The 144,179-nt window shown below is 43.8% G+C and overlaps 2 protein-coding genes across 4 annotated transcripts in view; both read left to right on the forward strand.

Moving 5' to 3' along the window:
- Nucleotides 1-1,252: 1,252 nt before the first annotated feature.
- On the forward strand, nt 1,253-83,219 carry LOC115195636 (collagen alpha-1(XVIII) chain). Of its 3 annotated transcripts, none has more exons than XM_029755710.1 (42): nt 1,253-1,672; nt 1,767-1,846; nt 42,107-42,654; nt 45,991-46,065; nt 47,216-47,308; nt 51,793-51,910; nt 52,104-52,144; nt 52,515-52,706; nt 53,268-53,294; nt 56,608-56,670; nt 57,001-57,078; nt 57,211-57,267; nt 57,437-57,565; nt 60,032-60,085; nt 60,228-60,263; nt 60,636-60,761; nt 61,073-61,132; nt 61,259-61,294; nt 65,048-65,089; nt 66,411-66,473; nt 66,668-66,703; nt 66,840-66,923; nt 67,290-67,355; nt 68,229-68,291; nt 68,929-69,018; nt 69,118-69,153; nt 69,607-69,660; nt 69,873-69,929; nt 74,584-74,643; nt 74,770-74,811; nt 76,235-76,262; nt 77,166-77,243; nt 77,396-77,421; nt 77,581-77,679; nt 78,151-78,295; nt 78,407-78,471; nt 78,755-78,877; nt 78,984-79,031; nt 79,232-79,261; nt 80,188-80,391; nt 80,897-81,012; nt 82,082-83,219. In XM_029755710.1, exons 1-42 carry the CDS (start codon nt 1,662-1,664, stop codon nt 82,281-82,283), a joined length of 3,681 nt encoding a protein of 1,226 aa, XP_029611570.1. In that variant the 5' UTR covers nt 1,253-1,661; the 3' UTR covers nt 82,284-83,219. The 3 variants fall into 3 exon arrangements, with proteins under 3 accessions (XP_029611570.1, XP_029611571.1, XP_029611572.1); XM_029755711.1 differs by having other exon boundaries at nt 1,770-1,846; XM_029755712.1 differs by lacking the exon at nt 74,770-74,811.
- A 4,774-nt stretch (nt 83,220-87,993) lies between these two features.
- The window catches only part of LOC115195638 (reversion-inducing cysteine-rich protein with Kazal motifs), a 56,582-nt gene continuing 396 nt past the window's right edge, over nt 87,994-144,179 (forward strand). Inside the window, exons 1-21 of the mRNA XM_029755713.1 lie at nt 87,994-88,221; nt 101,325-101,383; nt 107,177-107,251; nt 108,535-108,571; nt 112,412-112,497; nt 112,577-112,624; nt 114,314-114,347; nt 115,020-115,217; nt 115,824-116,088; nt 116,603-116,776; nt 123,082-123,294; nt 125,484-125,620; nt 125,866-126,006; nt 127,240-127,428; nt 129,313-129,435; nt 129,576-129,747; nt 134,973-135,168; nt 139,077-139,287; nt 139,489-139,562; nt 140,856-141,011; nt 142,924-144,179. The exon at nt 142,924-144,179 is cut by the window's right edge and continues 396 nt beyond it. Of these exons, the coding sequence (XP_029611573.1) occupies nt 88,152-88,221; nt 101,325-101,383; nt 107,177-107,251; nt 108,535-108,571; nt 112,412-112,497; nt 112,577-112,624; nt 114,314-114,347; nt 115,020-115,217; nt 115,824-116,088; nt 116,603-116,776; nt 123,082-123,294; nt 125,484-125,620; nt 125,866-126,006; nt 127,240-127,428; nt 129,313-129,435; nt 129,576-129,747; nt 134,973-135,168; nt 139,077-139,287; nt 139,489-139,562; nt 140,856-141,011; nt 142,924-143,238 (2,973 nt within the window). The 5' untranslated portion in view covers nt 87,994-88,151 and the 3' untranslated portion in view covers nt 143,239-144,179. The remainder of the gene's footprint in view (nt 88,222-101,324; nt 101,384-107,176; nt 107,252-108,534; nt 108,572-112,411; nt 112,498-112,576; nt 112,625-114,313; nt 114,348-115,019; nt 115,218-115,823; nt 116,089-116,602; nt 116,777-123,081; nt 123,295-125,483; nt 125,621-125,865; nt 126,007-127,239; nt 127,429-129,312; nt 129,436-129,575; nt 129,748-134,972; nt 135,169-139,076; nt 139,288-139,488; nt 139,563-140,855; nt 141,012-142,923) is intronic.

Consider the following 144,179-nt stretch of genomic DNA (forward strand, 5'->3'; position numbering starts at 1 on the left):
CAACCAGACGTTGTGGTGGGTGAATCATGGACCGTGTCAAGGTCTCGGGGTGCAGATGTTCTACAGAGATGTTGTACATTCATAAGAATTGAGTGGGTGTACAGTATCTGTTGGTTCAGACTCAACCTTATCTCTATGGTAACTGTTACCAGTCATAATGATGATCGAAGAAGAAGACTATTACAGTTGAGATTTTCTCTTAAAAGCAAAAGGCTTTGTCGATGACACCTTTATAAATCCTTTATTTGGTCATAGGAAACAGAAGGGTATACAGTAAGTGGCACAAAGGTGATAATTAACTGACAATTATTTGATACAACAATGTATGAAATGTATCTGTGCCTGATGCATATTTTCTCATTTCAAGGCCAGGCAAGAGCCATTTAAAACAGGAAAAAGGTAGGACATCACTCTTTAATCTAGAGAGAGGGAACTTGGTGTGTACATTAATTTGAATCTGGAATAGGTAGCGATACACAGTCAGGACCAAAATGATTGGCACCCTTGATAAAGATGAGCAAAAAATACTGTATTATAATACAAAAATTGAGCTATATTGCATGGGAAAAAAGGACAAATATAGTATTTTATACTAATACAATTGCTTAGAGAAAGGCATTTTGTTAACAAAGACATTTTTTAAAAATCTAAAAAAAATAGGGGCCAAGATTATTGACACCCCTGTTTTCAGAATTCCATCACCCTCCCCTTGCCAGGATAACGACACAGATACTTTTTCTAAAATGCTTTATGAGATTGGAAAACACATTTGGAGGGATCTATGACCATTCCTCCATATTGAATCTTTCCAGATCCTTGATATCCTTCGTCTGCTCTTATGGACTGCCCTCTTCAATTCAAACCACAGGTTTTCAATGGGGTTCAAGTCCAGAAACTGAGATGACCATTGCAAAATGTTGATTTTGTGGTCAAGTAACCATTTCTTTGTGGATTTTGATGTGTGCTTGAGGATATTGTCTTGCTGGAATATCCACTTCCGGCCAAGTGTCAGCCTCCTGGCAGAGGCAACCAGGTTTTTGGCAAAAATTTCCAAGTACTTGATGAAAATCCTGATGCCGTTGACCTTAACGAAGGGCCCCAGGACCTGTGGAAGCAAAATAATCCTATAACACCACCATATTTTACAGTAGGTATGAGGTACTTTTTTGCACAGTCTTCAGTTTTTCGGTGCCCAACCCACCACTGGTGTGCGTGGCCTAAGAGCTTTATCTTCATATCATCTGACCATAGCACTGCCTGGAGTTTGATCAATGACATTGGCACTTGGATTGGAACCAATTTGAGCAAATGTATTACAATATACTGTATGTCAGTATTTGTATGACTCATTTTAGACAGCATTTTTGTTATCTTTATCAAGGGTGTCAATCATTTTGGACCAGACTGTATGAGGGCAGAGTTGGATAAAGCAGTGGTCCACGAAGAGCGACTGTGAGGAGTCAGATTTCAGTGTTTGAGGACCGGTTCAGTCTTGGAGGACTAAAGCTGCCTTTGTTTCATTTGCAAATGCGGGCAGTCCAAGTGAGGGGGAGAGCAAGATCTTTTTAAGAGGGAGTGAGTGAGGGATAGAGCGGGCTCCAACTCTTACAACTATCACATTGGAACAAGAGGACTTTTGTGTGGACTTAACAAGATCGAAGATGACTTCACGGTAAATTCGCACATATTTTACGCGCATTGAAAGTGTTTTGACAAACCGAGAATTGAACTCAGCTAAATTATTCACTTTTTTTCCCCTCTATCAGCAGCCTCTCCCTGTGGTCCTTTGGAATACATCTCGCCTTGTGGTACTGCCAACTGTCGACTGCATATCAGCTTCTGGACGGTACGTAACGCTCATCATTTCCCCCCCCCCCCTGTTCTCTCTCATTTGGATGAACTGGTTAAGTATTGTGAGAAAGTATTAAGCACAACTATCGCAAATATGCATCCATTCATTCATGCATGCAATGCTTAATAGTTAGATGATATCACATAGTCTGTGCGAGTTTAGCTAAAGGATTTTGTGATAATGCACATCATATTCTAAAATTCCTTGGCGCAATCGCCTTTGCGTAAAGTTGGTTGCGTCTTGTGGGTGTAAATACATAGCGCGTGTGTTTGACAGCATCGACAACCAAGTGTTATACCGATCAGTCATTATTCTTTGGGTAACGTGTCATTCTAGCAACGCTCTGTCTATCTCATAACTGTACAGCGCGACACTTTTTTTTATTAACGTGGAATCAGAACATGTCCACAGAAATTTGGAAAGCTGAAGATATGAATGATGCAGCGTACCCACAGCTCATTTTCTTCTGGCTGGTTGTGTGGCTTGCTGTGCGCTCTGTCTACGGTGTCTGCGGAGACGTTTCAATGATCTGTCACCGACGGATGATCTGTCACCGTGACTAATGGTAAAAAGTAACGCAAGATGTGCGCGACTCAGCAGGTATTGACTGTGATAGCAATGGCCACTGAAAGGATTTGCCACAGATCAAGGACGCAGACAGTAGATGGCCTGTGTCTGGAAGATGAAGAGCACAGGCTACCTGCTGTATCAGTAGCCAACCATGTAATTGAGTCGGAGCAGTAGATGGTGTTTTGTATTACTTTGGATACATTTCCCGCATATAACCATCCAGTAGACCTCATCGGATGTTAGCTAGATAGTTCAGACATTTTACAGGACAGTTGGGACTGATTATGGGCCCGGGCCAAAGAAAAAGGATACACTTCTCAAGGGAAAGGTGTGTATGTGTTTGTGATTTCGTGCACGTGTCTCTAATGACACGTCCCTGACTTGGCTTCAACTTCAACTCAAGGTCAATGCCTGGGTTAATATTAGGCTTCTTCATTTCATTGGGGTTAGCGTTAGCCTATGTACGGCTCCGTCTGATAAACGACCTGTGTAGTGACTGACCGATAATTACTGTCTCTCCTCGTGAATAGAATGGCACGCAGATTGCCATTTTGACAAGCTCTGGAGATCATATAATCACCACCATGAGATGACCTCACAAAAAGCACCTTTGTTTTCGCTAGCCCCATAAAATAATTATGGGCTGCCAAGTCATTGTAATGTGGCCCCGGGAGCTTAATTGTTGAGCTCATTCCTTCTGAGTTAGAGTCACTTGGCTCTTACAAGAACAAAAATCTATATGAGCAAGCTGTCTCTAATTTTCTATGGAAAATAACTCTGAAGTATGATGACTTGTGACTGAGGGGAATGTGGAGCTGGGGGAAAACTAGTGATTCTACAGCCTTGACAGTTTCCTCGACTGTATTTCCTGTCAGCTGTTTGTGGATTTGCCATATTCATAAACTGCTCGAAGATGATTCACTTTTTTGGAGAAAAAAATAATTCAGTGTGTGCTGCTTTTGCCAGCGGAGGCCATTGGGGAGAAATATTTCCAGGCACATGTTGGCTATGCAGTAAATACTCTAAAAAACAAAGTTGTCGCCTAGTAACGTCTCATCTCATGTATTTGTTGAAATCGAGCTGATATTATCCATTTTGGGGTTTTGTGCTGTATCCTACCGCTGAGATCAGGGGTGCCATAATCATTCCATGGAGGGCCTAGTGTCTGTATTTAATATATACATATTTATTTTACTAATTAGTGACCTAAATTTATCAATTAAGTACAAGGGAGGAGCGAAAACCCAGACACACACTCGGCCCTCGGTGGAATGAGTTTGACACATGTGCCTTAGATACTTTTTACCCTTTCTTGTTCCTTAAAGTCAAAGTCGAATCAAGTCAAAATGAATTCGTCACATGCACCAAATGCAACGGGTGTAGACTTTACCATGAAATGCTTGCATGAAGAAAAATATATATATATATTGTAACACGAGAGGAATAAAATACACAAGAATGAAACTATGTGTCCTTGTATGCTTTATATCAGTGACAGGGACTAGCCCTAATGGTTTTCTTATCAGCCTAGTCCTGGACAAATACCTGGTTTAAGTGTGTGTCCATGTAATGAGCCCTTACACATACCAGGAGAGTTTACTTTACGAGGTATTGTCATAGATAATTACGTTGTTTTTCTTTTGGAAACATCATAAAATTAGTTTGTGGGAATTCACTCATGGTGATTTGTTGCTTTTAATGCCTGGTAATGTGGAATTTATCTGCCGGCGCCAGCAGACACAATGCACCATTCCACCCTTTGTGTGCTACCCCCAGTCTAAATGCATGTTCAAGCGTTTCCAATTCAGATAAAGGTTGAAGACTGCTGCCTCTTAAACGTTAATGTGTTAATAATTTCCTACTGATCAATTCTGCAATAGACTAACTAGAGCAACAACATTCACCACTTGAAGGTATTGTGTGGAATTTCTTCAACATTGGGGCAAGGACCATAAAATGTTAGATGCTTAGGCCTACAGCACATGTGGAGACAGTCTACTCATGTTAATGGTTTATTAGTTAGGGAAGGGGGGTGGAATTTGGCAGCCTGATCAGTGTTGGCACCTTCCACACATGCAGAATATTCCCTTAATGATGTTCATGGGACTATTGTAATGAATATCTGAGACACAGAGACAGGCAAAAGGCCTTCAGCTGTTCAAAAGAGGAGCACAGTGATGCACCTCCAAACAGTAATATAATAATGGAGTTTAGCGGAGGCCTTTATCCAAAGCTTGTATACGTTTTAAATATGGGTTGTCCTGGGAATCCAACCCACTATCCAGGCATTGCAAGCGCCATGTCTACGAACTGTGCTACAGAGGACTACAGTGCTGACGTAACTATTTTCCTGTGACCTAGTCTGTAATGTAGCTTACATACTTTGTCTAAGAGATAACCATTGGGGTAGATAACCGTTGGAGCAGTCATTGGAGGAAAGAAGTAATCCCATGTGTTTCACTAATGCCCCTAATGATGATGATGACGATGCGGTGGCATAATTACACTTGTTATGGTTTTCAGTCGCGGCTCCTGCCCTCAGTTGACCCGGGCCTGGCAGTAACGTACTGTATAGGCGAGAGCTGGGAATGATTCAATACTGACATGCGTATGCCATGTGGGGACCACCAACTGAGGGTCTATTTATGGGAACAGCACAGCGTGCTTCCTAAAGAAATGTCAACGTCTGTACTGTGTCTCAGGATACTACACTACACAGATCTACTACACAGATAAGAGGATACTATATATCACTCTGAAGCATGGCTGTGTGTGTGTGTGTGTGCTTGTGTGTGTGTGTGTGTGTGTGTGGTTGTGTGTCTGTCTGAATGCTCTTAATTCTGGACCAGTCCCATGGAGCTTTGAGCCAGAGAGGGGCTTGCATAGTTTGAGTTTCTCCCCCCCTGGGCTGCTCCCATGTCGGGCTAACAGAGAGAGAGGGTGGCCTCCTGCCAGGCTGCTGAGTTTAGCTGTAATGAAGGATGACTGAGTGGCAGCTCTGTCTTGGTTGTGGGAACACTAGGCTCAGACGTACAGTAGCATGGCAGACTGCATCACCCCTCACAGTGGCATGACCAATAATGAATGTCAACAGACTCAACACCTCAGTGGAGAGAACTGCACTGACATGACATGTGTTGAACTAAAGGGATAGTTGTTCACCCCAAAATCAGAGTTTCATACCTGAAACGTGGTCCAAAGTGGAGCTGAGTTCCTACTGGAGAGCTTTACATTTTCTGGGGGGGATAATATATTTTATTTGATCCCAAGGTCATGCAAAGGTACAATCATTTATATTTATGCATAAGAACAGCTTCAACAACAAACGCAAATATATATAAACAATGTACAATATTAACAGAAATACAGTAGTTAGATGCTAACGGATTTGTGTTCCAAAATGGCTTAGCATACAAGAAAGGGAAAATACAAAAACAGGATAGTTACTTGTGGCAGAGCATTAGTATCTAAAATACCACGAATAGATTGTGATATTGTTATTTTTTACACCATGTGTCCAAATCCCTTCCACCCACCCTCCCTCTCCATCCACCCCGATGTTCCTCAATGATATTGTGGTTCATGTCATATATATATAAACTCAGTCAAAAAATAAACATCCTCTCACTGTCAACTGCGTTTGTTTTCAGCAAAGTGTAAATATTTGTATGAACATAACAAGATGCAGCAACTGAGGCATAAACTGAACAAGTTCCACAGACATGTGACTAACAGAAATGGAATATGTCCCTGATCAAAGGGGGGGGTCAAAATCAAAAGTAACAGTCAGTATCTGGTGTGGCCACCAGGTGCATTAAGTACTGCAGTGCATCTCCTCCTCATGGACTGCACCAGATTTGCCAGTTCTTGCTGTGAGATGTTACCCTGGTGGCTGGTGGCAGTGTCATGCTGGAGGGTCATGTCAGGATGAGCCTGCAGGAAGGGTACTACATGAGGGAGGAGGATGTCTTCCCTGTAACGCACAACGTTGAGATTGCCTGCAATGACAACAAGCTTAGTCCAATGATGCTGTGACACACCGCCCGAGACATGACGGACCCAACACCAAATAGATCCCGCTCCAGAGGACAGGACTCGGTGAAACGCTCATTCCTTTGACGATAAACACGATTCCGACCATCACCCCTGGTGAGACAAAATCGTGACTCGTCAGTGAAGAGCACTTTTTGCCAGTCCTGTCTGTTCCAGCGACGGTGGGTTTGTGCCCATAGGCGACGTTGTTGCCGGTGATGTCTGGTGAGGACCTGCCTTACAACAGGCCTACAAGCCCTCAGTCCAGCCTCTCTCAGCCTATTGCGGACAGTCTGAGCACTGAAGGAGGGATTGTGCATTCCTGGTGTAACTCGGGCAGTTGTTGTTGCCATCCTGTACCTGTCCCGCAGGTGTGATGTTTGGATGTACCGAACCTGTGCAGGTGTTGTTACACGTGGTCTGCCACTCTGAGGACGATCAGCTGTCTGTCCTGTCTCCCTGTAGGCTTGTCTTAGGTGTCTCACAGTACGGACATTGCAATTTATTGCCCTGGCCACATCTGCAGTCCTCATGCCTCCTTGCAGCATGCCTAAGGCACGTTCAAGCAGATGAGCATCTTTCTTTTGGTGTTTTTCAGAGTCAGTAGAAAGGCCTCTTTAGTGTCCTAAGTGTTCATAACTGTGACCTTAATTGCCTACCGTCTGTAAGCTGTTAGTGTCTTAACGACCGTTCCACAGGTGCATGTTCATTAATTGTTTATGGTTCATTGAACAAGCATGGGAGACAGTGTTTAAACCCTTTACAATGAAGATCTGTGAAATTATTTGGATTTTTACGAATTATCTTTGAAAGACAGGGTCCTGAAAAAGGGACGTTTCTTTTTTTTGCTGAGTTTATATGTCTCTACACATATATCTCTACACACATGGGTACAAATGTAAACTCCGGTACATAATTAATCCGACACGGGTATCGGTTTCATCAAAATAAAGAAAATTTGCTTTCTTATTTGAGATGCACTAGTCCTTTAAGTAAAGCAAGCCATCGTCCATTGCTGATGAGACGTGGAGATGTTGCTCGGCTAGCTCACCATAAACCCATGATTTGTATTAGTGACACTCACGCCCACGTTCCTGTCTAGAAAAAGGAGAGAGGTGATGGTTTGATGTCCTTCCACAGATATGTAATACAAATGGTTTAGGGCCTTGTTTCAGTAAAAGAGACATACAAATGGGGCCCAGGCCCCACATGGAAAGTATTTATTTATGTTATATGTAAAACTCTGCTCCCTCTGTCCCTCCCTGATTGAATAACAGACGTTGGCCGCCGTGGCTGTATTTGACTTGACATGCCAAACTGTTTCTTCTTCCAAACTCTCCTAAACTCTGGAAAATATGAAGCAGAGGAGGATGGAGATGGATATTCATCAAGGAAGTGTGTTGCTCTCCTGTCCAAACATGAACCATGGAGACAAAAAACTGGGTGGTTCAGTTTAGTCCTCTCTCCTCTCCCCAAACGGACAGTGTGCGTGTGAACACGTGTGTGGGAGAAATGAACAGACATGCAGGGGAAGGAGAGGAGAAGGTGGGACCTTATGTAAGCTAATGTAAGCTAACTCGAGTAATGTTGCTAATACGAGCCTGTCCCTTGCACTTGCCGGAGAGGCTCTCCAGTCCAGTGTCTTCCAGGCAGACTGTTAGCAAAACACTAGGCTTCCCATGGGTGTCGGGAAAGGGCGAGTGCCCGCTGGGTCTGGTCAATGTCTGCTGCACCATGTACTGTAACGCTGACCAGACCCATTCTAAACTCGGCCGCCATTACAAAGGAAAAAATACTTGTCACACCGTAAGGGTAAACAGTCACCAGTATTCATCAAGTTAAAAGCGCCCCAGCTTTAGTTTTGAGCCAGCGTGCCTATGTATGTTTATAGAATTGTTAGATGTGTATGGATCTGTTTATATAGGAGAGGTTCAAGCACATTCTATTTCTCTAGTTCCTTACTTGATGAGGTAATACTTGTTCTTACTTACCCCCTTAGAAGTCCATACCCACTGGGCACACCATGTCATTTCAACATGGATAGTTGGGTAATATTTGGTTGAGATGTTGATCAATCAGATTACAACCTATATTCATCCACTCAACAAGACAGCCAAAAGTTAGTTCAATTTCCAATATGTTATCACTATGCTTTCAACCATCTAAAAGCACAACCAAATTCCAATGGAAAAAACAATGTCTGACTTTTGGTTTAGTTGTCACCCAAATGTATATCACTGTGCTTTCAAACAATTAAAAGCACAGCAAAGTTCAAATGGGAATACAATATTTTATTTATTTATACAACAGGTTAATGCTTTATCACTGTGCTTTATCTAATAGCAGAATCAATTAACCTGGATTGCAGATGAGATTATATTAAAAGTACATGGTGCAAGTGATCAATGCCATACGATATTCTGCAATGATTATTACAGCAATTGTGAAGATCTCTACAGACCTACAACGACCTACTGCATGCATGCTATCTTGAACATGCACGCTTTATATGATCACATGAGAAGAAATGTATACCGTAATTTCCGGACTATTGAGCGCACCTGAATATAAGCCGCACCCATTGAATTTAAAAAAAAATATTATTTTGAACATAAATAAGCCGCACATGTCTATAAGCCGCAACACCTCGGCCGTCTGCTCTCTGTGTTGACCCAGTCTTCGAGCTCATTTTCTAGTTCGGACCATCTGCTTTTCTTCCCTCTGAAAGCTTTAGTTGTCTTTTTGCACTGTCAATTCCTCACGCTGCTGTTTCCAACGTCTTATCATCGACTCATTAAGACCAAGCTCCCGTGCAGCAGCTCCATTTCCTTTTCCAACAGCCAGATCAATCGCCTTCAACTTGAAAGCTGCATCATATGCATTTCTCCGTGTCTTTGCCATGATGAGGGTGATAAAATGACTACCGTAATCAAAATGATGGGAAGTTTGAGAGCGCTCGATTTAATCAAAACAGTAAACAAAAAAGTTGTTTGACCTTAACCCGTTTGGCAATTTCATTGGTCTAATGAAAGCTTCATGCCGCCAAAAAACTGAGCACGTCACAGAATGTGTTTTTTTGGAGAGAAAAATTTTGAAAGCGGGAAAAATCCAAATATTAGCCGCGTCATTGTTTAAGCCGCGAGGTTCAAAGCGTGGGAAAAAAGTTGTGGCTTATAGTCCGGAAATTACGGTAGTTAGTTACAGTAACCTTAAAATGTGGCCATGTTACATTAGTTTGTAAGATAACTTTAGGCTATTTACTGTATTACAAAAGTAATATTTAATTGTGTTTGGTTGACAACGCAACCAAATATCAACATTCAAAGGAGATATAGCTACTGATTGGATAGTTCCATCTAAGCCACTGGCTTAATCCCATTCTTTAACCTTTATTTTTGGTTGAGTTGGAGACGTGAGTCCAACATATCATTTGTTAACTTGTCGACAAGTTAATAGGCTATATTGTATTTCAAAAGTGATATTTAATTTTGTTTGGTTGTCAACGCAACCGAATATCAACATTTGGAGAAGATTCATCTTCTGCTTGGATAGTTCCAATCAAACGTTAATGCACTTTAAATAAAGTTTATGATAATTGTAAATAACACAATACAACCACACATGTGGATACAATACATTTAAAAATCACAGCGGATAACATACAAAAGTTTAGAAACCTATTTCCATGGTGGTCCTCTTGTTAATAAAATACTTTACATTATTCATCAATGAACAAGAAATTGAAGATGAAATACGAATGGAGTTGAGGCTGTTTGGAGAAGTCAGTATGGCTTGAGCAGATGGCGCATCAATGGTACAGTACAGCCATGGAGAAATTGAGTCTGTCAGACAAGGGACCGTCGCTTTGTCCGACGTTCCCAGTTCCTCCATAGTAGTCCCTCCTCCGTAGGTAGCTGATCCTCCATTGATGGTCAGATGCATCGGCTGCAGTAAAGCGCCAGAAATTCAACCACACATCAGCAGAGGTCAGGAACAGTCCCTCTGCCTCTCTGACATCTCAGACACCGCAGTCTACACCTTCCAACCGGGAGGGGAAACAAAAAAGCCGGAGATGCCCGCTGCATTATTTAAACGCAAACATTAGCCATCCAGCTAGCTAGCCATGGCAAACAAACAGATTTAACATCAAAGTCCTGTAACTTTGACATCGAAGACCACGATATTTCTGTGATAAATTGTTTTAAACAAAAAACACTTAAAATGTTTCGTTTGATTTGATTTAGTCCTATTCTTTAATTTAACTTTTTGGTTGAGATGGAGATGTGAATCCAACATATCAATTATTCATTTGTAGACATACTGGAATTTAAACCAGACTAAGTCGGTGGCACATGAAACTATCCAAGCAGAAGATACATCTCCTTCAAATGTTGATATTTGGTTGCGTTGACAACCAAACACAATTCAATATCACTAAATATCATTACATTTTCCATCAACCAGAGTTTGAAACCCTAGGCCTACTGTATTTTCTATTTTTCTATTTTCAGTTGAATTCTGTGTTGAATTGAAACAATATCTGTTGATGACCTCACAAATGCTATATAGGCCTAAATAGCATCATTGATGATGTATGAGAGGTAAAGCATGGTCACGTTTCATTTGCTCTGTTTAACCTACCCTTGGAATGACTTCGATAGCAACAGTGAATCTATTTAGTTTGGAGATCTAAGTGGAGATCTCTCAACAATTATTCTCACAATAGCACATTGGTAATAGTCACTGAAAAAAAGCTTAGATAAGCAGGGCTGGGCTTGATTAAAACCCTGGATGGGAGAGCAATGGGTAGCTGTCGATAGATCAACTCTCCAGTAGGAGGTGCTGCCCAGCCTATTGTTTTTTTTCTGACAGTGGATATTACGTTGAATATCTGACGTTGTTTTAAAGGTACAAATTCAACATATTTTATACAAGGTGTGTGTCTATGTTGACATTTGGTTACCAAAATGATATAATCTTGTGGTTGAAATTTCACCCTCAAAACAACAGTTTACGTTGACGATCCAATGAAATGTATTTTCTATGTAGATTCCATGTCACAATGCGTTGACAAATTGCATTGACACAACATTGATTCAACCGGTTTGTGTCCAGTGGGTGTGTCATGAGACAGCATACTCAAACCACGACCCCCTTATAGATGTGTTTATACCGGAGAGGTTCAAGCACATTCTATTTCACCAGTTGCTTACTTCTTGATGTAAGAATAGCATATATTCGAGTTTACATTTCCCCTTAGAAGTGACCCTAAGAAGTCCATCCTATTATATCATAAGTCAGCATCCACTACTAAATCCAGAACATTTTTATGCAGATGACACTGTTCTCTATTCAAGTAGAAGCAGTTGGACTTTTGAAAAATCTCAAATAGATATTAACATCATTCAACAGAATCAGTCCGACTTGAAGCTTGTTCTGAATTCCTCTCAATCAAAATGCATGTTATTTTCCAATACTAAACACTCTGAAAACCATGTAATGACTACCTCGGAAGCACATTCTATAGAGCAAGTCAAAACGTACAAATATCTGGGATTAAGGCTGGAAAAGAAGTTGAGCTTCATCACCCATGTTGAGAACCTTGTCTGGAAACTCAAGCTGCGTATTGGGTTTTATTACTGGCACCAAATGTGTTTTTTCTTTGCCGCCAGAAAATGGTAGTACTTTTCTATCTGTGTGACTATGGTGACTATGTGCAAGCCTCAAGCTCTACACTGAAGGCTCTTGACTCTGTGTATCATGCAGCCCTTTGTTTTATCACTAATTAGAGACGTGCTGTCGGATGTACATCAATAGCAGCCGGTCAAGCTCAAACGCTGGTACATTCTTATTTTTAAGGCCATTTTAGCTCAAAATGAAAAAGCATACAAGCTCAGATCTTAATCTTGTTTTATGCTTACAGTTCTGAAAATTATAACCGAGCATTACTCAGCCCCCTGGTCTTGCAATTCCCTCAAAGCCAACCTAAAACCCCATGACCTGGTGTCCTTGGAAGGGTTCAAAGGGCAAATAGATGAACATGTTGTTGAGACATAGTTTTTTCTAGTTGTCAGCCGATGTCACTAGTTTGCGTTGCCTCAATCTCTCTCTAGCTCAGGCCCCACCTGCTTCAAGATGTCCACTATCATCCCCGTGGCCAAGAAAGGGAAAGAAAGTGAACTGAATGATTATTGACCAGTAGCACTTATACTTCCGTCATCATGAAGTGCTTCGAGAGGCTAGTCGAAGACCACATCACCTCTTCCCTCCCTGAAACACTCAACCTTCTCCAATTCGCCTACCGCCCTGACAGATCCATGGACGACGCAATCATTATTACATCTCACACTGCCCTTACCCACCAGGACAAAAGGAATGCATATGGGAGGATGCCGTTCATCGACTACAGCTCGGCCTTCAATACCACAAAGCTCACGGCCCTGGGACTGAACTCTTTCCTATGCTACTGGGTCCTGGACTTCCAGATGGGCCATCCCCCAGGTGGTGAAGGTAGGCAACATTACCTCCTATTCACTGATCCTCAACACGGGGGCCCCACAAGGGTGCGTCCTCAGTCCCCTCCTGTACTCCCTGTATACACACGACTGCGTGACCTCACACAGTTCCATCTCCATCATCAAGCTCGCTGGTGACAGTAGTAGGCCTGACTACCAACAATGACAAGACGGCCTACAGAGAGGACGTAGGCACGATGACGGTGTGGTGCCAGTTAAACAACCTCAACGTCAACAAAACAAGGGAGCTGATTGTGGACTTCAGGAGTAACCAGGCTGGGCACGCACCCACCCTCATCAATGGGGATGCTGTGGAGAGGGTAAAAAACGTCAAGTTCCTCGGCGTACATAACTCAGAGGAGCTGAAATGGTTAAAGCACACGGACAATGTGGTGAAGAAGGCACGACAGCGACTCTTCAACCTCAGGAGGCTGAAGAAATGCAGCCTGTCCCCGAGGGCCCTCACAGTGTTCTACAGGATTACCATCGAGAGCATCCTGTCAGGCTGCATCACAGCCTGGTACGGCAACTCTACCGCCGCTGACCGCAAGGGTCTACAGAGCGTGGTACTCTCAGCCGAACGCACCATTGGGTTCACACTGCCTGCCCTCCAGGACACCTACAACATCAGATCATCAAGGACCTCAGCAACCCGAGCCACAGTCTGTTCTCACCACTTCCATCACTCAGACATGGGCAGTATAGGAGCATCATGCCAAAAACTGACAGACTGGCCAATAGCTTCTAGCCCCAGACCAGCAGGCTGCTGAATACCCACCACTAGGCAGCTAACTACCTGCTCACCCTGTCCCCCTACTGCTACCTGAACTTCCTTTGATTTGATTTGACTAACCAAGACCCCTTATACATGCAGTTGTCAGATACTCAGAGAAGTGTGTGTTCCACATGGCCGAACATGTTCCTACTGTTCTCAATGTGAATATCATAAACATGGACTTGAGTGGAAATGAGTAACAACCCCCCACCATGATTACAATTAGAAATATTAGCATGTGTTGGATGAAGTGATGACCCCTTCGACACAATGAAACCAGGAAGTGAGGAAAAACAGGAAAGGGATTGGGTCCAGCAATAGTTCCATCCATGCATTGCCCTCATCATTACGTGATCCAGCTGTTAGATCAACAAACACACTATCCACTCACCTCGTATGTTTTTTGTTCCATTAATGTAGCAACTAAGTAGCCGGTCCCAGCTCTGTTTGTTTTGTGGGTTGTTCCACCAATTCATTGCCTTTTGAGAAAGTATAATTTGGTCAAAAACATTCTGTCATAAATAAAAAACATGTTTTCCCATCTCAAGAGGTTAAATAAAAAACGTACTATAGTACCGTAATTTCCGGACTATTAAGCGCACCTGAATATAAGCCGCACCCACTGAAAAAAATATATATATATTTTGAACATAAATAAGCCGCACATGTCTATAAGCCGCAGGTGCCTACCGGTACATTGAAACAAATGAACTTTACACAGGCTTTAACGAAACACGGCTTGTAACAAAAATAAATGGGCTTTAACGAAACACGGCTTGTAACAAAAATAAATAGGCTTTAACGAAACACGGCTTGTAACAAAAATAAATAAGCTTTAACGAAACACGGCTTGTAACAAAAAATAAAAAATTAGCAGTAAGCTTTAGTTGTCTTTTTTTGAGTCAATTCCTCACGCTGCTGTTTCCAACGTCTTATCATCGACTCATTAAGACCAAGCTCCCGTGCAGCAGCTCTATTTCCTTTTCCAACAGCCAGATCAATCGCCTTCAACTTGAAAGCTGCATCATATGCATTCCTCCGTGTCTTTGCCATGATGAGGGTGACAAAATGACTACCGTAATCAGAATGATGGGAAGTTTGAGAGCGCTCGATTTAATCTAAACAGTAAACAAAAAAGTTGTTTGACCTTAACGGCAAAAAAGTGAGCACGTCACAGAATGTTTTTTTGGAGAAAAAAAATTTGAAAGCGGGAAAAATCCATATATTAGCAACGTCATTGTTTAAGCGGCGAGGTTCAAAGCCTGGGAAAAAAGTTGCGGCTTATAGTCCGGAATTTACGGTAAGTGCCTATTAAATGCCAAGTAAAGTAACAGGGTTGACGACTTCATCTTAAATCAGCCATAAATCCCCATGCGACAGGGGGAATGGAAGCCTGTTGTGTGCAACAGGGAATGACAATTGAATGCAAGCTTCAACCCCCCAAAATAATTGTTAAAACATTTCTAGCCTGTCTATCTATAGGTAACAGGGTTGACGTGTTATGCTTGACCCGCTCAGTTTTCCATCACAAAACACAAGAAAATTGTAAAAAAGAGTACAACCAGCTCACCTGCATTTACACTATGATTTGACTTTTAGATGTTCAATATTTCTTAGAAAAATATATTTAAAAAGGAATAGTTTCACCATATTAAAATGAGAATTCAGTTCACGTAACAGTGTTGACCTTAAAATGAGGGCCAGACATAAATAATCACTAATCACATGAAATAAATAATAATCTTGAGAAATAATTTTGTAAAAGCAACAAAATAACTAGGGCTTTACAATGATGGTGAAAACTTGGAGAAATTTGGGGGTTAAGTTGGTAATAACTTCCTTGATGTCACTGAGGGTGCATGGAGGAAAATGACAAAATGCAGAATTTTGGCACTTCTTTATTAATATAAAATATCTGATTTATTGAATTATTTATGTGGTCTATTTTAAGGGGCACTTCATTTAATATAACAGGCTTTTAAAATTCCATATTGGTACCAAATTTCTACCAAAAACATAAAAGGGACTCTTTTTGTGGAACGACCCTTGTCTTGCCAATTCTTATGGTCAAATATCGCGTGGCAATGACCATAAGAGCAGGGACAGACAGCACACCAGGGTAGCCACTAAGTGCACATTGTTGACAGCCATAAAGAATGGGTCCAATTTACTGTGGTGACTGGTGTTGATATTAAACTCCTTTCCCCATTTCCCTTAACTTTTCATTAATCTCTCATTAATTCTCCTATCGTTGCATTAATCAGCCTGTTGAAATCAAAGCTTTGTTCATCAAAGAGACTAGTGCTTGGCTGGCCCATTTTCAAACACTTTGATGTGCCGAAAGATAGTTTTTTCTCTCTTTAATTTTGAGGTCTTGAGTAAAATGCATCTGGCCATTGCCATCTCCCACTCTCCCTCTCTCCCTTTCTCTCTCGCTCCCTTCTTTCTCTCTCCCTCTCTCCCTCTTCCTTTCTCAAGCCAGTATTTATTTATGTAACCTTTGTTTCCCCCAGGAAATCCCCTTTGGGTTTGAGCCTGTTTTCCAAAAAGAGACCTGAATGCTGCCTGAAACTAGGAAAGGAAATGTTCCTACATTAGGTCACCTTCTACAGGGGTTAGAAATGCATCAAATCTATAAGTTAATAGAACATGAAACCTGTATGAAATATTAGTGTTTTACTGGGAGTGCCCATGCAATGTCCACACGCTATGCGACAAACAAAGCGGCCTTATGGGATTTTTATCCTGTCCTGGAAAGTCACTGTCAGAGTGGAAAGATATAGCGAAAAACAAGCAGGTATCTGTTTATAGGAGATCAGAGGGAGAGAGTGGCTTTCTTCTCATCCCACAGTGACGGTTCTGAGCCCCGAGAAGCCTTTAGAAGTACAGGCAGCAGGCATCCTGTTGATTGAAGTCAGTTGAGTACTGCTGTGTGTTGCTGTGTTTGTTCTCTCTCTCACTGAAGGTGATGAGACTAGAGAGGGGGCCCGCTAATGACAGAGCAGCCATCTGCAGCCAACAGATTTATGAAGTTGCTTTGGTGCTCGAGTGTTTTCTCTTCTGTCTGGAAAAGTGTCATCCTGTCTTTTGAAGCGGGGGTGGTGCATCCTTCACCCTTTGAATGCTGCTTGTCTGATTAGCGACTCAGCCTCGGCTGTTGCTGTTTAGAATCTTTCGTCATCAACTTTAAATTAATTTTGTGAGAATTCGCAGGCAAGTAGATAAACCACCACTACCCTCAGTATTATTAGTCAACGTGCAATCATTGGAAAATAAACTGGACAATCTACAATTAAGACTATCCCGAGACATTAAAAACTGTAGTATCTTATGTTTCACCGAGACGTGGCTGAACCGCGACATGGATAATATAGAATTGGCTGGGTTTTCCGTGCATTGGCAGGACAGAGCAAATACGTCTGGTAAGATGAGGAGCAGGGTGTGTGTCTATTTGTCAATAACTGCTACTGCGTGATGTCTAAAGTTTCGAGGTGATGCTCGTCTGAGATAGAATACCTCATGATAAGCTGAAGACCACACTATAAACCAAGAGTTTTCTCATCTATATTATTCGTAGCTGTCAATTTACCACCAAAAACATGATGCTGGCACTAAGACCGCACTCAACGAGCTGTATAAGGCCATAAGCAAACAAGAAAATGCTCATCCAGAAGCGGCGCTCCTAGTGGCCGGCGACTTTAATGCAGGCAAATTTATATCCGTTTTACCTCATTTCTACCAGCATGTTACATGTGCAACCAGAGAAAAAAAAACGCAACCACCTTTACTCCACACACAGAGACACATACAAAGCTTTCCCTCGCCCTCCATTTGGCAAATCTGACCATAATTCTATCCTCCTGATTCCTGCTAAAAATCTAAAGCAGGAAGTACCAGTGACTCGCTCAATACGGAAGTGGTCAGATGCTACGCTACAGGACTGTTTTGCTTGCACAGACTGAAATATGTTCTGGGATTCATACGATGACGTTGAGGAGTATACCACCTCAGTCACCTGCTTCATTAATAAGTGCATCGACGACGTCGTCCCCACAGAAACCATGGGTTACAGGCAACATCCGCAAACTATTACAGACTACTATTACAGACTACAGTGATGCAAGACTACCAGACGAGCTAAATGCCTTTTATGCACACTTCGAGACAAGCAACACTGAAGCATGCATGAGAGCACCAGCTGTTCCAGATGACTGTGTGATCATGCTCTCTGTAGCCGTTGTGAGCAAGACCTTTAAACAGGTAAACATTCAGGGCTAGACATATTACCAGGACGTGTACTTAAAGCATGGGTGGACAAACTGGCAAGTGTCTTCATTGACATTTTCAACCTCTCCCTGACCGAGTCTGTAATATGTTTCAAACAGACCACCATAGTCCCTGTGCCCAATAAAGCGAAGGTAACTAAATGATGTGAGTGCTAAATGACGATGGTAGCCATGAAGTGCTTTGAAAGGCTGGTCATGGCTCACATCAACACCATCATGCCGGAAACCCTAGACCCACTCCAATTTGCATACCGCCCCAACAGATACACAGATGACACAATCTCAATCGCACTCCACATTGCCCCTTCCCATCTGGACAACCTTTGTGAGAACACCTTTGTGAGAATGCTGTTCATTGACTACAGCTCAGTGTTCAACACCATAGTGCCCACAAAGCACATCACTAAGCTAAGGACCCTGGGACTAAACACCTCCCTCTGCAACTGGATCCTGGACTTCCTGACGGGTCACCCCCAGGTGGTAAGGGTAGGTAACAACACATCTGCCACGCTGATCCTCAACACTGGGGCTCTCAGGGGTGCATTCTTAGTCCTTCCTGTACTCCCTGTTCACCAACAACTGCGTGGCCAAGCACGACTCCAACACTATCATTAAGTTTGCTGACAACCCAACAGTGGTAGGCCTGATCACTGACAACGATGAGACAGCCTATAGGGAGGAGGTCAGAGACAACAACCTCTCCCTCAATGTGAGCAAGACAAAGGAGCTGATCGTGGACTATAGGAAAAGGAGGGCTGAACAGGCCCCCATTAACATCGACAGGGCTGTAGTGGAGTGGGTTGAGATTTTCAAGTTCCTTGGTGTCCACATTACCAACAAAAATGTCATGGTCCAAACACACCAAGACAGTTGTGAAGAGGGCACGACAACACCTTTTCCCCCTCAGGAGACTGAAAAGATTTGGCATGGGTCCCCAGATCCTCAAAAGGTTCCACAGCTGCACCATCGAGAGCATCCTGACCGGTTGCATCATCGCTTGGTATGGCAACTGCTCTGCATCTGACCGTAAGGTGCTACAGAGGGTAGTGCGTATGCCAAGCCTCCTGCCATCCAGGACCTATATACTAGGCGGTGTCAGAGGAAGGCCCAAAAAATTGTCAAAGACTCGAGTCACCCAAGTCATAGACTGTTCTCTCTGCTATCGCATGGCAAGCGGTACCGGAGAGCCAAGTATAGGTCCAAGAGGCTGCTTAACAACTTCTATCCCCAAGCCATAAGACTGCTGAACATTTAATCAAATGGTCACCCGGACTATTTACATTTTCATTGAACACTGCTTCTACTCGCTGTTTATTATCTATGCATAGTCACTTTACCCCCGCACATTGACTCGGTACCGGTACCCCCTGTATATAGCCTCGTTATTGTTATGTTCTTTTCTTGTGTTCCTTTTTGATTCAAATGTTTTACTTTAGTTTATTTAGTAAATCTTTTCTTAACTCAATTTCTTGAACTGCATTGTTGGTTAAGAGCCTGTAAGTGAGCACTTCACATTAAGGTCTACACCTGTTGTATTCGGCGCATGTGACAAATACAATTGTATTTGATTTATACTGTGGTCTCTGTGTTGTGGTTAAGAGTGTGGTCACTGACCATCCGTGCCTTCCAGTGTGGTTATTGAACATCCTCTGCTTTGTCAGCAGCAAATCCAAACACGTCACACTCTCAGAGATTCAACATTTCATGGATGTAATATGTGTTGGTCTAATGCTGTTTTCATGAGGCATGGGTAGAGGGTTAGGCTGCAACTTCTGCCAGGATGCTGTCAGCCTAACTTGTTTAATGGAAGATTGAGAGAGAGCGGGGGTTAGAGGAAGAGATTGTCTCTCTCTTTTTCTTTCTCTGAATCTATCTTGATGAATTTCCAGGCGGACGAGATCCTGGGGCTTTCTCAGGGGGGGTCTCTACTCTCAACAGCTGGACTGCAGCTGTTTTGTTTTTGATATGTGACATAGTACCGTCAACACACTTCCCCAAACCCCACCGCAAATGTAATCAGCAGCCTCCCACTAATAAACCTTACCTCTTCCTGCCAACCTTAATACCCCCCTACGAGTGTGTATGAAGTCGTCACTGTCTCTCTCCAACCCCCGTTGTCTTCATTCATTTGGCCTGTTTATTTGATTCCTCTCCACCCTCTCACAGAGATTACTTAAGCAGTTAAAGTGTGACTAAACCGCCTTGTTTTCCGGCTTCTTGATTAAACAGTAAGAAGAACCTACAGTAACTTAAAAAAAAAAAAGCTCAACAGTGCCCTTCTCTTGATTGGGATCTAATTACAAACCAGCAAATCAGTTTCTCTCCTCGGTTTGTGGCGACGAGGCCTTTAACACTCGCTAATGTAGCATGGCTGCTGCCCATCCAAAACAGTGCCCCTCCTTAAACAGTGATTACGATTGTGTTGTATGTAAGCCCACCTCTACAAAGGCATAATAATATGGTCTCAAGAGAGACTAAGAGCCCTATAGACTCATTATTAGTCTTCCTCATCCATCCAGTAGCAGCACGGCACAGAAAATCACCATCCATAGACATGATATCAGAATACGGCTCAGTAGGGACCTATTCTGGAGGACCCACAGCGAGTTCTTCAGCCTATTATAAACACACCTCCACTGGTGTGTGTGTCTGTGTGTTTTTTTCCCGTGTGTGTGCACGTGTTTAGCTATGAAACTACCTCTACCTCTCCGAAGAAGTTCCAGCTGTTTCCACTGAATTTACTCCTTTAGAGCTGCGGGTTAAATGTTGCGGTCAGTCAAACGCATAAACGCAAACTCACCTTTGGGTTTTAAGGCTTCCCCTGAAGTACAGTACAGTATATGATGTGTCCCACAGGAGATCGAGCTGTATGTTATGCTCCTTAATTATGGTCTGCCCATAGGAATAGTCATCCTATTCAAAAAAACATCCAAACTTTTACAATGTTTGGAAGGATAAATATTGACCTAAATTACTTTCTTGACTGTGCTGTCCTTGCCAAGCTAGAGTGGCGCAGCGGTCTAAGGCACTGGATCTCAGTACAAGAGGCGTCACTACAGTCCCTGGTTTGAATCCAGGCTGTATCACATCCGGCCGTGATTGGGAGTCCCATAGGGCGGTGCACAATTGGCCCAGCGTCGTCCGGGTTTGGCCGGGGTAGGCCGTCATTGTAAATAAGAAATTGTTTTTAACTGACTTGCCTTGTTAAATAAAGGTTACATATAAAATAATAATAATTAAATAGACGTGGCAATGACCAGGACTGTCTTAGTGTCTTGGTTGATTATTGTATAATTCAGTGCTCAGCATGACTTACTGTACATTCAAATCTTGACCCATATCCCCATCACTCAATTCTTTGTCTTGCGTTAACCATCTGTGGTCTTGACTAAGTGGTCTTTCTCCGTCATCTCTCAGTCTGAGGCAATCCTCCATTACTTTGAATGGAAATTAAGTGTGTTTTTGGAGTATGATGTCATGGATGTTACACACTTCACTGCATGGCCAACTGTCCATCTTCCCTCCCTAGTCAAGATGGTAATGATCCTTAAGTATTAGGCTCTAGATAAGAATCTGAAGACAAGCAGTTACTAGTGGTTGTTGAGATATAAAGTGTGTTCTTTACCTATTTAGGATGCCACACCACCATACTTTTTGCAGTGCTACACCACCACACCCTTCTGGGTCACCTCCAGAACACTAGACTCTAACCAGGGTCCTCAGTTGTAAAAATTATTCCCCAGAAGGCTAGAGTGTACCTTCCCATGAGCCTCAGCTGAACAATGCTGTCGTTAGTCCATCACAGCAGAGTAAAGCTCCTAAACCTTTGATCGTCTCCAGTCCTCACACCAGACTTGAAACATACTTCCCTTTCCAAGGCCCACCAACCTGAGAGTGAAGGTTGATCCCAAATTGGCCCATGCTGCTGACTTAAACCGCACTGCAACCTTCCTTTAGCCATGCCCTTGAAAAATCCCCAAGTCAGCAGGCTTACTGTAACAGCTGAGTCAGACCTGGAAACCAAGTGAAGCCTGCTGTAGTTTTAATGGGAACACACAATGCAGGGGAAGTATACCTGGCAAAACGTGCTGTAAAATGCTCCGGATGGCAAAACCCTGTGTATGAAATAGCAATTTCCTCTCCCTCCACTCACAGTTCTTGAGATATCATCGGCTGTGAAATCGCTCCATTGTTGGTGTATTGAGCGTAACTTTGTGAAGTGGGCCGTCACGGTAGGAGTTCGAGTTTTGGGCATAGAGCGTATGTATTGACACAGTATAATGTGTGTATGGAGAGTATAATGTTGAACTCTTTTCAGCCAATCTGTTTTGAATGAGCACAATAACTGTGGGTTTTGGAAGCGGTGTCCGGGACCAAGGGTTTACCCTAACGTTAGCGGTTAGAGCAGAGACTTATGGGTCAGAGGAGCCACTTGGCAAGAATGGCAGGCGGTTGAAGGGATACTAGTCATCCCCTGCTGCTTTGTGGGTAACCATAAACAAACCTAGAATCCAGTGTCACATGTCTTGGAAGATCCTGTGGTCATGCGTTGGTTTTTGGTGATACAGAGGGAGAAGGAATGAGAGGAGGGGGTGCCTGGTGTCATGGCAATGAACAAATCCTACAGTACCACCCATTCAACTAATTGCGGGGAGAAATCCTGATTGTTTGTGACGATGGACATGTCTTGGGGAGCCCTTCTACATAGTGAAAGGCCCGTTTTAAAAGGCCCGTTTTAGCTGACAGGCCTTTTGTAGAGTGATGCATACCACTGTTAAATGGCCAGTCAATGAGCTGGACTAAAAGAAATAAGAAATAACTATTTATTGCCTAAGACTAGCTAGTCAGTTGAAATGACTGTAAGATGACCACACCTGTCTAAACAGAATTGTTTAGACAGTATTTTATGCAGGAAGTTTATTTTTCACAATAAACTGCGGTCGTGATCCTTGTTAAAGGGTTCACTTTAGTTTATAGTCAGACCTCATTCACACAAACAATGCACAAATATGCTTTGTTTGTTCTGAATGGATCTGCTTGTTGTTAACGTTTCTTAGCATTGAATTGTTCCCATGCCAACTGGATATTCTCAGATATTCTCTTTAACATCCTCAGGCAGTGGATCATCCTTTCTTCCCCCGCTTCTCTCCCATGGTCATGTATTCAATGGCTGGCCAACTGCTTTTAATTTCCCCAACACTCCCCTTCTCTCTGTTTGTTTTGACTTGTGTAAAGAAAAGTTCTGAAGGCTTCGGGGCCTTCTTTTGAATTTTCCCGTCAGAGGATGCAATCTATGTAGTCCACTACTTGGTGGGTAACAGTGGAGTGTGAAGGGGAAGTGGGAATGGGGGATTATTGCGGTCGAGTCCTTTTCGTTCGGTCTCGTAACGTCTCGCCAAGGTTTTAGCGAGGGGAGCGGGGTGATCTACCACGCTAGGTCAGTCATTCTCGCTTTTACGATGGGACATTTTGATGAAAGAGTAGAGGGTCCTCCACCATGAGGAGGATTGAAAAGAGGAGTGTGTGCCCTTTGAACTCTGGTGTGTTGGATGTTTACCTTCCCCGTCAAGGTGGACCTCATTCTAAACTTGAAAAGAGGGAGTGAGGGGGCAACAAAAGTAGAAATAGGCATGTAATGGTCAAAGGAGAGAAAAAGACAGGAGGCAAAGAAGCAAATTTACGAGAAAACCTGCATGTAAAATCCCAATTACTCATCCTTGGCACAGTTTACACCATTCGCCTCTTGCTAATTAACAAGAAATGTCTTAGAAGTTACTAGTTTATGCACTCAGTGGCCAATTTATTAGGTACACCCATCTAGTACCGGGTCGGACACCCCTGTAGCCATGAAGGGATGCACCTGGTCAGGAACAATGTTCAGATACGCTGTGGTGTACAACCGTTGCTCAATTGGCATCAAGGGATCTTACGGGTGTGCCAGGAAAACATTCCCCACACCATTACACCACCCCCACCAGCCTGTACCATTAACACCAGGCAGGAGATTGTGGCCCGACTGTTAGCTTGCGCTATTCTTGTCATTTTCGCCCACAGGACAGCCGCTGAATGGATGTATTTTGTTTGTCTCTCCATTCTCGGTAAACCCTAGACACTGTCGTGCGTGAAAGCCCAGGAGGCCAGATGTTTCTGAGATACTAGAACCAGCTCTTCTGGCACCGATGATCATACCATGCGCAAAGTTGATTAGGTCACTGGTTTTGCCCATTCTAACCTTCAATCGAACAGTAACTGAATGCCTCGATGCCTGTCTGCCTGCTTTATAGTGCAAGCCACGACTATAGGAACAAACCATTTACGTGAACGGGGTAGTGTACCAAATAACGCTCCCTACTTCAGTAGCAGGTTGTCAGTAATTCGAAGACCACTGACCATAAAGCTTCAATGGCGCTCCTCAGGTGTGAATGTATTTTTGTGGATCTATATTTCAGCGATTTGTGCCCAGTGGAAGAGTCCGAGTTCAGACGTTTATTGCTGTTTGGCATCAAAAAGCCGACAAAGTAAGTCCTGTGCCACCAGCCACTTGCTGTGTGGATTTATATGGTCTAACAGCTAACTGCTATCTCCTCTCTTATATAGGCCCTGGCAGCCAAAGAGGCCAAGTTCTCAATCTGGACAGTTTTAGAGCAGGTGAAGAGGGCTTGAGATGTAGCATTTGCCTCAGGGACCCATTACATGGACTGTGTTTGCGTAAATCTCATTTGGCACCTTGGCTGTTTTTGAGGCAGCTCTAGAAAACGGTTAGATGACTGAATGTAATGTAAATGTTGTGCGGTTTCACTGCAGGTAGATTGTATGTTTTAATGAAAAAAAACAGTAATACAAATTATACTTTATGAACTAGAAATTTGAATTAGAGTCAAAGAGAAACAAGCTTTATTGGTTGCATAAGTTTGTTTCCTTGTCCATAGTGGATTAATTAGTTCATTGATGACTACAGTTTGGCAGATAGGAGAGTTTACTCTGGGTCCTGTTTGTTATTGCCTCTAACGAGAACAATGAATCAAGCTTTCAGCTTCCTTGGACATCAACCTGAAACTGCTCTGTAGGCCAAGTACAGCAGATGCTGAAACCATGCAATTCAAATGTCTGAATATACAGCTGGTATGCAATGCTTTGGTAACATCATACTTTGGGTTTTTCCATTAGCATAGAAGGCAGGGTTAGTTCCCAGCGGGCAAAATAGGTTGAAATGATGTCATTACAACCAGTTTAACATTCATTAAGATGTTATTTCAACCAATTTTGCACGCTGGGCTAGACAGTGGTTCCCAAATGTGCTTTTGGAGTTGCCTTGTCGCCTACCAAGAAAACAAGCCCAGTGTTTCTAGCCAGGGCCCAGTCTCAAACTGGGACCCTAAAGGAATTAGTCACTTCTGCTACTCACTGGGTCCTGAGTTGACCCACCATTTGGGAAGCACTTTGTTAGAGGATTACTGTCTAATTTCTTGGTGGGGAAATGGAAGTTTAATGTTTCAGGAGGACTTGAACCTGAGTGTGTGACCTTGTTATGGGGGTTGAAGCGATGGTTGGAGTGTGTTGGATTTTCTCCTCAGTAGGAGAAGGGAAGTTTGAGTGTTGAAGGGAAGATTGAGTGTTGTCAAACAGCCACAATCAGTTGGCGCCATGGAAACAATGTGCTACACTGATTTAATAAATTGTGAGTGGACTGCAAGTGGCCCTCTTCAGACTTTATAGACTCCCACTGCAATGCAAAGCCAAGACAGATGGCATTGCTCTGGGCTTTAGAGCACATTACTCCAGCCCCCCTGAGATAGTTTTGATTTCTAAACCGGGATCTACAGAACTTCCAAAAATGATGTATATGGACACGGATAACCCAGTCAGCTTAGGCCAGAAATATTTTATTTTTTCCAGGAAACGGAAAATAAGAAAAAGGGGGGGGGTGCATGTTAGGGGATATTCCGACACAGAGGGGGCTTCGTTATGATGCTGGAGCGACCATTGCAGTGCACTCCAAAGAAAAGCCCCTTATGGATGACTCTCTAGTCTTCAAGGGGTCATGGTATACTGCAGACCTCCCTTTGCAAAGCACTCCATCAGTCATCATGGGGGGGGGGGGTTGGAGGCAAGCTGCCACAGAGTATAGCAATTTTAGCCGCACTACCATTTGCTCTGACACTTTGGTCAGAGAGGTGGCAGTACAGCTGGTCAAACAGAGAGGGAGACCTCTGAAGCAAGGTGTCGTTTACATGACGGCAGCCTCATGCCCCCTCCAGCCATACACTACTGCAGCCATGATCTACTCAAACCTACTACCACTGACCTAAGCACCAGCAAGGGAGGAGGCAAAAGCATATAGCTAGCTAAGCTTGAAAGAACACTCTATTTCTGATTGGCACTCATTCCTGGACCAATCATTTACTGGACTGTACTTTCATTTATTGTACTGTTCTACCCTGCTAGATTCTCAGCGAGCTGCTTTCAGTCTCTTTATACTCTCTTTGGTCCGTTAAGGATTTGTTGCATAGTTGAGGTTTCCATGAATAAACAGACTTTCAATGTCATACAGTATCACAACTAATACATTTTTGGTGCACATTCCATCCCAAACTGTTGAACATTGTTAAATCCCCCCCCAGACTTATTTTTGGTCTCTTGTCAGAGAATCCCACGCAGTTAACAGGTCTCCATGGATAGTATTTAAATAAGTTATACATGTAAAGGCATTTATTCCTATGTTCTTCATACACAATGCTTGAACTGTTCCTCCTGTTTTTTTATGCTGCCTACCGATGTAGGATCTTAATTTGATCACTCTTTTGTTGCTGAGAATTTTCCTGCTGTGGAGGAAATGCAAACTTGTAGTATATTTGAGTTTTAAAAAGGCTTCGTTGCCCTAACCAAAAAATGTATCAACCCCTACAAAAATGTCCATTAATTAATATTCACATAATAATTCACATTTCCTGTTGCTGCGGGGTAATTTTCCTGCTGTAGCAAACTAGCCAAATTAAGATCCTACAACTGTACACTGCATGTAGTTCTTAAATCAAGGTGAAAGTGCCTCTCGAGACCAAAATTAAAAATCAAGAAAAATACTGCAAATCTCCCCCCACACAAAAGAGATACTGTTCTCCCACTGACACTAACAAAATGGTGACCAATATCTAGATTAGAGATAAAGACATCTGGAAGGCGGAGACTAGTCGTGAGGGAGCGTTATTATAAAGAGCTCTTTGGCCCTTGGCTTTTTTGGCCCTTGACAATATGCCCAGACAAAGTTATCAGTAACCCCTTTCTTATAAATGTTTACTTATGTGGGTACGCCCTGTTGTGGAATGGGATTTTGGCCTGGATTTAACAAACTCACAGTGCCCCCTATTGGGCTTGGCAAAGCGTACTCTCTGCTTTCAGACAAATCACTTAAGAACATGTTTTGATTTCCTGTTAACTGCGTGGGCTTCTCTGTCAAAGAGACCAAAAAGAAGTCTGGGGGGATTTAACAATACTCAACAGTTTGGGATAGAAAGTGCACCAAAATGTATTAGTTGTGGTACTGTATGATATTGAAAGTCTGTCTATTCATGGAAACCTCAACTATGGAACAAATGCAACAAATGGAGCAAAGAGAGTTGTGAATGTCTTGAGGTCATACGGATTTGCTCTTTATTGAGGAGAAAAGCTCATTTTCACAAATGGTTATACTCTTGTCCTACCACTTCTCCATGCTAAGTGTTGTCATTGGGATGTTGTTATAGCTCTGTAACAGGGTCTGCTGAAAATAGAGGCACACATCCTTTAACCCCTCGAGAAACACAGCCGTGCATCGTAAATCACACACGCACACACACACACACGCACACGCACACACACACACGCGCACGCACACGCACACGCACACGCACACGCACACACACACACACACACACACCAGACTGGGAGCCTGGTGTACTGTCAACAGGCTCTCTCAATAAGGCGCACACACATCACACTCACACCCTGGCCCAGCTCCTGGCTGCTCCTGGCTCCTGGATGCTCCTGGCCCACACACATGCTGTAAAGAATTGGCTCTGCTAACTCTGCTAGGCTGCGTTTACACAGGAAGCCCAATTCTGATATTTTGCCTAATTATTGGCAAAAAGTCTGATCTGATTGGTCAAAAGACCAATTAGTGAGGACATTTTTGTGGGGAATTGGACTGCCTGTGTAAACACAGCCCTAGACTTTCAGACTCTTCTTGTGTCTTGACTGGCTGGCTGGCTGGATGTTATCTCCTAGTTAGTCTCAGTCTGGCCAAACTCTTGGATCCACCATACACAGCGGGTGTGGTAAGAGACTGTCTCCTTGTGGTCTGACAGCCTTTGTGTCTCTGGACTCTAGCATCTCAACACCATGGTAATTATGATTGAAATAGAATAATTTAGCTAGGGTTGCCAGATTACTGAGGCCAGTGCATTGCAGAACTCACTTTTCCCGGGTTGCCAGATTACCGGACATTACAGCATATCCCCTCGCAAAGGTTCACGGATCGTTCGTTGATCTCAGCATCTTTGTGGTGCGGTAATCAGCGTTCAGAACCAAAATGTCTGACTCGCTATGTAGCCTCAGTAGACCTCACAGCGGTTAGTCATAACGTTCAGAGTACAGGCACCATCTTGTTTCTATAACAAACCACCTACTGTACAGACAGTCAGTCTGGACTCTGTAGTCAGAGACTGTAGCTACTGTAGACTGAATGACCTCAGCTAGCCTAGCGCCGTTAGATAGATTCTCCTGACTCAGGTAAAAAAAAGGGCTGCTGACGTTCAAGATGAAGTCTGTCTGGGATGAGGGAGAAGAGTGAAGCCGAACCGCAGATGGTCGGGCCAAGTCGACCACTGGACCGTGGTAATGAGCGTGGTCAAACGCAGATGTTCATTAAAAAAAGTTCTCGACCCTGTCTGTCTGCGCGCTGTTTAATGTGCTCCCCTGTGCGGCAACAGCTCCTGCATTCATAATATAGGTTCCATACAGTCAGCTGAGGTTTACATCTCATGTCTTCATTTGCACTCCTATCCAAGTACAACACACTCAGCGGAATGGGGTTGATTAGGTTACCCATATGCAGTAGGAAAGGGTTCAATTGAGACTGTACACTAGGTGGTAGAGCTGTTAAATATATTGCTTTTTCACAATCATTGCCAATGGTAGAGAGCCGTGTCTTAAGTATGTGGGGTCTGTGTTCCTGAAATGTTCAGTGTGTGTGTGTGTGTGTGTGTGTGTGTGTGTGTGTGTGTGTGTGTGTGTGTGTGTGTGTGTGTGTGTGTGTGTGTGTGTGTGTGTGTGTGTGTGTGGACATGTTTAACTATTCTTGTGGGGACTTCTCAAACAAAAAGTTGACCAACTGGGGACATTTTGTTAATCCCCACAAGGTCAATTGCTGTTTCTAAGGGGTTCAGGGTTAAGATTAGAATGAGTGTTATGGTTAGAATTACGTTAAGGGTTAGGGTTAGGAGCTAGGGTTAGGAGCTAGGGTTAGGTTTAGGGTTAAGGTTCGGTTTTTGGGTTAAGGCTAGGGTTAAGGTTAAGGTTAGGGTAAGAGTGCCGGTTAGGGTTAGAGTTAGGGTTAGGGAAAATAGGATTTTGAATGGGATTGAATTGTGTGTCCCCATAAGGTTAGCTGTACAAAACTGTGTGTGTGTGTGTGCACGTGTGTGTGTGTGTGTGCGTGCGTATGTGTGTGTGTGCTCGTGCAATACCATGATTGTGTATGTGTGTATGAAAAGGCATGGGAGATGAGACCACCAGGCAGCTAATGATATTCTACGTAACTGGATATTTAAAACCACTGTGTTCCCTAAGAATCCCCTACTTTATGTGAAACTGTAACCCTAAAGACTAAAGTTCCTCTCTCTGCGCTGACTGTGCTATCGGAGCTGAGCACACCTGACCTGGGGATTCCAAACAGGATCAACTTTCTTGTCCTCACTTTGGTAGCTGCATGTAAATGTTACAGTTGGAGTAGGCATGTATGTGCATCTTAACATTTAACATCTTCATCTCCCCTGAGCGTGGACTTGACCCTGCCCTTTCTGTTTCCTGTCCAGCCGGGTCATGAGTCACAGTAACACATGGCAACGCTACAGTGGACGGCAATGCTACTGTGGAAACTCCCTGAAATTATCTTTTGTGTTCCCAACTTAATTTCCCTCCAATTACCTTAATGCACTTTGTGTTTTCCACCGGAAAATACTGTTATTGTTTTGTATCTGAACTGCACTTGAGAACACAATGTGAAGGGCCTTTCCCCCCTTTAACACAGATCAGGGGTTAATTGAGGACGTTAGGTATAAAATGTGGCTATTAAGAGTTGGCTTTGAGGCCACACAAAGGGCCTGAGCACTGCCAACACAGTAATGCTGTGGTGTCATGGAAGCTGTGATGCTAATGAAATCAAGCAGATGGGGCATGGAGATGGAGATGGCATGCTACTCCCTGGTCTGCCAAGCTGCTTTTTTCTGTCTTTCACTCCATTTCTCTCTGCCTTTCTCTCTTTCTCTCCCCTCTGATTGCGGTCAAGCTTGAATCACTACGAATTTTGCCGCCAACCGTGCCAAATAGATAAAGATATTTTAACTTGTATTTTGTTTCCAACCATTGGGGAATTAATGATATTTGATATTTAATGCACTTGCACAAAACCCACAATGATAAATATTGGGCTTCAGAGTGAAAACAGACTTTGACTACTCTTGAGTAATGGAGTAATACCCATATTTCTGTCATGTCAATTCATTCCAAATGTCATGATGTAACTCATTTAACAAATTGTTTTTTGGAGTTTGTTTCTCAAGGGCTCTAGTTGGGCTTCTGGCAACGTCTTGGCTGGCTCGTAAAGACATTAACAAAGAAAACAGTGCCCATGTTAAAACCTGATGGAAAAATGACTCTGTTAATAACCGACCCAGAGGGCTCGGCGATACCACGCCTGCATGGCATGAAAACAGATTGTTCTGCCAATTCTCACATAAAAACTTAATGGGGAGGTTTAACATGCTTTTACATATATATCACAAACAATTTTGGGCAAAATCATGATGAAAGTGGCCATTATAGGCCCTTTTTAGACCTATACAGGCCTCCTGTAAGACCCTATGATCCAGAACCATACATGATACATACAATATCTTCATGTCATTATACTCTTATAATGTTTCTATAATATATAGTCTATATTCTGAAATACAATTTCAACATGAAAAATATTATAATTCATATTTCAAAAGTACCCTTTTTTTATTTAGCTTATTTTTAGACATATTGTTTGGAACGAACTACTCTTCAAACATATCACATTTCCGGAGTGGGCTCTACTTTTGAAGAAATTATACATTTTATACATAGAAATTGACATTATAGGTCATTAACCAATCACAGCCCTCCTGTAGGATTGCACATTCATCAAATTACCAGCAGAGGGAGGTCCCTTTGAATCCATTTTCCCATTCACTGCGTTGGTGGCACTCATACAATTTATCATGGCAAAAATAAAAGCAGAGAGCCCACTCTGGAAATGTGATGTACTTGAATGGTATATTGTTTAATACAAGATGTCTAAAACTTAACAGAATCAAAAAGGGTACTTTAGAGATATTAATATTAGTCATTTTTATGTCAAATAAATGTATGTGTAAAAATTGATTTCAGAATGCAGAGATACTCCATATTTTAGAGCAAACTGGAGTATAATGACACCCAGATGTTGTCTGTGTCATGTACAGTTCACAGATCATAGTGTCTTACAGGAGGCATGTACAGGTCTAAAAAGGACCTAAAAGGGCCACTTTTCATAATGGAAAAAAATGGTTTGTGCTACAAATATAAAAGTATGTCAAATATACTTCCTTCCAATTAAGTTTCTATGTGAGAATTGCCAGAACAATCTGAGATACAAAAAATATTTAGCTGGCATGGAATCGCCCAGGGAAGTATTTTGTAGCCATTTGGTTATTTTCATACCAATTGAACTTTAATGCCTGTAAAAATAACATTTTACATATAAATCTGCTTCTCCACTGTCCCAGTGCAGTGTTATTAGACCAAGGAGTGCTCGTACTGAGTTTATGGTAGAAAAAAAGTCCCCCTCTTCTTGAGGTATGGCTGAAGTAAGCCACATGTATGGTGTCAAATATGAAGGCCATGGGAGTGATAACAAATTCTAGGTTCTTCACCATTTTGTCAGCTCAGCTTGCTGTTTGCATTGTAACATTGTTGTAAAGCTGATGTTTACTTGAGAGTGCCATCAAAATACTAAAATACTATGGAGTGATATTAATGCCAACAGAATTCAATAATGTTGACTATACCATTGCATAGTAGTGTGACAATTGAGGCATTCTTGCAGCTGATTGGACAGAGTAGGTCATCAAAATCATTCCTTGGCGTTCAGGGGTCTCTAGGAAACAACTACCGTGCTCCCCAGAGTACAGTTCTAAGTCCCATTTTCGTTTTTTGAACATGACCCACTTAACCATCGCTGGTGGGATTAAAATTCTTGAGGTTACCCTCCCTGGCCTCACACACTAGGACTTGGTACGTCTGCTTCCCACAGCAACTACCGTGCTTATGTTTTGAAACACGTTATTTACTTGGTGAGACCTTTGACAGCTATTTAAATCCGGGAGGAAAAGTTCATAATGGATGAAATGTCAATTTCTCAGTCGGTTCCTCCCTCTCTATCTCCTTCCGCTGTAACACTCACTGTAGCACTCACTGTAGCACTCACTGTAAGATCTAGCTATCAACTAGTTTCTAAGTCAACCACAACAGATTTGACTGTTCTGAAATGACTAGGGTTGCAAAATTCCGTCAACTTTTCCAAAATGTCATGGTTTTTCAGAAATCGGGGTTGAGGATTTCTGGTTTTCCTGCTTATTACCTCGTAACTCCAGAAGTCTTCCAACCAGGATTTCTGAAAAAAATCGATAAATGTTGGGAAAGTTACTGGAATTGTCATCTCGATGGGACCACATGATGGAGTTGGAAGGCTGTTTTTACAGCTGTTCATTGGCTGATCTCTAGCTCTCTATCTGTGTTTACACAGGCAGCCCAATTCTGATCTTTTACCAAATCATTGGCCGAAGACCAATTAGTCGATGAAGATCAGAATTATGTGTGTGTGTGTGTGTGCGACTCAGTGCACCTAATGGCAGAGCTATCTCAAATCCAAGCCATCTATCTCATCCTGTGACAGTGGTAGAATGCAGTTGCTCGGCGTCGAAGCCCTTATAAACGTTCCCCATTCATTCCCACTTAAGTGGTGAAAGCCTTTGATCAAGGCTAGGGTGCTAGGAGCTTTGCTGGGCACTAGGCTAATGCCTGTGTTGACTCACCTCTAAGCCTGCCGCTAACAGACAGGCCTTTGTGCTTACAGGAGGCCATTGCTCACCTGACCGCGTGTCCTCTCTCAGCTGAATACACAACGCTAACGTTTACCTAGCCAGCTAGCTCCTTTTTCCTGTTTTTCAAACCATGCGTGGCAAACATCACCCCCTAAACCGGGCTGTCACTCAAAACGAAGGACGCTGAAGGCAATGGCGACAAGCTTTTTGATCTTGTGAATGACTTCTAAGTAAATTACGCTCTTTTCAATGTGAACACAAAACAAGTCCCGTCACAGACCGAGGCTAACTTCGTTAAAGCGTGACATAATTCCTAGGAAGAAGCATTACTGTAACATTTGGTGTAGCCTAATCCCAGTGCCACAGAGGATACAGTACAATTAGGTTTAGACTGAGTGGCTTTGTTGAATTCTAGCCTTTGTGACCAATGACAGCATTGTGGTACCACAGATACGTGTGTGTGTCTGTGTGTTGTGTGTTTTGTGAAGTGATTTGAGTTATTCCATTGGTATCCTTTTTATTTCAATTAATTACTGTAGGTTTACTCATCACTGTAGGTTTAGGCATCACAGATTCCATCTGGCCCTACCTATAATCCTACCAAGAATCTCATATCAGACTGGGATTAAATGGATAGTGTGAGATTTTCATTGATACCAATTGTATGTCTCTGTGTGCAGTTTGAAGGAAGTGAAAGGGAGTTTTGTGAGCCATTGCTAACTAGACTTCCAGTCATTGCACTGACGCTAGTTAACAACTTCCTTCAAACTGCTCTCAGAGACAAATGGTATCCAATAGTTCACCTGACTCTGGGTAAGTAGAAAAGGGCTAAATTGCCAAAATATCACACTATCCCTTTAAAGTTTGATTAAAAATGGCCGTCTCCCTCTCCCTCCACCTGGCAGTCCATTCCAGGCTTAATGAAGGCACATGGTAGCGTAATCACTGTAAACCCCTGGACTGCTCCAGCTCCACTTAACCTGTCCAGAGCCTGTCTCTCACCACTGCCGTATTACCCCTCGACTCCTCCGTCTGCTGGGCCTCTCTCTGTCTGTAGTCTTCCCCCTATGCAGCAAGTGTCTGTGGATGGTGTCAGCTAGGGCTGCAATGATATAAACATACGTGTACAAAAGCACACACTCAACACAAGTCCAGCTACAAGTAAATGTGCACACATATTTGCACGCATGCACAAACCTACACACACACACACCACCACACACACACAAAGGTGCTTTAGAGATATTCATTCCTTTGTGAATTCTTTCCATTCTGTACTTGGCACTCCACTATTGAAGAGAGATAGCAGGAAAGCAGCTAGCTATATATATCTGACTCCTGAAGGGCCAGAGGTCCTCGTCCATTGACCTTAACTCATCTACTCTAGACTCTGTGCATTAGAAAGGCATTAAATGTGCCCTATGTGCCTGATCCTACACTCTCAGAAAAAAAGATGCTATCTAGAACCTTAAAGGGTTCTTTGGCTGTCCCCATAGGAGAACCCTTTGAAGAATCCTTGTTGGTTCCAGGTAGAACCCTTATGGATCCAAGTAGGAACCATTTTGGGTTTGTCACGCTCATTCGTAGAGAAGGACCAAGGCGCAGCGTGAGTAGTGTTCCACATCTTTATTTAAAAAGTGAAACTTAGCAAAAATACAAAAAAACAATAAACGAAACGTGACTAAAGATGTGCTAAATGCACTAACTCAAAATAATATCCCACAAACACAGGTGGGAAAAACAACCACTTAAATATGATCCCCAATTAGAGACAACGATGACCAGCTGCCTCCAATTGGGAATCATACAACAACCCCAACATAGAAAAAAGAAACTAGAACACAACATAGAAATAAATAAGCTAGATAAACCCCCCCAAGTCACGCCCTGACCTACTCTACCATAGAAAATAAGAGCTCTCTATGGTCAGGACGTGACAGGGTTCCATGTATGACCCTCAGTTAAAAGGGTTCTACATGGAACCCAAAATGGTATTACCTGGAACCAAAAAGGGTTCTCCTATGCGAACAGCCCGAGAAGCCTTCTGGAACCCTTTTTTCTAAGGATGTAACTAGAGCTCTGTTCACGTAACTGAAACGTTCACACACATCTTCCATAGACATCATTTGCATGATGTGATTGTGAAAGAGTGAGTTATGCAAGATGAATTCAGTAGTCTTATAACCATGACAAATGACTTTTTCTCTCTCTGTCTATTGTAAAAATGTAGTTCATTTTTGTGGCGAATGTTTGTTGATAGCTGCTAATTACTGTGTACTACTGTGTCTTCAAAACGACCTTAAATGTTTTCACATCATTCAACACAGTGAATCTCTACTCCTCACAGATACTTTTTAAAGACCATGGCTGTTTGTTTCATTTCACACACAGGTTTCATTCACCTCCATGTAAGGCTTGACACCAATAGTCTGAGGAGTTCTCTAAAGCACTAGCATATCTAAGACCATGGGGCATTTTAAATAATGCCCTTTTGAGGCCTGAACTAAATCAGTCCCAGGAGAAAGGCTTCAGACTTTGAAACAGTCTAGTAGTCTAGTATTAAAGTGGTTATTGTTTTGCATTCCTTTATTTGCTAGCTACAGCCCGTTGGGTGAACAAATGTTGTGGTTAGCTTCCTCTGTGGCCAGCTTGTAACTCTCATTTCCATGTCCAGAGGAGAGACGCACAGAGGGGCTGGAGTTGGGTTTAGAGGGACAAAAGGGAGAACACTTTGACGATGACACACACATGCACGCACACACACACACATAAACACATACACACACACACAAACACACACACACTCCCTCCAAGCCATTGCATTGTCAGCAATTTAACAGTTTGTGAGCTGTCTTTAGTCTGAAGGTGTGAGGGTTGAAGTCAGGTTAAAGGATCATGTTGTATCTGTACACACCAGTGTTTTACAGTATCATGCTACATTCCCCGTCAGAATGTTTCTGTCAGAAGTCCTCCAGTGATTGTTTGATATAGAAAGGGGCCTGTGGTTTCCTGTAGACCTGTCCAAAGTAAACCTCATAATACTACTGTAATGGGATTAGTGGTTGGAGTTTTGACTGACTGGGAAACCTGGCTCAACAGGAGAAGGTTAAGTTACTGAAACACACACACGCGCAGGCGGGCAGGCATGCACGCACACAAACACACACACACACACACACACTGACTTAGAATACCTAATGACGAGCTGCAGACCATACTATTTACCAAGAGATGTTCATCTATATATTTAATTGCTGTCTATTTACCACCACAAAGTGATGCTGGCTCTAAGACCGCACTCAACGAGCTGTATAGGGCCATAAGCAAACAAAAATCCGTTTTACCTTATTTTTACCAGCATGTCACCTGTGCAGCTAGAGGTGACAAAGCTCTTGATCACCTTTACTCCACACTCAGAAACGCATACAAGCTCTCCCTCACCCTCCCTTTGGCAAATCCGACCACCAATCTATCCTCCTGATTCCTGCTTACAAGCAAAATCTCAAACAGGAAGTACCAGTGACACACTCAATACGGATGTGGTTCAATAAAGCGGATGCTAAACTACAGGACTCTTTCGCTAGCACAGACTGGAATATGTTCCAGGATTCATCCGATAACATTGAGGAGCATACCACATCAGTCACTGGCTTCATTAATAAGTGCATCGACAACTTTGTCATCCCCACAGAGAACATACGTACATATCCCAATCAGAAACCATGGATTACAGGCAACATCTGCAATGAGCTAAAGGCTAGAACTGCCGTTTTCAAGGAGCGGGACACTAATCTGGACGTTTAAAAGAAATCCTGCTATGACCTCCGATGAGTCAGCAAACAGGCAAAGTGTCAATACAGGATCTAATCCTACTATGCCGGCTCTGACGCTCGTCGGATGTGGCAGGGCTTGCAAACTATCACAGATAACAAAGGGAACCCCAGCCACGAGCTTCCCAGTGACGCGAGCCTGCCAGATGAGCTTTATGCCTTATATTCTCCCTTCGAGGCAAGCAACACTGAACCATGCATGAGAGCTCCAGCTGTTCTGGACAACTGCGTGATCTCACTCTTCGTAGCCAATGTGACTAAGACCTTTAAACAAGTTAACATTCACAAGGCCGTGGGGCCAGATGGATTACCAGGACGTGTACTCAGAGCATGCACTGATTAGCTGCCAAGTGTCTTTACTGGCATTTTCAACCTCTCCTTGACCCTGTCTATAATACCTACATGTTTCAAGCAGACCACCATAGTTCCTGTGCCCAAGAACGCCAAGATAACCTGTCTAAATTACTATCGCGCTGCTTAGCACTGTAGCCATGAAATGCGTTGAATGGATGGTCAGGGCTCACATCAACACCATCATCCCAGACACCCTGGACCCACTCCAATTCGCATACCTCCCCAACAGATCCACAGATGATATTTCTCCCACACTGCCCTCTCCCACCCGGAAAAGAGGAACACCTACGTAAGAATGTTGTTCATTGACTACAGCCCAGCTTTCCACACCATAGAGCCCTCCAAGCTCATCACTAAGCTCAGGACCCTGGGACTGAAGACCTCCCTCTGCAACTGGATTCTGGACTTCCTGACGGGCAGCATCCAGGTGGTAAGGGTAGGCAACAACACATCCGCCATGCTGACCCTCAACATGGGGGACGGAGTCATAAAAACTAATTTTTCAACAATTCCACAAATTTCTTGTTAACAAACTATAGTTTTGGCAAGTCGGTTTGGACATATACTTTGTGCATGACACAAGTAATTTTTCCAACAATTGTTTACAGATTATTTCACTTATAATTCACTGATTATTTCACTTACATAATAGTGTTATGTGTTATTCACGATTATTTCACTTACAATTCCAGTGGGTCAGAAGTTTACATACGCTTAGTTGACTGTGCCTTTAACCAGCTTCGAAAATTCCAGAAAATGATGTCATGGCTTTAGAAGCTTCTGATAATTGACAGGCTAATTGACATCATTTGAGTCAATTGGAGGTGTACCTGTGGATGTATTTCAAGGCCTACCTTCAAACTCAGTGCCTCTTTGCTTGACATCATGGGAAAATCAAAAGAAATTAGCCAAGACCTCAGAAAATAAATTGTAGACCTCCACAAACAAGTCTAGATCATCCTGGGGAGCAATTTACAGATTGGTCACAAATGGGTCTTCCAAATGGACAATGACCCCAAGCATACTTCCAAAGTTGTGGCAAAATGGCTTAAGGACAACAAAGTCAAGGTATTGGACTGGCCATCACAAAGCCCTGACCTCAATCCTATAGAAAATTTGTGGGCAGAACAGAAAAAGCATGTGTGAGCAAGGAGGCCTACAAAGTTACACCAAGACTCAGTTACACCAGCTCTGTCAGGAGGATGGGCCAAATTCACCCAACTTATTGTGGGAAGCTTGTGGAAGGCTACCCGAAATGTTTGACCCAAGTTAAACAATTTAAAGGCAATGCTACCAAATACTAATTGAGTGTATGTTAACTTCTGACCCACTGGGAATGTGATGAAAGAAATCAAATCTGAAATAAATCATTCTCTCTACTATTATTCTAACATTTCACATTCTTAAAATAAAGTGGTGATCCTAACTGACCTAAGACAGTTCTTACTAGGATTACATTTCAGGAATTGTGAAAAACTGAGTTTAAATGTATTTGGCTAAGGTGTATGTAATCTTCCGACTTCAACTGTACATATCTACCTCTATCACTCCACTATCCCTGCACATTGTAAATATGGTACTGCAACTGACTGACCCTGTATATAGTATGCTTATTTACTTTCTTGTTTTTCGTATTTGTATTTATTGTGTGTTTTTGTTCTACATTAAGTTATTTTTTGTATTACATTGCTATTGATTACTGCATTGTTCGGTTTAGAGCTTGCAAGAAAGGCATTTCCTTGTACTTGTGCACGTGACATTAACATTTGAAACTTGAAAGAACAACATCTCCCTCAACGTCAGCAAGACAAAGGAGCTGATCGTGGACCACAGGAAACGAAGGGCCAAGCAGGCTCCCATCCACATCGACAAGGCTGTAGTGGAGCGGGTTGAGAGCTTGAAGTTACTCTGTGTCCACATCACTAAGGAATTAACATGGTCCACACACACACCAACACAGTCGTGAAGAAGGCACGACAATGCCTCTTCCACCTCCAGGATGCTGAAAGGATTTGGTATGGGCCCTCAAATCCTCAAAAAGTTATGCCGCTGTACCATTGACAGCATTTTCACTGGTTGTATCACCGCTTGCTATGGCAACTGCTTAGCATCCGACCACAAGTCGCTACAGAGGGTAGTGTATAAGGCCCAGTACACCGCAAGGCCGAGCTCCATGCCACCGAGGACCTCTATACCAGGCGGTGACAGAGGAAGGCCCTACAAATTCTCAAAGACTCCAGCCACCCAAGTCATAGACTGTTCTCTCTGGTACCGCACAGCAAGCGGTACCGATGCACCAATCTGGAAACAACAGGACCCTGAACAGCTTCTGCCTCCAAGCAATAATACTTCTAAATAGTTAACCAAATAGCTACCCAGACTATCTGAATTGACCCTTCGCACTTCACAAACTCTGCTGCTACTGCTTATTATCTATCCTGTTGCCTAGTCACTTTACTTCTTCCTATATGTACATATCTATCTCAATTACCTCATACCCCTGCACATCAACTCAGTACTGGTACCCTGTATTTTATCAGCCAAGTTATTGTTGCTCATTCTGTGTTTATTCCTTGTGTTACTATCTTTCAATTATTTTTCTATTTTTCTCTCTGCATTGTCGGGATTAAGCATTTCACTGTCTGTCTACACCTATTGTTTACGAAGCGTGTGACAAATACAGTTTGATTTGATTTGACACACTGATAAAGCATGATCTGGCTCGGGATTGAATGTGTTTTAAATAGTGCTTAATCCACACTGTCTCCTCAAAAGCTCACATAGAAGATGCTGTACAAAGCACATTTCCCTCAGAGTCTGAGGTTGCTCCCTTACCAAATTTAATTGGGCGCAATATTATCATTTATTTGAATTGCATAACCTAAGCAAGGCGAATTAGCTGTTATGTGCACTGAATGACATTGTGCGGAGACTGTATAACTGGGCTATACTGTATGTGCAGATGGTAACAGTCTAGTCCCTGCCAAAATAACTCAGTGCTCTGAGTCCAGGACACATTACACACTCCTCAAAATGCAATGACCCACTTAGGAAATTACCCCCGAGAGAGATTCCTAAGGAACGATGGATGACCACTTGGATAGAAAACAGTCATGGATAAACACACACACGCAGAACACACACACACACACTCACACACGCACACACGCACACACGATGCCATGCACCCATATGGCTAATAAGCAACATGTGCATGCGAAGCTAGCAGCCAAAACTTCCGTTACGCAATGCCCAAAAACTGCTTCCAAACACCCTCTAGCTAACGAACCAGGGGGGTTTGGAGTGTTAATTAATTGGTCATTCATTCTAGTGGTCTTTATTCTGGCGCTGTGGTTATATTACCCTACAATTACTTATAGCGCTTCTATCATGGTATTGCCCAGTAGATTGAGACATACTGTATGCACACTGAAATGATTAATCTGTGACTTGAAGTGAATCTGAGGTACTTGCTACTTTGATGGTGATGTCTTAGTCCAGGTGATGTTTGTCCCATCGATGCCAGGTGTCTATCACTCCGCCAATGATGATGTCACACCTGGTTCCGTACAGTAAGTTGGTCTTGCGTCATGGGAACCTGCATCTGCCAAAGAGTGCTGTGTGATTTCTCCAGCTGCTCCCCCATCTGTTGTTATGTCACTGGGTGGGCGAGGACTATTTGGAATTTTGGCCTCTCTTCCATGACACCAGTAAAACATGCACTCAGACCAAGGGTTAAGGTTTACTAGGGACACTGGCTTGAAGAAGCCTGAGAGGTGACGGCCATTAAGGACTGCGTGAAAGCATGCCTATCTGTCTGTGTCTCTCTATGGGGAGCTAGCGCTAGCCTAACACTGTGGGTTAGCCTAGCGATATGGGTTATTCTAGCGCTGTGGGTTAGCCTAGCAGTGTGGGCTAGCCTATTGGTGCGGGTTAGCCTAGCAGTGTGGGCTAGCCTAGCGGTGCTAAGCCCATTTTACAGAAGCAGCCTGGACCCGGTGTGTGTATTAGTCTACACTAATGCCTTCCAGATGAACATGCCTTATCCTGCTATACAGTCTCACAAAACGGATGATTGTTCTATGGGTTCTCCCTCCTAACGAGGACCATGTGTGGTGGGGAGTGTGTGTGAGTGTATAGAGATGCATGTGGAGAGGGACTGGGATGGAAGGAGTGAAGTATGGTAATGCTTCCAAGTTCTCATCCTCTTGGCAAATCAGGTGAAACTGTGGCAGATTTCAGATCCACTGAAGCGGAAAGTAATGGTTGGAAATAAAAGCACAAGACCGATCACCTTCACAATGCAGAAAGAGAGATGAGGGGACAGGGTTAGTCAGTGCAGTGCAGCACAGTTTGCGGACCAATTTGTCATCGGTATTAATATTCAGAATCATGAATTCATTGTGAATATACACATAATTAACTCATCAGGTCTTTATATGAATGAATGTGCTATCCTATCCATGTACTATGTCATATTCCTGTTCTATTCATGTGATTTAATACAGTATTTGATTGTGTGTGTTTCAGAGAGGGGCTCCCAGGGCCAGATAGACCTGACCGAGCTGATCGGCGTTCCTCTCCCCCCATCGGTCTCCTTCATCACAGGGTTCGAGGGCTACCCGGCCTACAGCTTCGGGCCCGACGCCAACGTGGGCCGCCTCACCAAGTCCTTCATCCCCGACCCCTTCTACCGCGACTTTGCCATGACCGTCACCGCCAAGCCCACCACGCAGCGCGGTGGGGTCCTCTTCGCAATCACTGATGCCTACCAGCGGGTGGTGCACCTGGGGGTGGCGTTGAGCCCCGTGGAGGATGGGTCTCAGCGGGTGCTCCTTTACTACACCGACCCGGGGGATGGGAGCACCAAGGAGGCGGCCAGCTTCAAGCTGGGTGACCTGACGGGGAGGTGGGCCCGCTTCACGCTGACGGTGCAGGGGTCGGAGGTGCGCCTCTACATGGACTGTGAGGAGTACCACCGCGTGGCCTTCCAGAGGAGCCCGGAGCCCCTCACCTTTGAGGCCAGCTCGGGCATCTTCGTGGGCAACGCCGGTGGCACAGGGCTGGACAGGTTTGTGGTAAGTTGACGTGTGGGGTTTTGTTTTTGTGTCTGAGTGGAGGTGTTGGGGGGGTTCCTTTACATTGGTTAGGCCTATAGTGTGTTTGTGTTTAGTGTCCTCTGCTTGGTTTTCATGCGCCTGCGCATGGTTGCTGTTTGGCTGTTGGGCAATGCAAGCCAAGGCCTCAACCCTTCCAGAATGAAATCAGATCTCGCTCTGATTCAAATGTTCGATTCCATAATGATTTTCCTCAGCACTACAATGATTAAATTGAGCCTGTGCCCCAAACCCAATAGTAATGAGACCCAAAACGGAGTGTTCAGAAGTGGTCATCGGGGCTTGCCACAGGCTGGCAGCATGGCTCGCCTCCATAGGCTTTGAATGACTTCACGGTCGATTGCCTGGGAAAGAGACAGTAGGGTGAGTCAATGTGGAGAACTTGACTAAGAGCTGGGCTCACCACTTCTGCTGACATCATGGTCAGCCATTTTGATTTTAAGGCATGAAAAACATGACTGTAAACCCTGATGCAACATAATGGCAATAGCAGAGGATAGAATGACCTATACATCTTCGTAAGATATACAATACATGCTATAGATTAGCATGCGAATGCTTGTGGAATGAACATATCGTGCCACAAACCAGTGTTCACTTAGCCGGAGAGTGTTTACTTAACTCTGAATTTGTTTTAAGATGTTTAGATGAAGAGTAAATGGACATTGCTTAACTAGTTTTCAGTCAGACTGCGTATGTGTGACTCGAACCCGGCTCTTCTACGAGCCACAAGACTGTGTTATCCCACTGACCTAAATCCTAGGCATTACGATGCAGTTTATTTCACCCTTAGATATAAAATAACCAATCTGATGCTACGTCCACTCCACCGTACCACTACTTAATGTTGTACTAACCTAAACGGAATGGATGAACTAATAAATCATTGCCTGCTTCAGTTTTAAAGTGCACCAAAAAGCTATTTTCAAGCAGCTATTTTCCTCTCGTTAAAGTTTAATTGGAGCAATGGGTTGGTAGATTCCGAGAAATACAGTTAACGTAGGGGAGAGGAGCAGGAAACTCTCTCTCTTCCAACCTGCTTGTTTCAACCTGCACCAGCCTATCTCTTCTCACTTAGCACCCGGGAACAGGCTTCTTGCTGATCAGAGCCTATCAAAATATAAATCACTCTGTGTTCATTGCTCATCTTCCATTAGTCCTCTCTCTTTCTCTTGCTCTGCCAAGAGCGTGCGTGCGCATGAGTGTGTGTGTGTGCGTGAGTGTGCGTGTGCGCGTGCACGTGCGTGTGCGGGCTTGAAAGCCGGGCAGGCAGTGGTTTGGGACCAGTGGTCTTCAGTAACATTCAGTTCTGATAGTGACTTCCATGTTTCTTTTATTTCTAAATATATTTAAGCGTTAGCTATCTGCTGTCTTTGCAACGGTTACTTGGTTCCAACAGACATGGTTGTTTATGCAATGTGGTGGTTTGTGCTGCGAGGAAAACCCTCGTCTCGCTGGGTGCCAGTCGGTGTCTGCTGTAGCCAGCTTGTTGTTACCCTGCCAAACAGTGTGCAGAAAAGTTTAGTCAGTCTAGCCAATGCTCCTCAGATTACAGGCAGGCCGTGTGATAACGTTACTGATCCAGTAAGGTCTGAGGAAGAGAGAGGTACACCACTCCCCCCTCCTCCCCGTCTGCAGCCAAGAGACAATCCAGCTCGGCTGAGACATGGCTCCCTGTGCCAATGGCCACATCCCCATCCTCAGAAATCTAAGCTCTCTACTCACTCCCCTCCGCCACAGGGCTGCATACTCTTACCATACTAAGCGTACCCTCTAGCTGAGGGTAGCTGCTTCTAGCTGCTTTTATCTGTGCCTTCTTTCCTTTACTGTAAATGTCTCTTTTCTAAAAGAATGTGTATTTACAAGTTGCATTTTATTGTTCAGCTTTGACTGCTATATTTGTGTTTACTTGATCGTGTCAAATCTGTTTACTTCTATTCTTCTGCTGTTGATGCTTATTTTTGTGTTTATGTCTGCGTCCTGTTAGATTAGTAACATATAGCCAATAGTGGACATGGATCAAAACAACACTATTGGGGGGGGGGGGGGGGGGGGCGATGCTCTGCAGATGACCCGGTGCTGCTTCCAGCCTCTCGTACAGTATGTACTGTTTGTGTGTGTGTGGCGTCTGAGGAGTCGGGATTAACATAAATGGCAAAAAGGAAGAATATCCGATTCACATTGGACAGTATAGTTAAATTCTATTACTTTGTCTTTCCTCAGTTACGTCATCGTAGGGGTGAAAAGCAACATCGGTAGTCTACCATAGCATTCCAGCAATATTACGGATCAGGGGTGGGATTCGGCCCTTAGAGCAGCTTTTTGTTTAAAGTCTCGCCCGTCAGGCACTGGTATCACACACAGCGAGCAACGCACACAAACACATACAATCACATGCGATCACACAGCCGCTGATCAGAATGGGTCAGCAGCACCCCCTGTAGTTCACAGCTTCAGTGTTTAGCTGGGTTTCCCAAACTGGGTCCTCGGGACCCCAGGGGGTGCACTTTTTGATTCTGCCCTAGCACTACACAGCTGATTCAAAAAAATCTACGAATCATCAGCTGAACGCGATTGATGGTAGTGTTTCCTATTTGGAAGGTTCACTGATCGCAATGTGTTTAATTCAAGTTTAATTCAACAAAATGCTTGATTGTGCTGTACCGCACTCTTCTCACGTCCTTTTTCTATTCAAACATTAAGATTGATCTCAGAAAAGCTCATGAAACTTTGAAGGAATCAGCGCTCGCTGTTGCATGACACATTTGTTGTTTATCTGCAAACTCTGTTTACAGCATCAACAGATGGACTTGATTTGGTTGACCCAGATTGATCCTGCCTCTCTTCTCCCTCCCCTCCTCTCCTCTTTTCTCCCCCTCTCCCCTCCACTTGTTTCCTAGAAGATTTGTTGGATTAAAAACAGGTGTTTGTCCTCTGGATAGAACCCATAAATAGATTTACCATGCCTTTGTCCATCTGCAACACTCCTGTTATTCATTGCTAGTGTGGGATCTATGTTCTGTTCGAGTTACAGCAGTTTAAAGGTTGCTTGTCTTGAACAGTTATTGTCAGTAAGACTAGAGGCACCTGTTCGCCATACTTGAAATGCTGATTTCTATTTCAGTAAAAGGTTGTGGAATGGTATTACTGATGGAGAGTGAGAGTGGTCATTCACTTGGTGTGTGTGTGTGTTATTGTGACTTACCGTCTCTCTCTCTGTCTCTCTCTCTCTCTCTCTCTCTCTCTCTCTCTCTCTCTCTCTCTCTCTCTCTCTCTCTCTCTCTCTCTCCCCCCCAGGGTTCTATTCAGCAGCTGGTTCTGAAGGGGGACCCCACAGCTCCAGATGACCAGTGTGAGGAGGACGACCCCTATGTGAGTGTGTCCCCTCAATCCCAATACCTTTAAGGACAATTCCACCCCAAAACTATCTTTTGGTATTTGGTTAGTCCATTTACTATTTGCATTGCCCCCCCAACCCCAACCCCCCTCCCCCTTTACACCACCGCTACTCTCTGTTGTTGTCTATGCATAGTCACTTTAATAACTCTACCTACATGTACATACTACCTCAACTAACTGGTGCCCCCGAGCATTGACTCTGTATCGGTACCCCCCTGTATATAGTCTCACTATTGTTATTTTACTGCTGCTCTTTAATTACTTGTTACTTTTATCTCTTATTCTTATCCATATTTTTTGGAAACTGCATTGTTGGTTAGGAGCTTGTAAGTAAGCATTTCACGTTAAAGTCTACACCTGTTGTATTCGGTGACTAATGTGACTAATAACATTTGATTTGATTTGATATAGTCCCAAAAATGTTTTGCATGTCAGCAATCAAGTTTTCAAGATATGTAACTTTCCAAATACAGATGGTATTTCCGCCATACAACTATCACCTATGAAATATTTTCAAATGAATCATCATAAAGGAAAGAATGCAATGAGAGGCTATTTAAGGCTGTTGGAGCAGTATTTGTGGTTAACACCAGAGACAGTGGTAAAGTACTGTACAGGGGCTTGCCTAGCTGCAAGGTTCACTGATATCGTCAAAGCTTGAGGTAGAAGTTACCTCCAACAGGTGTGCTTGGATCTAAAACTATTATGAAAATGTTAAATCTGACCTTGAATCAGCGCTAATGAGCTGAACTACTACCTTCTCCATCAAACCTGAGAAAGGCTCATGATGAATGGGCTCATCACCCCCTCTTGTGGTTGTGAGAGAGCATCACAGGACTGTGTGATCGGTCTGGTCTGCAGCCTGCAGGGCTTTACAGATTGTTTTGGTTGATTAGATTTCTTTGTATTTTTCCCCCCTCTGTTTGTATCTCTGTTTTTTTTAAAGTATTTCCACATGCATAAGCCTGAGTTATTGCTACTTGGAAAAGCATTAGAAAATTGTCTTGTGATTGAATATGTAAAAAAATAAAATAAAAGAGATTGCAAATTCATGAGTCATAATTGAAATGGTATGTTATGACAAGGTTGTTACTAGAGTAATTCCATTGTTATTCTCTTTCAGGCGTCTGGGTATGGGAGTGGAGACGACTCCTTCGATGACACAGAAACTATGGATGAAGTGAAGAAGGTAGTGGAGGAGAGAGAGTACATTATGGTGAGTGACACACGCACGCACGCACGTACAGACCCAACCATGGACAGTATATTAACATGTAGACACCTTTTATCCCACAAGGATAGTTTACCAAATACTTCAATTGAAACGTCAACAAAATGTACACCTTCAAAATCCATACGTCCACGGTGTTTTTACAGTACATCCAGAATCAAAGGGCCTGGGATCAATCCAATTCAAAAATGTCCTCCTAATAGGGCCAGTTAGGTGGGAGACGTGGAGATATGCCGTTCCTCCTGCCAGGTTCTCCGTGTGAGAAATGCTCTTAGCTCAGCCAGATCTGGGCTGATGTTCTTGGACTGCGTCCGGGAGGAAAACGTTTCCTCTTCTGAATATCAGCTGCTTTTTGACACATCTGTGCTCCACTCCCCCCATATCTCACCACTGCCATTTAGATAAGAACACATTGTTTATTCCCAGAGGTGGAAATGAAGCCAGCTCGTTTGATATGGAGTCTATTAGAAAAGGTCAGAGTGAGTTCTGCATCCAAAAACATGTTACTGTCTGTCTCACTCCCACTCCTCTGCTGCATCCCCCTGCCCGTTTGGAGCGAGATGTATTGATCTTTAACGTGAAGGACATTTTCATGCCTCAAAAAATGATCTAAAGTTGACAGACACATCCCATGCTATATGTCGTGGAGATCATGCTTTGTTGACAAGATACTTGCACCGTCTAACTATCCCTTTGACACTGCCTTCCGTCATCTTTTCAGTGCATTGCACTTTCACATGGACACCAAGCAGACTGCTTAACATCACAACTGCTTAGTCATTCACTGATGCTTGGCAGAGTTTCTCTTCTAATTTCCCATTAGCTTTTTCTCTCCAATTACCAGGGAATGGATATGATCTGAAAGAATGTGATGAGATCAAGAGTTCAGTAGGAGAGAACACGCAGTGTTCAGGTCAATGGGAATTTTCTAGGACACTTCAGGGAAGCACACTTCTAAGTACAAGGAGAGTAGTAGCCCAACTTTGAAGCACCACATGGTTGTGGTTAGTCAGTTAGGCAACACACTACCAAGGTTACTTACTTCTCTCTCTCCCCTTCTCTCTCTTGTGGTCTCTCTCTCTCTCTCTCTCGCTCTCTCTCTCTCTCTCTCTCTCTCTCTCTCATTCTCTCTCTCTCTCTCTCCGTCTCTGTCTCCCTCATTCTGTTTCTGTCTCTCTTTATCTCTCTCGCTCTCTCTCTCACACTCTGTCTCTCTCTCCCCTTCTCTCTATTGCGGTCTCTCTGTCTCTGTCTATCTCTCTCTCTCTCCCCTTCTCTCTCTTGCGGTCTCTTTCCCGCTCTCTCTCTCCCTCACACTCTCCCCCTGTCTCTCCCTCTCCATCTCCATCTCCCTGTCTCTCTCTCCAGCTGTGTGTGAAGGTTGGACTTTGTGTGGTCTACACTACCCTCCCTTACTTCTCCTTGAGGCTGTTCCCACTCACAGCTTGCTTGTGTCCTCTGTCCTAGCTGGCATTGGGGTAGACTCAGGAAGGGTGATTTGGCTAATGGGGAATTTCTGGATTTTCTGAGGGAAAACTGGTCCTAGATCTGTGCCCATGGGCGGCTTCATCCGGGAGCATAGGATGTACTGAGGCAGGGGAGGGTGTCTCTGGCATTCCAAGTGTGCTTGTGGATTCGGTCCCAGCGTTTTCCTGCATAGCTGGTTTGGCAGGGCTCCTGGTCCGTCAGCCCACACACATACAAACACATTCATACACACGCATGCTCACACATATGAATACAAACATAAACACACACACACACACAAACACACATCCACATAAACACACATCCACATACATCAGCTGTGAGCCAGAGAAGGAGAGAAAACACACCATGCAGCACCTCTGCCCCCTACCGGAACAGAGTATGAATTAGGCAGTTTGAGAAGATTTGAATCCTAAGCAACCTGCATAGACATTGTCTGAAGTACAGTAGACCAACATAGCTACTGTAGTAGGTCAAAGCTGTGTGCTGGAAAACCTTGCTAGAGCATGGGTAGAGTCGTCTTGCTGTTGCTCATGTGAATTTATTTTTTCAGCTTTCTTACCTGCCTACTTCTCACTTAAAACATATTTTCGCGTTTATTTAAAAAAAAATTGAACATAATATAAAAGGACACACAATCAAAACCACAGGTCACAATTACAATAGAGGATCAATTACATCAAATTATTTTACAATTGCCACAGTTGTAAATGTGTAGTTTTAAGTGTTTACAATTACCATTTTATTACTACAATGACTATTTTATACAGCCACCCCCAACCCGCCACCCCTGCCACTTTTTTTATTTTATTTTGTCAGAAAAAGGAGGTTTGAGTTTCAGAAAAACAGATATAATCCTAACAGGGTCAAACCTAACAGGGTGGACATTTGGAGCCTAAATTAGTCATAGCTCTGTGGGTGATTGAGATTAAGATAGCATAACTGTAAACACTTGAAGAGGATTTAACTTGTATTTTGTCATTTTATGAATTTTCTCTATAATTTAGCTTAACAGGGTGGAAATGTATGAGTGAGGCAAGCAGACTAACATGAAAAAATTGATATTTTATTACACCATTGTTTTCCCACCAAACAAATAATGATACTTCCTGAACCGCATGTCATTGTGGGAAGGGGCTGTTTTCTTAAAGGAGAATTACTACAAACTAACAGGGTATAAAGTGATATCAGGGACACACAGAAAGTGTTAAATACAATAATGAATACAATAATCATGAAGGAAAAAACAAAATGTTTTGATGAGAGAGATTTTAACTAGTACTATAAAATAATAAAGAAAGATTGTATTATTTTATGGCTTATATTTCTTGTAGAATAACACCCGGCAACACGGCAAAAACGCCTACATCCACAGATTTTTCTTTTTCAAAATGCATAAAAAGTCCCTTTCAAGATCCATATTTTGTCGTTTTTAAGGTAAAGCACACCTGACCTTATATGTAAACGTTTTGGAATTCACATTTTACACTAAATAAGAGGTGATTTTTCCTGGGGAGAGAAAAGGCACCGGATGGTAGGTGGACCTACTTACCTGAATACTTACCTCAACATACTTACCTCAACATACTTACCTGAACATACTTACCTCAACATACTTACCTCAACATACTTACCTCAACATACTTAGCTAAATACTTACCTCAACATACTTACCTGAACCTGAACATACTTAGCTAATACTGTAAAGCAGTGGTTCTCAACCTTTTTAGCTTACTGTACCACCAACTGAATTTTCCTGGAGTACCCCCTCATTTTCCAATTAAGCCTATGGTCTCATGAGTCTTCTCAAGTACCCCCTGTGGATAGGCCAAGTCCCCCCAGGGGTCCTAGTACCCCTGGTTGGGAACCACTGCTGTAAAGAACCTTCAGTTTGATGGCTAGCTAACTGCCTGTGAAAGGGGGATACCTAGTCAGTTGTACAACTGAATTCATTAAACTGAAATGTGTCTTCCGCATTTAACCTTCTGAATTAGAGAGGTGCAGGGGGCTGCCTTAATTGACATCCACGTCTTCGGCGCCCGGGGAACAGTGGGTTAACTGCATGCTCAGGAGCAGAATAACAGATTTTTACCTTGTCAGCTCGGAGATTCGATCCAGCAACCTTTCAGTTACTGGCCCAACACTCTAACCGCTAGGCTACCTGCCGCCACCTCTGCACCTCAGCTTCCATAATCTGATTCTTGATGTGGATGTGTTCCAGGATATTCTCAAGGAGACACTTATGAGACTGTTTCTTCTTGAGAACTTTCATATTTCTCAAAGTGGCATTGTATGCATGAATCACCTTTCTATCCACACACCTGACTGTTTTCACCAGCTCGTCTCTCATGCTTTCAAAGTTTTTATTTTTGTCCTGAAACTCATTCACCTTGTTCTCCTTTTCACAAATATCCACAATCAGAGAATACATATTTTTCACCAGTTTGCTGTTATACTCTCTCATGATGGGTTTCATTCCAGCTCTTGTTGGAATCCACAACAACATGGTAGAGGCAACAACATCAAAATCATACTCGCTGTCTGCCAATGGTAAAGATCACAGGATCAAACTTTCCAGTGCTGTCAATGGCAAACATTTTCAAGCCTTGGGTTCAGAATGTGTTCACAAGAGTTAATGAAAGTTGTTCAAATAAAGTTATGTAATAATCCACCAGAGAACCAGAAAAGTCCTCTAAATCGTATGTAGTTTGCCCAGTAAGGACTGAAAGTAAATTCTGAAAATGCAACAAATTATCATGGCAACAATTCAACCAACCATTCCAAATTCTCGGGTCTCCTTGATACAAAATGCAAAGCCGTAGCAATAATGCTTCAAAACAATTCAAACAAACGTTCCAAATTCTAGGCTTTTCCTAGGGCGACAAAACCAATCTTGCAGAACATGATGAACCTGACTCTAGCTGTATGTTCAAATGATGCATTGTTTTAAATTTCTTCCCGCTCTCCCCCTACCCCCTCAGCCAGAAGATCCAATGATCACCCCTGTGCGTGCCCCTCCCACAGAGGCATCGCCCAGTGACGATGAGGAGGATGCTGGCGAGACCTCAGGTCAGGAAGTGGAGCTGACCGCTGAGAGAGGTGAGAGAGAGACATGGAGGAAGACTGTACACAATTCATTCATTTATGATCCTTTGAAATGAAAATCCACTGCATGAACATATTATCCCTTGTGGTATTTACATGAAGAGCCACCAGGTGGCGGTAAAACATGGCGAGGCAAGGAGCCATATACTGTACATTTGTATTGATGATTTTGTATCTTTGGCCACAGGACCAAGTCAGACAGCGGATGCAGCCTATAGACCAGAAAGTGTAAGTATCAGTTTTTGACTTGAATGAAGGAGATTGAATAGAATGTAACAGAAGACCTGGAGTGTGTTACCTGATCTAGAGAAGTGGTTGTCAAATCTCTCGTTAGTTGTAGTCCTGAACTTGCTCATCTGATTCACCTAGTCAAAGGCTTGATAATTAGTTGACAAGTTGAATCAGGTGTGCTAGCTCAGTAGTCCAAGTACATGGAGTGGCTGGGGGTCCTGGAAGAGAGGTTTGAGAACCCCTGCCCTATTGTACCTGACGAGCCATCAATAACAAATCATGTATTGCCAATATACCAGACATACCACACTTTTCTAGCTTGTTCTAAAACATCCTTTCATGGTGTGAGTCTACTCTCCCTCTCCAGGCGACGCCCAGTCAGAAAGGAGAGCGAGGAGACCCAGGGCCAGCCGGACCCCCTGGCTCCCCCGGCCCCCCAGGCCCGCAAAGCCCGTCAGGCGATGGCTCCTCTGGGGAGGGAGAGCCAGGACCAAGGGGCCCCCAGGGGCCTCAGGGACCAGCAGGAACACCCGGAGCACCCGGCAACGACGGCCAGCCAGTAAGAGCATGTTTGTTATAGCACAACATCCCCTCCCTTCACCACCTATTGATCATGTTTATCAGCACTGCATTGTAATTGGGCAAAATCGCAGTTGTATCTGTTTACGGTCGATTCATTCGTTCTCTTTGGCTCCTAGACAGTGCCTGCCAAACACCAAACAACACCCTGCCTGATTTGTCATGCTACGCAATGCACAATAAACACAGTGAGAGCTCGGCAGTTGGCAAGCGATAGGAGCGCATTCTCTATTCTCCGTCTCACATTGTGAACATGCTATTCTTTTTATTTGTGTGGTTTGGCCCGCCCGGCATATTTTTCACCAAAATAGTTCAGTTCAATTGGCGTTCTCTCTCTGTAATTCTGTCTCTATAAACATCTGCTATTGTCTATTTTAATGGCCTATTTAGGTGGTTTCAGGCCTTCGGCCGTTGTCCATGACGGCTGTATTGTCATCTTGTTCAGTGGTTGAGAAGGGCAGTTTTTGATGTAGCTGATGTAAGTTTATGGGGTCAAAAATAGTTTGGGGTCTTTTCTATTGTTGTTTTCTTTGTTCTCCAGGGCAGTGGAGGGAAAGATGGCGACCCTGTAAGTACTCTTCATGTGTCATTGTTCAATATGACTTCTGCGTCATTTCTTAGCACTTCAAGCTTTCGTTATTACTAGACTCACACATCTCTGAGTTGAGATTACTACACTGTGTAAATGAAACAATTTTTCTGTACTATAGTCTACTTACAGTAACTGTTTCAGTGTTAGGCCCTACAGTACACAATACATAAGACTTGATCCTGTGGTCCTGCTACATACAATGACTCCCACTCTCTCTCTTTCTCAAGAACACTGTACACACACCACAGCTTCCCAGGCACACACACAACCACACACACACACACACACACACACACACACACACACACACACACACACACACACACACACACACACACCACAGGAGGTTGGTGGTATATTAATTGGGGAGGACGGGCTCATAGTAATGGCTGGAGTGGAATATGTGGAATGGTATAAAATACATCAAACACATCGTTTCCATGTGTTTAGTGACATTCCATTCAGTCCATTTCGTCCATTATTACAGTTTTTTTACAATCACTTTGGCAGTAATTTCGGAACCTTGATGTCATTTTTCAAAACTCTAGACACAAAACTCACAACCAATGATCAAAATGCACATTTTTCAGAACTCTAAAACTTTTTCCAATTGCTTGGATACAATACACATAAAGCTAAGATAATTTGTTCATTGAACTAAAATCATCTGTTCAAAATGACACAACTTAACATCAAAGTATTACCATTTCAAAATGCAATTCACCCATTACGTCTGAGATGACTGTCTATTCATTTCATTACAATGATCTAACTATCAATTAATACAACTGATCAAAATGATAAGTAACTGTTGCATTACTCTTAATGCATAGTTTTATGGAAACTGACAAAGAATATTCCATGTTTAGATCATGAAAGTTTCAGGATAACGAGATCCATTGACACCAATTACCGTGGAACATGAACCAATTGGACTACATTATCTATGGATGTAATATTTAATCATCCTTCTTTATCAGACACTGTTTCTATGGTCCCATGTACCACTTTTCCAGACCATGTTTTCAGATTTGACATTACTGTACACTCATAGGCCACTTTATTAGGTACACCTATCTAGTACTGGGTAGGACCCCCTTTTGCCTCCACAACAGCCTGAATTATTCACGGTGTTGTACGTTAAGAGATGCCCTTCTGCACACCACTGTTTTAAACAGCTGTTATTTGAGCATTTGTGGCCTTTCTGTTAGCTTGAATGAGTCTGGACATTCTCCTCTGACCTCTCTCATTAACAAGGTGTTTTTGCCCACAGAACTGCCGCTCACTGAATGTGTTTTGTTTATCGCACCATTCTCTGTAAACTCTAGAGACTGTAGTGCATAAAAATCCCAGGAAGGCAGCTGTTTCTGAGATGCTGGAATCACCATGTGTGGCATCAACAATCATACCACGGTCAAAGTTGCTTAGATTACTCATCTTGCCTGTTCTAATGTTTGGTCAAACAACAACTAAAGCTCTCTACTCTATACGCTCTATATATTGAGTTGCAAGCAGCCACATGATTCGCTGTTTGAATGTAACCTTCCTTGATGGGCTAAATCAGGTCTGTAAAGCTGATGGCGTGACCTATGTCATTGTGTGGGATAATGTCGGGCTCCACCATGCTCAAATGGTGCAATCGTGGTTTCAGACCCATCCACAATTTACCACCCTGTACTGACCCCCATACTCTCCTTTCCTAAAACCCGATTGAGGAATTTTTCTCCACATGGAGGTGGAAGGTATATGATAGGCACCCTCACGAACAAGCCGCCCTTCTCCAGTCCATGGACGACGCATGCAATGACATCACGGCAGACCAGTGTCAGGCCTGGATTCGCCCGAAGATTCTTCCCAAGATGTTTGGCTAATGAAAACATTCATTGTGATGTGGATGAGAACCTGTGACAAAATCCACAAGACAGGGTTGATGGAAATATAGAAGTACAGTAATCCAGCCTTTGTTTTGCTTTTTACAGTAAGCCAGGTGAGGAACACTGCAGTTTATGTTTTACTGTAGTTTTTTTCTTTTTTTGTAGCTAATTATTTTTGCTTTGATTCAAAGAAACCTATGAGTGATTTTATTGTATTTCATCAATGCATTTCAGATTTTGTTCAATGATTCCACTGTGTCTGTAGTATTCACTCTACTAGTCCTTTTAAATTGATGTATTTACGTGTAATACCATAATGAAACTTGTATCACATATTTTGTACTACAATATTTAATGATTGAACGAACAACTACACAGTGAAACTATCGGTATCTTGTGTGTGGGTGATCTAAATGAATGTTCCTATGGTATTTCATGATACATTTGTTATTTGAACCAATGATTCTGCAAGTGCAAGGTTTCTTTTAAGATATGAATGCACAATGCAATGTTTTGAACATTGGACAGCCTGTGTTACAAGTGTTGACCGTTTTGGGTTTTGCGTCTAGAGTTTTGAAAAATGACCACAAGGTTCTGAAATGCGTGCCAAAGAGATTGTAAAAAACTGTATGAGTCGTTCTCCCCTCAGCAGCCTCCTATGAAACACACACAACCTGCCAATATCTCACATGTGTGCACCAGACCCAGTCCTTTAGCCAATAATGGAGGAAAGGGGGATATAGTGATTTAGAAATGTTTTACATAAATTAGGAAAGTTTAGTCATTGTGCATCCAGCTCTAACAGCTGTAGTTCAAAATGGCTGACTATTTATTTACAACTCACGTCCCTAGACATCAGAGATGAGCAATGGAGAGATGATATTCTACGGTGGTCTCTCTTAGCCGTTTTTCATCTGTTCTGTGCATTTTCATTGGTTGACCGAGAGCACCTGCCCACCTGTGGGGTGGGATATAGGTCCTGCTAACATGTGGTACATCTGTGTGGGGTTCTGTGTGTGTACGTCTGTGTGTGTGTGTCTGCATGTGTGTCTCTGTGTGTGTGTGTGTGTGTGTGTGTGTGTGTGTGTGTGTGTGTGTGTGTGTGTGTGTGTGTGTGTGTGTGTGTGTGTGTGTGTATGTGCGTGTGTCTGCATTTGTGCACACAGCCTTGTGAGTCATAAAGGGGCCTCAGAAGAGATTAGATAACTGTTGTAGTGAATACCGTGGTGAATGTTCTCTTTGAACACTGTGTTTATGGAGTGAGATATAACTCGAGGAGGAAGGGCCACACATGAATCCAATCTCCAACTCCTGCCAATCCACCAATCATTGTTAGAAAGCCGACAGTACAGTACACGACCCATATGGATTTCTATATATGTTGCTAATACTCACTTGCTGTGTTCCTACCACAGGGAGAAAATGGAGTTCAGGGATTCCCAGGCTTGCCAGGAGATCCTGGTCCCAAAGGAGACAAGGTGCAAAACACATAGTGTATAACATCACTGTTACAGAGGGTACATGATGTACTAGTGACCTACAGGTTTTAGCAGCTACAAGGTCATGGGGGACTGTCACTGAATAGTTCAGCAGTGCTCTACGTCATTGCACATTATTCATCTAGCCGAGCACCAACACACTCCATTCAACTAATCAAGGGCTGGCGATGAATTGAATCAGATGTGTTAGTGCTGGCCTTGAACAATTCCCCCTACAGGGTCCCGTGCCCTAGGATTGGATTGAGAAACACTGATCTAGTTGGTTGTTGTGTTTGACCCTGGATTGTGTGTTGTTGTTGACCCCTGTAGGGTGATCCTGGAGTGGGCAAACCTGGTTCCCCCGGTCCTCCCGGGCCACCGGGTCGACCCAACTCATCCAGATCCCTGGTACGTAGTGAAATGAACCACCCTGGATGTGTGGATTAATGGATGGATGGATGGAAGAATTAGTTGGTTGATTGATGGGTTGTTTGATTTTCATCAGTTCATTGATTCATTGTAAGTTGATGTGGTTTGCAGAATGGTGTGGACGGTTCAGGCTTTGAGGACTTTGACAGCGACACAGAGATTATGACAGTGAGTGGCCATCCTTTTCAAAAACCTAGAATCCACTTGCTGTTGTTCTGCTCTCTGATTGCAGCCACAAAGACTGTTTGGATACACAGTTAGCATTAGCGTTAATGCGTTATGACGGTTACGCTATTTGTTACCATTAATGTTAATATTATTTATTTTCTTCATCCAGGGTCCTCCTGGTCCACCGGGTCCTCCAGGGCAGCCTGGCCCCCCAGGTTCGTCTGAGGGCCTCTCTGCGTCACCTGGAGCCCCTGGGGCCCCCGGGAACGATGGAGAGATGGGTAAACCGGGACTGCCTGTGAGTCACCCAACACTTTACTGAAACGCCATCACTCTCACTTATACTGTTAAAGCCAGTGAGTGGTAAAATGGTGCCATCCGTCTATCACTTGTAGTTCTAAGGGCCAATTAAGCAGCTGTTATAGCACACCATGTGGAGAGGTCAGCATTGGTACATTCCAACCCACATTTGAAGGAGACTTCTAAAACCGTATTGTAGACACAACTAAACTCTGTGGTGGTGTTCCAGATTCCATTGCTGACCTGGCCTCTGTTTCAGGTGATGCTGGGTTGGTTTAGAGGCTCTGGTTCTGGATCTGGATCTGGATCGGTATTAAACTCTGGTGGTATCTGTTCATTGAACCTGATGGGCCAAAAAGGCATAATTTCCCCCACAACTTCCCTTCATTCCCCATGTTTCTTAACACCAGGCATCTGTGGTTTTGCTGCAGAACCATGAACAAAGGGGGTGTGTGAGCTTACAAATCAATTTCTTCGAACAAATTGCTGCCAGATAATCAACAGCACGGAACTCCAGGTGTCTGCAAAAGATTTGTCAAACCCAGCAGCAACCTTCAGACAACCTTACAGCAATCCCTTCTGTTGCCCAGCACAACTATAACATCTCTGACCGCTACATGACAAGAGATGCCTGGAAACCATTTGGATAACGCATAATTCCCCTGCAACCCTGCAATTTGTTCCGTTTGCTTAAGCCTAGAACGTTCTGGAGGCCCAATGTTTATGTGAATGATTGAACGGGTGATTGAGGGACCCAGAGCAGCTGTTGCCTTGGTGAGATCACCATGGAGCGGGACCTTCGTGACACCAATCTGGCTGCCTTGACAACTTGTATTGTAAATGATACTTTCTGACCTGCTGTGAATTGGGGAGATTTTTACTGTGGGAAGGAGGGCTGTAGACAGAGGCATGGAGGCAAATATTTATTTGTAACTGTTTCAAAAAGTACATTGGAATTTGACTTTCAATCATGTACAGTTAAGATAGTTTAATGACTGATATGGTTATATAATAGGGTCAAACCTCTATATTGGTGTGTAAAACACTGCTTTTGTAAACATGAAAAAAGAGGGGCGTTTTATTATTGTTGCATGTCTGTTAATCAATCTAGAAGGAAAGCAGGAGTGACATCACTCACACACCAGTTATTGTGTGTGTCACCCAGTCTCTTAGGCAAACTGGAAAAGGAGCTCTGTGTTTATAAGCAAGTCTGCTCCCCTTTGCTACGGTAAACACAACCCCAGTCAGCGTGTCTTTCGTCCCTCTCTCTCTGTGTGGTCTAGGCTGCCTGCGCAACGCTCTACAAGCTGCCTGGCCTGGCCTGCTGTCCTCAGAGCATGTACACAGCTCAGACTTCTCGTCTGTTCAAAGCCAGACCTTGATCACAGAGCACTATGGGAATTCCAACCTTTTGTGTTTGACAGAGTAGGTCAAAGTTTGCATTATCCGATGATCCAGGGTCAGGTCTTTTTTTTCAGCCCCCTACTGGTTAGGTTTGGGATCGGAGGGTAGCTGTTTGAGTAATCTGATCCTAGATCTGTGGTTAAGGCCGACTTGTACCTCGACAGATTTGACAGTTGCCCATGTGATCATGCATTCCCAGGTCCCAACTTCCCACAGACAGACCCCTGATTACTTGGCTCTGCTCCAGACAGCATGTAATATTGTAGCTACACACTGTTTCACTGTTTGACTGTTTCATCAAACTACATGGCTGTTATGTTTCAAATCCAACTCGACATGTACTCTAATCAACCTCCTCTTTGGTGAAGTACAGGGATCTCACAGTCATCTTTCCACAACACGTCACAATCTATTTCCATGAGATTTGGCAGTGTTTATGCTTACTTTCCCAACAGTGAGATATTACTCAACAGCCTAATCCAGCCTCATGACATTCTAATCTGTTCTGAATGACAGATTACGGAATGTTATTGCCCAGTCCAATAATCTCTCACTTAATCTGTTGAGAAACATTTTGAAGTCTGTTTCACGATACGATTCACAAAATACAGTAAGACCGTTAACCAACGGCGATAAAGATATTACGAGTCTAGTGTGGAAAGGTTAAAGGTTAAGAAGCGATGAAGCAGCAATGTAATCTTGGCTCCGTGAGCTAATGGCTGCTGACTGCAGCTAGACGCATCTCATGAAACATGGTCTCTCCCATTATTCGCATCGTTGGGGAAAACTGCCTTTTGACTTGAGAATGTAGGAGGCTTTACTCGCATGTCTGTTATGATCGTTGAAACTATGTATTGAGTTCTGGCTCTTCTGAATAGATTAATAAATTCATTATTTCTAAATTAGCCGGTGGACTAAAGATACAGTATATTGTCTTGCTGGGCTGTCAGATCAGACACTTCACAGCTAAATACAATCTGACAAATGGAATGATCCCATACTGGGCAGAACTACCTTACAGAGAAACACATCTAATCTAAGTAATTGTTCCATCTCCCAGGGGGTTGATGGACATGATGGGAACCCTGGTCCAGCAGGCGAGAGAGGAGAGAAGGTACGACCTAGGCATATAGACCTCTGATATCCTGTGTACTGACTGCGTAGAATCTATCATCTCAAGACAGTCTCCCTCTGATGTAAAAAGAGCTTGAATTTGATTGATTTAAATTGATTGAAACATTGACTTTCTTTGACAGGGTGAGCCGGGTCTGAGCGGACCTCCTGGACCAAAGGTAAAGTCAGAGTCATGCTGCTCCATCACTCCCCAAGCTAGAAGTGACTATAAAAAACACTATTCAAACCCAAACACACTTGTTCCCCACATGTGAATCAAGTGATAATTACTGCTAATAACCAGAACTAAATATATATATATTTTTAAACAATACCTATGCCTAGCCACTCCCCCATCAGCATTTTCAGATCTAAAGAAATATCATTGGCCTAAGCTACTGTGATGCCTCCACCTTCAAATGGGTGTAGTGGAAGCCCCCTCCATAATACTTACACCCCTCCAGTTCCTTCACATCTTCAAAAATTGACATTGTAATAATGTATGCTGCTTCAGGTGGTTTTTAGACTGAACCATTGTGGTTCTCTCCCAGGGGGAGCCAAGTGCTGCAGGGTTCCCAGGTCTGCCCGGCTCAGAAGGCCCAGAGGGGAAGCCAGGCCTGAGGGGCCCTCCTGGGCCACCGGGACCCCCAGGAAGGGGCTTCAGCTTGGACCTGGAGGTATGATTTCACTCATTCGGCTCTCCTGTCTGTCAGAGGGTCAACAACATACTGTACACCTGTTAGATTATTTTCAAGCTTTTGTAATGAAGGATAACTAATACTGTTCTCATAACAATGTTATGTATTATTGTATTATTACTATCAACTTTAAAGTGATTTACATTGTATGTTGGGAGGGATGGGGACAACGACTCACCCTATACATCACCAATGTGTAGCACCCACCTTAGTGATGCTCGGCAGCCATTTTGTGCCAGAGGGCTCATCACCACACACACCAGTTGTCATTGACTGTATGTTGTTTACAGGACATTGAGGGGTCTGGGACACTCGGTGGCTTTGGGGCAGTGATGCCCAGAGGCCCTCAGGTAAGAACACAAAGAGTGGTTTCTATATGGAGCTGCTGGGACACCATTTTGTTTATAAGACTGATATACATATGAAAATGTGTATGATTAATACTAACAATCATTTTTACCTGGTGCTTTCCACAGGGTCCTATTGGGAAACCTGGTCCTCCAGGACCAAAGGTACTGTATGCCCTCATGTCTTATATCACTGACACAGTGAGCTTATTCTATGTACCTATCAGGCATGTTTTAATACAATATCATGTCCCATCTTTCAAACAAATTGACTATGCTAAAAGCTAACTATGTGAGGCAGCTACTTTCAAAAACACACTTCAACCTGACATCAAATTCAACGTGTACTTGCAGTCGGCAGTCTTTGCACGACCCGTGGATGTTCGCGTGTATGCTAGACACACAGTAGTTCATGTGCTAAAATGTCTACGTGTACTAGATCCTTGGTGTGAAGTGTGACTCACTTGTTTCACCACTGACTGTGATGGATTACCTTCTTTTTTTATATTTTCAGTGGTATTGTTAACAAACACGCCCCCATAAAGAAAATGAGAATTAAAAACAGGTTCAGCCCCTGGTTCGACCGTGATCTGGCAGAGTTACTCCACCTCAAAAATTCCATTTGGCGAAAGGCTTGGCACACGCATATTCAGGCCGACTGGCTCTCGTTCAGGAAAATGAGAAATAAGCGCACTCAGGCTATACGGAAGGCCAAAGTTAGTTACTTTAAGGAGCAGTTCTCTCTCTGTGGGTCTAACCCCAAGAAGTTCTTGAAAATGGTTATAGACCTGGGAATAAACCCTCCTCCTCACAGCTGCCCATGTCCCTTAATGTTGATGATGTGGTTGTTACTGACAAGGAGCACATGGCTGAGCGCTTTAATCCTATTTGACTCAGCCATGCCTCCTTGCCTGTCCAACATCTCCCACCCTATCTCATGTGACTAGCCCCGATGCTCCTCCCTCCTTTTCCCCTGCCCCGCTACAAGGTTTCTCCCTACAGGCAGTCACTGAGTCCGAGGTGCTAAAGGAGCTCCTTATACTTGACCCCATCTGGGTCAGATGGTTTAGACCCTTTCTTCTTTAAGGTTTCTGCCCCTAGAATTGCCCGGCATGTCAGACCTTTTTAACCTGTCTCTCTTCTCTGGGGAGGTTCCCATTACTTGGAAAGCAGCCACGGTGCGTTTTTTATTTAAGCTGATCCTATCTGTTATAGGCCAATTTCTATTTTGCCCTGTTTATCAAAAGTGTTGGAAAAATTTGTCAATAATCAACTGACTGGCTTTCTTGATGTCTATAGTATTCTCTCTGGTATGCTATCTGGTTTCCGCTCAGGTTATGGATGTGTAACTGCAACCTTTAAGGTCCTAAATTATGTCACCATTGCCCGTGATTCTAAGCAATGTTGTGCTGCTATTTTTATTGACTTGGCCAAAGCTTTTGATAGGGTAGACCATTCAATTCTTGTGGGCCGGCTAAGGAGTATTGGTGTCGCTGAGGGGTCTTTGGCCTGGTTCGCTAACTACCTCTCTCAAAGAGTGCAGTGTATAAAACCAGAACATCTGCTGTCTCAGCCACTGCCTGTCACCAAGGCTCAATCCTAGGCCCCACACTCTTCTCAATTTACATCAACAACATAGCTCAGGCAGTAGGAAGCTCTCTCATTCATTTATATGCAGATGATACAGTCTTATACTCAGCTGGCCCTCCCCGGATTTTGTGTTAAATGCTCTACAACAAAGCTTTCTTAGTGTCCAACAAGCTTCCTCTGCCCTTAACCTTGTTCTGAACACCTCCAAAACAAAGGTCTTGTGGTTTGGTAGGAAGAATGCCCCTCTCCCCACTGTTGTGATTACTACTAGGGTTTAGAGCTTGAGGTAGTCACCTCACACAAGTACTTGGGAGTATGACTAGACTGTACACTGTCCTTCTCTCAGCACATATCAAAGCTGCAGGCTAAGGTTAAATCTAGACTTGGTTTGCTCTATTGTAATCACTCCTATTTCACCACAGCTACCAAACTAACCCTGATTCAGATGACCATCCTACTCATGCTAGATTACGGAGATTTATAGATCGGCAGTTGTGAAGAGGGCACGACAACACCTTTTCCCACTCAAGAGACTGAAAAGATTTGGCATGGGTGCCCAGATCCTCAAAAAGTTATACAGCTGCACCATCGAGAGCATCCTGACCGGTTGCATCACTGCCTGGAATGGCAACTGCTCGGCATCTGACCATAAGGCACTACAGAGGGTAGTGCGTAAGGCCCAGTACATCAGTGGGGCCAAGCTTCCTGACATCCAGGACCTATATACTAGGCGGTGTCAGAGGAAGGCCCAAAAAATTGTCAAAGACTCTGGTCACCGAAGTCATAGACTGTTCTCTCTGCTACCGCAAGGAAAGCGGTACCGGAGCTTGAAGTCTAGGCCCAATAGGCTCCTTAACAGCTCCTACCCCCCCAAGCCACTGTTGAACAACAATCAAATGGCCACCCGGACTATTCACATTGACCCCCCCCCCCCCCCTTTGTTTTTACACTGCTGCTACTCGCTGTTTTTTATCTATGCATAGTCACTTTACAAATGACCTCGACTAACTTGTACCTCCACACATTGACTCGGTACTGGTACCCCCTGTATATAGCTTCGTTATTGTTATGTCATTTTCTTGTGTTACTTTTAGTTTGTTTTTTTTACAAAAATGTCACTTTAGTTTATTTAGTAAATATTTTCTTAACTCTATTTTTTGAACTGCATTGTTGGTTAAAGGCTTGTAAGTAAGTGTTTCACGGTAAGGTCTACACCTGTTGTATTCGGCGTACGTGACAAATACATTTGATTTGATTTTTATTGAATTTTATTTGCCACCAATTCTCCTTATAGGACATATCACTGCACTCTATTCTCCTCTGTAAACTGACCATCTCTGTATACCCGGCGAAAGACCCACTGGTTGATGCTTATTTATAAAACCCTCTTAGGCCTCACGCCCCCCTATCTGAGATACCTACTGCAGCCCTCATCCTCCACATACAACACCCGTTCTGCCAGTCACATTATGTTATGTCCCCAAAGCACACACATCCCTGAGTCGCTCTTCTTTTCAGTTCGCTGCATCTAGCGACTAGAACGAGCTGCAAAAAACACAAACTGGACAGTTTTACCGCCATCTTTTTATTCAAAGACTCAATCATGGACACTCTTACTGACAGTTGTAGCTGCTTCGCGTGATGTATTGTTGTCTCTACCTTCATGCCCTTTGAGCTGTTGTCTGTGCCCAATAATGTTTGTACCATGTTGTGCTGCTGCCATGTTGTGTTGCTACCATGTTGTTGTCATGTTGTGTTGCTACCATGCTGTATTGTCATGTGTTGCTGCCTTGCTATGTTGTTGTCTTAGGTCTCTCTTTATGTAGTGTTGTTTCTCTTGTCGCTATGTGTGTTTTGTCCTATATTTTTATTTTGTTTGTTATTTGTAATCCCAGCCCTCGTCCCCACAGGAGGCATTTGACTTTTGGCAGGCCGTCAATGTACATAAGAATTTGTTCTTTACTGACTTGCCTAGTTAAATAAAGTTAAATAATAAAAAAAACATCCTACTGCACACCACTTAACGTATCAACCATATGAATCACAGAGTCAGTATACAGGTGTATAAGATCATAGGACTGAAATCTTGCAATACTTATAATGTGCTTCAAGTGGTTCTAAGAATGAAATCATCTGGTGCGAATGTGGCTGTAAAGTTTTCACTGCCCTGCGTAAACCAGAACTGTGTTGGTATTTGTTGTGAGTGTGCATGTTCTTGTGTTCATTTCTATTTGGTATGTGCAAGTGGCACTACATATTCAGAATATGTAGTTCTACATACATGTAAAAGGTTACCATACCGACGGCCATTTTATTTCTCCTTCACAGGGCAAAGACGGGCAGGACGGGCTTCCTGGTGTAGCGGTAAAGGTGGGTCCCCACTACTCAACTGGTTCCCATTCATCCTCGGAGAGGAAGTGCAGCCTTCCCCACCATGTGCATTCTATTAGCCCGCTAATTTCCAATGAATTCCTCTCTGACACATCTGTACACAGGCAGGGCCAGTCGTCCAGGTCTCAGGCACTGTACCTCACATGCACCAGCACCAGCACCTTGATAGAGACATCAGCTAGCATTAATGTGAAAGTTCAGATTTCATTAAAGGGAAAGTTCACCCCAAAATCGAAGTTTGTAAAAACGAACTACCGTAATTCCAATCGTTCCCATTCTTTTGGGATTGAGTCCTGTGTTTTCCCATCTGGTTTGATGATGGAGTGCTGCATCAGATGACCTGGCCTCCACAATCATCCGACCTCAATCCAATTGAGATGGTTTGGGATGAGTTGGACCGCGGAGGGTAGGAAAAGCAGCCAACAAGTGCTCAGCAATATGTGGGAACTCCTTCAAGACTGTTGGAAAAGCATTCCTCATGAAGCTGATTGAGAGAATGCCAAGAGTGTGCAAAGCTGTGATCAAGGCAATATATTTTGATTTGTTCAACACCTTTTGGGTTACTAAATGATTCCATGTGTTATTTCGTAGTTTTGATGTGTTCACTATTATTCTACAATGTAGAAAATAGCAAAAATAAAGAAAAACCCTTGAATGAGTAGGTGTATCCACACGTTTGACTGGTAGGTATATACAGTACCATATACAGTACCAGTCGAAGGTTTGGACATACTTTTATATATATTTTTTTAAATGGGAGAGGGGAAAACAAACTCAATATACTTAAGACGAAATCAAAACTGTGTATAAATGACAATGGACCTACATTCATACAGTTTCTTGACTGTCCAGCTCTGTAATAATCACTAGACAGTCAGGGGGCATCGAAAATTCCCCAAATGATGAATAGAGGACTTTTTTTTGCATATTTTGACTTCAAGGAAATATAACCAATTTTCAGTGTGGCCTTCCGGACCACATACAATCTCCTCATTACGATAAAAAGGTTTTCAGAAGTATCACTCATTGATGAGGTCTACTACCATAGGTACGCAGATGAGGTAGTTAGTTGGAGTTGTTCCTCAATTTTGGGCTGCTCTATGTGGGTTGGACACTCACTAGCATCTCAAACAGATCTAAAAACTCTCTTATTTTAACTTGATACTGTTTTTGTCTACTAATGTTCTAAATAATGTTATTTTATGTTTTGTGTGGGCCCCAAGAAGAGTATCTGCTACATGAGCAACAGCTAATGGTGATCCTAATAAATAATCCATCAATTTCATCTCTGTTCCTCTAGGGGGAGCCTGGTGCTCCGGGAGCAGCAGGGTCCTCTGGGCTGGACGGACTGCCAGGGCACACGGTCAGTACTTCACCTGCCTTTTACTGACCTATTCAATCTCCTCTATTTGCCTTTTCTTTTGAACTTCTTTTGATTTTAAAATATTGTCATCTGTCTTTATACCCTTTACATTTGTTGTCATAGGTTCCTCATAAAATGGTCTCAGGTCTCAGTTATGTTTAGTCGTTATAGTGTTTGCCCTTTCTTCCATGCAGGGAGTGAAGGGGGACAGCGGTGATATGGGACCAAAGGTACAGTATCACTCCTGCTGACTCCATTCATGTCAATATGTTATGAGATCATCGATTTCGACTGGCCTTCTGGAGCCAACCAAGCTGGCCCTGTTCTTAGTTCTTCTAAAACTGTGTTCTATGTTCTGTGTGTTAGGGAGAGAGAGGTCAGAATGGCCTCAGTTTCCCCGGCCCTCCAGGACCTCCCGGGCCTCCAGGACCAGTCATCAACCTCCAGGATGTAAGTGGATCAACCATGAAGAGATCCTAGGGTCTAGGGCCTAGGGGCTAGGGCCTAGGGGCTAAGGAGTGTTTCTTTACGGGGACAGTTATCCAGTTTACTTCTGATTTATTGAGTTACTCAGCTGTAATTTTAACACCACACTAATGGCAGTATAATATGTCTTAATCCCTTAAAATTACCACTAATCTCAGTTTCGGGAGGCAAATTTCATTGGCTAATATTATACAGTAATTAGCTGTTATTAGAGCAATTAGAAGTGTTACAAATTACATTGTTATCACCCCTACTGATGAGCTCATATGGGACCGTTTTAATGTGGATGTAGATAGTGATGTCGCCACCTCTCCTCTCTGTACTCCTCAGCTCCTGCTCAACAATACAGAGGGTGTGTTTAACTTCTCAGGAGTGCTGGAATCTCAGGGGCCCAGGGTGAGTAGACTTAGGCTTGTGGCGTGTGTGTGTGTGTGTGTGTGTGTGTGTGTGTGTGTGTGTGTGTGTGTGTGTGTCTGTGTGTGTCTCCTTCAACAGTGACACAAAGCATTTCACAGGCGAGAGTTGAAGCAAGTGCACCCATAAAATGGTCACGGAGCAACACATTGTTAACTTCAGTTAATATCTTTTGAGATTACAATTGCCTTCACGGTGCTCTTTAAAAGCTCTCCGTTTTTTGCATTAACAAGATAGCATGACAGAACTCCTTTTGTATTGTTTTGGGTTCGGCGTACTCGCTCTCCCAGAGCAATTATGTTGAGAAATGGCTGGAATCATATCAAAGATTTGCTTCAAATTGCTGTAACGATATCTGTCATGCATGGTCATCAAAAAGTGGTTTGTGTGTCCCACGGACAATTAGGTCCAGGTTATAAGAGATGCATGTTGAGGTATTTATCTGTGACTGATATGGAGGTTAATTCTACAGTGTGTAGTTAAGTTTGTTGGATTTCTTGGTACATAAACATTAGATCATTCCTTGAAACAGACTGTTGTTTTTTGTATGGGTGAATAACTGACAAATAGTCAAACAAATCAGATTTTCTCTCTTGCTGCTCAGAGGATCTGCTGGTAGGTTACAGTACCAATGTATTATGTCTGTCCTTTCTCTATTGCAAAATATACAATATGCGGCCCACACTTCTGGCACGAACTTGACAGTGCAAACTTTATACAGTGCAATCAGACAGGTACATACTGATAGAGACACTGCAGCTGACTGTTTCAGTGACTCTGTTTTAATTCATTATTAATGTTTATTTATTTCAATTATTAATACATTATCTATTCACTGACTATGATTATTCCCAGGGGCCACAGGGTCCAAAGGGGGACTTGGGGATGACAGGTATCATGGGGCCTCCAGGCCTAAAGGTATGTGTGTGTTTGTGTTATCTGTCTTTGTTTTGGGTTTAAGAACTCAACTAGAGGTTAACTATCGCAGGGTTTACTATAGCATAACCTTTTGCTATAGGGGCCTTTTCCAAACAGGATTCAATGGACATCTAATATACAGGCTCAAAGCCTTTTGAATTCCAATCAATTAAAAGTGTGTGAAACTAAACACCAGTGCTCATGATTAAAGCTACGACCCCGGTTGCTGCACACTATTGATGTGTGAAAGCCTGCTAATGTGTTCCAGACTGTGCAGCCATAGACAATATATAACTGATTCAGTCTAGGCCCATGGAACAACATGAATGAGATTATTATCTAATGTTATCCTTTCTCTGAGAGGGGCTCAAGGTGCCTCAACATGCATGTGCTGCACATTACCCTTGGGTTCATGTTTGTGTGTGTGTGTGTGTGTGTGTGTGTGCGTGCGTGCGTGCGTGTGTGTGTATGCATGTTTGTAATCTGACTGCAAGTGTGTGGACAGTATTCATATCATCTTATTGTGTGTGTGTGTGTGTGTGTGTGTGTGTGTGTGTGTGTGTGTGTGTGTGTGTGTGTGTGTGTGTGTGTGTGTGTGTGTGTGTGTGTGTGTGTGTGTGTGTGTGTGTGTTTGCAGGGCGAGAAGGGTGAGCCAGGGGTCATGGTTGCCGCTGATGGGACTATGATGTCTGGACTCACAGGGCCACAGGGGCCCAAAGGGATCAAGGTAAGTCTTACACACACTACTTCCTAGGTCAAAGTTCACATTGGCTGCCTGGGCTCTAGTTGTGTCAGACACTCACTTTGTTTCCTGACTCCTTCGCAGGGCGATCGTGGTGTACCTGGACCAGCTGGCGTGATGGTAAGACTTTATTGGTTTCTCAGTTTGATAACGGACCTATAATAAACAACTGACTCTCGTGTGCATGTGTGTGTTATGTTGCCAATACAGCTCTGTGTGTGTGTGTGTGTGTGTGTGTGGAGGGGGGGGGGGGGGGGGGGGTGGTTGTTGTTCCCTACACTGAGTTCGGAGTAATCCCTTTGTAGTAACTAACCCCCCCCCCCCCCCCCCCCCCCCCCTTCTTTGTGTTGCCGCAGCTGCTTTCATTCAAAGTGTTTTGGAACATTTTTATCAGGCCAAGTCCATACGCACATACATGCCTGCTTCTAGGCCCCCTATCCAGCCAATGCATATTTTCAGGCGTACTACGGACCTGTGATGTATCCTCATCCGCAGTGCACCTGCTGACGGGAGAAATACAAAAGAGAAACAGTTCTGGTCCTTCAAAGGTTCCTTTGTTGTTGTTTTTTACAGGGTCCCATTGGGCCAGAAGGACCCAAAGGAGAATATGGCTATCCTGGTCGTCCGGTAAGTACAGTACCTCACATTTTCATTTGAGCCATTCATTTAACATCGTAGACTGATAACAATAGCAGTAAAAAAAAAAGATTCACATATAGTGTGTTCTTCAAACCCAAGGGCACTCCATTGGGTTACACAAATAAAACAGCACTACAGACTATGATCATATCACTCCAATGCATTGGACCGTTGGTGATGTGGTGTGTCTCTCGCTACAGGGTCGTCCTGGAATTAGTGGGCATAAAGGAGACCGAGGAGACGCTGTGGTTGTGTCGGTGAGTTGAACCCTCTCCCTTCTTCCCTCCCTCTTTAGATGGGTCACAGTCACAAAGGTTTGAGAACCACTGCTCTATTGCCATCTGAAGGTGGCGCCCCCTAGCCAGAGCCAAACGATACTGCAACTGTTTGGTGCCTTGCCACTTTCCATTCCTTTCCATTCCAACTCAGCCACCACCGAATATTAGACCTAGACCACACACGGCCCATGAACCACATGGTTGACCGTCTGACACCGACTCACCACACAGCTGGTAAAGATGCCAGTCGACACGTTGGCATTGGGATTAGTTGTTTAACAGGCAGTCTCGTGCCCAGACAACCCCAACATGCGATGAAAACAACCGGCTTATTTATCGACGGGCACTTGAAAGCACCCCGTAAATAAAATAGCTTTTGTTGACTTTTAACAAGACATCTTTCCTCAACATGTGTCAGAAGTTCCTGGCCCATCCTCTGTGTGTGACGAAGCAACAGTGTGCTTGTTTTTCGGGTCTGTCCATGTGCTGTGGTGTCTTAGACACTTTTACTGTTGGTTTAACTGACTGACCAATCTTAACCAGACCTTACAGTATATACAGTACCAGTCAAAAGTTTGGACGCACCTACTCATTCAATGTTTTTTCTTTATTTTTACTATAATAGTGAATACATCAAAAATATGAAATAACACATAAGGAAATCATGTAGTAACCAAAAAAGTGTTAAACAAATCAAAATATATTTTATACTTTAGATTCTTCAAAGTAGCCACCCTTTGCCTTGATGACAGCTTTGCACACTCTTGGCATTCTCTCAACCAGCTTCATGAGGAATGCTTTTCCAACAGTCTTGAAGGAGTTCCCACATATACTGAGCACTTGTTGGCTGCTTTTCCTTCACTCTGCAGTCCAACTCATCCCAAACCATCTCAATTGGGTTGAGGTTGGGTGATTGTGGAGGCCAGGTCATCTGATGCAGCACTCCATCACTCTCCTTCTTGGTCAAATAGCCCTTACACAGCCTGGAGGTGTGTTTGGGGTCATTGTCCAGTTGAAAAACAAACGATAGTCCCACTAAGCGCAAACCAAATGGGATGGCGTATCGCTGCAGAATGCTGTGGTAGCCATGCTGGTTAAGTGTGCCTTGAATTCTAAATAAATCACAGACAATGTCACCAGCAAAGCACCCCCACGCCATCACAACTCCATGTTTCACGGTGGGAACCACACATGCGGAGATCATCCGTTCACCTACTCTGGGTCTCTGCGTTGGAACCAAAAGTCTCAAATTTGGACTCATCAGACCAAAGTGCAGATTTCCACTGGTCAAATGTCCTTTGCTCGTGTATCTTGGCCCAAGCAAGTCTCTCCTTATTATTGGTGTCCTTTAGTAGTGGTTTCTTTGCAGCAATTCGACCATGAAGGCCTGATTCACGAAGTCTCCTCTGAACAGTTGATGTTGAGATGTGTCTTGAACTCTGTGAAGCATTTATTTGGGCTGCAATCTGAGGTGCAGTTAACTCTAATTAACTTATCTTCTGCAGCAGAGGTAACTCTGGGTCTTCCTTTTCTGTGGCAGTCCTCATGAGAGCCAGTTTCATCATAGCACTTGATGGTTTTTGACCTTCATGTCTTAAAGTAATTGTTTCTGAAACTGTTGTTTCTCTTTGCCTATTTGAGCTGTTCTCGCCATAATATGGACTTGGTCTTTTACCAAATAGAGCTATTGTCACGGTTGTCGTAGGGTTGAGACCAAGACGCAGCGGGAAAATGTACACTCATCTTCTTTTATTTATGTGAAGATGGAAAAACACCAAAAACTTATACAAAACACAAAACAAACTTGACAGTCTTGTCAGGCACACATAGCTAAACAAGAACAATCTCCCACAAAATACTAACACATACCTATTTATAGGACCCTCAATCAGAGGCAACTAGAAAACACCTGCCTCCAATTGAGAGTCCAACCCCCAATTAACTAAACATAGAGATACAAAATAACTAGACTAAACATAGAAATACATTAACATAGAACAATGCCCAAAACCCGGAATAATAAATCAAACACCCAACTACTAACACAACCAGCCCGAACCACATAAAACAAATACCCCCTGCCACGTCCTGACCAAACTACAATAACAAATAACCCCTTTTACTGGTCAGGACATGACAGCTATCTTCTGTATACCACCCCTACCTTGTCACAACACAACTGATTGGCTCAAATGCATTAAGGAAAGAAATTCCACAAATTAACTTTTAACAAGGCACACCTGTTAATTGAAATGCATTCCAGGTAACTACCTCATGAAGCTGGTTGAGAGAATGCCAAGAGTGTGCAAAGCTGTCATCGGTAAAAGGGTGGCTACTAAAACCAAACACTTTTTTGGTTACTACATGATTCCACATGTGTTATTTCATAGTTTTGATGTCTTCACTATTATTCTACAATCTAGAAAATAGTAAAAATAAAGAAAAACCCTTGAATGAGTACGTGTGTCCAAACGTTTGACTGGTACTGTATAATGTTTTACATTTACCCATTAATCTCTCTCTACTGTTCATGTAGCCACATTTCAACATATATATTTCTGGCATAGGCCTTTTTTGTGTGCAAAAACAGCCTAGCCTACTGTTCACAGAGAACGCAAATATATCCGCTATCCGCTGATCATAGCGAATGTAGATCATGTAAATCAGCTAACTTGTTACAGTAGCTAGCTAATTGTTAGCTATGCTGATGTAACAATGTAACTACTCTTAAATAGTGATGGGGGAAAACATTTATACAATTACATATAGCAAAATAATTCTTTGACTATATTGTATCGATATTTTACTCCAAGTAACAATTTGTAAAAATCTAAGTATCGATTTTGTAAAAATACACATGGCCAAAAGTATGTGGACACGTGCTCGACAACCATCTCATTCCAATATCATGGGCATTAATATGGAGTTGGTCCCCCCTTTGCTGCTATAACAGCCTCCACTCTTCTGCAAAGGCTTTTGACTAGATGTTAGAACATTGCTGCAGGGACTTGTTTCCATTGAGCCACAAGAGCATTATTTAGGTCGGGCACTGATGTTGGGCGATTAGGCCTGGCTCGCAGTCTGCCTTCCAATTCATCCCGAAGGTGTTCGATGGGGTTGAAGGTCAGGGCTCTGTGTATGCCTGTCAAGTTTTTCCACACCGATCTCGACAAACCATTTCTGTATGGACCTCGCTTTGTGCATGGGGGCATTGTCATATTGAAAAGTGCCTTCCCCAAACTGTTGCCACAAAGTTTGGAAGCACAGAATCGTCAAGAATGTCATTGCATGCTGTAGCATTAAGTTTCCCTTCACTGGGGCCTAGCCCCATATCATTATTCCTCCTCCACCAAACTTTACAGTTGCCTCTATGCATTCGGGCAGGTAGCGTTCTCCTGGCATCTGCCAAACCCAGATTCGTCCGTCGGACTGCCAGATGGTGAAGTGTGATTCATCACTCCAGAGAAAGCGTTTCCACTACTCCAGTGTCCAATGGGGGCGAGCTTTACACAACACTAGCCAACACTTGGCATTACGCATGGTGATTTTAGACTTGTGTGCGGCTTGTGTGCAGCCATTGAAACCCATTTCATTAAGCTATCGTTGAACAGTTCTTGTGGTGACGTAGCTTCAAGAGAGGCAGTTTGGAACTCTGTAGTGAGTGTCGCAACCGAGGACAGATGATTTTTACGCACTTCAGCATTTGGCGGTCCCATTCTGTGAGCTTGTGTGGCCTACCACTTCACGGCTGAGCCATTGTTGCTCCTAGACATTTCCACATCACAATAACAGCACTTACAGTTGACCGGGGAAGCTCTAGCAGGGCAGAAATTTGACAAACTGACTAGTTGGAAAGGTAGCATCTTTTGACAGTGCCACGTTGAAAGTCACTGCGCTCTTCAATACGGGCCATTCTACTGCCAATGTTTGTCTATGGAGATTGTATGGCTATGTGCTCGATTTTATACACCTGTCAGCAACGGGTGTGGCTGAAATAGCCCAAATCAACTAATTTCAAGGGGTGTCCACATACTTTTGTATATATAGTGTAAATATATATATTTTTGCTACTGTGGGTAGCGTTAGCTAGCGCTAATCGGCTGTACCTGCACCAAAACTCCTATAGCTTGTTCTCCATCTTCTTTTTAGATAGTGAGCCAACATGTTTTCAGCACTTTTATTTCCCTGACTGATCAAAACGTGTTTTCTCATGCTCTCTCGTCTCTCTGCAGCAGACATATAGTGAGCAATATGTTTGAAACATCAAATCGCAAACAAAATCGCAGTACATATAGAATCTTGAGAATCGTGAGAATCGCAATTCATATTGTATATTGAGAAAAGAGACTAAAAGTAAGATTCAAATTAGTAAAAAAAATATACCAATCTGAAAGGGCACTTTTCTCATAGGAGGGCAAAAGGGCAGAGCCCTTGTGGTAATATCTGAACTCCATGTGTGCAAATCAAGGGTCGTTTCACTATGAAGGTTTGTGGGTGAGTGATTCAGAAGGACCTTGATCACTCCAAGGTGGATGTGAATTGGACTTCTGAACCTGTATGTTGTCCATTCAACTCTAATTTTCCTCTTTCTCTTCCTCTCTGTCTCTCTTTCTTGTTCTCTCTCTGTTCTCAGGGGCCCCCTGGCCCTCCCGGACCCCCAGGACGTCCCGGAATTTTCAACTGCCCCAAAGGAGTAAGTTTGACCCCCCCCCCACCGCCCCCCCTCCTCCCTTCCTATATCCATGTTTGTCCATGTCATCGTCAGGTATTGTAGCTCTCCTGTGCTCACTGTCCCCTTCTTCCCCTACGTTTTTTGAAGACAGTTTTTCCCATCCCTCCCAGACCACACTGCAAAAAGGCCGTAAGTGACTGACAGCACAGCGGTGGGCAGGCTGAGCTCAGGCCTGTCTGTCTGGCTCTGTGGAGTATACCTTTTCTTTCTGACTCATTCTTTCCATTACTCATTCTCTCTCTCTCTCTCTCTCTCTCTCTCTCTCTCTCTCTCTCTCTCTCTCTCTCTCTCTCTTTCTCTCTCTCTCTCTCTCTCTCTCTCTCTCTCTCTCAACCACTCATTCACACAACAGTCTCTCTCTCTCTCTCTCTCTCTCTCCTCTCTCTCTCTCTCTTTCTCTCTCTCTCTCTCTCTCTCTCTCTCTCTCTCTCTTTCTCTCTCTCAACCACTCATTCACACAACAGTCTCTCTCTCGCTCTCTCTCTCTCACTCACAGAAACACACACAAAAACACACACACAAACACTTTGTATCTCTCTCTCTCTCTTTCCCTCTCTCTTATCTCTCTTTCTCTCTCTCTCTCGCTCTCTCTCTCTCAACCACTCATTCACACAATCAGTCTCTCTCTCGCTCTCTCTCTCTCACTCACAGACACACACACATAAACACTATGTATCTCTCTCTCACTCTCTCTCTCTCTCTCTCTGTCTCATAGTCACTTGTTCAATCTGTGTAGTATCTTTCCTCACTTCTCCATCATAAAAGGGGAATGTGCATGTTGCATCCATGGTCCCTAACCTATTCCAGGTGTGAATAGAGAATCTCTCCCAGCATGCTGCATGTCATATGGACATGGTGGTCATGTGGTGTGGGTTTGCTCTTCCATAGGTTGGTGTTTCATGGAGAAGACTAACAAAATGCAGGATGGTCCCCAAGATTGAATATTAAACATTCATGACAATTATAATATTTCGATTTTTAGAAGATGCACTCGTGTCAAAACAGAAGCAATTGTTTATATTGCAGTATGTATTTGCCTGGTATTTGGTGAGACGTGTAGTAATTTCCATGAATTCCTTTCAGATTGTATAACCGTGTAATTTTGTAGTAAATACCAGGTTAATAGTGTTCTAAAGTACAACACGACCAAATGAATGTACTTACTATGTAAGGTCTTTCAGAAGTGAGATGAGCCAAGTGTGATTAGCATCTCCTGTCTTTCATGGGGGCCATCTTGAAAAAGCATCTTTCATCCAGGGTGATGGTGGTCACTGGCATGTTTTAGATGGTTTTTTTTGTTCATCCTTCTAACCCTCCATTTTGTTACAGATAGATTAACTCGTCCACTGTGAGCTCAACGTCATTTATAATATGAAATATTATACACTGTAGATACAGTATAATAGCTGTCTTGGATTCGTCTTGTTCATCATGTACAATGTTTTTGTTTGTGTCTGAAATGCATGTTCCTTTCACAAGCGCTGTTCTTGTTCCTGCTTAGAAAAATCCAATGTGTCTCATGTCTTTTAACATGTTTGTTTCACTTTTTCAGATTAATGGTTCTAAGAGCTCAACAAATGGTGAGTTGAAGGACTTTCTGGATATGACATAACATTTCAGAACATCATAAATAAATCAATTAGAGGTATTTCTTTGTTCTCAACTTGAAATACAAATGGCATCAGTGAATACAAAATGCACTGTTAAAGTGTTCTGTTCACAGAATGTAACACATTGTTTTCATCAGAAGAGAAATGAATGCAATTGTGTTCGCTGTTTCCGGTAATCAGTAAATAATACTGCAAATAAGTATAAATCACCCCATCAGTGTCATACCATGTACAATATATATACTTTTTTACAGTATTGAGGACATGCAGAGATGCAGAGAATGAAGTTGGGTTACTCCTAAGTAACTTTAGGTTACTTCTAAGTAATCATCTTCGACGTTGTGACCTTCCATGATAGAGCTTTGGTGTGGATTGAGGCTATACATTCATATCAGTTGTGTTCCTCCATTGTATTCACCTTTCATTATTTCTGTTGTGGATAGTGTTTCTGTGTACCAATGGAACCAGCCTTTGTATTAAATACATTGAATTGGATTGTGATGATACTGATGAATGAATCCTGCACACAATGTGCTTAATTCTTTTTTTTTATGTATCAGTAATAATATTTGATTTGAGGAAATATTCATAAAAGAAGAGTAATTTCCGATCATTCTGCACCTTTGGATAGTACTTCCAATTTTGATCAATATTTAGTGACTGCAAAGAAAAAGTATTTATACAGTGTGATTTTATAGAAACAGACTAACTTTCTGTTTTGTCTGCTTGGACTCAGGAGATAAGTATGGCTGCGTTAATCTTTTTGCAGGCAGTCGTGTTCTTTTGATGAAACCATTTGCAATTACTTTGTTGTGCTGTATTCTCTGATATGAATGCCAAATGCTCACCTGTTATTCCCTATGTGACCTGTAGGGGGGGCTAACTGTCTTCCAACTGGGACCAAAGGGGACAGGGGGGAGAGGGGTTTCCCTGGGATGCCTGCCCCACCACGTGAGTCACGATAGACTTTATTACTGTTCACCTACAGTATGATTTTGCTTTACTGTTAATATAAAGAATACATGTTATAATCTGTCGTAAGGACACAGGTATTATTCATGCATTACCTTTAATAATCAATGGATGATGTGTTTTTCCTGCAGTTACAATGCTTCCCAAAGGAACTACGGTAAGTTGAATATTTGTTTCTGCTGTGTGTGTGTGTGTGTGTGTGTGTGTGTGTGTGTGTGTGTGTGTGTGTGTGTGTGTGTGTGTGTGTGTGTGTGTGTGTGTGTGTGTGCTGTTTACTTCTGGAGCTCTCACAGTCTGTGTGTCTGTCTATCCACAGGGGAATAAAGGGGACCATGGCTTCAGGGGGGACAAGGGAGAAAAGGGGGAGGCCGGGTTACCGGGCTCACCTGGTATGCCTGGGAGATCGGGACTGGTGGTGAGTCCCATTTCCATTGAGACCATATGCTTCCAAAGCCCCGCTCACCCACCACAGCTTTGACCAATTACAATTACTGAGAAGATCACGATACAACATAGACACATGAGATGGTACATAATCAGTGTCAACTTCATTTGAGGGTGTTATTGTTGTCTTTGACCTCTTTTGATGGTGTGCTAGATAGGCATTTGGGTTGTGTGAGTAATGAGGATTTTGAACTTGGCCACGGTGGCAAAAGGCAGAATTGACTTGAAAGGAAATCCAAGTTGTGTGCAAAATAATACATTGCTTTGCCAGTTCTTACAAATTCAAGTGCTGCATGCAACAATAAGGGATTTTTTTTCCTACTGGCTGCATTTAAGTAACCCCGCAGCATCATGGGGTTCAATAAGTCACCATGTTCCATTAACTCATTATATGTAAAGATACTGGAGATGAATATCTACTAAAGCACTGTGTTTGTTTCAGGGTCCCAAAGGAGAAACTGTTATGGGGCCCCGTGGCTATCCAGGTGTTCCGGGGTCTCCTGGTACTCCTGGGTATGGGAGACCTGGCCCTCAAGGCCCCCAAGGGCCTCCCGGACCCCCCGGAGAACCCTCTCGATTTGGCTCAGGTAAGACTTTGTGGCACCCTTTGTGAAATGCTCTGTATGGTATAATATGGTGACTAGCATCACATAAGAAATTCTTACCGTTGTGCTTGTCTCTCATTTTTCTAATTCCAGCTGTGACCATCCATGGGCCACCAGGCCCCACTGGCCCGGCTGGACCTCCTGGGACCTCTGCCATGGTCAGTCAGTCTGTCCCCTCCGTTACGCTGTCACATATCCGCCCCATCACGCCATAATGTCATCCCATCATACCATCAAAATGTCAACTTTGTTACATCATGTCATCCTTGTTACATTATCAAGAGTCTGCTCCGTCGCGTCATCAAATAACCCCTGACATGCTAGATATTGCTGTCCTTTCCTCAATCACTCTGGCCAGGGCCTCCCCAACAATTACTATATTCCGATACTTCGTTCCAGTCGAATGATGTGTTTCTCTCTATGTTTTTCTTTTATTTGAAGACGTTTCCTTCCAGCGAGGTCATGATGCAACAGACGAAAGACAGCAGCGAGGGGACCCTAAGTTTCACCACGGGGACGGGCAAACTCTACATCCGGGTGCAACAGGGGTGGAAGGAAGTCCTGGTACAGCAGCATCTCTGGTCCCTCTCTTCTATGTCTCTATAGTGTCTCTGTGAGCTGTGGAACTAACTGACGTGTTTGGTGTTTATCTGTGTCTCTGTCTCTACAGCTTGGTGACTTGATCCCCCTCCCAATGAATCTCCTTCTAAATGATGAGGTAAAAACAGTAGAGTTGAGATGAGGATTGTGCATGTTCAACTGCATGAATTTTCTGCACAATTCTCCCATTGACATCAATGCATTATGTGAAAGTGCATTGTAGACCTCCATGTAATGGATGCTTACAGCAGAATATGCTGTGTGAATGCTGCTTTTTATGTTTAGCATCTAGTTAGTAATAAACTTTTGCCCCCTTAGGCACAGCCAGGCAGCGGCAGAAAATATGGGGTGAGTTTGTTGACAAATTAAGACAAGACTGACTAAGCATTTGCAACTGTGCAAAGTTTGCTCTTGTTATTTCATAGGGGAACAATAAAAGGTTTTTTAAAACATAAACCTGTCTTTATTTACACTTCTATTGAATATCCTTTCTTACTCAAATATTTACTTGAACTTTTGTTTCACCACTTTTTCTTATGAATCTTTGCACTGGAGCAAAGAAACAGTTAAAATACTTTCTTATAACTGCCTGCTTTCTAGTTTGTATCTAGTAAAGGGAGAATAAGTCTGAAATTGAATCTTTGTTATTCGTTCTTGAAAGCAAGTCATTGGTTTGGCTCAAGTCTGGCCGCAAAATGAGCTGGAGACAAAATTTGATTTTGCCGTGGTTTGGAGTATTCCACTTTTAGACTAAATGACTGTCTGTGTGCTGTCATTGAAGGACAGCCCGAGGCAGGCCAGGTTTGGTTTTTGAGATTTAGATTCACATTTCACAAAAGAAGACTGTACCATGCTACTCTGCTACATTCCCATTTCAACAGCACTGCCAAGACCATCACCTAAGACAGGGTTTCCCAAACTCAGCCCTGCACTCCCCCCCTAGCTCTACACAGCTGATTCAATGTACTAACTCATCATCGAGCTTTGATTATTTGAATCAGCTGTGTGGTGCTACGGCAAAAAGCGAAACGTGCACTGGGGAGGGGAGGGGGGGGGCAAGGACCTAGTTTGGGAAACCATGACTAAAGAGAGATGAGAATAGTGGTGTGTGTGTGTGTGTGTGTCTGTTTGTGTATATGCACGTGTCAGTTTTGTTGGATACCTTGACCACCTGGAGTAGTATCCGGCTCGAAGGACCACTCTGAATGAGGTGGTGGTTTAGAATACATACTAATGACTAATGAATGACCACTATTCCACTGTCTCGTCCTCAGCTCAAACTGGTGGCTCTGAACCAGCCCCACACAGGGAACTTTGGTGGGGTCTACAAAGCAGACAAGATGTGTTATGAACAGGCCAAGGCCATGGGCTTGTCCGCTTTTTACCGGGCCTTCCTATCCTCCCCAAAACCCCGGGCCGTTAATAAAGACCTGGTCCCCCAGAAGTTCAGGGAGAGCTACCCCGTTACCAACCTCAGGGTAAGCCAACTTCTGTTTCCCATAGGTTCATCTAAGATCAGTGATAAAGGCCCAGTGCAGTCAAAAGTGTGATTTTCCTGTGTTTTTATATATTTTTCCAAACTATGAGGTTGGAATAATACTGTGAAATTGTGAAAATTGTGATAATACCGTTTTAGTGTAAAAGCTGTTTGCAAAGACCACCTGACCTTCAGCCTGTTTTTGTGGGATGGAGTTTTGGCCTGCCTGGTGACATCACCAGGTGGTAAATGAGTTAATAGACCGATAAGAAGGAGAGTTCCTAACCTCTCTGCCAATCGCAGCTAGTTTTCAGTTTTCCCCTCCCCATTCACTCCCAGACAGTAATAGCAAAATTCTTGCTTGAGAAATTGCTCTTTGTTAAGAAATTATTTTTGTTTATTTTTTTATTAGAAATAATTGAATATTGAGATAAAAAGGTCTGCGTTGGTCCTTTAAAAACATTAACTGTCAGAGTCAACTCAATGACTCCTTTCTGTATCCACAGGGCGACATTTTGTTCAGTAACTACAAGTCTATCTTCACTGGGGGTGGAGGCAAATTCCCGCCAAACATCCCAATCTACTCCTTCGATGGACGGGACGTATTGGCAGACCCCTTCTGGTCAGTGAAACAGACAGCTGTCCAGTTCCTCAGACACAGGGCCCTGTGGCTATGTGGACATGCTCATCCACAACTCATCCTGTATCAGTCTCTAAAGAGTGAAGGCTAGGTAGACATCCTCATCCACCCGTCATGTTCTCCACAGTTCCACCCGACCCAAGCAGCTTCACCAAAAGACAAGTGGGTTTGGAAGAGCGAGGCATGAAGAAGGGAGGGGACAGACATGGCTGTTTCCACAAAATGAAGTTTTAAATGCAGGATAGCCCGACCGCAATCCAGACATCGGGGGTTGTAGCGTTGTGTTTTTCAGCCCGGGCCAATGCGAGCCAGCTATGTCCACCCTCTCTCTATTTTGCTCCTATTTATACACAGCCATGTTAAATTTAGCAGCCCCAACCAACCAGAGACTGGAGGCTGGCAACTGTGGCTCCAAAGTGACTGTTTATAGATGTTTTTCAAACAGACACTTTCTGACTTTGTGGCGAAGTCTATTTGAGAGCATGTATGAATGGATATAGCAGGGACAGAGCAGAGAAATAGGTTTGTTGATGTCATCTGTTAGGTTGAGGTCACATCTGTGGGTATCTCTGCTCAGTTTGGGGCTACATTAGTTCAACTCCCATTAGTTTATTTTGTGACTTTATTCTTGGAGGATTATTTAAATAGAAGGTAAATGAAACATGTAGTTGGTGTTTGCGTGAACATCTGTTATGTATGCTGTGACTTCTGCTATGACTTCTTAACGTACGCGCGTGTGTGTGTGTGTGTGTGTGTGTGTGTGTGTGTGTGTGTGCGTGTGTGTGTGTGTGTGTGTGTGTGCGTGCTCGCGTGTACTTTGTTTGTACATCATAGGAGGACGAGCTCATTGTAATGACTGGAACTAAATAAATGGCCAAACACAAACATATGGAAACAACATATTTGACGGTTCCAATACATTCCATTCCAGCCATTACAATGATCCTGTCCTCCTATAGCTCCTCCCACCAGCCTCCTCTGGTGTACATGTCCCTGTGTATATGCTGTATCCATACACTCTCCCATTATATTTGTCTATCGCTCCCAACAGGCCTAAGAAGAGCATCTGGCACGGCTCCAATACGTTTGGAAACATGGCGGTAGACCGGTCCTGCGAGTCGTGGCGGGTCAACGACATTTCCATCGTGGGCCAGTCGTCCAGTTTGTCCTCGGGCTCCCTTATAGGACAGCAAACAAGCAGCTGCTCCAATGAGTTAATTATTCTCTGCATCGAGACCATAGAGCATGTTTAATAGACCTTTAACAGTCTCATCCCCCCCCCATTCCTCCATCCACTGTCATCTTAACACTCTGGAAAGGTGTAAATACATCAACATTGCTTTATGAACATGTCATCATTGTCATCAACGTATTCCTCTCCCATCCTCTGATTGGTTGGTTGATTGACTGAGATGGTGCTAAAGAGCGGATACTGTCTGTCAGACCAGCTCCAAATCGAGGCTTTGCACAGTTTTTTTAAACCAACTTTCAAATCACAACTGTCAACTTTCAAGATTCTTTCTCACTACAGATATTTCTCCTAGTCAAGATGTCACCTTTTGTCTTCCAGTGATTGGTCGTGTTTACAGGTTGTCCTATTAGGTAATTCTATAAGAGATGTTTACTCCATTAGACCAGGGCCAATACCATATTTCACACAACATAATGTCCATATTCCAACAAGGGAACAACCAGTATTACCACCAAAGAAATTTTGATGCACTGTATTAGATTTGTTTTATACTTTTGTCACTTCATATCCATGAAGATTGTCTTTCAGTTTTTTTTTATACATTTACACACATTTCTCATTTGAGCAAGAATTTCTCTCAGTGTTTAATTTAAATTCAATGTTTTATTTATACCTTGACCGCACATAACATGAATGAATCAAATGATTAAGGTTAAGTATGTAATTTATAGATTGTTTGTCAAAGTGACTGTTTCAGTTTTTTGCCTCTTCTGAAATTGGTCGTTTTTTGTACAGCATTCCTTTTACTGCGCTAGAATTTTGATTTGATAGGTACCTAGTTAGATTTAACATAAATTCCACCCATCATATAGAAATTCACCACAAAAAAAAACTCATATGGAATTTTTATACAACAGAGATTTGATCAGTATGTGAGAGTATGTTTTATACAATAATTGGTGCTTATTGAATAAAAATGTTTCCTTTTTCTTAATAATATGAGTCTGATGTAATTTGTTTTGAAAGCCTGGTCCAGTTACATTGACGCTGGCTGCCACCCATGTACTGTGGTTAAAGGACAAGACAGACCAACACAAAAGCTGGCCGTGCCCGGTACGACAGATGGTGGCGATTAAACATTAACAGAATATTACCACCAATATTCTGTGGTCAGAGGCGATAGGACGGCCACCTGCTGCGAATGGCCAACTATTGAGTCAATCAGAGATGGTGGTCAATTTGGTACTGATGTGGCACTGTAGCATAGAGGCTCAATGTTGTTTTTCTTAGCAATTCCCCCTTACTCTAGTAGGTGACTTTACCAAGACACAGGCCCTATTTGAATCCTTCCCTTCACCCCTCCTTGAAGTAATCAGTGACAGTGATTAGTGTAATCAGTAATCAGTGACAGTGATTAGAAATGACTACACAGATGAAAGCCATGTGATAGATCTCTGGCGTTCACCTATCCAATATCTAGTCCAGGGGTGTTAAACTCATTCCATGGAGGGCCCAGTGTCCGCAGGTTTCATTTTTTCCCCTTTCAATTAAGACCTAGACAACCAGGTGAGGGAATTCCTTACTAATTAGTGACATTCTAAACAGTCAGAAGGGGCCTGCTGTGTTTGCATTAGCAGAGAGCACTATGATTATGGCAGAAGCTCCGTGCTCCTTAAAGTGTAATGTGAATTATAGTCGGGCTTCACACGCAGTTTGCTCCCCATAGCCGGGACTACTTCTTCTGGTCGCCCGACCCTGTCGCGGTACGGGTGAGCGACGACACTCGGCCTACATGTGTAAACCCCATTAGCCGAATTCGAACCGTTTTGCTGCTGTACTGTAAGTAACCCTTTCCTTCAAAGAAGTTTCCATGTGTCTTGTGAGTGGGTCGTAGGCCTACCACTATAAAGGCGGAGGGAGGTCTTCCTGTTACAGCTGTGATTATAATGGACTACAGGATGTGACAGTTTGAATCCAGGTCTTGGATGGATCTAGGTGGGGCTGCAGAAGTTCCAAAGCGTACTTCCAGCAACTACAGTACGATTACTTTTGTCATTGTTTTGGTTAACACATGCCCCAGTCCAACATGGCTGTAGTAATATGCTATTAGAATAAAAGGCTGGATGGATGTAAATGTTATTAAAGGGATAGTTCACCCAAATCACAAACTGAGACATTGGTTTCCTTACTCTGTAAGCAGTCTATGGAAAATGTAGGACAGCAATCCATGCTTTGGTTTTATTTTCCTGGTTACGGGGTAAGGAAACCAACATGTCATTTTGTAATTTGGGTGAACTTTTCTTTTAACTTAAAAACGCTAGAAATACTGCCATGGGCATTGAATTGGTTACATTTTGATCAGAAGTATAACTTTCTGTGCCAGAAGGTACATTACTTTCTGTGCTACAAGGTACATCACGAGTCTGTCTTTGGCTTACACAATATGGCTGAGTTTAAACAGGCAGCCCAATTCTGATCTTTTGCCTAAGTATTGGCAAAAGATCTGATCTGATTGGTCAACAGACCAATAATTGGGCAAAAAAATATGAATTGGGCTGCCTGAATTGGGCTGATCTTTGCTGACCATCCAGGACACGTTGCTGTGCAAATCAAACACGCTTGGTGCAGGGTGACATTTTTTTGTGTAACGCAGTGGCTGCGTTTACACAGTCACTAATTGATATACGACCAATCAGATCAACTCTTTTGCCAATAATTGGGAAGAGTATAAGAGCTGCCTGTGTAAATGCAGCCAGGGAGGAACATCTCCTATTCCAGTCACAGTCTGTACTTGAACAGTTACCGAGCCAAGCACTAGTGGGATAAGTTGCCTATGGTATCTGTGCATAACGTATTCAATGGAATTTGCAGTATAGGCTGCTCCTGGTACTCTTAATAAAGCACCACTCGAGACCTCATCTCATTCAGTCCTCTCACACATGTCAAATATTCAAACACTTGAATGACAAATAAGGCAATTTACCTGAAAACAATTGCTATTGCTACCCACAAATTGTTGATCCATGTCCATTGTGTGCCTGGATAAGACATAGCCAAAACATCTGGGTCTCAAAGGACACAGTCTGAACGTCTGTGTGAACGTGACTGCTGTTTGCTTTCTCAGGAACGGGGAAATGTGGGGATTTCATTCACACCCATACAGTAAGCCACATATCCAAAAAACTGACAGTGTGCCAGGAATAATAGTGGTAGAACTGCACGTACAAGTACTTGTCATCACACTGTCTGTCTGACAGGTGGTGAAAGGGCTTGAGTTTTGCCTAGGGGGGAGACGGAGGAGTGGATGGCCATGAGCAGCTGAAGGACAGGCAATTCTCCCTTAACACCTTCTGGTTAATCTCTCACACACACACACAAACATACACACAAACCTGTTATTGACGAAACTTTCATTAAACCTTACTATGAGTCACACAGAAATGCCTAACCCATAATGCATGACTTTATTGAGTATACACTGAGAGTACAAAACATTAGAAACCCCTTTCTAATACTGAGTTAGAACCCCCTTTTGCCCTCATAACAGCCTCAATTCATCAGAGCACGGACTCCACAAGGTGTCAAATACGTTCCACAGGGATGCTGGCCCATGTTGACTCCAATGCTTCCCACAGTTGTGTCAAGTTGGCTGGATATCTCTTGGGTGGTGGACCATTCTTCATACACACGGGAAACTGTTGAGCGTGAAAAACACAGCAGCGTTGCAGTTCTTGACACAAACCAGTGAGCCTGGTACCTACTACCATACCTCATTCAAAGACACTTCAATATTTTGTCTTGCCCATTCACCCTCTGAATGGGACACAATCCATGTCTCAAATGTCTCAAGGCTTAAAAATCCTCCTTTAACCTGTCTCCTCCTGTTCATCTACCCTGATTTGAAGTGGATTTAACAGGTGACATCAATAAGGGATCATAGCTTTCACCTGGATTCACCTGGTCAGTTTGTCATGGAAAGAGCAGGTGTTCCTAATGTTTTGTACACTAGCATATGCGCTAGTGGTTAAGGCCTGTGTGAGAATGAATGCACTCTGTTGTATCATGTGTTTTTGTTTTTCTTGTTTCTCATCAGATTTCTACACATCCAGCTCATCACACTTCATGATGTTTTCTGTAGCCTCTCCCAAGCCGCCTATCATCCCTGACACACACATCATCAATAACATTCCACCATGACAGCTTCACTGCAGGAACGTGCGGGGGCCAACAGGAAAAGAGATGTTTGAAGAACATGTAGAGGCTCTGTCTGTCTGTCAGGCTTTTGTCACATCTAATTCCCATGTCAACGAGCGGACCGGTCCTTTTGTGTGGCGCTGCGTACAAATCTGTCCATAGGGGGACAGAGGTCAGGGGTCAGACGAATAGAATGATCACCCCGGAGCTGGGAGGATGTTAGGGGACTGGAGTCAGCATCGTGGCCCCTGGACGTCCATCATACCTCCGCCACTGTTTGTCTCCCAGGGGCCAGGGCAGGGCAGGTCAGGAAAGTCATGTGACCTTTAAAAGGGCATGTTTTTAATCAAATTGACTTTAGTCTAACTTTATTCATACCACAATGGACAATTGTACTAGGTAAAGTTCCCAAATGCACAAAATGTATGCATGCATGACTGTAAGTTGCTTTGGATAAAAGCATCTGCTAAATTACATATTTATTAAAGTGGTTTGTGTGCAAATACATGAAGTTAATACCTTAATCTATAACTTCATTCAATCATACATTCTGGATATCCATCAATATGATCATTGGAAAGCATAGTGACATTAGACAGAAAGTACAGGACGCAAAATACATTATAATAACACAGTATATGCCAGACGCTTTTATCATAGCGTCTTACAGTTAGTTATAGGTGCCGTGCATACATTGTTGCTTATCATTGGTCGCGGGAATCGAACCAACTACCCTGGCGTTACAATCGCCATGCTCTACCAACTGAGCTAGAAAGGAGCATAAATAGAGTAAAGTTAGAAGAATCCGATGCCCATGGCACAGCACAGTAGACCTGACCTCAGAAGAGCTGAGGCTGTTCCTTTCAGTGATTGATATGAGCCCTGGAGCCGGGGAATCAGAGGTTTGTTCATCAACTCAACATTGGCCCCTTTGTGAGCGCAGAGCGTCTGGGCGACCATGCTAAATGCAGTGTTGTTGTTTTTCATTATAAGTATTATATCTTATTATATCCCCGCTAACCAGATGTCATGACGGATGACATGTTTTGCTTCCCCAGGACATTTAGGCTGTATCATTTGGAACAGCAGGTGTAGGCTGTCATCGTTGATTGCGATGGTCAAACATACATTAGCCTATAGAGTTAATTTGATCTTTTTCGCTCGCTGTATTTCCCGTTTTATAGTCTGGGATATTGCAGAATGGACAGTTGCTTTGCTGGAGAACAATGACTTATATTTCCATCTTTTTACATGAATAAATGTGTTGATGACTCAGTTTGAACAAAGACATTGTAATGCTTTGCCCGTGCAAGAATGCAAGAAAAGTGAACATTGTATGACAAAAAGATTTCGAAACATTTCTAGACGACGTCCATGATGCTCGAAGCCTAATTGGCTGACATCTCTGGAATTCCAAATGAAATACTTTTAGCCCGATAACACCACACCCATGCATTAATAACGGCGTTATTATCTAGTTCTATCATACGTATGTCACCGTTAACCCAGCCCTCTTCTGACCGGTGGGATTTCTCCCGTATGCGCATGCCCAGTACGCGCTGTGTGTGACCACCAGTTCTCCATCTCCTCCACGGTTCGGCCTGTATATGAGCGGATCACGAGAGAAGAGCCGCATACGCTAATGTAGCCGACACAGAGGGTCTCATGGAGCTTGTCAAAGCGGCAGTGTTTTATTTGTCTTTTCGTTCACAATGCACTTTAGGATTTCAATAAGATGTATGTGTGTTTTGAGATAGTGACTTTTCTGCTCGCCTTCAACTTCTACGATTTGGTTCTTACTCAGGGTAAGTCTCCGGCTCGCTTTTCTTATTTCGCTAAACATTACATACAGTAATTGATATGCCTGTGTCTCATTTTGTTGTGCTCTTGGGATCTGTACTTGATTCAAAACGTGCAAGGTATACAATGATAAAGTTCGCTCAAGTGAGAACAAATCCTTGTAGGCGACCCAAGTTTTCACTGCGCCGAGTTTTAACTTGTTGATTCACTTCTACAGTACGCATCCTGCAGTATGAGACCTGTGAGTAGCCAGCAACCGTTGTAGGCTGGACTGTTTCATGAACAGAACAGACCCCACTTTGTGTTTCCTAACGGTACTTTGTATTGGGACGTTTGGGTGAACATGTTCTAGTGTTTTGGAGGGAATTCAGTAATGACCTCCCATATAGGTTTCCATTGTGAACATGATATCCGTCATTTTTCTTCACATTGTGTCACGCTGGTTTGTACCTCTCATTTCTGACACATTGTATCACGCAAATGGGGAGGGTCCCGTTACCGGCGACGGGACTTACCAGCCATACCTTGTTGTGTAGACTATTATATTCTGGTCGTGACGTTACATCATTTAAATCGTGTTATATTTGTTTCTCTTCGGTGTCTTAGAATAGCCCGTTGATTAGGCTATAGTAGATCCTATAAGACTAGCTAGATATATCGTTGATGTAAAATCTCAACGTGTTACTTGTTAGGTAATAACATGGCTGAACATTTGACACAACATGAGTGAAGTGTAGCCTAAATCAAATCGAATTGGGTATGTCACATGCATGGTAAACAACAGGTGTAGACTAACAGTGAAAAGCTTAGGCTACTTACTGGCTCTGTCCAACAATGCAGAGAGAAGAAAAAACCATAGAAATATAATAACACCAGGAATAAAACTGCATAGGCTACACAATGACTAACATTGCCTATATACACGGGTTCCCAGTACCGAGTCCTTTGATAACGATAAGCTGCTAATCCTTCACACCAGTCAATTAGAAAATACATTGTTTAGGCTATTTAGGCGACACTTTTATTGGTTAGACAACTGTCCTTGACTTTGCTTTCTCATGCTAAGGATTTTGGCAAAAGTGATTGTTTGTTGCCATTTGTCCCACTTACAATTTGTTAACCAGTTGGCGCACCTCCGTTTCAATATAGCAACAGTGTTTAAATGCAACATTGTAGGCGTACCTTTCTTATCAATAGTCATTTGGCCACATCATTCATTGGTACGGAATTCCTCAACCTTTACGGATGGGGTTCTAGGGTGGCAGCAGCAGCTATGAATTCGCATCTGCCGTATGAGGACTTTGATGTTGTGAAAAGTGCTGTTTGTCCACATGCGCTCAGGATGTGGATTAGTTCGCGTAAATATCGCTGTAATCTGTCACACTGTGCATTGAACATGAAAGACGAGGCATCGTTTAGAACTGCAGTTAGGACCCACATTAGCCAGCTGGCATTATGAACTGAAGGGAATAAATGAACCTACACGTGGGCCGTTTTGTGAAAAGTTCTACAATGGGAGTGATAGCGCAGGCCTCGCGCCTTGGGAACATCTGGGAAACGAATTTGGCCCCGATCCTGACCACTGCCGCAAGATAACGGTTTTCTCATTGTCCCACTCCCTCAGTTATTTCGTGTGAAAAATTCCCTAAATGTTTTTCTCCCCACTTAGCTAAAACTACCTCTCCCTTTCCTTTTTAGTTTATTTTCATGTATGGGCTATACAGGCTAGTCATCCCTGTTTTATTAAGGAGATGCATCTGCAACCAATTGAACATCTCCTCAAAGTAAGGCTGATTTAGGAACATGAGGCAGAATAGAATGGATGTCTTTGCATCATCTGAAATGTGTGTCATTTCGAGCATGCATGTTTTTTTTAGCATCATGTTGTGCCATGCTTTTAAAGCCAACAAATGTAGTTATTGTTTTGTTCTAAACAAATCCAAATAATAGGCAATAGTATAATAGGTATCATCATTTTTATGCAATGTTTTAAAAATGTGATTGTGTAGCCTACCAAAACTATTCACTTGGCACATGGTTATTGAACTGAAATAATGGTATTTATTTTGATCTGACTCCAATAATTGTTCATTTAGGAGAGTAAAGAGCGTGTTTGCAAGAACATTGGTTTACATTAGTATCAATGTATTTTATGTTTCAGATCTGAGAAATAACTGAGCAGTTTTCAGGTTATTAGATTAGGCTCTGTAAAACATATGTACTTACGTTGACGCAACATTGAAGTTGTTACATTAAGGCCCACCATAAATGTCAAGATTGTCAAGTTATACCTGAATGTGACTGGGGAATACTACATAGTCAAGGTTCCATTTCTGTGCCAACTTCAGATACCAATATCTGACATAGGATCAGTGCAGGACTCACTTGAAAGTTACACGCTATTAAACTCCATATCCATTTGTATCGCAATAAGGCTGGTTTTGCATCTCATCAACAAAGGCCTATTCTTATTTATTTTACAAGGATTTTAAAGACCCTCTCACGCTCTTTGCCTAAAAGTGTGGCATTTCTCCCGCGGGAGGTGAGACCTTTGTTCATTTCAATGGGTCCAGAGCAGACTGTCTGACAGGCAGGCTCAGAGGGCGGCAGCAACAGAATTGGATCTTATGTAATAGAATAAGACGGGTTCCTCATTTGATCACTCGCCAAAAAAAGACTCAAGCTGATTCCATCCCCACTACCTCTCCTTCCCCCCAACACACACACACACACACACACACACACACACACACACACACACACACACACACACACACACACACACACACACACACACACTACTTCCCCCACCTCTTTTCCCTCTACCTGGACATATGCAGTTCATTATGTTTGTTCATATTCTTATCTGCCCCCCCCCCCCCCCCCCCCACTACCTCAGATTCTTGTTCCCCAGTGTGTGTGGAGTCAGTGGCGGGACAGGCCGGCTCTGTGTCCCTTTTGATTTTCCTAATTGAATATGAAACGAGGGGCGGGACCAACTCCTTCCATCTGGAGGCTGGAGTACAATCAGGGCCTCAACATCTGTTGCTCCACACAGACTGATGGTGTTCAGGTGCTCCTCCAGGGTTTGGAAGAATGTGCAGCGCCCTTCGTGAGCTGCACACCTGGAGCGCACATGGACCTGCTGGTCACACTGGCTATCTTTACGTAACCACAACCACAGACACATAGGTGTGGTACCTCCATGCGATGGTAAAATAGTCCAAACTTTAGACCCACTATGTATGATTATGTGCTATATGTAGATCATGTGGAGTCAGGCATGCACAGAAATGTTTTAGAAGGCGTTGTTCCCAAGCGATAGGTCAGGAGCACTTACTGTTGGATCTTGGCTGAATTCTTTTGGGTTGTGGTGGGCCTTGTGGCTCAACACATTGATTGCGTTTGTTGAAATCCAGAATCTGGGTGGATGACCCAAAAAAGTTGGTCATTAATCATGGTTAAACATTAAGGGACCACCATCCTATGGCCATGTTTGGAGATAAATACTGAAAAGGCCTATTGTTTACTTTTTTGAAGATTGTAATGTGCCAGCAGCAGTGTAATTGATTATTGCTTTATTGCTTATGTGTTGCTATGAGGTTCCTAAATGGAAGTGTACTGGGGTTGATGGATTCAAACTGGACCCTGGTGTGGATCAATCATGCATCCAATTTTAGCTCTGAGGCTACCCATCACCCTGTCTCTCTGTTCCCTCTGGTTGTTTTATGAGTCGCTCCATCCTCACAGATGTCATTTAAAAACGCTGGAGGAATATATTAGTGATGGCAAGAACTTTGTTTTAGATATCTAGCACTTCATCCATCATCATTTATCTCTTTAGAATATTGTGTGAAGATGTTTTTTTTTAAGTATCTTCAATGGAGCAGACTTTTATAGATGCAAGACACAATTTATGGCCTTTGATGTTTTCACACCCCGAGTACATTCTCTTCTTTAGCTGGTTTCTTATGGATCTTGCGTGATGGACGGACACAGATTTTTGTCAAATAATTTGCCAGCCCAGCATGTGTTAAAAACACACTTTCATGTTTTTATTTGATAGTTGTTTGTCGATTTGCCTGTCTAGTTACTCTGGTAAAGACACTTCAATGAGGGAATCAAATAAAGTAATTTGAGCGTTAGTCAGTTGAATAAATACACGTTATCTATCAACCATAGATTAAAGAGAGTTTGGTTTCCATGGATGAGGGTTTATAATGACAATATTAATATTCTCTATTCATTCACTTGTTGATTTGAATAATTACTCAGGAATTTGCTGCTCCTGGTCATATAGTCTATTATACACTACATACACTGAACAGAAATATAAACGCAACATTTTCCTTACGCACAAAAACCTTATTTATCACACATTTTGTGCACAAATTCATTTACATCTCTGTTAGTGAGCATTTCTCCTTTGCCAAGAAAATCCATCCACCTGACAGGTGTGGCATATCAAGAAGCTGATTAAACAGCATGATCATTACACAGGTGCACCTTGTGTTGGGGACACTAAATGGCCACTCCAAAATGAGACATTTTGTCACACAACACAATGCCACAGACATCTCAAGTTTTGAGGGAGCGCACAATCGGCATGCTAACTGCAAGAATGTCCACCAGAGCTGTTGCCAGAGAATTGAATGTTAATTTCTCTACCATAAGCCGCCTCCAATGTCGTTTTAGAGTATTTGGCAGTACGTCCAACTGGCGTCACAACCGCAGACCATGTGTATGGCGTCGTGTGGGCGAGCGGTTTGCTGATGTCAACGTTGTGAACAGAGTGCCCCATGGTGACGGTGGGGTTATGGTATTAGCAGGCATAAACTACGGACAACGAACACAATTGCATTTTATCGATGGCAATTTGTGTGCACATAAATACTGTGGCGAGATCCTGAGGCCCGTTGTGAGGCCAAGAGATGCATATCTGCATTCCCAGTCATTTGAAATCCATAGATTATATTTTCATATAGTGCTACATACATTATATTTTCATATGTGCAGACATATATTTTTATGAAGTGCAGACATATTTTCATGTAGTGCATACATATATTTTCATATAGTGCATGCATATACTGAGCATATCAAACATTAGGAACACCTTCCTAATATTTCATATACAGATGTGGTCCAATATATTGGCTGCCTTGCACTTTACAATGGAGTGCAATGGAGCAGAACGTGTTTTCTTGTTGTTTTTTTCAAAACGGGTTAATGGCTATTTTTACCCTGGTGGCACCTGCAACTTACCACAAGTAGGATAAATTACACTTGCAGAGAATCACTTGCCTCCAACTTAATTCATTAGAATTTTGAATAATTTAGTCCAGGCCATGTTTTGACTGTACGTTTCAGTTTAGATTATAATTTTTTGGGATCCTGTGCATCAAATCAAACAAATACACGTGTTAACACCGAAGGTTTTTTCAATTTCAACTTATTTTTGAATAAATAGTGACTCGTACATGGGTGCCATTATATTTGACTGCATCTGTAATACAAAGGCCTACATATCTTTTTAGTGAATCAGGACACAGAAAGAGTTTTGGTGCGAGGAAACGTCTGTGCCTCTAGTCTCTCCCACATTTCTTCACAACACACTGATCCCTTAATGCCTCCCTGCTTATGTCAGATCGCAATGTATTAATGCACAGGAAGTCACCTTTGACCCAGAGGCATTAAACTCTCCCCTAGAGGGTTCAGGCTGCCAGAGAGGAATGCGGGAGCAGCCCAAACATCAGACAAGAATCCATGACTATTCACCATTGTGTTTGTGTGTGTTTATAGCCCCGATGGTGAGAAGAGGACATCCTAGGCTGAGTTCTGAGACACAATAGGAGAGAATATGAGATTAGAAAGTTCATTTTTGTCTGCTATATTATTGACATTTTCGGCTCTGAAATTGAGAGGTTTGATATTGTTTAAGATGTTTGGCGAGAAATGACACAGAGCGAAAGACAAAGCAACCTCCACAAGAGCATCCGCACAGGAAGCGGACTGGCAGGAACTGCTTTTTTTGGGGGGGGGGGGGCCCGCACATTGACATTCCACACTTCATCAGCGGTTATACGCTTTAGCCAGGGCTAGCGCTGCTGCTATTTCCAGCTCTGTTTGTTATAGCATAAATACCCCTCCATTTTACCCCTACTCTCTCCTTTGAAGCCCGCCTTGTGTTTTGTGGCGAAATACGGGAAACGGCTTTCGTCGGACCGTAGGACGGCAGTGAGCAGAAAATACAGCTGTTCCGGGCCGGCCCGCATGAACACACACTCTAACGGCAGGTAGCCTAGCGGTTAAGAGCATTGTGCCAGTAACTGAAAGGTCGCTGGTTTGAATCCCGAGCCGACTATGTGAACAATCTGCCGATGTGCCATTGAGCAAGGCACTTAACCCTAATTTCTCCTGTAAGTGGCAGAGTGTCTTCTAAATGACTAAAATGTCAAATGTATAACTGTTAAAGCCTGAAGCTGCTTTGTCAAATCTCAGCCTGTATTCGCAGTGTCTCAGAGTTGGAGTGCTGATCTAGGATCAGGTCCCCGATGCCTCATTCATTGGTATCTAAAAGGCAAAACTGACCTAGATCAGCACTCCTACTCAGAAACACGTTGTGAATACGGGCCCAGATATCCAGTAAGCTAAGCAGAGAAAACAGCTGAGTGAAGCAGCTGAACCAACCAAGGCCTCGGCCAGCCCGCTAGATAAAGACAGACACAACACAACACTGGCCTGCCTCTGACTGCCGCTGGTGCCAAGACTGCAGGATCAAACCGATCTGTGGTGTGGACAGAGGGATTTACTCCAACCACACAGGGCCAGATAGCTACTGAACTCACCCACGCGGTTACTACAGAGGCTTGGGTGAGCACCCGAGACACAGACATGTAGCACAGAGTTTGGCAAACACTGTTTCAGATGTTGACACCTTAAGACAAGAATGTCAATTAGATTGTTATTGTCATGGAGTTATGGAAGACAGTTTGCTGAACTCCAGCTACAGCCCTGGGCGTGGTTCGTTCATGTAGCTATAGCCAGTCATAATGGCTTAAAGATGGCCGTTCCACGTTGCGTGTCTGTCAGTGTTTTAGTTGACATATTTTACATTTCAGACAAACGTGGTGCAATAGTGTTAAAAATGACTCAGCGGTTTGTAGCTTTCTCAGAGCTGATACTGAGCTATTGTAGTGGCTGTTTCCCTCCTTACCCTCTCCTCCGTCCTCTCTTCTCTTCTCTTCCCTTCCTTCCATGCCTTTGTTATTAGCCGCCAGTCTGTGCATTGTAGAGTTGGAAAGTCAGACTGCATCTGCTATGAGTGCTAAGTCCTGTGATCTTTCAGGACAGTCATACGGTACATGTCCCTTTGTATATGCGTAGCGGGGCAGGAAATGGGATGGGTACGTCTTGGCAGATGTCTCCGTCCCGCCGATGAAAGCGGCGCGTCTGACGTGATTGATTCCCGCTCTCGAGTCGCGAGGAGAAGTAAGGGGAATTACACTGGGAGAAGAAGAGGGTGCTTTTGAGGTGGGCAGTGTGTCCCCCTCATGAATGCGCGTGCACACGCTGACAGATGGGGTTGTAGGAGAGACTGCACACACTTCTCTCACTGTATTTCTCTCTCTCTCTCTCACTCTCTCACTCTCTCACTCTCACTCTCACACACACTGGCTGCATGGCCAGAAAGTATGTTTTCTCTTGAGTGCCGGTGGAAGGGTTCACTCATTCCTCAGGCCTTCACAGCAAACACAACCCCCCACCCCCCCTAGCCCCCCTAAACCAGCCACAACATAGAGTGATGTGTCCGTCACCCATCCACCCCAGATGACCAACCCTTAAAAGCCCTTTCAACATTCACCACCTCCATTGTGTTTGTGTAACCCCTCGGTGAGGGACCATGTGTCCCCCTGACAGTATGGATGGATTACCCAGCACACCAGGCCCCATACCGACTCATCCGTTATCTCCTGGAATGGAAGATAACTGTGTGTGTTGTGACTTCCCTCACACTGTGCTCTCCTCTCCCCCATACGGTGCCGTCCATTCTCTCAGAGCTGACTACATACATACATACCCACCAGGCTGTTCTGGCTGAGGAAACACTCTGACACCAATACAGGGACTGTTCTACTCTACTATGCTCTGCTCTACTGTCCTGTTCAGTCCTGTCTTGTCCTGTCCTGTTACTGTACATTATATACCGTGTGTCCTCGTGGTGTCTGTCTGTCGGTCTGTCTGTCTCTAGGCCTACTATGCTCATTAGCAGCTCCTGGGGCCTCTGACTCCCAGCTCTGTGTATTGCTGATGAGCTCTCCCCACTCCGCACAGCCAGAGCCTGTCATTGTCTATTAAAGGGCTCGCAGCGGGGCTCGACGTGCCTCACTGGCCAATTCATTCCTCCGACCTCCATATATTGTACGACCTCATCGCACCATGCCACCGTCCACTGCACGCCCATTCATTGCAATAGAAACATAAAGATAACAATGTCAACAACAACAAAAAGATAAAACCCAACAATTCAGGAACAGTGCACAACTAGTGCTGTTGCCATGGCTTTTATTAACTGTCTGCCCTTGGCAACGGGTAATTTGTTTGGCCTCTCTCCGGGGCGAGGAGCACAAAGAGGGGCAGGCGAACAGCCGTACGGACACAGACGGGTGAGGAGGAGGGCTGGAGGCTGAATGGTCCACTGGCCGCGCCAATTGTGTCATTAAAATGGCAGCTCGTTAAGAGAGGGGAGCGCGGACTTGCGGTCACCACAATGCAGGCTGCTGCAGGGCTACTTGGGTTGGGTCGGCTAAAGCTCGGCTCTCTCCTCCTGGTGAGTGCTCCTAGGCTGCTAGCGGTTGGCGGCTGACGCTAACTCACTTTGATGAAGGATGACTGAGGCTGACGTGTTCCACACACGCCCAGCCCAACCTGCCTCCCTTCCTCTCTCCTCCTAAATAGCTAGCTGGAATCTCCTCCCTTCTTTCTTCTCCACTCTCCCCTGTCCAGAAAGGTTTGCCATGTTAACACTTTAGTCTTCTAGGAGTTGGCCTATATGTATAGGGCTAAATTGAAATGCTTCTTACAGAAGATATATTGAATGCGTAAGCATGGTGGCAATTGAAAGGGAACAGTTTGGAGATTATGGGGAAATGATTAGACCAAAGTTGAGGACACAACAGTTCACCTGACACAAGACTGAAACCAAACATTACACTGTTGATTTTATGTGCATTTTACATTTACTGTACTTTCCGCTGAATTTGTTGATAACAAAATCTCAAAATACTCTGGATACATTCAGTAACATGATAACAGTAATCCTGGGAAATGCGGGGTAGGTTCAACATAAGGCAAATAAAATGACAAGGGTTTGAGTGAGAGGACTAACTGGTGTCTCAGTGTGCACAGTTCCTTAAGTCATTTCAGTGCACTCATTTCAAAGGTTGTTGTATTACCAAGCTAAGTTATAAAATACGATTTTACAGTAATAGGCTTTCACAGGGCAATTCGGAGAAAACAGATGGTCATTTTGGTGCGCATAGAAAGGAGTCATGAGTGCATTCAGGTGCGTGTTCTGCCGTGAATTCGCTTCACAATAGACAAACACAGGCTCATTCTGTTCAGAACAACCCAGGGTATGACTCCCTGTAATCTTGTAACTGTACATCAAACATTGGGATCATAAACGTCGACACTGTATATGACATGAGTTTGATGATATGGGTGTTTGGCTTGCTTGTATGACATTAAAGCAGTACTTATTATAATCCTCAACGTCTCATCTTTCAAAATACATTTGAGTCCTCTTCATTTACAACGTTTCCCTCACTCAGACAGCAAAACATTAGCAAAAGTGGCCCAATTAGCGAGAGGGATGGGGGCAACTTCTTGTCTCGTGCGGCTCCCAAGTTCAGAATGTCTGTCAGTCAGAATCCATACAGAGCTGTGACGGAGTGAGTCTGAGCTCTAACGTCATGTATGGGATGTTACTGTACAGCCTCTGCATTCCAATTTAGGTGCTTATCAGTGGCAAAATCTGCCATTTTCAACCCGTGAGAGTGTAAGAGTGTATTCGGGTAAGAGTGTATTAATGACACCCCCACCCCCATATCCTCTTATGGTGGAGTGGCATGTCTCTGGCTACGTGTCAGTTGAGGCAGGAAGAGAGTAACAGAACAGTCACTACCATGGTGTACTGTCTCTCCTTCTCTCTCCTCTCCTCTACTGGACTGAGGAAGGCAGAGAGTCACATACACACAGAGCCAGGATGCCGAGGCCTGCTCTTCCTCACCACCACACTGCGTCGGTCAGGGCATGAATGGAATCCAGAGGCTGCTGTGGCGCCTCCCTCTGGGTGGAAGCCACGGGGCCATGGGGTTCCACGGCCCCATATTGTAAACTGTCCCTACTCCCTCCTTCCCTCCCTCTGTCTGGTTCTCATTCCCGTTTGATCAGTTTTGCTGGGGCTGTCAAGTGCCGACCCTTTTAAGTTTTTGCCTTAATTTCTGCCAGAGTTAAATTTTTCTCTCTGTCTCTCTCTCTCTGTCTCTGTCGCTGTCTCTGTCTCTGACTCTCTCTCTCTTCAAATATCTGAACATCAAATGCTGCCTCTTCACGTAACTCACACAAGAGATGAGAGCCGGGCCAATATGTTCCTTCCCTTCGTTGCAAACAACTTTGCTGTGTGAAGTAGTTTGGGGAGCAGGGCGTGAGAAGTCCAGAGGGGCTGGTCTGTGGGGCGGCTGGTGGGTTGAGTTAGCGTGGGAGGGGGGCATTAAAAGGGTTGGGGTGGGAGTGTGTACTGAGAGAGAGAGGTTGTGGGGGGGGTGTGGGGGGCTTGGAGAGGGGAATTCCTTTCATGTGGCTTGTGGGTGGCATTATTACTATTCCTCTGAAAACAGGGACACAGTAGCAGGGCTAGCTCAAAGTGCTAGCATATGTTACTGGGTTTAAAGAAAAGGGGAGCGAGACGGAGAGAGATCGAGAGAGAGAGGGAGATAAAGAGTCAGAGAAAGAGAGAGTGAGTCAGCACCCAGAGACGCCTAGCTCTCTGACTCACTAAAAGGGGCCTTATGGTTGTGAGTGGCTGGAGAGAAGGCCGAGACCCTTTCCAAGTCCCTGCCTACCTCTAATGACAGACCATCTCTGTCCAAGACAACTGCATCGCCAATCCACTTTACTGCACTCACTCACGCTCTGCAGTTCTATATATATAGGTCATATGACATGTTGACATGTCTTTTCTGTTAAGAGAAAAGGTGAGTCAGTTCCTGCTACATAGTTAACCAACATGATTCAGGCCGGGCAAGGGTTGTTTGTGGTGTCACCGGTGTTGTTTGCCGCTAAGCTGTTAGCCAAGCTCCCCTCGTATGACCCATCTCTTCCTCTTTGGTGTGTTAGTCACGCTGCCTCTCTCTGTTTACTCCCAGGCCTTTATAGCCTCCTAATGAATGTGGTGTCATTAGAAGCCAATGGAAACCATCGTAGCAATATGACAACAGCTTTTGTTTAGCGTGGCCTGTCAGACAGGAAGGCTCTCTCACCTCAGAACAACAACAATGTGACAGGTGAAATTGTAGCGGTGCGCAGAGAGAACACTAAGGGGTGTCACACTGATGCACATAGACACACACACGCAAACTCTCTCTTTCTCTCTCTCTCTCTCACACACACACACACACACACAAACTCTCTCTTTCTCTCTCTCTCACACACACACACACACACACACACACACACACACACACACACACACACACACACACACACACACACACACACACACACACACACACACACACACACACACACACATACTTTAAAGGCTACTACTGGGGGTCAAGCCAGGGGGATCTGTGTCTCATTACAAAGACAACTAGGATGGTTCTGGTTTCCATCAGACCAAACCCAGACCAGGACCCTACCCAGACCAGACCCACTCGGATACATCACAGACGGTCAACGATGCAGCACTTAGACCCTAAAACACTTTCATCTCCACCGCTGCGTTTGTTGTTCCTCCTTTAGCGGGTCGCCGATACGAGATCGACGTTAAGAAGACAAGAGTAAGAAAGAGAAAACAGAATCAAGTTGATGAAAGGATTGAGCCTGGATCAGACATAAATGGAAGAGGAGGAAGAGAGGAGGAGAGGAAGACCATGTCTGGGCCGAGATGAAAGAAAAAAAGCTGGAGAGAGAGAATTCTGATAATTATGACATTTCCTCAAGGAGCATAAACAGGTTATAATATGTTTCTGTAAGACCCTTTTTTCCCCTTGGGATTATTATTCGTAAGGCTAGAAGTCTGGCTTGAGCATGTGTGCAAGTTTCCTCTATCCCGTCTTCTCTCTCTCCACCCGCTCTTCTCTCTCTCTCTCTCTCTCTCTCTCTCTCTCCATCCCCTCTTGTCTTTCTCTCTGGGTTCCATTAAGCCCGATGTTCTGTCTGCTATATGTCCTCAGGTCATGGAATTGAGGTTATTCACTTTCATTTAAGACCACAAACGTCTCTTCTGACAGTTTTATTCCATTTACCAGAAGAAAGCGTTCATTGACCTATCATATAAACTTAGTTTTTGTTGTTGTATGGAACTGAATATTGTGTATGTTTCCAGTCTTGAGCATCTTAAGATGTCCTGACAAAAAGGATGCGGTAAAATTCGTTGTATCATGCTTAATTGTTAGGCCATTGATGTGTTTGCGTTGGTTACATTGGGGCAGAAGGTCTTGGTTAAGCAGAGACCAACGCTTTCTCAAGAAGACACTCTTGTTGCTCTGAAAGGGTAGATAATAAGAGCTTACTCCCGATCTGTTTAGTCTGCAGACATTGTTGACCAGACGCACAAAGGGTGAAATTGGTGTATTGAGACAAATACATAAGCTCAGCTGTAATACCATTATCAATCTATCGCTCCAGCCCCAAAGCAGAACTGTGTTTTTAAGGCACTGTGAACCCGTTATATTTATGGATGGATTTCAAGGTGCCGCCCGCCTGGAAAGTCTCTCCGGGTTTGCCAGGGCTTAAGACGAAACAAGCTGGGGAGTGAGTGAGTGCTACTGTATCAAAGCAAAGACTAACTCCTCCGTGTCTGTCTGTTTCTCCTCCACAGATCCGTCCTGCTGCCACCATGCTGCGGATCTCACACCATGTAGGGAAGCATGCGATCAGGTAAGGGAGGCCACAGACCGAACACACACACACACACACACACACACACACACACACACACACACACACACACACACACACACACACAGTTTAAAGTAGAGCACAAGAGTGAGAGAACTTTAGCCCCAGCACAATGGTCTCCGTATTATTTGTAGCTCATAAATAATGACTATTTGATGAAGAGCACTGAAATGTATTTTTTTCTCTGTCCTTTGAAGTGTAGCGATGAGCGCTAGAATAACAATTCTGCCTGTCTCCCATTTGAGTTAGGAGCAGGTGAGGGGTCTATCTTCTTTTGTTCCTCTTATGCCCTCTCTAGCTCTCTTTCTCTCTCGTGCTCATCAGATGTAAGATCTTAATTTGATCGCTCTATTGTTTCTGAGAAACAACTTTAGGAAACTTTGAAAAACTCAAATACACCACAAGTTTGCATTTCCTCTTTGAAATGTTAGACTTGATTTGCCCTAACAAAAAAATGTATCAATCCCTACAAAAGCGTCCATGAATTATAATCAACATAATAATTCACATGTCCTGTTGCTGCAGGATTATTTTCCTGCTGTAGCAAACTGGCTCAAATTGAGATCCTACATCTGTATCTCTGCATCTTATTCTTATTTATTGTAGTGAAGGAATCTGCCAAAGCAGTGCACAATTTCATGGATCCTTGCCTTCTGTGTCTCACTAAGACATGAAAGAGACATCTGAAAGGCTTTTTCTTTTTTATGGAACCAAAAAGGGCAGACCCCTAGCCCATTTCAGTAGGCTATTACTGGTGGCGTACCACCAGCACCACTCTCCCCCTCCCCTTTACACAGAGAGAGAGAGATATAAAGAGAGAGAGAGACTCATTGATGCTGTAGTGTTGAACCACGCTCAGCAAGGTCGCCCTGTCCCCAGCACTGCACCTGCCACTGAGGGGGGAGATCCAAATTATAGAGAGGGGAGAGAAAGTAAGAGAGTGACAGACAGAGAGAGAAAGAAGGGGGAGAGGGCAGAGATATAATGTCCGTCTTGTTCGCGTCCTTGCAAGCTGCTGTGTTTCTGCAGAGAAAGTGTTTTTTTCAGGGGTGTGCCACAGGGCTCCGTGTAAACAGTGTTCCATTTCTTCTTAAGGGATGACTACCTCTTTGATGAGGGGAGGCCTTCAGTCTCTGAAAGGACAAGGTCATTTCTCTTTGGATGTTTCAATCTGGCACCCCACATTTATTTATCTTTCAAAGTTGGAGAGTGAAAGAGAGAGAAGTTTTATATACTGAATAAAAATGTAATAAAAATATAAATGCAACAATTTGAAAGGTTTTACTGAGTTACAGTTCATAGAAGGAAATCAGTCAATTGAAATAAATTCATTAGGCCCTAATCTATGGATTTCACATGACTGGGAATACAGATAAAGTGGGGGGGGGAGTATTTGATCCCCTGCTGATTTTGTGCATTTGCCCACTGACAAAGAAATGATCAGTCTATAATTTTAATGGTAGGTTTATTTGAACAGTGAGAGACAGAATAACAACAAAAATATCCAGAAAAACGCATGTCAGAAATGTTATAAATTGATTTGCATTTTAATGAGGGAAATAAGTATTTGACCCCCTCTCAATCAGAAAGATTTCTGGCTCCCAGGTGCCTTTTATACAGGTAGCGAGCTGAGATTAGGAGCACACTCTTAAAGGGAGTGCTCCTAACCACAGCTTGTTACCTGTAAAAAAGACACCTATCCACAGAAGCAATCAATCAATCAGATTCCAAACTCTCCACCATGGCCAAGACCAAAGACCTCTCCAAGGATGTCAGGGACAAGATTGTAGACCTACACAAGGCTGGAATGGGCTACAAGACCATCGCCAAGCAGCTTGGTGAGAAGGTGACAACATTTGGTGCGATTATTCGCAAATGGAAGAAACACAAAAGAATTGTCAATCTCCCTCGGCCTGGGGCTCCATGCAAGATCTCACCTCGTGCAGTTGCAATGATCATGAGAACGGTGAGGAATCAGCCCAGAACTACACGGGAGGATCTTGTCAATGATCTCAAGGTAGCTGGGACCATAGTCACCAAGAAAACAATTGGTAACACACTACGCCGTGAAGGACTGAAATCCTGCAGCGCCCGCAAGGTCCCCCTGCTCAAGAATACATATACATACCCATCTGAAGTTTGCCAATGGTCATCTGAATGACTCAGAGGACAACTGGTGAAAGTGTTGTGGTCAGATGAGACCAAAATGGAGCTCTTTGACATCAACTCAACTCGCCGTGTTTGGAGGAGGAGGAATGCTGCCTATGACCCCAAGAACACCATCTCCACCGTCAAACATGGAGGTGGAAACATTATGCTTTGGGGGTGTTTTTCTGTTAAGGGGACAGGACAACTTCACCGCATCAAAGGGACGATGGACGGGGCCATGTACCGTCAAATCTTGGGTGAGAACCTCCTTCCCTCAGCCAGGGCATTGAAAATGGGTCGTGGATGGGTATTCCAGCATGACAATGACCCAAAACACATGGCCAAGGCAACAAAGGAGTGGCTCAAGAAGAAGCACATTAAGGTCCTGGAGTGGCCTAGCCAGTCTCCAGACCTTAATCCCATAGAAAATCTGTGGAGGGAGCTGAAGGTTCGAGTTGCCAAACGTCAGCCTCGAAACCTTAATGACTTGGAGAAGATCTGCAAAGAGGAGTGGGACAAAATCCCTCCTGAGATGTGTGCAAACCTGGTGGCCAACTACAAGAAACGTCTGACCTCTGTAATTGCCAAAAAGGGTTTTGCCACCAAGTACTAAGTCGTGTTTTGCAGAGGGGTCAAATACTTATTTCCCTCATTAAAATGCAAATCATTTTATAACATTTTTGACATGCGTTTTTCTGGATGTTTTTGTTGTTGTTCTGTCTCTCACTGTTCAAATAAACCTACTATTAAAATTATAGACTGATCATTTCTTTGTAAGTGGGCAAACGTACAAAATCAGCAGGGGATCAAATACTTTTTCCCCCCAATGTATGTATTTTCCCATGTGTTTGATGCCATTCCATTTGCGCCGTTTCAGCCATTATTATGAGCCATTCTCCCCACCCCCCCGGGAGCCTCCTGTGCTAAGTTCACAATGTTGACATCAGCAAACCGCTCGCCTACATGACGCCACTTGGTCTGCGGTTGTGAGGCCGGTTGGACACTACCAAATTCTCTAAAATGATGTTGGAGGCGGCTTATGTTAGAGAAATGAACATTACATTTTCTGGCAACAGCTCTGGTGGACATTCCTGCAGTCAGCATCTGTGGCATTGTGTTGTGTGACAAAACTTCACAATTTAGTGTGGCCTTTTATTGTCCCCAGCACAATGTGCACCTGTGTAATGATCATGCTGTTTAATCAGCTTCTTGATATGCCACACCTGTCAGGTGGATGGATTATCTTGGCAATGTAAAAATGCTCACTAACAGGGATGTAAACAAATTTGTGCACAAAATTTGTGCACAAAATTTGAGCAAAATACGTTTTTTTCTGCGTATGGGACATTTCTGGGTTATTTTCTTTCAGCTCATGAAATATGGCACCGACACCTTACATGTTGCATTTATAGTTTTGTTCAGTGTAAAAAGGTGCTATCTACATAGAACCTAAAAGGGTTCTTCGCCTGTCTCCATAGGATAACCCCTTGAATAACCCTTTTTGGTTCCAGGTAGAACCCCTTTGAGTTCCATTTAGAACTCTGTCCACAGAGGGTCCTACATGGAATCCAAAAGAGTTCTACACGGAACCCAAAAGAGTTCTATCTGGAACCAAAAAGGGTTCTACCTTGAACCAAAAAGGCTTCTCCTATGGGGACAGATGAATAACCTGTTTGGAACCATTTTTTCTAAGAGTGTAGGTTATACGTCTCCATGGCCCAAGTTAACCACGCCTTTGTAGTGTTCTGCAGATTTATTTTATTAACGGCCAAGAAATCACCGCTCGACAGCTGCTTTCGAAGGTACAGATCTTGGGAATGTTCCAACTGTAAGAAGATTACCGTCCGTCAGTCCCCAGCGTATACCTCGATTTATTTCACCTCACAAATAAAGAATGTGTTATTAGTTTCAGGTGATTTATTCCATGTGGACTTGATGTTCTGGATAGAATGTCGAGTAATGAGGATAAACGGTGAGAATGCATGAACAGAAAGCGGAACAAGCCAACTTTATCACCCTGGTTAGAATAAAACAATAGCAGACACATGATGGTGTAGATGTCAGTATCACAGACGAGTCGAAAGGAAGATGCAGTTCAACAGTTGGGGGCTGAACTCCGCTTTAGTGTAGAAATACTCTACTACTACTGCACTCTTTACAACATGTTATTCAGATATTACGCAACAACTTCTCACGCTGAATCCAACTGTGGTCTTTTTTTTGGTGAAGTAAAACAACGAAGGAGTGAAGGAGACCAACCAAAAACAACATCACCTCCCACCTCCCATCATGTGTTTAGTCTTTTAGATTGCTCTGACTAAGTGGCTATGAATCTTCCAAAGCTAATTTCATGACTGTGCACTAAGCCAGAGAGTGTTGGCAGGCGCAGGATTCTCCCAGACCATGTGAGAGTCAACCAACGGCTCCTCACCCTGCGATGATAACGCCACAGTTGGCAGCTGTCATTGGCCCTGCCGTGTTTGTTTTATGTCCCAGGGTCGCACGACCTAGAGAGCCACGCCTGAGTGTGAGTTAAGATGAACTCTTCTGTCATTTGGGGATGATTTCTAGTTTTCTCAGGCAAACGTTAGTCTTGTTAATTGAGTGGTAAGTGTAAGCATACCAAATGGCTGTTGTTGTTACGATACTGTTGTTACATGAGCATTTCATTATACAAAACTTGTTTACATAGATTAGAGGTTTCAGATTAAATGTATTTTTTTTTTTTCAACTTTTTTTTGGGGGGGGCAGATTTAATATTGCTGATAGATCGTGAATTCCATAAATGTAATTGTCTGCATCATTTCCAATCCCCCATATATTTTTTGTAAAATATATGTATGTATATATATATATATTCCTTTATTATTTTCCCCTAACCCTACCATCCCTCCTCTAATTGTAGTAAACTAATGGACAACAACACTTAGGCTTCTACTTCCAGCTTATACATACTATATACATTTTAAAGACATGGTATATTTTACATGAATTATCTTTTGTTCATTTTTAGTCCCATCCTTCAGCTACCCTCAACCCCTCCCATCTATCTCTGAAGACCATCCAGTTTGGATTTCTATTTGTTATATATTTTTCAACTGTGCTGTGATGTTTCACAAAAGTTCTGAACCTTTCTTTTCTCATAGATTCTACACATTGTCAATTAAAGATAAATATTTTTGCTAAGAGTATTATTATATTATTGATCGATTGACAATCAAATGTTTAATCACCCAGCAGTGCTATCTGCAGGGTTAGGTCCAGGTAAATGTTGCAATTCTTCATCCATTCCTGAACCTGCGTCCAAAAACAAGCTACATATGTACAGTCCCAAAACAAATTATCAAATGATTTTGTCTCTTCGCAGCAAAATCTGCAGAGCTATCCCCCATATATATAACATTTTATTGGTTGCAAGAATTTTGTGTAATTTAAATTGAAAAACTCTACGTTATGAATGCAGCGTTGTTTTGTGTATCAGTTCATAAACCATGTGCCATGGAATCGTTAACCATTGAAAATCTCTGCCCAACTATTTAGCTATCTATATTGCAAATGTATGGACATTGTTCTTGGTGAAAACATGTTTTGAATTCATTATAACACACTGGTTTCTGTTTCCAGCTCGCCACCATAAAAAGCGAATCTCGTTTGAAGCACCTACTGCAGCGATTACCAAGCTACTGCCCTGAGTCTATGGTAAGTGCCGATTTCTGGTCTACAAATAGTCTTCGGTCAAATGCGTCTGTAATAAAGTTGGCTATGAAATCTTTCATTATGACAGAGGAAATGTATCGGTGGCCATGGTAAAGCTTATACGCACTAATCACAAGTCTATTGCACCGGGTTTGGCTACAAGTATAAAAGAAGTATCAAAAAGTGGAGCTTGAAACCAGGCTTAACACTCCTCACCCACCAACGTAATTACAAACCCTAATGTTTTTGATCTGCTCGAAACAGCCAATTAGGAACCAGTCTGTCATTAGCTAGAGGTAAATACTTTATTTTATTTGCACACATGTCTTGAACTCATTTGCTAAATGAAATGTTTGGATTTTGGAAACGATTTCAGCAGCATATTAGCACTGAAGTTCCAAGGTTCCTTTCACTCTAAGACCCCGCAAATCATCTCAAAGCTGTTCTAAGGGATTCTTGGCTCTGTGAGGTGTAATAGTAGATGCACTAAAACTCGCCCTCTGTCGTTCTTCATGTTCTGAAACTTGCTTGGGTTTCCCTTCATCACAAATCATGTTTATACTTCATGTAAATATATAATGTCTCTCCGTCGGCCTCGCAAATTATAGTGATACCTCCTGACAAGCGGCTCCTCTCTTCGCGAGCCAAATGACATGTGTGAGTGTTTACAATGATGTACGGAGCTGAACCTCAGACAATGTCCAAAAGTTAAAGTTGATCATCTTGTTTAGGGCGAGAGAGAGAGAGAGTGCTCTCTGAGCCGCTCACTGCTCCTTCTCCATGTGTTGTGTTCTCTATCTGGAGGAGCCTGGGATGTTTGTGTTTATTACTGTGTGTTATTAATCCCACAGTATGTTACCACAAAGCTCTTATGAGTTTATGTGTCTCTGTTGTTTTTTCCACTGAATTCATATATGTTTTAATTAAAAATAAAATGCTCTCTATAAAATTCAATAGCCTGTTGTTTCACCAGAGCCAAGAGTCCTCTGAGGTCATTTTTTCTAGGGCTAAAAAAGAAATGTTGGGACAGGATGTCTAGAAATGCACAGACATCCTTACTTTTACAAACCACTGACAGAGGTCTTCCGTGTGGTTCATTCATGCTCACTTATGTTCAACACAAGGCCCCTTCCTTTTTAATTCGTCCCAACTCCAGAGAAACCACCGTACGTCAAAACAACCTGTCGTTCTGTTATGAACTGGGCATTTTCTTCTCTTGTTCCCTTGCTTGTTTTGGCATTGGTCCTCTGTTTATAATGCTATGACCTTTTTTCTCTATTTCACAGAATGAGCTTTGGATTTGCATCAACTCCACACTACCTGGTAAGATCTGCAGGCATCGTTTCAAAGGGATACGTTGCTGTTACAGACAAATCTACCTGTCAGAACATAACATAATGCCTCCCAGATGCAAAAACATTGTTGATCCTTACCTACAGACACACACACACACACACGCACACATACGCACACACACACACACGCACGCACACACACACCTCGCACCACGCGCGCGCCCACACACACTCACAGTTTGCTTAGCTCAACACTGTGCACGCATTGAGCCCACACTAAAAGTCCATATAAGTCCACAGTTTAAAGCCAGACTCAGTAAGTCTCATTTACGTAGTTTGTGTTCATGAAATATCAAACTATCAGGGCGACAGTTTTAATTGTTTGTAAACAAACCTAGGCAAGACGCCATAACGTGCTCTACCTAAGATTTCTCAAGCGGCCGCTGGGCCAGCTGCCCTTTGATCAGTATCAGACAGCTGGTGTTCTCATTTGCTTGTAGCCTACAACTGGCACTTTAGGTTCCTCTACCGTATTATAAAAATGAGTCAGCTATGAACGTTATAGCAGTATAATGTTATTCTAATTAACACAGACAGTGATATACTGGGCCTCAACGGTAGGCTATATAGGGCCGCCGTTATCTGCTTGATCTCTTGCTCTTGCAGTGCAAACACCCTCAGAAACTATAGGGTTATTATAAAATAAATCAACCAAGAGGAAAACAGTCAACCAGCTACCAACTCCAGCAAAGTTTGCGAGTAAGTGCATTAACGTTTACTTGGCTGTAGGCTAATCACCCACCAGTAGGCTATGCACATTACAAGCAATGCGTGTGTGGATGTATCTATTATCTAGCCAGCTAAATTAGCTAGCTTGCTAATTAGCTTCACTAACCAGTAGACAGAGCTGGCTTTTGTGATTTTTATTGGCACTGTCCACGGTGTCCAGCATACTGGTCATGCTGAGGAGTCTAAAATATGGTCCAATTAGCTCATGCATATGAGATGTTGTACCCACTGTGACTATTAAAACCTTCCCTAACCAGAAACCGTGGATGGATGGCAGTATTCGCACTAAACTGAAAGCGCGATCCACCGCATTTAACCATGGAAAGAGGTCTGGGAATATGTCTGAATATAAACAGTGTAACTATTCCTTCCGCAATGCAATCAAACAAGCAAAATGCCAGTACAGAGACGAGGTGGAGTCGCAATTCAATAGCTCAGACATGAGACTTATGTGGCAGGGTCTACAGAAATCACAGACTACAAAAATAAATCCAGCTTTGTCACGGACACCGACGTCACGCTTCCAGACAAACTAAACACCTTCTTTGCCCATTTTGAGGATAATACAGTGCCACCGTCAAGGCCAGCTAACAAGGACTGTGCCCCCCCTCCTTCTCCGTGGCTGACGTGAGTAAAACATTTAAACGTGTTAACCCTCGCAAGGCTGCTGGCCCAGACGGCATACCTAGCCAGGTCTTCAAAGCATGCGCAGACCAGCTGGCTGGTGTGTTTACGGATGTATTCAATCGCTCCCTATCCCAGTCTGTTGTCCCCACATGCTTCAAGATGGCTACCATTATTCCTGTACCCAAAAAGGCAAAGATAACTGAACTAAATGACTACCGCCCCGTAGCACTCACTTCTGTCATCATGAAGTGCTTTGAGAGCCTAGTCAAGGATCATATCACCTCCACCTTACCTGCCACCCTTGACCTACTTCAGTTTGCATACTGCCCCAACAGGTTCACAGACGACGCAATCGCCATCACACTGCACACTGCCTTATCCCATCTGGACAAAAGGAATACCTATTTAAGAATGCTATTCATTGACTACAGCTCAGCATTCAACACCATAGTGCCCTCCAAGCTCATCATCAAGCTGGAGGCCCTGGGTCTCAACCCCGCCCTGTGCAATTGGGTCCTGGACTTTCTGACGGGCCGCCCCCAGGTGGGAAGGTAGGAGACACCATCTCCACTTCGCTGACCCTCAACACTGGGGCTCCACAAGGGTGTGTGCTCAGCCCCCTCCTGTACTCCCTGTTCACCCACGACTGCGTGGCCATGCACGCCTCCAACTCAATCATCAAGTTTGCAGACGACACAACAGTAGTGGGCTTGATTACCAACAACGACGAGACAGCCTACGGGGAGGAGGTGAGGGCACTTGGAGTGTAGTGTCAGGAAAATAACCTGTCACTCAACGTCAACAAAACAAAAGGAGATGATTGTGGACTTCAGGAAACAGCAGAGGGAGCACCCCCCTATCCACATCGACGGGACAGCAGTGGAGAAGGTGTAAAGTTTTAGTTCCTAGGCGTACACATCACAGACAAACTGAAATGGTCCACTCACACAGACAGTGTGGTGAAGAAGGCGCAACAGCGCCTCTTCAACCTCAGGAGGCTGAAGAAATTTGTCTTGTCACCCAAAACCCTGACAAACTTTTACTGATGCACAATCGAGAGCATCCTGTCGGGCTGTATCACAGCCTGGTACGGCAACTGCACTGCCCTCAACCGCAAGGCTCTCCAGAGGGTGGTGCGGTCTGCACAACGCAACACCGGGGGCAAACTACCTGCCCACCAGGACACCTACAACACCTGATGTCACAGGAAGGCCAAAAAGATCAAGGACATAAACCACCCAAGCCACTGCCTGTTCACACCGCTATCATCAGAAGGTGAGGTCAGTACAGGGGCATCAAAGCTGGGACCAAGAGACTGAAAAACAGCTTCTATCTCAAGGCCATCAGACTGCTAAACAGGCATCACTAACTCAGAGAGGCTGCTGCCTACGTTGAGACCTAATCACTGGCCACTTTAATAAATGGATCTCCAGTCACTTTATACAATGCACTCTTAATAATGCCACTTTAATCATGTTTACATATCTTACATTACTCATATCACATGTATAATATACTGTATTTTATACCATCTATTGCACCTTGCCTATGCCGCTCGGCCATCGCTCATCCATATACTTACGTGTACATATTCTCGTTCACCCCTTTAGATTTGTGTGTATTAGGTAGTTGTTGAGGAATTGTTAGATTACTTGTTAGATATTACTGCACTGTCGGAACTAGAAGCACAAGCGTTCCGCTACACTCGCATTAACATCTGCTAACCATGTGTATGTGACAAAATTTGATTTGAACTAGCTAGTAGTAAACTAAGAAAATATTCCCAATCCATTGCTGAATGAAAGGTTCCCACGATTCCACTTTCATTCAGAAGCTCAAGCTAGCAACATTAAATAAACTTTGTAACAACAGACCCGCCGATGTTTTCAAATCTGCGATCCTGCACATCATCAGCTGTTGCACAGACAGACAGCCGCACAGACGGACTGACAGCCAGGAGCCAATATTACCTTTACGACACGCATTTGTCAGCTAAATTACACTTGTATTCTGTATCATTTAATAATGACAGCGGTATACAGTAGATAGGCAAATGTGTATGTATTGTTGATGTGTTGCTGAAGTCGTAGATGGATCAGAGGAACAGATAGAATATTCTATATGCATCATAATTACCTGGAGAAATCTGACTAGCAATTTGTAAACAAAACTGCTGTACTTATAATTTATAAAAACTTAATTTTAATCACTTTGAGGTGACACAAATGGCCAAATAAGTTTTCATCTATCCATTTCAAGATATATTAAAACTGGAAAAAATATATATTTTATTTGGGTCAAACTGAGTCTGGCTTTAATATGCTGCCCATTAAAAAGTATGAATATTTTGCAAACCCCAACTAGAGGATAAAATTAACCCATGCTTTTATTGTGATGATGCTACACCCAGCAAGATTTGTGGGTAATGGTGGCCATTTTTGTTTGTCTACAGGAGCGTCCAGGAAGTCCGATGGTTGGGTTGGCCTTGGCTGCTGTGAGCTGGCCATCTCGACAGAGTGCCGCAGGGAGTGCAAGCAGGTGAGAGAGGAAGTTAGTTTGGCCAGTTAAGGCCTCATCCATATGGTCTCACCTAATTCCTCATTCTCTGACCCTATAGGCATCATCCAAGAACGACATCACAAAAATATGCAAAAAAGACACAGAGGTAAGTAACACAAGGTCATGTATTGTGTAAAATAATGTGCTTTGTTTAAATTGAGCAAATGCTTTTGACTCTGAGAGACTATGTATTCTCTGCTGCTTTTCCCTGGCCTTTTTTCTGGCTTTTACAAGATAAAGGCAGTGTTAAGTCTTTACGGTCCATCTCAATATCGTGCTCATCCCCACCCCTCTTTATGAGGTCATTTCCTGTCTGTGTAGCACTCTATCTTAGCTCTGATTGGAGCCACTCTTGTCAAAGGGAGAGAGGAGTGAGCTCATCCAGTCCTGCTGAGAAGATTTAGCTTAGCTATTAGCTTAGCATAGCGTAGCGTAGGCTAGCGATGTGCTAGCAGAGGTCTCCTTTCATCTGGCTCACATCCTCATTCCAAACAAACAAACAAACAAAGCGGCGGGCTTAATGTTTGTTTTGGACCACAACCACAACCACAACCAAGCTCCCCCCACCAGCTTTAATTAGGCACTGGCCCCTTTCATCTTGCCCTTTCATGAATCCTTGCGAGGGGAGCCAAAGCACGCAGCAGCACTGGCCTTTATGTTCCTCTATTGTTACGCTCGTCGATGGAAGGATTGGACCAAGGTGCAGCGTGGTAGGCGAACATTTTACTTTTATTTAAAAATGAACACCGACAAAACCACAAAATACAAAAAACGAATGGAAAATTCTGCAGGCTACACAGCAACTATACAGAAAACAAGATCCCACAAACTAAGGTGGGAAAAAGGCTGCCTAAGTATGATCCCCAATTAGAGACAGCGATAGACAGATGCCTCTGATTGGGAACCATACCCGGCAAACAAAGAAATAGAAAAACTAGAATGCCCACCCAAATCACACCCTGACCTAACCAAATAGAGAAATAAAAAGGCTCTCTAAGGTCAGGGCGTGACATCTATGGTGTTGTTGGAAAGAAAGCCAGTTAGTTTTCAGATGAAGTTTTAACAGTACTTAGGACAGGACCGTTTTTATGTATTTAAAAAAAAATCCTTATTTTACCAGGTAAGTTGACTGAAAACACATTCTCATTTACAGCAACGACCTGGGGAATAGTTACAGGGGAGAGGAGGGGCGATGAATGAGCCAATTGGAAGCGGGCGATTAAGTGACCATGATGGTATGAGGGCCAGATTGGGAATTTAGCCAGGACACCGGGGTTAACACCCCTACTCTGACGATAAGTTCCATGGTATCTTTACTGACCACAGAGACTCAGGTCCAAAAGACGGCACCCTACACAGCTCAATGTCCCCAATCACTGCCCTGGATACCCATTTGATGAGAGATAGAAAGAAAGAGGGATGGAGAGAGGGGGTTTGGGGTGGAGAGAAAGACAGAGAAAGAAAGAGGGTGAGAGAGAGAGAGAGAAACAGGGGGAGGGAGAGAGAGAGAAAGGGGGGAGAGAGAGAGGGGAGAGAGAGAGAGGGAGAGAGAGAGAAAGAAAGAGGGGGAGACCGAGAGAGAGAGAGAGAGAGAGAGAGAGAGAGAGAGAGAGAAAGAGGGGAGAGAGAAAAACAGGGGGAGAGGGAGAGGGAGAAAGGGGGAGAGAGAGATAGAGAGAAAGAAAGAGGGGGAGACCGAGAGAGAGAGAAAGAGGGGGAGAGAGAGAGAGCTGACATAATAATTTAAAAAAAATTATACTTCTGATCACAAAATTATTTTTCTTCTCATTTCCAGAAACCACTCTACAGCTGTATCATCAAAAATGAGAGTAAGTTTCCCAAATCTCCATGACAAGCTGCTAGCCTAAGTCCACCAATCTGAGCGCAAATTTCCAGTGTGATTAAACATGGAGTCAGCTCAGGGCCCTTTGACCTCTGCGAGGAGGAAAAGAGTCACCACTCTGCTTGACGAGCCGTGTTTACGTGCCTGAAAGGCAAGGTCTTGACCTTTGGTCCGCAGAAATGATTTCATCTGTCACGGAGTCAGCCAGCCGATGAAGCCCTTATTTGTATTCGGAGCTGCAATGTGGTGGTTTGAAACTGCCTTGCAGACAAGCCCACCACAGATGTGACAGACATGCCTTTGGGCGATTATGGGGATGTGAGGTCTTGGACTTCCCTGAAGTCTAGCAACTGAGGATCACCCCCAATGTTCACCATGCATATTTAATCAGACTATTCTCTAGGAAATCCTGGAAGTCTACTCTATTCTACTCTTAATTCAGCAAAGAAGAATTCCTGATGCTTGAATGTCGATCATGTTTGCAATGTCTGTCATATATTTTATGAAAATAAAGGCTATTTAAAAACAAAATAGACTAAATATCATTTATAATAATAATAATTAACTATTTTTTATTCGATTCTGTTTACAATTCCATTGAAGTGAATGACTGATGGAAAGCAAGTTGTAACTGTGTTGTCTGTCTGTGCTGCCTCAGTGGGCTCGGTATGCTGCAGCTACGCAGGGAGACACACCAACTGTAGAGAGTACTGCCAGGCTATCTTCCGGACAGACTCTTCCCCAACCGTCTCTCAAATCAAAGCTGTCAAGGAATACTGCCAGAGCATCAGCCCCGAGCTCATTGGCTGTGTGGGCAACTACACCAAGTCTTACCCTATTAGGAGCCCCATAGACAGTAAGTATATCTAATACTGACCTATCAGGAGTGTCGTAGATAATGAGTATATCTAATACTGACGTATCAGGAGCGTCGTAGATAATGAGTATATCTAATACTGACCTATCAGGAGCGTCGTAGATAATGAGTATATCTAATACTGACCTATCAGGAGCTTTGTAGATACTGCGTAAATCTGTGCCTAGTGGTTATGGCGTTGGGCCAGTAACCAAAAGGTTGCTGGATCGACTCCCCGAGCTGACAAGGTAAAAATCTTTCGTTCTGCTCCTGAACAAGGCAGTTAACCCACTGTTCCCCGGTAAGCTGTCTTTGTACATAAGAATTTGTTCTTCTGACTTGCCTAGTTAAATAAAGGTTAAATTTAAAAACAAAAAATTATAATAATAATCTGATACTAACCTATGAGCAACCCCATAGATAATGAGTAGTCTTATACCCAAATAATTGCCCAAGTAAATGCCCCTCGGGAGTAAAGAAAAATATATTTCATTGAATTGAAATACTAATCTATCAGGACCCCATTTAATATAGCCAGTGTGTATCTTATGTGTGTGTTGCCTTCCTCCCATCACTGCCTATCACTAAATTTGTTCGTCCATCCAGGCCTGTACTGCTGCGACCGGGCTGATGAGCCCCACTGCCAGGTGGCGTGCCGGCGCATCCTTCGCACCATGACCACGGAGCATGAGATCATGGAGGGCCTGATCGATGAGTGTGGCAGCCAGCCACTGCCCCAGGACCCGCTGTGGCAGTGCTTCCTGGGCAGCGCCCACCCCCCCACCAAGAGCGAGACGGAGACCTCCCCCACCGCCAAGATGGACGGCGCCAAGCTGCACTGCTGCTCCAAAGCCAATACCTCATTGTGCCGGTTAGTTGGAGTCATTGTACTCTGATGAGATGCTTATAATAATTTATATGCCATTTAGCAGACGCTTTTATCCAAAGCGACAAAGTCAATTGTGCATACATTTTACATATCGGTGGTCCTGGGAGTTGAACCCCCTATCCTGGCATTACAAGGACCATGCTCTACCAACTGAGCTAGCTACAGAGCCTTACGGAAACCACACGAATTTCAAGTTAACACATGAAGTGTTCCAAAAACACATTTTCATGTAATCACATATGACAACATATAAAGCAACATGTGATAACATGAAACTACACATGTGAAAACGTGTTTTCAGATTTCAGATTATTGCAGATTTCAAGATGTACAATTTCAGATGACTTTATACAGTTAGATGGGCCAGAAGGTTAGGCACACTCAAAGTTATGGAGATTTTTACATTGTTCAAAGGCAGTGTACATTTGAGTCTGGTTTTACATTCTTGAGTTGTGTCTCTGTCTGTATGTTTAACTGGGGTTTTGTCAACCAAAAGGGACATGTGTCAGGAGATCAGCACCAACTGGGGCACTCAGACATGGCAGGAGTTTGATCAGATGTGCGAGTACAACCCTGTGGAGACGGACCTGATCACCTGTTTGGCCGACGTCAGGGAGCCCTGCCAGCTGGGCTGTAAGGACCTGGCCTACTGCACCAACTTCAACAACAGGTATGGTATATACCTAGCTACTATACCAGATAGGTAGCTAGGTATATATACCAGCTGTGCCACTAGAGATCCTGGTTAGAGTCCAGGCTCTGTCGCAGCCGGCCGCAACTGTGAGACCCAGCATAGTTAGGGGAGGGTTAGGGGAGGGTTTGGCCGGCAGGGATGTTCTTGTCCCATTGCGCACTAGCGACTCCTGTGGGGGGCCGGGCGCAATGCACGCTGACGCGGTCGGCAGGTGCACGGTGTTTCCTCCGACACATTGGTGCGGCTGGCTTCCAGGTTAAGCGGACATTGTTTCAAGAAGCATTGCGGCTTGGTTGGGTTGTGTTTCGGAGGACGCATGGCTCTTGACCTTTGCCTCTCCCGAGTCCATATGGGAGTTGCAGCGATGGGACAAGACTGTAACTACCAATTGGATACCATGAAATTGGGGAGAAAAAGGAGTAAAAAATTGTTTTAAATAATAAAAAAAATTAATTAAAAAATAACAATTTAAAAGTATTAATTTTTCTTCCACTTTGACATTAGAGTATTTTGTGTAGATTATTGACAAAAAAATGACAATTAAATCCAGTTTTATCCCACTTTGTAACACAAGAAAATGCGGAAAAACTCAAGGGGTGTGAATACTTTCTGAAGGGACTGTATTATTATTATTATTATTATTATAATATAGTTGCAATATATGACACTCTTAACAGATTATTTTATGCATACATTTTTGTATGAGATCCCTGCAGCAAATTCACAACATTTGCATTGTTAGTGCCACGTTTTGAACTGAACCACACAGAACCACACAGGACCACACTGTACCAGACTGTACCAGACTGTACCACACTGTACCAGACCTACAATAGGTCTACAACAGGTCTGGTACCTACTATACTGTACTGTATACTGTACTGACTAACTCAAAATCCAACGTCCACAACGACTGCATACATCCAAAAAGGAGTCTGTAATGCTCTGTTGCATTGATGGGCCTTTTCATTTAGTCACACGTCCACACGCATCCTGCAAACCCATGTTCTCCATCACCTCAACCATTGGGCTGGTCTGACGCAGGCTAGGCTAATGTGATGTTTTTAGTCCTGGAGTGTCACAGGAAGGTCAGGGGAGAAGGCGAGGTTGGGTAGTGAGGGAGTGAGTGCATCCACCCCACCATTTTCCCCAGCCCCGTGGTTGGTGGGTTAGTGGCTCCCATACATAACCCTATGTGCACCTCCAAACCCAAACTGGAACCGACAGCCTAGTAACCACATTAAATAATACACTGCAGTTAACACAATGACATTGGTACGTTTCATGTATTTATCTTTCTGTTTAAACGTTGGTTGTGAAACGAAGCCCTGTGTCTAGTCGCTCCCATGCTAGTCATTATGGCTGGCCAACTGGTTGGGGCCGGGTGAAACCAAGACCTCTGGGGTCTCTTCAGAGAGACAATGACTAGTTGACGACGATGTTGCTTTATAGGCTCTGTGAGTGTTGTGGTCGGCTTCCATGACTCTGTGCTAGGTTGTTTAGAGGTCACCGAGAAAGAAGGAAAGAAAAGGATAGAGAGAAAGTGTGTTTGTGTCTGTCTGTGTGTGTGTGTGTGTGTGTGTGTGTGTGTGTGTGTGTGTGTGTGTGTGTGTGTGTGTGTGTGTGTGTGTGTGTGTGTGTGTGTGTGTGTGTGTGTGTGTGTGCTACTATAGTTTATGATGTGTGGGTTCCCTTCAACAAATTCATTTGACCTTGGAGGCCAGCCATGTCACAGCTTGCTGCATCCTGGCTTGGGACAGGGCCTGAGACCCATGCTGGACGCCATCAAAGCCCGGCGGGCGAACTCACACAAACACACACAGTTCAACAGAATGATCCCCACTCGTGGACTCATCCCCACCAAGCACTGTCCACAAAGCTCCATTCCATTTGCTTTGTCCGGTTTCAAAAGCATTGTTTTTCCAGGCTGAAGTCAGGGACAGAGAAAATATATGATTGGATAGTAGGAGATCTGAAGAACGTGAGCTACAGACTTGAACTTCATCTCATCGCTTGACCTCTTTATCTGTGATATAGTTTTCCATATGTCTTTGTTTGTTGACTGTATCGGTTACAACACAATAATAATGATAACCATAACGTCATGATTATCATAAAACATACTGTATCAACGCTTGAATTGCAGCCCGGCAGGCAAACGATGTAATCAATGTTCAATCAAACAAAAAAAGTAATTGAAACTTCTCATGGTAGGCCCTCGTAGAGAAGATTTGGAAATCCCAAGTATTCCATGTATTATTTTCATTGGAGAAGATCAATGAATTCCTCTTTAGATGATGGCACCGCTGCTCCCCACTGTGGGATTTAGAGTACAGACAAACAAAGGCTAGCTCTCATTTCCTTTGAAGGAGTCCCGGGGCCATTGCACGAGAGTCTTCCCCCCCTCAGGGGTTCAAAAGCTGGGGTGACCAGCGGCGTGGGGGCACATTCGCAGTATGGAAGTTAAATAGGGCTGGAGGCTAAAAAAAACATTGTGACCTCTGTCTGTCTGTCTGGCTGGCTATCTGTCTGTCTGTCTGTCCATCCACCCGTCTGTCTGCCTGTCTGTCTGGACAATATTCTTTTCCTGGCATGGCCCAAGGCCCACCAAAGCCCTTGGCAGGAAGTCTCAATCCACATGCCAATCATTCTGAGAGGGAAGTGGGGTAAAGAGGTCATGTACACACACCCAGGCCCCAGGATGTTGACTCCGGTTGACTCAAGGTGACTTTGTAGCCAGACCACTAACTTTGATTTAACTCTTATCGTTCTAGTTACTGACTGAGAGTATGGAAACGGTTGCCATAAGCACCATGCCTATTTTAAGTTAATCTGTCTTTATTAAGAAGAAAATATTGAGTTACATGAGGAATAGCTGACTCACTGACTGTATTGAGCCTGCTTGGTGAAAATGAAATGTATTTAATAACAATCCTAAATACCTATGCTTTAATTGGAGACACTTTCCTTCCTTTCCATCTGGGGGGTTTTCAATGTGTAGAGAGACATAAAAGAGTGAGAGTGAGAATAGGAACGAGTCACTGTAAATAAAAGTGAAGAGGTCATTAAAGTTTATTTTTGGGTGGAGTGGAAAACCTCTGTGACCGTTACCCACTACCCACCCATGGGGTCACATGTCCTGGAGCTGAGGTAAGGCTGTGGTCTCTCTGCTTGTGGTCAAGACATCACTTTCCTTCCCCCTCTCTCACACACACACACACACACACACACACACACACACGCACACACACACACACACCAGAGGTGTGGACTCCAGTCACATGACTTGGACTCACAAATTTGAAGACTTGAGACTGACTTGATATAAAATAACTGAACCCTCAAGACTCGGGACTCGACTTTGACTTGAGACTGATGACTTGAAATTATATTTCCGTGTTTTGTAACGTTTTGACACTCATTTTGTGGCACAGAGTTGCCGTGGATTACTCTCAGTATTTTGCAAAAATTGGCTAGTTAAACATACACTTGGTCCTCTGATTGGACCAGAAAACTGTCAATCAACACAGGTCGAGTGAGCTAGTGGTCCTCCTTTGAGGGGTGCGAGTATGAAACTGAATGGGAAGAATCCATATTGTTCATAGTTTACATATTTTAATAGATTACATAGGTAGGCTATAAGTCTACCATTTGTATTTGATATTTATACATTTGCCTATTTGATCTGGTCACGAACATAGGCCTACGGCATTGCACCAAATGATTGTCTCAAAAACATCTTATCTGTGCTTCAGAAACGAAGAGTTGAGCGTCTTGACCAATGACCAGTCATCAGCATTGGCGCGCAAAGGCGGGCGCACATATTCAGATTAGTGACCAGAAAGCACTTGTTTAATTTTCTCCGGGTTATGCCGACAGAAACAGAGTAGCCTACGTTTTCATTATCCATATAGACTGCAGTTTAGCAGTCTGCTACGAACATATATTTCCCAGAACAATTGTCTACATGGCGATTTCATTGATCATTTTCATATTTCAGATAGTCCTAGTTTGGGTGAGTTAATTAGGCTATATACATCAGTTCTGCGTACTGGCTTGTCTGAAGAGAGCTGTAACATCGCACTGCCTTCAATACTTATGGGATGAAGATGTAACATTCTGGCGAATTTATTACGATATTTGTGAGGAAGAGAAAGGCTAAAGACAGACCATGCTTTCTAACCGCTGCATACAGCAGATCATCAACCTCTGCTGCTGTCACGTCCTGACCCTGGTATGAGGTCATTCTTCCCTAGTAGATTGGTCAGGGCGTGACAGGGTGGGTGTTTCGTCTATGTGTTTTGGGTTTTCTGTTTTCTATGTGGGTTGTCTAGTGTTTCATTCTATGTTGTCATTTTCTATGTTGTGGCCAGGTATGGTTTCCAATCAGAGGCAGCTGTCTATCGTTGTCTCTGATTGGAAGCCATACTTAGGCAGCCTGTTTTTCATGGGGTTTTGTGGGTGGTTGTTTCCGTTTAGTTTAGTGTACCGGACGGGACTGTTCTCGGTCTTTTGTTGTTTTGTTGTTGAAAGTGTATTTCATTAAAGACAAAGAATGAGCACTATACACGCTGCGCCTTGGTCTCCTTTCAACGACCCCGTTGACAGCTGCTTACAACTAGGCTGTACGATCCTGCTTGCTCTGGACATAACAGAAGTGACATAACATCCCTAGTTGATCATGACTGTTAACATAAATGACTTTCAGCACAAAATGCAGGTGCAAAACGCAGTTTATTTCTGTGTCTTGCGTTTTTATTTATGGATGTAATGACACATTCATAGCCGCATGGATGTAATGACACATTCATAGCCTCAGGAAGTAGGGGTGTTGAGGGTGCTGTAGCACCCCTGAAAAAGTATTTTTTCAGAAAGTAGTGCACTGGGCCTTTAATATTAGTGACCGATATAGCTGTCTGTAGCACCCCGCCATCCAACACAATTCATTTCATGTAACGTTTTTTAGTTTTTTTTTTACATGACTTGACACTTGACTAGAAAAAACTTGTGACTGGACTTGACTTGCTCTTAGAATGCATGACTTGGAATGGACTCGAAACTCGTTCTACTTGTGACTCGACTTGAGACCCGGACCTTGTGACTTGAGAATTGCTGGTGACTCGAATAATAGTAACTTGGTCCCACCTCTGACACACACAAACACACACACACACACACACACGGCAAGGCAGCATGAGTGGCCAGTGGGAGATTTTAAAGGCTGTTATTAAATCAACCACTGGCTGGAGATCAGCGCTAGACCACATCCAACCTCAGCCCCGGAAATATCCCTCCCTCACCCAGCCCACACTGGACCTACATAAATCTACCAATCAGCCGGTCCACACTGGACCTACATAAACCTACCAATCAGCCGGTCCACACTGGACCTACATAAACCTACCAATCAGCCGGTCCACACTGGACCTACATAAACCTACCAATCAGCCGGTCCACACTGGACCTACATAAACCTACCAATCAGCCGGTCCACACTGGACCTACATAAACCTACCAATCAGCCGGTCCACACTGGACCTACATAAACCTACCAATCAGCCGGGCCACACTGGACCTACATAAACCAACCAATCAGCCTGGCCACACTGGACCTACATAAACCTACCAATCAGCCGGTCCACACTGGACCTACATAAACCTACCAATCAGCCGGTCCACACTGGACCTACATAAACCACCAATCAGCCGGTCCACACTGGACCTACATAAACCTACCAATCAGCCGGTCCACACTGGACGGACATGAAAGACATGTAGATCATTAAAGAAAATAGTCCTCGCCCCAGCAACAGGTTTCTTCAGGAAGTAGTGCTTCTCGGCCCCAGCCGTTGGTCTTTTGTTCCTGGCTTGTATCTGGGATGTTTCTGCAGTGACTAATAGTAGTAAACAGTGGCCGTCCGGCTGGCCGGGGTGTGACATCATCACAGCCACATCCATGTGCCGTTGAGCTGTGGACACAACATCTGGACTCACAGGGCAGAGTGAACACGCAACCCATTAGACAGAGAGAGGTAGTGTTGTGTGTTACGTTTTGGTGTATATGGACATGGGTTTTTGTCTTCTGTAGTATGATTCCCTTTGTGACTCACTTTGTGTCCGTGTCCTAACCTCGAGTCGAAGCAACCTAGCACCCATCCCAAATATGTTAACTGATTCGCTGTGTTTCTGTTGTGTGCACATTTGTATTCATTCTGATAGATGCGTGTTCTATTGAGTCCTTCTGCTACTTCTATCACGTCTCCCGGTCTTATTGACTCCAGGCCCACTGAGCTGTTCCGTAGCTGTAACATCCAATCAGACCAGGGCGCCATGAACGACATCAAGCTGTGGTCCAATGGGACGATCAAGATGCCCTTTATGAACATCCCCGTCCTGGACATCAGGAAGTGTCGTCCGGAGATGTGGAAGGCTGTGGCCTGCGCCCTGCAGATCAAACCCTGCTACAGCAAGTCCCGCGGTAGCGTCATCTGCAAGTACGTACCCTCTGTTCTCATTCTGTTAATTGACTTCACGTATTTAGTATGACTTTGGTCTAGTTTCCCAGACCCAGGTTAAGCCAACTCCTGGACTAAAAAGTGTCCATTGGAGAATCCCCATTTAAAGTGCTTTTTAGTCCAGGGATTGGCTTAATGTGGGTTTGCTGTTAATGCGTTACCATTTATCCCGCCTTTGAGAGAACATTCTATCTTGAAATCACCCACCTGGTAAAATAAAGTTAATAAATAGTTAAATAAGTACATACAGCATCCCACCTTCACCTTCAACCGACTCCCGTTGTCACAGTAAAAAGTCCCCCTCAGGAAATGACCGACAAAGTACCAGCTGGAACTAAAAACCACATGAACCAAATCCAGGTGATCTCATATAGAGCGCTCTGCTGACACAACATGTAGTGAGATTGACTCAGGGAGGAGGATGTTGTGGTTTCTGCATGGCTTGACTCACTATCCCACCTCAGGTTATTTACGTGCAGATCCTTTGACTGAAAGCAAATCTTTTGATTGGAGCTTTTTCCTCTGAGAGCAATCACACCTGGGCTTCTGTCAGGCTGAATGGGGTAGTTAGCATGTTAGTGACTGTGGTTAACACACCAGCATTTACCTGTACACTAGACTAGCCCTCAGGGCTGTAACAGCCAATGTATGTGGAGGCCTTATCAATGTGGTCTGGAGCGTGTTCCAGCTGACAGGCTTTATTCACAGGCGCTACACGTGTGTGACAGTGGCCTTTTGTTGCACCTTTATTTACATTTGCATTTCTAGGGGGAGCCCTTGGGCAGACACACACACACACACACATAGACAGACAGACAGACACACACACTCCTTCATTGTTCTGGAGGTAGGGGGGGATTAGGCCTCCTCACGCTACCCCTTTCAGAGTCATTCTTCCTGGGCTGCTTTGGGATGTCAGGGGGCCTTTCTGGAGCTCTGTATCCCCCGCCCAGGCTCTCCCTCCCTCTATACCCAGCCACAGAGGACAAAGACGGGATGTCAGTGAGCGATGGCAGGGCAGAACCCCACATACATCAGTCAGGGCTTAGATTGGCATGTTGTATTGGCCCTGTCCAGTACAACTAAACGCTGTGGCTCCGCTGTTCATGTCTGAGCAAGAAATGTCTGTGTGTGTGTGTGTGTGTGTGTGTGTGTGTGTGTGTGTCTATGTGTGTACGTGTACATGAGTGTGTGTGTGTATGCATGCTTATGCCCATGTACAAATAATCCGTCTCTTTAAATAATTACTCATACACAGCCTGTACAACTCAACTTAATCTCTTAATCTTTGGCTCTCGGGTGAATGACTTTTCTATCACACATAATTGTTTTGTCAATCCTATTTGGCTCAGTGTGTGGAATGCCAGGTGTACCATGCTGATTACCTGCAGCACAAAGGTACGTTATTACACTGGCCCGCTCAAGGCAACAGAAACGCAACATGCATTCTTAACTCAGTGTGGGTAAGAAAAGCTGAGACCGCAATAAAGGACTGGAAAGGAAATTACACCCCAGGATGGCAAATCAACAGAGCAGACAGACGGTTGGGAATGTAACATATGGGCCAGTGGCAAGCCTGAGAGCAGCCCAAGTCACTTCAAACGCAAGTCCAGCACTTTAATGTCTGCACCTAAGCTTTCCCGGCACTAGGAGGATGCTGTGCGATGTATGCAGGGAATAGGAATCTGTCTTGTGTTTCGTCTGACCTCACTTTCAATAATGGCCTTCTGCTGTATCTGTCAAGTCAGACCATGCTACAGTATGTCTCTGTTTGTATCCACAAGAAAATGTGACCTGGCTAAACTCTAAACTGGGTTAAAGTTCATCATCTTTAAACTGTTTGAAACGGTTTTTAGATAGTGTGTTGCACTGAATGAAAATCTTTCACAGTCAAATACGAACTAGAAAGACGTTTCAAGTTACGTTGCCGTAAATGCTGCATAGCCTTCGATCATTTCGAAACACCTTGCAGTGTTGCGATTAGGTTTGCAAAATTCAGCGAACTCTCAATAAATCCTGTTTGGATGATTCCGGATGTCCTGCTTATTCCCTACTAATTCCAGGAAGACCAGGGACGTTCCCGGAATTATGCAACCCTTTTTGCAATAGTGAATGTTCCTCACCCTGTCCTTCACTGGCTGTTTCCCCTGCTGTTGACAACCCTTCAGGTCGGACTGTGTGGACATCCTGACACAGTGTGGGGACCACAAACGCTTCCACGAGGGACAGACGGCCGAGCGCATCTGTGAGATCCTGTCCCCCATAGATGACCCTGAACGCTGCATCCCCCTGGAGAGATATCTCAGTGAGTGGGACTGTATGTGTGTGTGTGTGTGTGTGTGTCTTTGAACAGCTAACACCGTTTCCTTACCATTACCAATTGAAAGGACTTACCGATTTACGTGATTCATATTTCACACAATGAAAAAGTATTTGAATTGAATGTTGATTACACATACATGCAAGGAGTCCAGGTATTACAAGGGTAAATGATTCATCTCAGAGCTCTCTAAAGCTTAAAATTAAATTGCTCATTGGATCCCCACACAGCTCCTAGCTCCCTGGGTAACATCATTGAGGAGGTCATCCACCCCTGTAACCCCAACCCCTGTCCCAGCAACCACCTGTGTGAGGTGAACAGGAAGGGCTGTCAGCCAGGACAGGACTGCCTGCCCTTCTTCTGTGTGCCTGGTACAGTATAACAATATACCATACCTCCACCTAACCCGTACCCACTGTACATAGAGACACACTGTTTTGAGCTTGTTCTTCTGAGTAGTATTTCACGGTATATCGAAACGCCTGTACTTTTTCCATACTACAAACATGTAAAACGATTTGGTAATAGAATTTTGTTACTTTCGGTTCTTCTATCAAATGTGTCTCACCAACTAAATGTATTGAACTTATTAGAAAAGTAATTCATTTGCCCAAGTTTATTATAAAAGCAAACAGAATGTTTCAGTGGTTCGTATTCCCTGCAGCTTCCTGACCCAGATATCGATTCATAGTGAACCGTTTTTGGATGGCGCAAACAACAACAGTAATTGTGTGATGGGGGGGATGCAGGGTGGTGTTCCAAACAAAACAACTGCATGTGTGCTCGCTCTAGTTCCTCAACGGCACAGCTAGGAGAGCTAAAAAAACTCCTTACAGTTCAAGACTCTTCTCTGAGTCATAAAAGTGCATTGAAATGACTTAAGGAACTGTGCACACTGAGACACCAGTTAGTCCTCTCACTCAAACCCTTGTCATTTTATTTGCCTTATGTTGAACCTACCCCGCATTTCCCAGGATTACTGTTATCATGTTACTGAATGTATCCAGAGTATTTTGAGTTTATGTTATCAACAAATTTGGCAAAAAGTACAGTAAATGTAAAATGCACATAAAATCAACAGTGTAATGTTTGGTTTCAGTCTTGTGTCAGGTGAACTGTTGTGTCCTCAACTTTGGTCTAATCATTTCCCCATAATCTCCAAACTGTTCCCTTTCAATTGCTACCCTGGTTATGCATATGCTTTTCATATTTCTTCTGTAGGCCAATTCCCACGAGGGTAAAGGGTTGAGTTAAGCATTGTTGTGGACTTGTATCGTTTTTCTATTTAAAAAAGTGTGATTTTGAGAGTGACCCCCCCCCCCAAAAAAAGGGACAAAACAGTCCTTCTTCCTGATTTCTTTTTTCAGTGGCATTGTTTTGTTATTGAGTATAATGATACTAAACCTGGTATCATGACATCACTGCTGCTAGGAGAAGGCAATGTGTCATAGCATACTATACCGTCTTGTGCCCCTAGGAGGCGCCTATGTCCACTGTAAATACATGTGTATATGTGTAGACGTCAACAGTTAGTCTGACTGCACTGTGTTCTGTGTGTGTGTGTGTGTGTGTGTGTGTACGTACGTGCGTGCGTGTGTGTGCAGGCTGTAAACTGGGCGAAGCCTCAGAGTTCCTGGTCCACCTGGAAGCCCGTATCCAGGTGCCCATGCGTAATGGGCAGGCGGGTTGCTTCGAGGTGTGTACCTGTGGCCAGAGTGGAAGGCTGGAGAACTGTGCCGAGATGCCCTGCATAGACACCTCCAAGACTTGCATTGTTGGGGGACAAAGAAAAAGTAAGCTGCCGCTTCCTTGTTCTAAATGGCTCGAATTCATATGACACTTTTCAGTAGATCTTACTATTTTCAAAGCACCGAGCACTTTACATTGTGTGAGGGTAGTTTTATTTGCCCCATTCACCACCAATGTGTAGCATCCATCTGGTTTTCAGCTATAAAGGAACAATTTAGACATGCCGACATTGGGCAAATTTGTTGTTATACGTCTGAAGCCGACAACTGACAGTTGTCGGACCACAATTGTGTTCAATAGGCGCAAAACGGGAAAACGTGGAAGCACAAAACCTGAACTCAAAAAAAGGAACCCTTTTTTTATATATTCCGTATCAAAACATTTTGCTACCCATGCCCTGCTGAACACAACCCAGGAGTTGACTCGGGACTGGAGAGAGCTCTCTGTGGATGAGTTGTTGGTGCTATTGTGCCTGGTTGTGAAAGTGCTTCCTGTAGTGTAAACATCACTGCCACTCTCCTTCTTCCCCTAGCAGCATGGAAACACTACATTAAAAAAAAAACTAAAAATAAGGCACCCAACCAACCGCATGTTGGTATTTCCTTCCCGCGGTCTCCCTCTGGCCCGCCCTATATGTCAATACTGTGACTTGAAAGGAGCCTGCTGCCAGTCTCTCTCTCTCTCTCTCTCTCTCTCTCTCTCTCTCTCTCTCTCTCTCTCTCTCTCTCTCTCTCTCTCTCTCTCTCTCTCTCTCTCTCTCTCTCTCTCTCTCTCTCTCTCTCTCTCTCTCTCTCTCTCTCTCTCTCTCTCTCTCTCTCTCTCTCTCTCTCTCTCTCTCTCTCTCTCTCTCTCTCTCTCTCTCTCTCTCTCTCTCTCTCTCTCTCTCTCTCTCTCCCCATCATCTAACACACATACACACTCTCCTGTGAACAGCAGGGAAGAATTCAGCATAGAGTAACCACATCCCCCTCCAGGCTACACATGGCCTTAGTCACTGTGATGTTGCCCCTAGTGGCTGATCATATCCCCATAGAGAAACAACACTGAACAACAGGATTGTCTTTCATATCTAGGTTTTATATTAGCATTTTCCCCCCCCCCCCCCTTCCCCCCTTTGTTTAATGTACCGGCTTTGAATCTACATTTGTTTGAACCCAAATCAGTTTATTGCTTTTGCTTTTATGTTTGTTTTCGCTCCGGGTTCAAAAGGGGGGTCAGACGTTTCAGCCTTATTTGACACAGATGTGGTTTGCCTGAGAGTGAGAGTGGTGGGGCTTTGGAGTTCTTATATCCAGCATTAGGAGAGGAACATGAAGTAATCCTATAGGGAAGCCTTAGTTTAGTTAAAGATCATTTTTGATGTTTCAGATCCTAAAGAAATCAAGCTAAGGTATACCAGGACAGCCCAAACCTGAGGGTTGCTTTAACTTCTACAGACTGTCTTGTAGATGTGGCCTGTGTGGTCTAGCAGTTAGAGCCGCAGACCCTGGAACACACATACTGTACCAGAGTTGTCATGGTTTCAAATCCCACCCACGCCCTTCTGAATCGCAATCTTCCCTGCCATCTCTCCATTGTCCTATTTGTTCAATAAAAAAAACAATAACAAACACGTAAGGAGTGGGACTGCCCCACGGACACAGCAGAAGAGTATCTTGTAGAAGTCAAGTCTCATATTAGCTCCCAGGTCTAATACTGTTGTGACGTAGTGAGGTGGACCCAGGTGCAGAGAAGAGACCAGACGAGGAATCAGTGGTTAAGGAGAAAGGTGGAACCATGACAACTGTAGGTGCCATGACCCAGATCGCATAGTTTAAGTCTATCAGCTGCTGGAGGACTCAGTGTCAGATAACAGTTACATTTGCAGCCCAATTACCACTGAAATCAGACAAGGTCTCACAGAGTGACGATGTGTCCTTGTCCTACAGACCATGGGACGTCGTTCAGGGTAGACTGCCACCCCTGTTCCTGCTTCGCTGGAGAGACCATCTGCTCCACCCGCCAGTGCCTAAGCGCCGACAGCTCAGACGAGGACCGCCGCCGCTTCACCGGTGTGTGTGTGAGAGAGAGACAAAGAACAGTGTGTGTGTTGATGGTCTTATTGCTATATTGTAATGTTTATTTTTTCCTGATCCTGAAAGTATTTTTCTCTAATCTCTCTCCCCCTGCCCCTCTCTCCTCCTCTCCGTAGGGCTCCCATGTGGTTGCCCTGACCGCTTCGTGCCAGTGTGTGCCCGTAATGGCCGCACTTACCCCAGTGCCTGTGTGGCCCGCTGCATGGGCTTCAAAGACAACCAGTTTGTGTTTGGCCACTGCCGCAGCAGCGACCCCTGTTCCCCCAACCCCTGCCAGAAGAACCAGAGGTGAGATACTCCATCACTCCTTCTTTCCTTCAATCATTTGTTTATTGGAATAATGATTGATTTAACACAATTAGATTGGTGAGTGCTTAGGTTCCACTATGTGCATGCCATGTCCGATCAATGATTACTTCAAGGAAGGGAGGTAGGAAGGATGCATTTTCAAAGCATTCCATACAGCCTTAGTGGATAAGACTGGACACCTCCACTCTAGAGGACGCTATATCTCTCCTAACAGAGGCTTTGAGCCCTGATCCTATTCCACCTCAGTCAACTAGCAATGTTCCCTCAAAAGAATGTAGACGTTGAGCAAATTTCAGGTCTGCTGAGCGCAAACTTGAATGTTGCGTTTTTTGATGCAATCAACCACTTTACAAAATCAAATGCATTATTATTCCCATACCATTATTACAGAGAATCAGACAAATTATGCTACCCTCTGCCTATTGGCTACATAGCTTGTCTCAAAATACAATACTGGGGGGAAAAAAGTACTACCTGACTTGCTTTTCAAAAATATGAAATGCACACATTTTGTGCTCTTGTAGGAAGTAATCCCTTCCCTATTGCTGACTAGAAATGATCTATAACTGGGCTAATAACTTAGTAACTACTGCACCAAAGGATATGAACAACATGTGCACACATGGCTACATGCAGCTCTCGCTTTGATCTCAAAACAAGTGCATCTACTCATGACTGCTCATGCTGTAAACCCAGTCCAGTTCAAAGTGAATGGCACAGATCCCTATATGGCACTGGTCTATTTGCATATAGGCCTACTGTAGCTCTGATTGTTTATGCTGGCGCTGGTCTGTGTAGAGTACTGGCTGAGTCGTATGTGTCAATGCAATAGATTTCTACTCTGATGCATTCTGCCTACAACAAAATCTCTTGCATAGTTTGTTTTGTTTCAGTATGTTGCATTGAAAGTAGCTAATATTGTGTTGATTCAATCACAATTGCCACAGTAAAGGGAAACGTTAATCGTGTTAACAGGGAAATCTCTAGAACAGTGGTCACCAACCTTTTCTGAGTCAAGATCACTTTGAGTCAAAATGCAAGTCGAGATCTACCACCCTGATTTTTTTTAACATGACTTAAAAAACGTAAGCCTATGCAACATTAACCAATTAAAAACAGCACTGTAGCAATGAGGTTTGTGCAGTAAGCTATAGGCCCAATACAGTTTTTATTATTATATAAAAACATTTGAGGTAAGCTATATGATCACATGGGTAATAGATCCATTGTTGTATTACTTGTGAGGCACAGCTGAGTGACCATATATTTAAGTCATTCGCTTTTTATTTGTGTTTTACCTGCATCTGATGGTCAGTCTCAACATCCCTCCGCTCTCTCTTTCCTCCACTGACACTGACCAAAAAAGAGACACCGTCTTCCAGCTGATGGCAAAACTCGAGTTGTACCGCATTATTTCTGCCTCATGCACAAATTTATGTTGAACAGAGAAAGTGAAATATTCCTCGATATTAAAAAAGACCAAAGCCGCTAATAATAACAACAACGCAAGCCCATAGATACACTTTCCTACTCATTCATTACTGCTGCAGTACTTGTTGTAGCGCTGAGTGGAAGTAGGAAGAATGCACATTTTATGGCTTATAAGTGTTGAATACAAAATGTTGACAGTGCTGAGTGAGAACTTAAACATAAACTCACTCATAAAAACTGCAGCTCTTTGCTGTGTTTGTTGACAGTCTCTCTCTAGTCATAGTTTTAAACATTTTGAAATCTAACAGTATCAACTTTGCTGTAGATGTATTTTATGCCTGCAAAAATTGTAATCTGAGCCATCCGATTGGCCAGCGGTAGGCCTATAGTGCACTTGATTTGCTCTCTGGGCCCGCCGGGAAGGAAGAGTTTATCTTCAGACACATTAAATGGTGAAAAATGGCAACAGTTCGCCTACCCGGCGTGGAGAGCTGCTGAATCCGGTGCACCTACCGCCAACAGCCCAAGACAAATAAAAAAAAATAGGAACACAAGGCTTTATCATTCGTTTTTTTTTACAGAAATGTTTGGAGACCGACTAGGAATGCATTGGAGATCTACCGGTTGGTTACCACTGCTATAGAAAGTTGAGTGCAATCTCGTGCTTCTCTCTGTGGGCTAATATTTGTTCTGCGTGGCAGTCCCGGGAAGCTGCGCTGCAGTCTCAGGAAGCTGCGCTGCAGTCTCAGGAAGCTGCGCTGCAGTCTCAGGGCTACTGCAAGCAGACGCACAACTTAGAGGGAACATTGTCCACTAGTGTAGTGTTATTTCCTCTCTTGATAGATCCTATTTTCCTGCACCCTTCTCCTCTCTTCCGCTTTTTCTTGAAATCCCCCTCTCAAACGTCCTCGTATCCAGTGGTTGTTTATTCAGGTGTGGCCAGGCTGTGTGTCCCCCTGTGATTGCCGGCGGTAACTGTGTCATAAGGCGCGCCTGTATGGGGTGTGTTGTTGTAACCCTCCCCTCCGGAATGGCCTTGAGCTCCCAGAGCCCTGAGGATCACTCCCTCTTCCCCATAGAGCGTCATCCATCTAACATCACCTACTCTTCCCCAGACAGCATCGTCCATCTAACATCACCCACTCTTCCCCAGACAGCATCATCCATCTAACATCACTCCCTCTTCCCCAGACAGCGTCATCCATCAAACATCGCTCCCTCTTCCCCAGACAGCATCGTCCATCTAACATCGCTCCCTCTTCCCCAGACACCATCATCCATCTAACATCGCTCCCTCTTCCCCATAGAGCGTCATCCATCTAACATCACTCCCTCTTCCCCAGACATCATCATCCATCTAACATCACTCCCTCTTCCCCATAGAGCGTCATCCATCTAACATCACTCCCTCTTCCCCAGACATCATCATCCATCTAACATCACCCACTCTTCCCCAGACAGCATCATCCATCTAACATCACTCCCTCTTCCCCAGACAGCATCGTCCATCAAACATCGCTCCCTCTTCCCCAGACAGCATCGTCCATCTAACATCGCTCCCTCTTCCCCAGACACCATCATCCATCTAACATCGCTCCCTCTTCCCCAGACAGCATCATCCATCTAACATCACTCCCTCTTCCCCATAGAGCGTCATCCATCTAACATCACTCCCTCTTCCCCAGACATCATCATCCATCTAACATCACCCACTCTTCCCCAGACAGCATCGTCCATCTAACATCACTCCCTCTTCCCCAGACAGCGTCATCCATCAAACATCGCTCCCTCTTCCCCAGACAGCATCGTCCATCTAACATCGCTCCCTCTTCCCCAGACACCATCATCCATCTAACATCGCTCCCTCTTCCCCAGACAGCATCGTCCATCTAACATCGCTCCCTCTTCCCCAGACATCATCATCCATCTAACATCACCCACTCTTCCCCAGACAGCATCGTCCATCTAACATTGCTCCCTCTTCCCCAGACAGCGTCATCCATCTAACATTGCTCTCTCTTCCCCAGACAGCATCGTCCATCTAACATCGCTCCCTCTTCCCCAGACAGCATCGTCCATCTAACATTGCTCCCTCTTCCCCAGACACCATCATCCATCTAGCATTGCTCTCTCTTTCCCAGACAGTGTCATCCATCTAACATTGCTCTCTCTTCCCAGACAGCATCGTCCATCTAACATTGCTCCCTCTTCCCCAGACAGCATCGTCCATCTAACATCGCTCCCTCTTCCCCAGACAGCATCGTCCATCTAACATTGCTCCCTCTTCCCCAGACAGCATCGTCCATCTAACATTGCTCCCTCTTCCCCAGACAGCATCGTCCATCTAACATCGCTTCCTCTTCCCCAGACAGCATCATCCATCTAACATCGCTTCCTCTTCCCCTGGATGGCACATTATTAGGACCATAGGATTCTATTAAATTACTATTATTATTATTCTAATTCCTAATTCTATGGTTAGGACACACTCCTTAACCACACATGGCTCCGTGTTAACTCCTATTACAACTAACATCAGAGCCGGTCTGTCACACCCTGATCTGTTTCACCTGTCTTTGTGCTTGTCTCCTCCCCCTCCAGGTGTCACCAATCTTTCCCATTATCCCCAGTGTATTTATACCTGTGTTCTCTGTTTGTTTGTTGCCAGTTCATTTTGTTTGTGAAACCTACCAGCGTTTTCGCCCTTGCTCTGGTCAGTTCTAGTTCCTGTTTTCTAGTTTTTCCCAGTTTTGACCATTGTACCTGCCCTGACCCTGAACCTGCCTGCCGTTCTGTACCTTGCCACACCACACTGGATTATTGACCCCTGCCTGCTCTGACCCTGAGACTGCCTGCCGTTCTGGACCTTTTGCACCCTATCTGGATTACTGACCTCTGCCTGCCCTTGACCTGTCGTTTTGCCTGGCCCTGTACTAGTAATAAACTTTTGTTACTTCAACACTGTCTGCATCTGGGTCTTACCCGAAACGTGATACGGACCCATTTTACCCCCCTCTCCCCTCCACACAGTAAAGACGGATGTGTTTTGGCATCCTTCCTTATGTAAAGCACAGCAAACCCATTCCATAACATCTCCCCTTGGCCATCTGTTCAAAGGCACACAGAGTTGGTGGGATCTCTCAAACATTTGTTATTTTTCCGTAAACAAGGTGATAAAAATCTAGCTGCGGCCTGCAGACCACCTGATTGGTGCTGAGGTACGGAGGCAGGGATGGTTACCTTGGAGATAAGGGGGGCTGTGGTGGAGAAAGAGAGAGAGGGTCCCTCCTTTTTTACCTCAACTTTTGCTTGTTTTGTATAGTTCAACTCCACTGTGTACAAAAGGGCAGGGCTCATTAGGTTTCATAGATTTTCACCCTCTGTTTCCCATCGAAAATCAGCATTAATGTACTGATATAAAAACGTCAACACATTTACTACATTCCCCTAAAGATAGGTCCCATTATGATTATAATGTGGTTTATGTTTTAAATAAAGGAGTAAATGGGGTAATTCACATGGTAAAAAAAGCACTGATGTCTGCTGTGAGAATAATACACTATTAAGGTACACTACTTCACAATAATAATAAGGAACATTAGTGCTCAACTCAAACCAAAAAGGACCTACAGTACTTGAAAAGAATAGTTGTGTACACTGATGAAAGCGATAGCTGTAACGCGTCCATGTTCTGGACTTCCGCTGCTTAAAAGCTGCTTAAAACAAATCCCTAAACGAACCCCCTTTCCTCCCCTCCTTCCGTTGGTCCTCAGGTGCATTCCCAGTCGTAGAGTGTGCCTTACAGACATGGCTGACTACCACTGCCCCCAGTACGAGTGTGTTGGTCGTCCCTCCGGCTGTGACAAGATTCACATGGACCTGGCCTGCGACACAGACAACGTGGAGCACCCCAACCTCTGTCAGCTCCTCCAGATGGACAAGACCTTGGCCTATATGGGTCACTGTCAGGTAACAGCTAGACCAGGAGTATTTCAATATGTACCCTACAAGGTCAAATCAAATCAAACGTTATTGGTCACATACACGTGGTTAGCAGATGTTGTTGCGGGTGTAACGAAATGCTTGTGCTTCTAGTTTCGAACGTGCAGCAATATCTAACATGTAATCTAACAATTCCACAACAACTACCTAATAAACACAAATCTAAGTAAAGGAATGGAATAAGAATAGATACATATAAATATATGGATGAGCAATGACAGCGGCATTGGCAAGATGCGATAGATGGTATAAAATACAGCACACAGTGGGGGGAAAAAGTATTTGATCCCCTGCTGATTTTGTACGTTTGCCCACTGACAAAGAAATGATCAGTCTATAATTTTAATAGTAGGTTTATTTGAACAGTGAGAGACAGAATAACAACAAAAAAATCCAGAAAAACGCATGTCAAAAATGTTATAAAATGATTTGCATTTTAATGAGGTAAATAAGTATTTGACCCCTCTGCAAAACATGACTTAGTACTTGGTGGCAAAACCCTTGTTGGCAATCACAGAGGTCAGACATTTCTTGTAGTTGGCCACCAGGTTTGCACACATCTCAGGAGGGATTTTGTCCCACTCCTCTTTGCAGATCTTCTCCAAGTCATTAAGGTTTCGAGGCTGACGTTTGGCAACTCGAACCTTCAGCTCCCTCCACAGATTTTCTATGGGATTAAGGTCTGGAGACTGGCTAGGCCACTCCAGGACTTGCCTGGCTAGGCCACTCCAGGAGATTGACAGTTCTTTTGTGTTTCTTCCATTTGCGAATAATCACACCAAATGTTGTCACCTTCTCACCAAGCTGCTTGGCGATGGTCTTGTAGCCCATTCCAGCCTTGTGTAGGTCTACAATCTTGTCCCTGACATCCTTGGAGAGCTCTTTGGTCTTGGCCATGGTGGAGAGTTTGGAATCTGATTGATTGATTGCTTCTGTGGACAGGTGTCTTTTTTACAGGTAACAAGCTGCACACATCCCTCCTGAGATGTGTGCAAACCTGGTGGCCAACTACAAGAAACGTCTGACCTCTGTGATTGCCAACAAGGGTTTTGCCACCAAGTACTAAGTCATGTTTTGCAGAGGGGTCAAATACTTATTTACCTCATTAAAATGCAAATCATTTTATAACATTTCTAACATGCGTTTTTCTGGATATTTTTGTTGTTATTCTGTCTCTCACTGTTCAAATAAACCTACCATTAAAATTATAGACTGATCCTTTCTTTGTCAGTGGGCAAACGTACAAAATCAGCAGGGGATCAAATACTTTTTTCCCCCACTGTATAAATATGAGATGAGTGATGCAAGATATGTGAGCATTATTAAAGTGGCATTATTAACGGAACTAGTGATCCATTGATTAGTGTTCTAATGATTTCACGTCTATGTAGACAGCAGCCTCTCTGTGTTAGTGATGGCTATTTAACAGTCTGATGGCCTTGAGATAGAAGCTGTTTTTCAGTCTCTCTGTCCCAGCTTTGATGCACCTGTACTGACCTCGCCTTCTGGATGGTGGCAGGGTGAACAGGCAGTGGCTCGGGTGGTTGTTATCCTTGATGATCTTTTTGGTCTTCCTGTGACATCGGGTGCTGTAGGTGTCCTGGTGGGCAGGTAGTTTTCCCCCGGTGATGCGTTGGGCAGACCACACCAGCCGGACTGCTGCTGGTTTTCTGTTCTACCTGATATTTAATTGCACCCACCTGTTGTCCCAGGTCTAAATGGGTCCCTGATTATAGGAGAAGAGTGGAACTGGAACTGTCTTCAAGGTCCAGATTTTAATATGAGGGAGCTGGAACCTGTCCTGCGTGGGCCATTGTCGGGTAACAGTTTGACAGTTAGCCAAAGCAACTTGTTGAAGTAGAACATTTGAAAGTAATTCACTCTCAATCAATTTGTCTGCTCTCCAAGTTTCCATAACATCTGCACCAACATGCCCTACGTCAGTGGTCACCAACCTTCTCTGAGTCAAGATCACTTTCTGAGTCAAAATGCATGCCGAGATCAACCGCTCTGATTTTTTATTAACGTGACTTAAAACATGTAAGCCTATCGAAACTCGAGTCGCACTGCATTATTTCTGCCTCATGCACAAATTCATGTTCCTACTCCTAATGAACAGAGAACGTGAAATTTTCCTTGATATTAAAAAAGATCCTAGCCGCTTATAATAACAACAACACAAGCCTATAGATACACTTCCCTACTCATTCATCACTGCTGCACTGCTTGTTGAAGCGCTGAGTGGTAATAGGAAGAACGGGCATTTTATGGGTTATAAGTGTTGAATACAAAGTGTTGAATACAGTGCTGAGTAAGAACTTAAACATGAACTCAGTCATAAAAACAGCAGCTCTTTGCTGTGTTCGTTGACAGTCTCTCTCTATTCATGGTTTTGAAATCTCACAGTGTCAATTTTGCCGTAGCTTTATTTTATGCTGCTGCGTTACTGCAGACTCGGCCATCTGAGCAATCTGATTGGCCAGCGGTGGCATAGTGCACTTGATTTCCTCTCCATGCCCACCGAGAAGGCAGAGTTTGCACCTTCAGACACATGAAGTGGCAACAGTTTGCCTACCCGGCGCGCCGGGCAGCTAAATTTGCTGCACCTACCACCAACAGCCCGAGACTAATTAAAGAAATAGGAGCCCAGGGCTTTATCGTTGTGTTTTTTTACAGGAATTTTTGCCGATCGACCGGTTGGTGACCACTGCTCTAAATTGACTGTAAATGTTGACCGTGTTTAAGGGCTTTTGGACATTTCAATACACGTAATTCATTTGTGATGAAAAGGCATGCCAGAACTCATAAGGAGGTAGCATTGTAGGTAGCATTGTAACACCTGCTAGATAGCATTAAGCAGTCAGCTATTTGAAAAGCACCGTACTGGAGGGAGCTGCACAGCATTCAGTCAATCACACAGAGATAATCCCTGTTTTCAGAGTCTCCCAAAAGCTTTTCTCGGTTTGTGTTCGTGAACGCTTAAATGGAGAGCCTGCATTCAGAGGTAGGATAACACGTCCCAGCTGTTAAACACAAACAAACACACATACTCCAAATGTGCATTCCCTACCTCCAGTAACTGCCTGAGTATGTATGTTTTTGCCATGGTTTATGAGAGGAGGCAGATATCCCAGCCCACCAAAAGCTGAAATCCACTATGGTTTTGTCTAATAAAAGAATATGTTGCATTTAGGTTCTTAGTCTGCCCATACACTTAGTCTACCTGCAGACACATACATCTCCTGTGTAGGACTGTGCTTGAACATGATACAGGCGAAATCCCCCCATGTTTATGTGTGTGTGTTTGTGAAAGTGGAGAATTAAAGCTGAAAGTTGAATTCAAGTGATTTGTTAGTGTTTAGGGCCTGGTAGGATCATGTTTCTCCATTGCGGTCGCTGGCAATGTCAGCCTGATGGCGTCTCGCCTCGGTAGCTCTGAGCAGTGGCTCCATCAGTGGAACAGACTGGATTTAGTTTTATACCCGTTTAAGGTAGACGACAACCCATTAAAAACCCACTTCAGTCCCGGTGTCAAGTTACCGGACCAAGAGGCACGCAATCAAACGGTTTGCAGTGATGTAGGAGAACTTAACGGCCTTCCCCCTCTCTGAGAGTATTGCTGAGGTACAGAGCTATTCAAAGAAAACCAATACATCTGGTGTGATATATCAAAAATTGCCTCCCTATGTAACTAATTGGAGTAGCTTACCTTGATTAAGTTTATCTGGATATGAGTGATGTATTATGAAGAGTAGAAAGGTCACGTGTATTTATATTTTAATATATGATATTTTTCACCAAATACATTAATAAGGGCTGAATCCTAACTTAAACTTTATTGTGTCTGTGTGTGTATGTGTTTGTGTTCTGTGCAGGATGCCTGTAAAAAGGCGCGGCCTGTGTGCGGCCACAACGGCGAGACGTACAACACAGTGTGCGAGGCCTACTCGGACCGCGTTGCCGTGGACTACCAGGGGCGGTGCCACGCCGTGGGGGCAGTGGCAGAGTTTGCCTCTGACTCAGGGTGTGACATGATCCCCTGCCCCGCCCTGTCCACCCAGGGCTGCATCCCTGTCACACCACCCGGTCAGTACAATAGAGACAGAAATAATATAATATCTAATGTTTTATTTCATTCTGTGGTCAGTACACTCAGTGGCGCAGCCACGTTCACTTTGACATATAAGGCTCTCATGTTATACTTAGGATTTTTCCACACAGGAACACAAATCTTATTACGATAGTGTTGTGATTAACTCCTAACCTCTGACCCCGGACCTCTCACAGGTGCATGCTGTCCTCTGTGTGCGGGCATGCTGCAGATCCTATGGAACAAGGAGCAGATTAACAACTTTGCTAAGGTCAGCACCTTCTGACATGCTCCTCACTTATCTGGGTCCCAGGCTGTGTTCCATTTCAGAAAAGCTATCCCTTTCCCTCTCACTCACTCACTTTTCCAACCAGCTGGCTGCTTTGTTGGATTTTAATGGATTTTAACATTAAAAAGAGGGTTGAAAGGTTCCCTGTTGTTATATATTTTATAGAATTCAATTCTCTATGTTGAAAAATTACGAACAATTGTTTTGCTGCATATCTGAATCTAAACTGTGGACACTACTTTGTGGATCGAAGAGGACTGTCTATGTATAAGTAGGGTTGCAAAATTTAGGAACATTTCAATAAATTCCCTGGTTTTCCAGAAATCATGGTTGGAGGATTCCGGATTTCCTGCTTATTCCCTCCTAATTCCCGGAATCCTAAAAACTGAGCATTAGGAAAACCCAGGGAATTTATTGAAAGTTTCCAAAAATGTGCAACCTTAGGTATAAGCAATAGCTCCACCAACTGCGGTTTGCTGTGTGCAGGCTTTTGTTATATCCTACACACTAGATTCTGCTAATCAAGGGCATAGATTCAGGTATGTTAGTGCAGGGCTGGAATAAAAGCCTGCAAACCCAGTTGACTAGGTTTTACTCAACTGGGAATAGCCACCCCCTCTGCAACGGCTGTTGATTTTGAACTGTAATGACACCAAACGACCACTAGAGTGAGGCATAGATCCAAAATACAGAGCATCAACGTCACGTCTTCCTCTGGGATTCTTCGCCAGTTTGAAATGACTGGGTCGGGCCGCAGCTTAAGAGCAAATGCCCAGAAATGCCTCGTATACATGCTTATAAAAGCTAATAAGCTAAAAAAAAACATGTCATTCAAAGCAGGTTCATTATAAACCTGGGCTATTAGTCTAATCTCCAACACAAACATCTTATCAACGTTAAGTCTAGACCATAAACCTGCTAATTCCAAACAAATTGCCTTTGGATTTGGGCCTAGACGACATGACTCACTCAGGCAAGCGATGGGTATACACATCATAGTTTTTCCAACCTATTCTCCATATTGATGTCAAACATTCCATGACAGCAGGCACTATACTGTAAGACATTCATTGCCCTTTCAACTACTGTTCACAAAGGTATTTCATATTTCTTAATAATTGGGGATGAATAACATGTAGTCACCACATTCAGCACGAGCTTGAGGAAACCTGCAGTTCACTTTTCCTTTATCTGCAATGAATTGAATCTCAAACTCTTCCCCCTCTGGCTCTGGTTCTGTGCGACTGTGTTTGTCCTCCTGGTTTGGTGTTGCAGTTGAACAGGAAGCAGCCAGTGACGGTCCATGACATCCTGAGGATCCTGCGTCTCCACATCTCCGTGCCGCAGTGTGACATCTTCGGCTACCTGAGCATCGACTCAGAGATCATCATCCTCATCGTCCCCGTGGACCAGCAGCCCACCCCGCTGCAGGTACGCATACATATGCAGACACTGAGCTAGCTAGTTTGCGGTGCACGCTAATAGCATTTCATCGGTGATGTCACCAGCTCTGAGACCTTGAAGTAGACTTTTCCCTTGCTCCACAATGGCTGCGGCTTTTGTGAAGTGACAGGCAATGATGCTCTGTGGGTGTTCAGAGGGTCCCTGGTTTGAGCCCAGGATGGGGCAAACCAGGTGTCTGTCTGTCTCTCTCTCTTACACACTCTCTGTCTGCCTGTCTGTCTGTCTGTCTGTCACTCACTCACTCTCTCTCACAGAGATGTGTTGACTGTCCTTCGTTCACAATAGATAAGCCTGGTGCTCTGGCTACATGAGCTTCCTCTGACTGACAACAATTGATTCCCTGCTTGTAGGCCTATTCTTCAGTGTTCCAAGGCCATGTAGTGCACTATATAGGGAATTGGGTGCCATTTGAGACACAGCCTTTGTTTTACTTCCTGGTTAATGCATGACCTGGAGCCTAATCAGCATAGCATACACTAAACCTTGGGGCCAGATCATCCCATCATGGTGTTGTGAGCGCTTTTGTTTCCTACGCAGAACTGAGCCCTCTGTTTCTCCACCCCCATCCCCAACCCACACTCCCATGCTTCTCTATGAGCGCAGTGAATTTCACAGTGATTACAGCAGAAGAGAGGAGGCATTTGTTAACAAGCTGATCACTCACACAGAGGATGCCCGTAGGGCAGTGTTTAGAGACATGGGATATTCCGTAATGGGGTTGGAGGACACTTTTGTGATTATTTTCTCGTAGATCCTGAAAAGAGATCCCGATTATTTGGATTTTTTTATTCGGCTTGTATCTCAAACTCAAAGAATGTGTTTGGTGGTAACCTTTTCACCACAAATGTACCAGCTGGACTGCCTAATATCTCTCTCTCTCTCTCTCTCTCTCTCTCTCTCTGGTTTTCCCATGTTTTAAATGTAGTTCAGATAACATGTTTTGACATGCTTGTGGTTAGTCTGATGGGGTTCATGGAGAGGAGCGTAGTGAGTTGTGACGCAGCCTGTAGACTAGCCTTCTGATGGCTCTGTAGTGAATATGAACTAATGGTTCAGTCACACAGATGTCCCAGGAGTGTGTGCTCAGTACAGTGAAACGTTTGAATAGAGCTGCCTGAAACGACTCCTTAATTCTACACGAGAGACAAACATATTGGCTCTGCAACAATACATCAATTGCTGTCTGACGGTTCTGTGACGTTGGGCCGTCCTGAACAGGGACTTCATCGGGGGAGCGCACAGGAGTCATAATAAACATGTCTGGGCCAATATTTCCCTGTTATTTGTTCATCTGCCCTCTCCAGTTCTCTCTGAAAATCGGTTTCCTTTCAATGACTAAGCTGGATAAATAAAGGTTAAACACAAAGATTTTCTAAAGGCCTCATGAGCCCAGAGACCCAAACCCCCTCTTACTGGGGGACTAATCAAAGTCCTCTCTCAGAATCTCTCTTACTCCACTGGGACAAATAATCAGACATCTCATCACTGCCGTCTAGGGTGAAACGCCCAATGAAGGTATTTTGCACACCCTTTCCACCCATTGTATTGCTATCTCTGTAAAAACAGCCCTGAGCGATAATGATCGATGCAAACCGGCAAATGGAGGTCAGAGCCACCCTTGCATCATTCTCTCTATGACTCTATTCATAGGAACTATTTGTCAATAATGTGGGCTTTTAGGTGGTTCGTTAGGATTGTTTCATACACAAATAAAGACCCTGGTTTGTTACACGTTTGTACCAAAATAACATTTTCAGAAGGGAATAAAGATACATATACACACACACACATACAAACAAAAGCATAGAAAACTGTGAGAGAAGGACTGTGTGTCTGTAAATTTCACCTGATCATTGTGTGTGTGTGTATCCCGTCTCAGATTGAAGCCTGCAGCATGGAGGCGGAGAAGATCGACTCGCTCATCAACTACGGCAGCCCCACCCTGGTCTCCCATGTTCCTCTGTCTGCCTTCCTCACCTCCGAGGTCTCCATCTCCACCATCAGGTCCGCGGGCCACGCCAGCTCAACGCCCTCCTCCCTGCCCATCTTCTTCTGCCTCGCCCTGGGCCTCCTCCTCACTTTAGCACCAGGCCTACCCGAGGCCAAGCTAGCCTCTGCTAGCCAGCCAGGCCCCGCTGGCAGGAGGCTGGGTGTGTTGTGGAGTATTCTGACCCCTTCTCGGGTCATTGCCTGACAGGAAGCATCAGCCTGTAAAAGCCTTGACAATCAATCCCATTAACTCTACTGCACCAGCGTCAACACAATCATGGACGAGAAGCTATGAGATGAATCCTAATTGAAAGAGAGAAGCGGAGACACAATCACATTCCACAGAGCTCTATATATCGTTATAAGGAAGATGAGTTTTATCACACAGGGTTTTGTATCCGTTTTATTCTGCAACAGCAGCTCTCTCCTCCTCTAAAGCTGTGGAGTGGGGAGTGTGTGCGGCTGTCTTCCTGCGTGCGTGTGCGCATGCATGGTGTGCGCATGTGTTTATGCGTATGTGTACGCACACGTGTGTGTGTGTGTTTGTGCATGACACAGAGAGAGAGAGGAACCAGGTGGTTAAGTCTCAGAGGGGGAGTCAGGTCTAGATGTCAGACAGGTGCGCTCCCAAACGCTGACATTTGTCCCAGATAGTCTCAGGGGTGTAATTACCCTCCTCCTCTGCCCCCTCCCCCTCTCCTCCCCTTTCTCCCACTCCCGTTTTACATTTGTACTATTGTAAATAAAGAGCGAGTGGGGAGGTGCTGACTGAGACAGTAATACTGGAACGTGAAACAGGTCAAAGGCAAGCAAGCATTCCCGCTCCGTAGGCTGAAAGACACACGAAAGGGATTCTCGTTGTTCCTCTAGTGTAGATAAGGTATAAAATAAGGAGGAACGACAGCCATGTTTTTAACGAAAATGACAATCATCACTTTACCCATGATGCACATGGGTAGGAACAAAAAAAATAGCGACAACATGCTTTGCATATAGTTCCTATATGAAATAAATGCAATAACTTTATAATGTTGATAATAATTATTCCGAAATGATTCCGAAATGTTCTATATTTCAAATAAGAAGTGGATCGAGATGTGATTCAATATGTGCCATTTTCTAAATGTTTTATTCTTGCATGATGAC

The sequence above is a fragment of the Salmo trutta genome, chromosome 6 (genome assembly GCF_901001165.1).
Source record: "Salmo trutta chromosome 6, fSalTru1.1, whole genome shotgun sequence".
Classification (NCBI taxonomy): Eukaryota; Metazoa; Chordata; class Actinopteri; order Salmoniformes; family Salmonidae; genus Salmo; species Salmo trutta.

Bases quoted from the DNA above. Each gene is read 5' to 3' on its own strand.
- LOC115195636 (XM_029755710.1), top strand. The intron at 61,133-61,258 runs GTAAGAACACAA...TGCTTTCCACAG, and splicing joins TGATGCCCAGAGGCCCTCAG to GGTCCTATTGGGAAACCTGG. The intron at 79,032-79,231 runs GTAAAAACAGTA...TTGCCCCCTTAG, and splicing joins ATCTCCTTCTAAATGATGAG to GCACAGCCAGGCAGCGGCAG.